This window comes from Saccopteryx leptura, chromosome 11 (genome assembly GCF_036850995.1).
Source record: "Saccopteryx leptura isolate mSacLep1 chromosome 11, mSacLep1_pri_phased_curated, whole genome shotgun sequence".
Taxonomy (NCBI): domain Eukaryota; kingdom Metazoa; phylum Chordata; class Mammalia; order Chiroptera; family Emballonuridae; genus Saccopteryx; species Saccopteryx leptura.
This window is the reverse complement of record NC_089513.1, coordinates 7942418-8086596: the sequence shown is the minus strand read 5'-3', so window position 1 is coordinate 8086596 and position 144179 is coordinate 7942418. Positions and strand designations below refer to the sequence as shown.

At 37.8% G+C, this 144179-nt stretch overlaps 1 protein-coding gene and 1 non-coding gene across 3 annotated transcripts; both read right to left on the bottom strand.

Annotated features, from left to right (window-relative positions):
- Window positions 1-35345: 35345 nt before the first annotated feature.
- CDH19 (cadherin 19) lies at window positions 35346-93723 on the bottom strand. Of its 2 annotated transcripts, XM_066353032.1 has the most exons (12): window positions 93626-93723; window positions 77002-77308; window positions 73572-73866; window positions 63833-63952; window positions 59648-59812; window positions 55735-55916; window positions 54842-55095; window positions 48869-48990; window positions 43376-43497; window positions 41554-41671; window positions 39949-40200; window positions 35346-39215 (listed from the first exon to the last, which is right to left on the bottom strand). In XM_066353032.1, exons 2-12 carry the CDS (start codon window positions 77194-77196, stop codon window positions 38722-38724), a joined length of 2319 nt encoding a protein of 772 aa, XP_066209129.1. In that variant the 5' UTR covers window positions 77197-77308; window positions 93626-93723; the 3' UTR covers window positions 35346-38721. The 2 variants fall into 2 exon arrangements, with proteins under 2 accessions (XP_066209129.1, XP_066209130.1); XM_066353033.1 differs by lacking the exon at window positions 59648-59812.
- Window positions 93724-119839: 26116 nt separating this feature from the next.
- Window positions 119840-119915, bottom strand: TRNAT-CGU (transfer RNA threonine (anticodon CGU)). The gene has a single exon. It is a non-coding gene; the product is annotated as a tRNA-Thr (tRNA).
- Between the last annotated feature and the right edge of the window lie 24264 nt (window positions 119916-144179).

Below are 144179 nucleotides of genomic sequence, written 5' to 3'. Positions count from 1 at the left end.
CAATGGAGAAGTCATACCCTTTTCAAGTGTACCAACTGATCTCCACCTCTAAAGGCAAGCAGCTGTTACCAACATAAAGAAAATGCAAATAAAACCGTGTAATGCATAAGCATATGGAAACTATAAAAAGCATCTCTTTTCATTTTCGATAAATTCTTCACAGCTCAGCAGCAGAGTGTCTACAGGGACTCCTACTGAGAATAAATGTAGTTCATTACATATCTGTAAAATATTTGAAAGTACAGTAAACAAAGATTTATAAAAAATCCCCATCATTATTTTGCGTGGTATAAAATATTTCATTTTCACTAGCGTGTGTGTGCTGATCGGTTGGTTGTTGGGGGAGAAGTCAGTGAGCTGTGTCTGTCTCTATCATCTGTATGCATCTTGAACTGACTTTATAATCCATAAAGCAGTATATCACCACCATCCCATTCTACTATCTCACTGTATTCTGCAGCAACAATAAGCATATTTGATCTCCAAATAACTGAAAAGATAAATTCCTTGCAAAGTGACTTGAAAATTTAAAAATAGCATACTGTATCCTTGTAAAATAAATAGAATACAGTCAGCTTGTTAAGTTTCTGGGCCTCTGCCTCTTCTTTGCGGCTGGAGTGAAGAGGACAATGGTTTGTAATCAAAGCCTTTATCTATCTTCCTAGTCTGATTGCCTGTGTAGCTCAACGTTTTGTAGGATTCTATCTCACAATCACCTCAAACTGAAGTTCATAGAAATTTCCATGAGTGTGATCGATGTTTCTACATTTCATCAATTTCCAGTGTTCATTCTAGAATATAAGACAGTTTTCATGAACATTTACCAGGAAGTCAGGAGAGGTAGCAGAAATGTCTAGAGGATTATACTAACCTTTGTCTTGGTTGATTTCCCCAAGGGAGAAGAACCAAGGACGGTGTGTCCAGGAAGTGCCTTTGTAATGAAGGCCAATGGGGAATTGAATGGAGTAGAAGCTGCAGCAAAATTTCCAATGTCCTCATCTAATCTTCTAGAACTGGGAAAACCCTTCAGAAACTGCCCCACCTAAAGGAAAAGTGGATGAGCCTTTATGTTTCCTACAATGACTAATCATTAGATGTACACAGTTCCAAGAAGGTGACGTGAGCTTGGACAAGGCAGGGAGAAACCCGACAGAGTGATTTGGCTAAGAGCCCGGAGATGCCATGGCTTCTAGCTCCAGAGGAACAAAAATGCCTTAGTCATGCAACAGAAATTTCGACAGTGCCTTTTGACGGTCTCCACAGCTGTAATAACTATGAAATCCTCATCTGCTTGAAATAATCTTGGAGGTTACCTGCTCTACCAAACCACTTATTTTGACTTAGGAGTGTTTGGTCCTAATTCTTGATAAGTTTTGATATATAAAGGTGCAAATCACAGTTCAGCATATATATGTTGAGCTATAAAACACTATACAGCCTCTATGCATTTATATCTAAATAATCAGGTAATTATTATATAGCTAATTAATATCTGAAGTAGCAAAGCTATGCTTAAATATAATTATTTTTTATTTATCCAACATGTATATGGGTATATGTGTTTTATATATATATAAATACATTGGTGTGTATATATACATGCATATGTGTGTATGTATGTATGTGTATATCTGTATATATATGTATATGCTACAAGTGGTATATAGGTTGGGTAACTCACTGTGCGCCTGTCTCTAGTTCATGTGTCAATCTAAAAAAATTATTTTTAATATAATATAGATCTTTAATCTTTAGAATGAGAACCAAATGTAATTGGGTACAATAATAAATCAATTTTTAATTACCATCTTTAAAAATTATGGTAAAATATGCATAGCATAAATATTGTGGTAAAATATGTGTAGCATAAAAATTACCATGGCCCATACTGAGTGCCCAGTTTGGTGGCACGAAGCACATTCACATTCCTGTGCCACCATCACCATCATTTATACACAGAGGTCCCGTCATTTTGCAAAGCTGAAACTCCATATGCATGATAAAATACTCCCAGTTTTCCCATACCTCCATCTCCTGGCAAGCATTATTCAACTTTCTGTCTCTATAAATTTGATTACTCTAGGTACCTCATATAAGTGGAACTAGACAATATTTGTTCTTTCGTGACTGGCATACTTCACTTAGCATAATGTCCTCAGGGTTAAACCGTGCGGTAGCACATGTCAGAATTTGCTCTATTTTTAAAAGTTGAAGGATTGAATCTAGTATACTGAGTACATTTTGTTTATCTACTCATTCATCAATAGATACTATTGATCTATTGGAAGTATATATTGAGTAATAATGTGGATGCAGAAACATTTATTTAAGACATTGTTTTCAATCATGTTGAGTTTATACCGAGAAGTGGAAATGCTAGATCATATGGTGATTCCATACTTAATTTCATGAGGAACTGTCATACTGTTTTCCTCAGCAGCTGTAACATTTATTACATTTTCATTCACATTGCACAGAGGGTTCAATTTTTCCACAGCTTTGCCAACACTTCTCATTTTCAGTTTTATAGTAGCAGACGTATTTAATATGAAGTATTATCTCATGATTTTGATTAGCCTTCCCTTATTAATAATGTTAAGCATCTTTTTATGTGTTTATTGGCCATTTGTATACCTTCATCAGAGAAGTATCTGTTTTAAGTCCTTTTTCATTTTTTACAATTGAGTTGTTTATGTATTTGAGTGTGTATTCTGAAGATGTAGGAGTTCATTATAATGTTTTTGTTATTAATTTTTTTGTTTCATTATTTACAAATATTTTCTTCCAGTTCATGCTTACCTTTTCACTCCATGGCATTCTTTGATGCACAGAAATTTAACTTTGGTGTAGTAAAATTTGTTTTCTCTTGCTGCCTGTATTTTTGGTGTCTTATCCATGAAACCACTGAGCAATATAATGTCATGAAGTTTCCTCACTTAAAAAAGGTCGAGAATATTATGCTAAGAGAAATAAGTCAGATCCAAAAAGTCAAGAATCATATAACTTCACTTGTATGAGGCATATAAAACTGAAAGCAAAAATAAATGAACAAGACAAACAAGTAAAAACTGACAGACACAGACAAAAGGGGTGGGGGTTACCAGAGTAAAGGGGTGGGGGTTATGACAGGGTAAAGAGGGCCAAATATATGATGACGGAAGAAGATATGACTTTGGGTGGGAAACACACAATGCATTAGTATAGGTGATGTATCAAAGAATTGTACACTTGAAACCTATATAATTTTATTAACCCCAATCAATTTAATTAAAAAAATACCAGCACTTAAGTCAAGGCAGTTCCTCATTGGTATATTTCATTCCCTTCCTCTCCTCCATACATTTTTCCTTAACAGTTGAGACTGCACACTCCACATGTATATCACTAAGTTCCTCTGACAATTTTTCACAGCCTGCACTATAACAATCACAGCCTATCTCTGCAAGCCGTGATCTACGCTGCTATAATTACAACGAGCAATTCCATAAAGTGTGTTTATCTTCTCCATCAGATTTGTTCTGTCTTTACTGTAGATTTAATCTTAATATTTGAATGGCAGTAACTCTGTTATATGGCGGTATGCAATCAAAACAGATATGAGCTTTGCAAGCATGTAAAATATTTATGCAGTGGCTCTCAAGAAAAATTGAATAATTCCTTGAAATTTTTTTTTTTTAAATTTATTCTACCCCTCAGAACACCATGGTCAATCTTTAACGAACAGGCCATCCTTACAGTAACGATATCGATCCTGCCTCTAAAGGTTAGGCAGTAGAACTTGACATCTGTTTTATAAATTTTTTTATCCCCACTGAAAACAGGGAGCACAGTTTCACAGCAGTATCCGTACTATCACCTGTGACTTACAGAATGAAGCCAGCAGAATAAAGTCAGCGTGCATTTCTTCAGGGAACAAGGTCATCCTGTATGTTCTCTCACAACAAAGATCCATTCTCTCGTGCCCACAATCTAAGTTATTTGACCATCTTTTCTGTACTCTGCCAAGGCGGTTAAGTTGTCACTTTTTTTTTTTTTTTTTTAGGTGAGACATCACATTTCCAAGCTTCCAATCTGGTGTTAGAGAAAGGAATGTAAATCCTAAACCAAGAAAGAGCCCTCTCTGACCCATATCGACAAATCTTCCTCTACAATCAGAGTCTTATTCCCTATTGCCCTACAACCCTCCTGGTCCACTCACAAGCACGCTCCCCGAGTCCCTAAGGACTAATACCACTGAATCACTACAGTGGCACTGTTGCATGTGCGGGTGTGCACACAGGTACATCGGTCATGCCAGGGGAGGTTTGACCTCATTTCCGGACTTGTGACCAGCAGAGCATGAGTAGGGGTCCTACTGAGGGAGGCAAATACTATCTTGCAAACCATCTCTCAGAGTTCCAGGGCAGATGTGACAAACCCAGAGAGGAGACCTCGGGCTGGAATCAACACTGTTACGTGTAAACCCGCAATTCTTTCTGAGCCCCATCCTTACAACTGGCAGGCATATGACCTTTGATCACGTTACACATCCTCTACACAGGTCTCCATGTTGGGATATGAAATAAAATGTGGCAATATTTTACATAACGTATATGTGGGTATGCATACATATATACATACATATATAATATATACAGACAAAGAGAGAGTTGGAAATTAGTTCAAACCTAGAACTTTAGGTTGCAAATCTGAGTGTGAGACTTGAAAATAAATGAAGAGCTAGCCTAGACTATGCCCCAGAGGGTCAAAACAGGAATGTCAGAAAAATAAAATTGCATCTCTGAAAAGTGAATTTGGCTGCTGAAGAGAAAAATTGAGCAGTGGTGGCATGAGGATTATCTTGAAGGAATCAAAAGGGTACTCTTATAAGAGGAACAGGATGTGTGGAATAAAACTCCAGATGAGAGAATTAAAATTAGTGGATATAAATTATGGTGAGGAAGATTCTGTACCAATATTATGATATTCTGAAAACAAAATATTATCAGGAAAAAAACAAAACAAAATAAAACAAAACAAACAAACCCCAGAACAACATAGACTCAAGTTTCTCGGAAATGGGTTTATTCTCATGCCTGTGGATGCGTTTGAGCAGAAGCAGGGCTGACGCTAGCCAAATGTGTCGCACGAACATGTGCGCCCCCTGGAGGCCTGGAGTATAGACGCAGTATGAACTCTTGATATGAGATCCTAGTATTTTTACCTAGGCGCATTACAAGTTATGATTAATTCATGATTCTATTTAATGATATATTCAGGAACAAGAAATATTCATATACTTACTATGCATCTCTTTATTAAAATGATTTGTACTGTAATATATACATATGGTACTTTCTTTTAGGAAAAAAATAAATAATTACTGACAAAATTCAAAACAGCCTAGAGGCATGGGTTCATTTATAAAGCTAAATGTGAAATGTCACAGTATTTTCTCACATCCAGTCCTGTTAAAAGTCAGGGCTAAGATATATTGATGTTTTTTTCCCCTCATTTTCCCTTTTATTTATTATAGATTTACTTTTCTGCTGCTATTCATCAATGTTAATATAACTTAAATAACAGCATTGTTTTTTATTCTGATTTTATAAAACTCGGCTTTGTCGGGCACAATAGTGATTCTAGTTTTACACAAAGCATCATTTATAAATTGGCACCCCAAAAGGAAGAATTTAAAACAGTCACCCCAAAAGTTTCCATTGACTTTAATTTTGATAGTTTACTGTTATTTGAAACATGCACTAAATTTATGTTGGTGAGTACAAACTTCGTTAATTTCCTCGCACATCTGTCTGCAAGAGGTCTGGGACATGCTGGCTGCTCAATACTATAACCTGAAGCAATTAGCTCTCATTCCAAATACATCTCTGTTTGTTCATTTTTATGAACTTTGCTTTTGGGGGGAAAATGTATTTAACAATTCCCAGAGAAGTGGATGGGATTTACAACACTGAAAATAAAAACGTTACCCTACATGAAAGTTAATGTCATGTCAATTTGTCTAGGCATGGTATCCAGAAAAGTGGTTAAACATTTTCTAAACCTTTGTTCAGGTTTGTTCTTTTTTAATCTACATATGAAATTAACATTGTAATTTAATGAATTAGTAGACAATGAGTAAGGCATATTACCTTCTATAATGTGGGTGGGCCTCATCCAATCAGTTAAGGGCCTGAATAGAATAAACATTGATCTCCCTGAGAAAGAAGAGATTCTACTTACAGAGTGCATTCAGACTCCAACAGCAACATCAACCTTACTTAGCCTGGGTCCCAAGCCTGCTGCAGAATTTGGACTCACCAGTCTCCACAAATCATGTGAACGAATTCCTTCAAATAAATTAATCTCTCAATCTCTCTGTCTCTCTGTCTCTCTCTCTCTCTCCCTGCCATTAGGACATACCAAGAAGGTGGCCACAATTTGGAAGCCAGAAAGAGAGACTTCATTGGGAATCAAAATTGGCTGCCACATTGATTTTGGACTTCCCAACCTCTAAACTGGTGAGAAAAAATCCTATTGTTTAAGTTACCCAGTCTATGGAGATATGTTATGGTCATAAATACCATAACAATACAACCTCTACACATGACATCATCAACACATGAGCTTAACAGGTAATGGCTAGAGTGTCTTGAGAAAGGAGCAGAATGGCATTTATTTACTAGTCATCTTTCTGCTCAGGCCACATAAGATACAAATATCTACACTTTAGTTGTTCATTCAGAGAGATCTGCTTACATACTTCTTACTCAGACCTCCTTGTCACCACACTCCCACCATGTTCTGACCATGCAGCTAAGCCTTGGGCCATGGCCCGTGCATGGGCATAGACTTGTTCTGGCTATGCCTCTTCCAGGCGGAATGAAAAACCAGGTGAACCACTAGAAGTCTCACCAATGTGAAGATTCTCCTTCACTACCCTCCTTCCTGGATGTCTAAAACAAAGAGCCATAGTCCCTGAACAGTTCACATGTGAGTGGTGCCTGCATATTGGACAGGGTTGTCTGTAAACCTGACCAGAGTTTCTTTCCTCTTCCTTGGTTAACAGGTGTTCAGAAACTTGCCGGGAGGCCTGGGCATAGGCTAAGCAAGAAAAGGTAGCAGGAGGAGCCATAGACATTCAGGACACTTTCTTGAATGCATTTGTGCCTTCAGGGCATGAGCCCAACTTCTAATATGACACTTTCATTAGATGACAGAGCGCCATGCACACCCAAGGGGACAGCTTTATGGCTCAATCAACAGGTCATGATGGGCAGATCAGGTCTCATGGCAACTTGGTGGCATATGGTTAAGCATTCAATTTGTACTAAGGTTCAGCAGGAAGCAAGAAGCTGTTTTCCACTGAGGATGGTAAAGCTATTTTTCCCCCATACCCTAAGGTTCTGTGCTGTGATTCACCCATAGGGCCCTACTCCCATACGTTTCCAGTAGCATCTCGCTTTGCCACCAACATTTCAAGCATCATCGATCTGCTGGATTTTATTGGGCTGACAATGACAGGAGAGTGTGCGTGGCAGCCTGAGCCTGCCGCAGAGTCTTCCCAGGACTGGCGCTCACTCAAGGCCTGTAGCTTTTTGGGTCACTTATAAATGGACCAGAATAGTTGCGATGGACTGAATTCAACAACTCGACATTTACCACAATACAACTATTAACAGTTTGAGCTCCTAATTCCCAATATGACTGTAATTGTAGATCACGCTTCTAGGAGGTAATTAAGGTTAAATGGAGTCATAGGGGTGGCTGAACCCAATAGGGTGGGGGGGGGGGTCCCATAGGTGGAGGGAGATGGAGAGCTCTCTCCTTCTCTGTTTCTGTGCTGAGGAAAGACCAACAGGTGAGAACATTGCGGAAGGGGCTGGCTGCGACCAAGCAGGGCGTGCCTACCCTCACGACCCTGCTGCCACCACGACCTTGGACTGTCTTCGTCTTCAGAACCGTGACTTTGAAACCTTTGATCTTGCTGTGACCTTCCCTTCCCTTTCTCCTTCTCCAGCAAGGTAGGAACACACACTCACTCCCACTCACTTCATCATTGTACTAAAATGTTGTAAGACAGGAAATGTGTGGACACCCAGAAACGCTCGATCAGTAGGCATTTGGTGAGGGCTAGCTGTTGACAATATTTTGCTTGTTTTCAGTACCAGTTCACGCCTTAGACAACGTTCCCACTTCGCCCACTGGGAGTACAGGCGCGCGTGTCTTTACCTATAATCAGAGTGGAGAGCCTCCAGAAACCCCGAGGTGTCTCTCCCTGGGCGCTGCTGCCGCAGGGGCACCGCTTCCCCTGCAGGGTTCTCAAGTCCCGGCTTCTCTCCTTCCCCTGTCCACATCCTTTCATCCTCTTTTTTTTCCATAAGCCTCCAGCCTTTATACCCTGGGTCTTGACCCTGCAGCACCGACTACCAGGCATCTGCCTGAGCGCTTCTACACTATTCTCTCTGCCTGCAATGCTGCCCTGCCGACCCCTCCCTCCCTGTCTCAGTGGCAGTGACTGCCAGGTCTGTGCCCTGGGGCCGCCTTGCCCAGGAATCCTGCCCAGTTTCCCCTTCCGGAAAGTGCAACAACCTTCCTCCCCCAGCATGGGTACCTTCTCATCCCTTTTCCTGGACTTTGTTACTTTCTAGCCTTCATGCAGACAGCACTTGGATGAGTTATTGTGTTTTTTTTTCCTACTAAATCAATTCTGTTAATATCTGACTTTTGGTCTAATACACAAAAATTACTTTACACTTACATGTAAAGTAATTATTGATGTGTGAGAGAGATTAAGCACCATTTTATTACTTGTTTCTATTTCATGGAGGGAAATAATGTGAAAAAAAAGGGAGAGAAAATAATTCATTTCCAAGAAAATAATTGGCTTCTGTGAAAATATATTGAGATAGTTTCAAAGAAAATCTCTCTGAGAAGTCAGACAGCGTTCTCACAACACAATACTCGGAATAAAGGAACATGAGAGGCTCAGGGAATGCATCGTTTTTTCAGTGCATTTGGAAGTCATTTTTTTGTGCTTAGTAAAATTTGCTTCAAAAGTACAAATCTCAGATGATGGAAAAAAAATTTAACCCCAAATCAACTTCTGGGTAGAACTAATTGCATAGGAGAGGTGAGTTTGCATACCGAGGGATGTCGCAGAAAACACTGTAAAGCTGTTCCATTTGCTGATGAAATTTTTGGCATAGTACCAGGTTTTAATATTATGTAAACAATATAAAATTATAATGAAAACTCAGACATGGTAAATCCTTAGTAAACAGTTTGAATACCTGACTATATGAAGGAATATTAAACAAATAGAGAAAGATCATAAATTTTATAATAAAATTACATATACTTTTATGATATGCTTATTGACAAAAGTACTTATTTTCTATCGCACTCTTTTAAATAGATCCCTAATAATTGCATGGAATTATGTTGGACTATCTCATAAAGTCAATTTTTATAATTTCTGAAATTTTAGAATTGGAGAAGTTGGCAAATATTAAGAATAAATATTTAGAAATTTTAAAATATGAAATATTTACGTCATTAGTTCACAAAACTATAAAGTACCATTAAAGTAAATAAAATTGTGAAAAAGTGAATTAAACAAGCTTTACAATATTTACATATTTGCATTTATGCTAAAAAATAATTATTTTAAAATTAAAATGAAGATGAGCAAACTGAACAAAAGCCTGCTTAACCTAATATTCAATAAGGGGGTTAAAAGTACAAACTTCAAATTAAGATAGGGCAAGGGAAGCTCACAGAACAGAGAAATATTTTTTTTAAAAGAAACAAGTAAAAAGCACAAGGTTCATGTGTTTTTTTTTCTAATGGGAATTTGAGCAATTCTTTAATGATCACAAAGTAAAATAAAACCTAAACTGTTTCAGAAAATAGAAAAAGACCGAAAATTTCCACTTTTATGTGAATACTCTGAAGTGTGATGAACGTAATAATAAATACTATAGGTTAATATCACTTACAAATATCAATGAAAATTATCAAACACTTCCACAGCATTTAAAGATTATACATTATGACTAATTGCTGCTTATTTTTGAAATTCCATTAATGGATAAAGATATCCTTTACTATAATACATTATCTTTATAGAGCTAGGAAGTAATATTATCATCATTTCCAAAAATAAAAAGCATAATTTTAAAAGCTGAACTTCTACAACAAATGCCTGAGGTAGGTACAATGATCCCCACTTTACATATGAATAAAATCAAGGCCCATGGTTAAGGCTTTTGCCCAAGGTCACACAGCTACCAAGTGGAATTGAAGTGCAGCCCTCACCTTCCTGATTCTAAATGGCACTATAACAGCTCAGAACAATGGGCAAGGTTTTGGTGACATCCTGAGCACCTGCGCTTTTCCCACACTGTGCCGAATGCTCTACCTGTACCTTCACTTTTCATACACAACAGTCTCAGCGGAGGGGTAGCCCCGTCCTCCCTGGTTAACAAAACGGGGACAAGCCCCCAAAGCTTCAGCAGCTGAAGGATGGAGCTGGAATCCAATCCAGGTAGTTACAATAAATCACATGTCTATTTGCAGAAAGAAGCAATCAAACAATATAATGGAACATATAGTTATTGTTTCTTTTTATCATTTTTTTATAGAGAAAAAAGATTCCTATAGGAGTAAGCTCTGGGGATCTAATAAACATCATTGTGAATATTGGTAACAGTACTGTATTAGACACTTGAGAGCTGCTGAGAGTAGATCTGAAAGGTCCTCACCACGAAAAGGCAGTAGAGGTCCTAGCTAAGATGCTGATGATAGTCACACTGTAGTCCCTAAGGGCATCAAATCATCACCTTGTGTACTTTAAGCTTATACAATGTTATACAATATGTCAACTGTAAATAAATTAAAAAAATAAAGCTGGAAAAAGCCCATATATCGATAGAATCAAAATCATTAATAACAAGAGAAAAAATGAGAGTGAGATCCCACAGGGCTCCACGGCCCCTTGCACCATGTGAGGGTACGGTGGGACTTCTGCCACCTGGAAGAGGGCCCTCGCCGGTCACGCGGGCACCCTGGTCTCAGACTTCCAGTCTACAAAGCTGTGAGAAATAGATGTCTGTTGTTTATAACAGAAACAACAGTCTGCCCAGTCTGTGGTACTTCGTTAATGCAGTGCGAACAGGCTGAGAGAGTGATGTAATAAGAACAATGATATCTGTGCCTTCCATCAGACTTTCTTGTTAGATGCTGGGCTACCATGCATGAATAACTGTTGTCAGAGAGGAAAATTCTACAGCATCCATGGATTGAATCTGAACAGCTAATAAACCAAAAGCTGCCACTGACTGCTATCTGAGGTCTGTCTAGATTTCACCCTCGTGACCTAAACACCTGCCCAAAGCCCCGCCTCTATGCACCATCACTTTGGGGGTTCAAATTTCAACATAAGAATTTTGGTCGGACACAAATGTTCGGACTCTAGTGAATCCTCTGACCTCAGCTCTCTCGTCTCCTCTACACGGTAGGTTTTGCAGCACAGAATGAACACGCGTAGGCAGTGCCCCAAGAAATTCCACACACCGCCCTTGCACAATAGTATGGTGACTCTGCTCTCATCCATGCCTGGCAGCCTTCAATCCAGACTACTCAAGAAAACCCTGCTAGTCCTCAGACAGGGGGCAGAGAAGAGGCATCAGGGAGCAGAATGGGGCAGGGGTCTGAGGCTCAGAACTCGATCCTACCTCTTCACTGTCTCTTTCTGATTTCTGTCACACGTGGAGCTCTCTGGTAGGGAAACCTGAAGCCACTGTTTCCTAAGACTTTTGTCACTTTTCTTGCACACATCAGGCACCACCTTGACTTTCTTCACCATCCGTGTAGGGTTCTGCTTTCTCGAATCTGTTATTTTAGTTATCACTTTTCCACGTGTTTTCTAGTTTTTGATAGTATATTCTTGCTTTCCTAATTTATATTTTGTTTATCTGGAGTCATCTCTTTAAAATTCCTACAATCTCATTTTAGGGGTGTTTTCTGAGGTAAAGGATGTAAATCTGCCTGACCAGGTGGTGGTGCAGTGGACAGAGCATCTGCCAGGGATGCTGAGGACACAGGTTTGAAACCAGGGGGTTGCCAGCTTGAGCACAGGCTCACCAGCTTGAACATAGGATCACTGGCTTGAACATGGGATCACAGACATGATCCTATGGTCGTTATCTTGAGCACAAAGGTTGTTGACTTGAAGCCCAAGGTCACTTGCTTGAAGTCCAAGGTTGCTGGCTTTTCCAAGGGGTCACTTAGTCTGCTGTAGCCCCCTGGTCAGGGCATGTATGAGAAAGCAATCAATGGACAACTAAGGTGCTGCAATGAAGAATTGATGCTTTTCATCTGTCTCCCTTTCTGTCTCTCTCACTTAAAAAAAAAAAGGATATCCATATATTTAGCCTAGTGGTTCTCTATGAAATAGTCATAGGATTTTGAAGTTAACATTTTTATAGTATTGTCAGTTTGTCATTTGTCTATGTCCTTGAGGTTTTCAATATTAAAAGGGAAAATATGAACCTGCATCTATAAATGTGGATAGAAAAGAAGAATACTGCTAGAAAAGATATGGCGACATTTTAAATACAACTGAGGTAATATTACGGTGTGTGAAGAAGAGGCTTCTTTCAACACTGTTTGCACCACCAGACATATTCTATTAATTACACATGGGAAGATGATAATATAAATTTCAGCTCCATCCAAACATACTTTCAAAGCAAGAGAAACATGGCATTATAAAAAATCCTAAAATCTTTATGCCTCACTAATTACCTGGAACTCCAAATATTGTCAACTTCCTTCACTGTATATGAGCTCTTCAATGAAGCATTGGTACAGGTATGCTGGACACACACACACTAAACATATTTAATTACAACTGCTGAACAGGTCTCAATGTTGTTAATGTCAGGGGGGTTTCAGGAAGAGGAGCTGCAAAGGAATGAGGCAGCAACAATACCGCAGGTGGAAGATCCCAATCTCTCCAGGATTGAGGTGCCTTGGAGAGATTAGCTGTCCAATTTTTTAAGCAGAAATGTCATCTTGCATAAGAAATTAACAAGCAGAATACAGTGTACAAGTTTATTATTCAGTTTTGCATAACTGATTAGATTGCTATTGTCCTTTCTGAGACATAACACCACGCCATCTACTGTCTGATTCCTGACCTGCAGAAAGCTCCAGTTGGGCCAAGCACCCACATGCTTCGGCCTTCCTTGGACATGACTGCTTTCAGTCACGTATGCTTGGTCTCGATTCACTTCCTCAGATGGGAACAGAAAGTCACTCGGTGTTTTGGCTTTCCTCCAACATCAAATACATTGAAATTGACTTGCCTTGCTTTAAGATACTATTTCTTTTCTTCTTTTCCAAGTGAGAAGAGAGGAGATAGAGAGACAGACTCCTGCATGTGCCCAGACCAGGATCTACTCAGCAACCTTTGTCTGGGGCTGATGCTCTGCCCATCTGGGACCATGCTCTCAACTGAGATATTTTCAACATATAAGGTGAAGGCTCCACAGAGCCATCCTCAGAGCCTGGGGCTGATGCACTCAAACCATTTGAGCCATAGCTGTGGGAGGCAGAGAGAGAGAGAGAAGAGGAAAGGGGACAGGTGGAGAAGCAAATGGTCGCTTCTTCTGTGGATCTGACTGGGAATGCAACCCAGGACTTCCACATGTTGGGCTGACACTCTACTGAGCCAGTGGGGCAGGGCCTAAGATACCATTTTAAAGTTATTGGTTTTTACTCAATCTTTATATAAGAGGAGATGTAAAAGTTGAATCTTCAAGTGGCTAAATATGCCCTTTCAGTAAATAATGCTGCAATTTGAAGAAACGTAAGAATGTGTAGGTCCATGTATCTTGTATCAATTGGAAGCACTTATCTTACAGAATAACATTAAACTTTGCTTACAGATAATAAACATCATGAATAAAAGTTATACAATTTTTTACTAATGTACAAACATCTCTTCAGCTTTTCATTTGTTTACTGTGTAGGATGCAATCAAATAGTTGTATTGAGAAACTAATGTTAGCAATTGCCTGTTAATTTTCTTGCAATTAGTAAAACATTTTTGTTACTCTGGAGAAGGGAAGATAATATGGGACAAAAGGGAAGGATATAAATACTAATCTAAGAATTGGGGAAATGAACATTAGGATTCTGGGTAAAAGAAATTAACTAAGCACACATGAAAGGAGTATGTCACCTTCTTACATCATGTGAGCGTGACTTGAAATATCTGTTTCAACCTAAAGACACTGGAAAGTCTTTCTGTTTCGATTTAAGGCCTTTTGCTCCATTTCCACCCTACTTCTGCAAAATTCTAAATATAAATTTCACATGGTGGTCCTTGTGACAATATTGTGGCTCTATTCTTTATGGTTAGAATAGAGATAAACATTAACATGGTTGTTTCTTAAATTCATATTTGGCACAGATAGAACTTTACAAACTTTTCAACATCTTGGCAGATCAATTTGAGATAAAGAACAATTATTCCAAGTTGGCAGTGTGCATACCATGCATTATTAACCAAATGTTATTAGAAATACTTGAATTACACAACCAAAATTTATCACTTTCAGAGAAAGAGTGTCTGTGCTTATTTAGACATTATTTTCCGAGTACAACTTAATTACATTTTTATATGAACTAGATAGTAAATATAATTTGTCAAAAAGTCATTCTTTGTAGTTTTTATTTTGTGAATTTTCTAAAATCCTAAGTTCTTAAGAAAGTTTTATATTAAATATGTTCTGTAACAGAATAAAATAGCTTCAGTATTTCCTCTCCGTGTCTTTCTAGTTTCTCCTTCCTTTATTTATTTGCACACCCTTTAGTCTTGTTTTTCTTTGTTTTTATTAAATTTCTTGGGATGATACTGGTTAATAAGATTATATAGGTTTCAAGTATACATTTTAATGATACAGGAACTTCACATTGCATCTTTACTCAATGTTATTTTCACTAGAATAGTGATTCTTACTAGTTTTATTGTAGGCTTATATATTTTTGGTAAAAATTACAGATGATTAAAACTGAATGTTCTTCCAGGTTCTTAATCTCCATTAAAATTTTCTTTAAATCAACTTACTTGGATGTTTATAATAGAAACCGCATTATTGAATAAATTTGGTATGGATTTTGCCTTATGAACAAAACAAATAATGTATGTAAATAAACTAATATAGGTCAACTTAAACATAACTCATTTTCAAGACCATATCAAATAATTAATACTCGTAAGACACTATTCCTCACAGGAACTGTTTGAATTGCTTTACATACATAAGTCATTAAATGTTTGTAGGTTTATTATTATTGCTATGCCAACTTTGATAAAACACAGACTCAGGGAAGCTCAGATATGCTCAAGTTCAAACATTAGTTGAGTGAGTTTCACATTCAGGGCATGAGTTCTCTTAATTTTCATCATGCATTGAAATTGAGAAATATGATTGTTGACTCTCTATTCTATGGAACACATTTTATATAATTAAGATTGTAATTCTCATGCATAAAGGATTCAAATGTTAGAGATTTATAAAGACCAACTATATGTTTGAAGTGAGGCATTTTGCATTTTACTGCAAATATAAAAAAACATTCACTAATGTAAATCATTTTAATACCCATACTATATCAAGATAAGAGAAATTTTTCCTAACCCTGCTAAATAATTCAGGAAAGTTTTATTAATATTCATATCATGCCTGTGATAAACTTCAAACTTTCAATTTGAAATCCCCATTCAAATATGCACAGCTAATATAGCTACTATACAAACAGGTACCACTTCTAGAGTGTTTCCAAAGTCAGGCCACATTCAAGTACTTTCAGTTATGTCTACACTACTAATACTTAATAAAATATAACTTTTCAAATATCAGCATAATAACTTTATCAAGTTTTTACATTAAAAGGAATAAATCTATATTATCACATTAAAAAGTATAAACTTATCATAGAATAAGTTCATTGATTTATTACATGAACTCAGTACCTACATTGAAGCTCACATTCATGTTATCCATGGTGATGACTAATGATGTCAATACTAAATCATCCTCAAAGAGTCCACAGTCTCCTTTCAACCTCTATTTCATAGAGAAGTCAACTCTATTTTCAAATCTCTCAGAAATGCTTCCCTCTCCCTTTGTGAATATCATTGCACCTGACTTCTGCCTCAGGGTGACACTTCCTACACTGACTGATGCTTCCTGTCTCTCACACCTTCCTTATTCCAGGCTCATTTGTAGAGGGAGTATTTTCCTATCTATCTCTCATTCTTCCTGTCACTGTTGTCTATTTTCTGGTCATCATTCCCATTTTTCTTTACACTGTTCTACCCAAATCTTACCTTCATTATGGATATCTGAAATCATTATAAAATCAAAACAAAGATGACACCATCTCCAGTTTACCCACCAACTCTCATGATCCTACCTTGAAACCTGTCACCATAAATAATTCCCATGCTTCAAATGGATTTTAGATAAACCATTTTTCTGAACATCACTCAATAGCCTTCCTGTGAGGAACACCACTGACTCTTTACGAAGAGACTGTAAAACTGATTCATTTCCAGATATAGTCCCATAAAAACACAGCACAGTTTCTGTTACAGTAGAAATAATAGCTCTAAAAGTTCAATGTGATCATGAAAATCATCATATTTTATTGCAATTCTAAGTAAATTTTCTAAGATGACTCAATATAACACATAAACACTTCATGAGCCAGTGTTGCTTTTTGATCACCAATTTTTTGTTATGTTCCCCCCTTTAAGAAACTAAGAAATACATATGAAAATAACAAATAACTATTTGCTAGTCAAAGTTCTCCAGAGAAACAATCAATAGGACCCCCTCTCTATCTCTCCTCAAAGTCTGCTGACATTAATGTCAATCACAACTAAAAAAATATCTTGACAGTGACCTCTGGACAACATAGCCTAGCCAAGTTGACATGAAAATTAACCATCACAAACAGCAAGGAAAAAAGAAGACATAAGAAAAGTTGTGGGGTTGAATATACAATTTCATGTCCAAACTATGCAACTATGCAGATTTTAGTGCACAAGGTAAAGCAAAAGCAGATGTACAGTTGTGAGCATGTGAGAGTATATTGTATATATTATTTTCCATATGAACAACCACAAGCCTATTTTTTATAAGCCTATTTTTGCCCTACCCTGTATTGACAGTGATGAGTATGTGAAGTGGGAAAAATAGCAACTTACTTAGCAGAATAGCATCATCCCCTTTAGATAGAATTGAAAACATAGCAATGCATAAAATTTTCAGATAATCTCAACATACATCCTTTATATACATTCATAGCTTTTAATACTAGTACATTTACTTTTTACATATAAAAACTTCAGAAATGTTTTTCTAGGGACAAAGACCAACTATAGTTATTTTCTTTTTAAAAATTAAAACAATTGTTTTCCTAATTTTTACCAAGAAGTAGAAGGGTAATAGTCATAATATCTAGTTTAAAAGAAAAAAATGTATTTTGAGTGGAGAACTGACTAAAGAGACATTGCTAGTTATTTCTATATTTTGATGCAGAAATGAAGCATCAGCAAGATGGAATAAATCAGTCAAGATACTCTGTTATGTAGCAGAACTTATTTTTATATCCTTCATTGATACCTAATAGATATGATACACCTTGACATCCAGCTATATCTGACCATGATATTTTTTTAATTAGAGGCAAAGAATTAACTCTTCATGTGACAAATCATAAAGACAACACTCTCAGAAATAAATAAATTTAAAAAGAAAACGATTAAACTGGACCTGACTGTGACAATGCCTTTGGAAGTTCTTGAAGCCATGTACAAGGATCGTTCAGTCACAGATCAGACTGGCTGGTGGCCCATGAGGGGTAACATGCCTGTGGTAACTGACTCCAGCAAGTGTCTGGATTAAGGAGGAGTAAATGCAGAGAAAGAACCTAACTAATGCGACATCCTTTGGGACAGGTTGGTCCAGCCTTGACCAATAGAATTATACTATAATACAAGTTGAAAGTGACAGACATACATGCAAACTTTCATTATTTAGCAGTTCTATTTTAGAAAGTAAAGATAAACAGGTGAAATCAATTTTAGTACCATATTTCACTTAACCGAATACATCCACTGTATTATCACTTCAACATGCAATTAATGGAGTATTATTAATGTGATATGATAGACTCTTTGTTTTCACATTAAGTCTTTGAAACCCTATGTGTATTTTGCTTCTATATAGCATCTCAATCCAAAGTAGCTTCATTTCACATGGTCAATAGTCACCCACTTCTTTAGCTGTCAAAAGTAAATATTGTGCATAGTAAATATGTGGTAAATGCTAGTTATTATTACTGTTTTAAGAAGCTGGGTTTTGTTTGAACTGTGAAGGGAGAAGTGAAAGAGTGATAAACGTCAAGAGAAGTGAAAACACCTGAGATCTGTTTACGAAGCAGATTCAGCAGAGCGCGATGAAGGGCTGTGATGTAGGTGAAAAAGAAATGGGGAAAATGATAAATTACAGCCAACAGTCCCCTTCATCACCTTCTGCCTGCCACTCCCTGAGTTAGGGACAGAAAGCCCTCGTTGAGATGTTGCCTCTGAAACATCTGAAAGGCAGGAAAGCAAAGCCAAACAGAAGGCGGACGGGCAGTAGAAACTGTTATTTTCCCTCCAAGGGTCCCAGGAATGAGCATCAGTTTTGGCAGATAGGAAGTTGGGTGGTGCTTCCGGTATTCCCCTGAAAATGTCCCTGTCCATTGTCATAGGCAGTGCTATTGCTGTTGAAATTTCCCTCTATTTTGACAAATCACCGATTTTTCTAATATATAATAACATTGAGTTAGTAATGATTTCTTCAGTATTCTCAGGGAATTTTAAGGGGATCATCCCCTGTATTAAATACCTATCTGCAGGAAAGAGTGGCTGTCTGACTCGGGTTAGATTGTGCTCTGTGTTGAAGTGGGTTGAACACACCCTCGATCTGCATTATTTCAGTTTTCACTCTACTAATAAGAAGTAGTTGTGTAAGATGGGGAAAATAGAAAAGGCAATTACTCCAGTGGAGTCAGCAGACCCATGGGCTTCCAAGGATGTAATCTATTGCTGCTCCCCCAAGCGTTATTTTTTTCCCTGCAAACTTTTCTGTCGTGTGCTATTGACATCTGTGATTATTGGCATTTTCCTGCTAATTAGATAAATTTCTGATTTGAAGAAAACTAAGAGAAAAATCTCTAGGAAAAGTTTCTCTTAGACTTTTGTAAATCCAGCCTTTCAATAATTTTCATGCATTTAATTCCTTCAATTATATTTTTTCCCTTGGACTCACCTAGAATGATAAAAGTCAAACTCCGATTGGCACACTCCTCGGTCCCGTAAATTATGATCAGCAATAACAACATCAGGACAGAGAGACAGCAAATGATGCTTCCAGACTTTGACAACAAACCTGACAGTGTTTCTTATATTCTCATGGATACTCGTGAGTACTATGGTTTCTGGGACAGTGTTTTTAAAAGAAGATGTACATGTTAATGCGACTAACTGGAGGCCACCGGTAGACATCTTAAGATGCAACACTAAAGATCTTTCATAGAAAGGTACTGTTGAACCTTCAGCATTCTAAATGTTTGTCCATGGCTTTAATTAAAAATATGAAACCTGCTACCTATTACCAGATGCAATACAGCTGAAAGACTGAAAAAAAAAACAAGCATAAATTGTGCACAATGAAAATTTCTTTGTCTTGTGATTTTAGCCAGTTTGCTACTCAAGTTTATTTTGACATGTGTCAAGTCCAAATCTGTAATTTGTAGGAAGTCATCAGATATGGGATCTCTTTCACCTGCTTGGCACCTTCCCCATGTGTGACACACGGCGATATAAAATTAATGTTGGTGGAAATTCTTGCGATAGAACGCGTGACAGCATTCCGTCTGCAGCTGTTCACTGAATTCTTATCAACTTGAAATAGAAGGCACTTATGATCCAAAAAGAGCAGCCATGTCTCTCAGCCTAGCTGTAACCATTCCTCTTTTTGGCTAAATGAATTCTGTATGGGTAATTCAGACCTGTCTGAAGAGCTTAATTTATTATTTCACTGATGACCTATTAAGCACTAGGCTCCGGACGATGGCCTGTGATTGTTAAAGAGAGAAAATTTTGGCATGATAAATTAGGATCAATTCAAAAAGGAGTAACAGATATGAATTAAAAAAAAATTAAGCTAACTAGAAATAAAAAGATCAGGAACCACTATATCTCTTCCTATGACCTGTCATGTATCACTACTGGACTTTGAAAATTAAGTGACTTGCATTTAACCCCTTTTCTAAGTGAACTTCTCTGGACATTTGTAAGTTACTCGAAATGTGACTGGGGATAGATACAGTGGTTTAAAACGATGTCAGAATATGCTCTGCTGATGATAATTTTGAAAACTAGAAGGCTGGTCCACATTGGACTATGTTTCAATATAAAATTGCCCATAAAGATCCTGGAGTTCCAGCCTGACAAATTCAAGTTTTAGAAAAAGTTTCCATAATTCTTTAGTAAAAAATTAAACCCACTTGACTGTTAAATTATATAAGGGAAAAAATTTTGACCTACTGGCTTTTGTTTTAAAGAAATGACAGGGACTTCACTACTGTATCTTATGAGAAGTCTTGCATAATGGTAATCACTCTACCAAATGTGTCCATTCAGAAGGATGGCTGCTTTGGGAGAAATTATGGATGAAATGTAAAGCTAGTGCTGAAAATCTAGGTTATTTCAAAGTCATACAATCTTCTGTGAACCAAGCCAAGTTAAAGCAGAACCAACGGACAAAACCATCTGTTCCTTTAAGGGGTAAAAAATGTCAGAGGACTAGGGATGAAAAGTATTGCTGATCAGTTATTGGATTGAACACTGCTTCAATTCATTAGGATATGTCCAATTAACCTCAATAATACTTACCTGAATATAAAGGACAGAATGTGTTTACTAGTCGTAATGATAACAAATCTTACGTATCCAGGATCTTCTCATTTACAACTTACTTTCACTTGATATTTCAAAACAGGCCAAATACATACAGTAGGTATATATTTCTACACAGAACTGTGACAGGCACAGGGAAGTCATAATGATCTGATTTGTTTTCCTCAATCCCCTCTCTGTCAGATCATTGTTACTATGTTTCATTTTGCACCCTAATAGACTGAAGTGGAGAGTTTGAATCACCAGTCCATCTCTGATAGAAACCATACTGGGACCTTTTCTCCAAGGTTAATCCAGGCAAATTCCTCCTCACACTGTTTAACTGTTTAGGACACTGGAAACAAATCATCATTCAAAGCGGGAGAGTACTGAAATATACCAGTAAAGTGTGTTGGATTTCCAAAGAAATAGCCTAAAGGATTGGAGAACAGGACCTGTGGACAAGCTGCCGGTTTTACAATGTTTCAGCCTACCCACTAATTTAGGTATCTCCTGCCGCTGTTTTACATAATAAAACCACAGTTGCAAAGTTGCAATAGAAACCTATACATTACTCCCCTAAATATGTCCCAGCAGATTCTTCAAGGTAAGATTGGTTGACCACAGCCTGGAATTCACCACAAGGGCCACCAGCAATTTCCAATTTCAACAAAAACCAGTGAGAAGCACAATCCCCAATCAGAGGACACTCAAAACCAGAGCTTCTTCCCAGAAGAGGAAGGTCAAACCCCATGTAGGGCACCCAACCTCTACGATCTGCACCTGGCAGACGGACCCCAAAACATAGAGCTTTGAAAACCCATGGAGCTCTTGACCGGGAAACCCTTGTCAAAGGCTCCAGCAGACTCAGGCACCCCAGGCCCCAGCAAAGAAGCAGACATTTTAAAGGTACCTGGAGTTTATATGAAGGCAGCACATTTGCTGACCGGAAAGCTTCTGCCGGGGGTCAGGGCCCTGCGGGGTCGGCTCCAGGGATGCTGACTGATGGAGGGTGCCTCATTCATCTGTCTTCTTCCCAGAAGGATGGAAGGAGCCCACTCCAGTGGCCTGGGTACCATCTCTGCGCTCTCCTCCTTTGCTCAAAGTTGTGGGAGAGACTTCTCTTCCCAGCAACCAAGGGTGAAGGGTTTGGGGGTGTACCCACTTTCCTACAATATTCACAAGAAACCCTGAGCAAACGGAACACCAGTGACTCTCCTTAAGCCATCCAAACACAGACAAAGCAGCTCCTGGCTCGGGCTGAACCGCTGCTCTGGGACCTAGGAAGACAAATACAGCTGTCTGGGCTGACAGGCAAACCCAGAGGGTCGGCCCAAGCCTTTCATCGGTACTCAGTGGGAATGACTGTGGCCTGTGTGCAGCTGATGTCTCTCATAAACTCCCCTCTGGGATTCCAGCGGGTTCTCCTGGGAAAGAGCCCATTGCAAAAGTAGGCCCAGAATGTTCTCCGTGACCTGCTCTCCAGTGGAAAAGACCACACACGGCCAATAGCATTTATGTATGTGTGTATAAAGTATACACACACACACACACACACACACACACATAACCATTGTATGTATATGTATATATGACACTGTTTTCCATTACACATCTCTGAGGTGCTGAGTGTGTGTGTGTTCATGTATATCACTTGATAGATTAGCACTAAATCACCCTAAAGAATGAAATGTTATAGTGATTGCATAGCTATCTCATTTTAGTGATATTTAATAGTATTACTCAAATATATATATTTTGAAGAAAGTAACTGCTTACGTGACAAAAATAACCTAAAATTCGCATTTTAGCTCTTGCTTCTTCTATTAGTTGAAAGATATGTTGGCGACCTACTATACTGTGTCTTTACAAGTAGTTTAACTGGTTTAACTGTATGAGATCCAATCCTCTGTTGACTGCACACTATACTTCCTAAAAAATATCTACTGATATGTGAGTGTTCTAAACCAATAACCCTGAATTTTTATTTTTAATGCAAAGTGGTACAGGTAGGCTGTTTAAAAGTTCATGATTATTCTGATTTTTTCTCATCCAAGGCAACATCTTAATTGTCAAAGCCGTGTATCAGATCATGTCTGCTTGAGTTAAGGAGCCTCCAGAAAAAAATGCCGCCTCTTGAGTGGCTTTTTTAAAGGTGATGATGCCACTGAGATCTCTGTCTCTCAGCGGGACTGTTGCCATGGTTAACATATTTCATACAGTTCAGCATCCTACCTTTCAGAAAAGCAATCGGAGGTCCTTGTGAAAGAGTCTAATTTAGTTAATGCTCTAAACAGTATGAAAATAAATAGAAGTGATTAGGGAAGGGGAATTTGGGGCTGAAATCTGCCTCAGGGAGTAATGCACAGGCTATCGAAAGTAGCACTCGGCTTTCAGAATTGTAAGGCATGCAGCAAAACAAGTCTCAGCTTGGAGATGAATAGCCCTGCACCAATAACATTCTTGGAGTTCAAATCCCGAGGTTCCCCAAGGTTTGTGCAAGCAATTTAACCCATTCTAAACTAACAGATGATTTGCAAGGGCAGAAAGCCTTCTGCAATCTGGAATGTTACATATGCTAAGAGGATTCACTCATGGAAACCTCAGCTATATCTTTCAGTTCGAGCTATCTCTGCATTTTAGTAAATCTATTCATGTTTACTGATGTTGCAAACCAATCGTTGGAAAAAGAGAACAACATAAGAAATTTAGGATTTTAATGCAACACACATGTGTGGGTCCGTTTTACTTCTTCCTTACACATAGTCAACTATATTCTCTTCCTTTGAGCTGATAATGGTTGACATTTGCCTTGGCACAAAATGCAAAGAGACCCATATTCCTCCATCCAAGTGAAAGTGAGTAGAATGCATACCTATTGGGGCCAATCTTCAAGTTGATGACTTGTCTCCCTGGTTTTTGTCAGACCTGAGTCAGGCTTCATTTCAGAAAGAGTAACAGTCATTTTAATGACCTGCTTAGGAATACAGTAAGGGGTCAATGCTAATCTGTCCCCACCATATTTGAATATTTTCTTTAAAAGTATTACTCGTGAATATTTTTGATTACCTGTACTTGCTTTTTACCATGTAGAATAGAAAAGGAATGTGGTCACTTACACCCACTTGCCTTTTGAGAATGTGCTTAGATATGTAGTTCCTAATGTATTCTCATTCTTACTTGCTTTTTCTGTTTCCAAGTTTATTACTATAAAGAGTTGCATGCATTTTTGTCCTAAATTTTCTCAGAAGATATTTTTAAATAAGGAATTTTAAATGAAAACCTCCAATATAATTGGCTGTATCTTTCTGTATTGAACAGTTCAAAATCGATACCTCATTTGATATATCTGTTGGGGAGGTAAAAAAAATCAATCACAATTAAGATATGCAAAAAAATTGATCTTCTCAGCATGTCAATTTTGTACCATGACCACGAGTTGATCAAAATGGAACCTTCTCCACTGTTTGCATTCTGAGTGAAGTGGACATGTGCTAGAGAAATCAATAGCCTAGAACTGGTGCTCAGTAGCAATGGTGCCTATTTTCTAGGTATGGGGGTCCTCTATTGGTCCGTTGTCTCTCCTTTGACAGGAGTGTGATACTCTTTGATATGATAGAGTCTGATGTCAGAAGGGGGAAGTTAAAGGAACATGCCCAGCTTATTACTTTGGTCTTGTTCCCAGGGAATTGATCAATACTGGGAAATAAGTCAGCAAATCAGGTCTGTGTGTGTGCACGCTTACTGTGTTTTATGCAAGCACAGGAGAATCACCTGCCAGTCCTATGTGTCTCGGTTCTCAGTCTCTGTGACTCCCAGAGGTCATAGTTTAAAAGCAAGCTAATCCCTGTCTCTAGTTAGTAATTAAGTTATAGAAAAAAATTAAAAGGATATTCTAGTATAAGTGATACATATCACTGAAAATGCCCAAATAGAAGCAATAGCAAAGGAAGCATGAGGGGGTGGTACCCAAAGCAAGGCCAACAAATGGTCGTTGCTCTGAACGCTCCTATGTGAACTGAGTGTTCTCTCCAGACTCTTGCCTTCATCTTCCTTCTTTCTTTAGCTCATCGTTTATTTGCTCTTCACAGCAACATTAAAAAGTCACAGAAAAGTATTTTTCCTATGCTCTTTGTGGGTGATTGTTACTATGGAGAAGAAAGCATGCCATTGTAAGTGAGTGAATATGCTGGGGGTGTATGCCATTGCCTGATATAAGAATAATTTAAGAAGAAATGTGCTTGAATAATCAATGTTTCTTCTGCACCCACATGTTTTGAGTGTGTCATTTCTAGGCACTATATTAGGATATCTAATCATAAGGAAAGAAAAATGTTTGGCATTTCATTCTCATAGGAACTCTTAAGTAATAATAATATGAAAAAAGAAAGGGGAAATATGTTTTGAAACAGAAATGCTAACCAACTCTTATCTGGTACGTAAGTACATATAATTTATATACAACCAGAAGAACACTGACAGTAACAAAAAAGTATTAGCAACCAAATATAACTAAAGCCCCTTCATTAATAAACTAAAGCAGCAATGTAACTGAGGCAGCAGCCTGCTATACCAAGTAGAAGCCAAGAAGCCAGAACTAGCTTGCCTGGCTTTGTATGATCGCCACTCATCAGGTGTGTGACTTCCGGCAAATTGCTGAGTCTGCTTTTGTCTGTTTCCTTGTTGATATCCTGGGAATAACATTAGTACTTTCTCATATAATAGAGGATCTAACGAGAAAACACTTAAAGCCAGCCAGCCAGCAAACAACAAAAACACCTAGCCAGTCAGAGGTAGAGACTCCTTTGGAAGGAAGCTGAGCCCTACTTACCTCAGCACTAACCGGTCACCATGGCCAGTGTCTCCCACTTCACCTCTTAGAGTTCCTCACCGTTATATTTTCAGGCTGGGGCTCTGATATTTCCATTGCTATGGTCCTGTGCAAGGTTTATGATAGAACACACAACTCGGAGGTTCTCTCAGAAGATGCTACTGGCCAATCAAAGCTTTGATCTGTGTTTCCTTACTTATTGAGGACCAGTGCACATAAATGGAAGAAAGGGAATTTTCAAAGTCTTATAATTTTCCTAGCATGTTCTTTGGCACAGATTTCCTTTTCAGGTATTTATGTAAAAAAATAAAGTAAAATAACTACAGATACTATTTTATAAAGAGTAAGAAATTTCTGCACTTAAAAACCATGTTTTGGGACAAAATTGTTTAACAATGTGTGATAATAGTAAGTAGTTACTATGAATAAATGTGTAAACTCGGTGGGGCTAAAGCAGGTTTACAGTTATGAGTATGCAAAACAGAGATTATTCTTATATTATTTATTATTTGTTGCATTGTTTTCCATAAAAAACAACTGTAAACCTGTTTTTCCCACCCCCTGTGTGATTTATCAACTTCTAATTTCATTTATACAATTAGTAAAACTAAAAACACTTCCAGTAAGTGGGTGAAATCCCCTTTATAAACTGATTATGTCAAGTGTGGGTATGTGCTAAGCTTTAAAGAGAGTTAAGATTAGATAATTAGCTCTGCAGAGAAAGCTTCCAGGATGATGTAGCGGTTGTCTGGATAAGCCCGAAGTTTCTGAAAACTGAAGTGTCACTGTGAGCTGGACAGTTGCCTAGAACCTGCCTGAGCTCTAAGATTGAATAAAAGGAGAGACGATAAAATCTTACTCATCAGAGGACATATGGCGACGTGTCCTTACTTTTTGTTTTTCAAAACAGAGAGGATGGAGAATGGACCTAAAAGCCAAGGGTGCAGCTTTGTACTCTGTGTTGTCAGAGGTGATGAGAACAATCTGCTCTGTAATTTAATTTTAAGTTCTTCATTTGAAATTAGAAGTATGAGTATCAGATGTGAGGTATTAACAATAAGATTGAAAGCTTTCTCTTGGAGCCATTAACTTGTTTCTTTAATTTCTTCCATGCGGTTCTAGTGGGACTTAGAAATAATTTTATTTCTTTTTTTGTTATAAAGTGAGCAAAACCAAACCTTTCCTTTTTGATAATTTTTTTGTAAAATATATCTAGAAAAAGTTGCCAAAAAATTTAGTTACTACTTAATAGGTTGTTTTGTTTTTTGCTTAAATATTTAAGTATTATAGAGATATGACTTTCACTCAGAACATCTCATACCCAATGTATAATGTGAGCAATTAATATTTTCCTTTGGCAATAATACAACATTAAACTGGAAGGGTCAAGGTGGGGAGGCAGTAAGTAATACAGGGTAATTATTGTCCTGGGCTAATTTATTTACTTTCTGTCAGAATTATAATAATTTTAGAGTAAGTAGATCAGTCTATGAGCATTCCTAAATATGAACTTAACAATAATGATTATGCTAACAATAATAGACAAAATTATCGCTTGCCATGTATTAGGCAAAGTTCATTCTTTATATAGATTATTACAATGAATTCCTACAATACTGCAATGAATTATATATTCTTGATATCCTCATTGTACAGACAAAGCCATCAAAAAATGTTTCAAATAGTGTGACAAAGTTGACATAACAAAGAATGGTTAACAGCTGAGAATAATTAAAAATATACTTCATAGAGCACTTGCTCTCACTACCATGCAAATGAGGTAATTTATGGAAACGTGAATATTGTACATCATCTCCCTTTCCTTTTCTAAACAAAATATTCAATAGATTTTTACCTCTATGTTGTTGTAAATATATTTTAGTTTCCTTGTCCAGCCTTATTTGTAGCTGAGATAAATCACTTTGCACAGCAGAATTCAATAGAAGATATCCCATTTTAAATATAAAAAGGAATAGGCACAAAGAATGGCATGAAATAAAGTTGTGTAAACAATTGTAATATATTCTGAAATGGTTTTAAAACCACTATAACTTAAATGTCCTTCTTTTGTATTTTGCTTATGGTTTATATTAAAAATTAGAATTTTAAATTATTGGAACTATGTGAAATGCCAAATTAATTTGATATGTTAATATATTCAGTTTATTGATTAGTTTCTACCTTTTGAAGGGAACATCATAAAAATGTTTTATTTTATTCAGTTTTTCGTCCCATCTGCATGAACCTTTCTGATGCCCACCTCAGTCAAATCTCAGACAGTTGGCACAGTTTCTGGTCACTGTCAAATATTTTTTTGAAAACCCCTTTTCCAGGAAGCAGAAGCCCTTCGACTCACATGCTGTGTAAGTTCTATCAGCCTCTCCCAGTGTCATTGCTGCCGCCGGCCCTCTGGTGTCTCGGGAGAGATAGGAAGAGGAGTGACACCAGGCCTGATACACCTGGCTGGTGATCTCTTCTCCTGGGCAGAGTCCACTGTCACAACAAGCACCCTACTGTCCAACTTGTGGCCCTTCATCAGGGGCCACTTGCCTGGGGTCCTGGGAGACAGGTTAAGCCCTTGAGGTCCCCATTGGTCCCTAGCTTGTGTGACATCTTCTTTAGACAATTAAGTTCAGCTCGCTCTCAGCTCCTACCTCCTGTGCAACATTTCTACAGCTGCAAACACTTCACCAACAGAAAACTCCTGCAGCTTTGCTTGTCAGAGGCTAAGTACCTGCATCCTGTCTACCTGCGGCCCTCTCTCTTTCCAGACATTTCAGACCAGTCAATCAACCCGCCATCTTCAGAGAGCTAAGAGCAAAAGGCAGCAATAAATTCCAACAAGTCCCCCAAATCTGCTTTGTGGTTCAGATGCTAGTCTCCTCATCTCCAGAAAAATCAGTTTTTCACAATAGATAAATAATAGATGATACATAGATGGATAGATGGATAGATAGGTGGTAGATTGATAGATGATAGATAGATAAATAGATAGATAGATAGATAGATAGATAGATAGATAGATAGATAGATGACAGATAAATAGACATAATTGGAAATGTAAAATGCCACGTTTCTTTCCTCCATTTATCTCTCAAATCAGTCTCCCACCCGTTAGTGCATCTGGCATTTAGTAGCCTATCTACATCACATAGAAGGACATGCAGCTTACCTGGGAGGTTTTGAGTGACCCTGTAAGCATAACAACGTACTGTGCTCTGAAATGAGGAAGAAAATGAGAAGTAGGATTCTCGTCTTTGCACATTTCCACGCTCACCACACTTCACGGGAACTGATTCATACACAGCCTTGTCCCTCACTTATCAAAGGACCTGTTCTGAGTGGAAAGAATACCATGATTACCTTTTTTTTTTAATTCCAGGTATAATATCAATAAGTCCATTCAAGTTAAAATGGGAAACTCATATTGTTAGATTCAGGGAGTACTGGAGCTGCCAAAGAGTGTAACTATTGCAGGAACAGTAAGTGCTGATATGGCTCCTGTGAGGCTGGGAACAAAGAAGGTCAGAGACCCTTATCAGAAGTTTAGGTTTGAAATTCGCCACTAAGCTAAAACCGGCCCCTGTTGCTATGCCGGCCCCTGTTGCTATGCTGCGTGTGACCTCCCTAGCCAATAGCTAAACTGCCACATCTGCTTCTGTCTATGCTTGCTCACTTAGGATATATAAGGGCCTGGCTGTAAGCTCCAGGCGCTGCTCCCATTTGCAGCTCCTTGTGGGCAAGGTGTCTCCGGACATCTCGGGAGTTCGCCCCTGCGCAGGTTAAACTGGCCAATAAAGTAACATCTTAACTCCTGAAAGTCTCCAACATTTGTTCTCGTACCCGGTGGATGCTACATTTTGGGGGCTCGTCCGGGATTCTCCCTTGGCGGAGTTTTGGGTTGGAGACCGGAAGGACAGCTCGAGCTGAGTAAGTATTCACGGAGGATCCTCATTTGGTTTGGTTTTGGGCTCCGGAGCATATAAACCTGAGGTAGTAGGTGGGACGCCGCTGGTAACCTACCCAGGGCTTTCAGAAGCGGGACGCCGCTCTCTGAAATTTGGATATTTGGATTTGTTAACTTTAGGAGTGACCGGTCACATTAGAATCTGTTTTGCGCTGCGCTGCGCTGCGTTTTGTCTGAGCTCAAATGACTGAGTTGAGTGTGAGAGAGACAAGTGTGTTCCTTGTGTTAATAGTGTGTGTTGCCTGTATCCTACCCTTTCTCATTATTCCTGATTCATCTAGGATGGGACAACAGGAGTCTGTGCCAGGATCCCTGCTCGAGTGCCTGTTGAAGAATTTTTCTGACTTCCAGAAGAGGGCTCAGGGGTACGGAGGTCCGCAGCCAAGTCCAGGTTTCCTCCCGACCTTGAGCCAGCTGGAATAGCCTGCATTTAATGTAGGACGGCCCACAGAGGGCACTTTTGACCTTCCAATTTTGTTTGCTGTCAGAGCCACGGTCTATAGGGCTCCCCACCCAGACCAATACCTGTATATGGATGTGTGGGTAGATACAGCCATTTTGTCTCCTCCTCCGGGAGGGCAGCCATTTTGCCTGCTCCTCCAGGAGGCGCAGCTATTTTGCCTCTCTGGGAGGCACCGCTGGCACCAGATGCTGGCCCACGGGCACCTCCTTGCCTCATCTATGGGCCTTTTTCCACTAGTGATTTATACAATTAGAAACATCAGAATCCCCCATTTTCCGAGAAACCTCAGGGACTAATATTTCTCCTTGAGACCATTTTTTTGGACCCATCAGCCCACATGGGACGATTGTCAGCAGATTTTACAAACCCTCTTCACTTCTGAAGAAAGGGACAGAATAATAAGAGAAGCTGCTAAGGCGGTATTAGGAGAAGAAAGGGAAACTTAGGAGGGATGAAGGGAAATAGAAGACGTTCTCCCGTCTCAACCTCCTACCTGGGACCCTAATACCACTGGGGGAAGGGACGTGCTCCTCCAGTATCGCTGGGCTCTGTTGGGGGGCTCAAGGCAGCAGCTAGAAAGTCAATCAACTTTAGCAAGGTAAGTGAAGTCATCCAGGGAAGAGAGGAATCCCCAGCAGCCTTTCTAGAGAGACTCATAGGGGCTTATAGAGTATATACCCTTCTAGATCCTGAGGCAGAGGTCAGCATAGAAGTAATTGTCCTACTGTCTGAAGAACACTTACTTGCCACCGTCCTAGAAGGTAAGGAGGCTGAGGAAAGGGTTCCAGACGCCCTGCGTGCCCGGGTACCTGAGGTTTGGGCGGAAACCAACCCCCCAGGTTTGGCTGCTCACCTATCGCCTGTCCTGGTGCAACTGCTTAGCACTGCTAGACCGGTTAAGATCAGGCAGTACCCGGTCCCAGCCCGAGCTAAACAGGGAATCACCCGGCACTTGCAACGCCTGCTGGAGGCAGGCATCCTTCGAAGGTGCCAATCAGCCTGGAACACCCCACTGCTTCATGTCCAGAAATCGGGGAGCCAAGACTATCGTCCGGTCCAGGACTTGCGGGAGGTGAATGCACAGGTAGAGACTATTCATCCCACGGTGCCCAACCCGTATACCTTACTGAGCTCATTGCCTCCAACTCATACCTATTATTCTGCCCTGGATTTAAAGGATGCCTTCTTTTGTATTCCCCTGGCACCTCAGAGCCAAGAGATCTTTGCCTTTGAATAGAATGACCCAGATAATAGACTGGTAGGGCAGTTCACTTGGACCAGACTACCACAAGGGTTTAAGAATTCCCCCACCATTTTTAATGAAGCCCTCAGCAAAGATCTGCAGGCTTTCTGCTTCTCCCATCCGTCAATCGTACTGCTCCAGTATGTGGATGACATCCTCATAGCTGCCAAGGATAAAGGAAAGTGTAAGGAAGCTACCTTGGACCTGCTACAAGATCTCGGGCGAATGGAGTATCGAGGCTCCACCAAGAAGGCCGAGATTGTGACGCAACCTGTAAGTTATTTGGGTTATAACTTACAGGGAGGGCAAAGGACGTTATCCAGCCAGCGAATTCAGATGGTCTTGCAGATCCCCGAGCCTACTAACAAGAGACAGGTATGAGAATTCCTGGGTGCAGTAGGATACTGTTGATTGTGGATATTAGGCTTTGCAGAACTAGCTGAACCCCTGCACGAACTGACCAAGGGTAAGGAAGAGCAGTTCACATGGACAGATAAGAAGAAGCAAGCGTTCCAAGCGCTGAAAGAGGCCCTGGCGGCTGCCCCGGCTTTGGCCCTGCCAGATCTGGCCAAACCCTTTCAGCTATTTATAGCAGAAAAAGGAGGGGTAGCCTTAGGAGTACTGAGCCAGGAACTTGGGCTGTAGAAGAGGCCTGTTGCCTATATGTCCAAGAGACTTGATCCTGTAGCCTCGGGATGGCCAACATGTCTGAGGGCACTTGCTGCCACCTCCATACTAGTCAAGGAGGCTGGTAAATTAACTTTAGGGCAGGACATCAAAGTCATTGAGGAGCACTACGTAGAGCAAGTGCTGCGAGCACCTCCTGACTGGTGGCTATCTAATGTGCGGCTAATGCAGTATCAGGCTCAGCTGCTGAACCCTCTATCTGTTCAGTTCCTCAAAACTGCTGCCCTGAACCCAGCGACTCCACTTTGGTCCACAGTTGCAAACAAATCCTTGACACAGTGACTGGCTCCCGCCTGGAATTAGGGATCAAGTATATGGGAAGGCAGACCTGACCCTCTTTACTGACAGGAGCAGTTTTATTAAGGATGGACAGCGACATGCAGGGCAGCAGTGGCCATGGAAAATAAGGTCCTGTGGCAGAAAGCACTGCCCGCAGGAACATCTGCACAAAGGGCAGAGCTAATAGGACTAACCTGAGCCTTACAGACAGCAGGGGGAAAGACATTAAAAATCGCAATGAAATTCTTGCCCTCCTAAACGCCATTTGGCTACCTACCAAAGTTGCAATCGTCCACTGCAAAGGACACCAGAGAGGGGCAGCCACTAGGCCACAAGAAAGCCTTCTGCCATTGCTGCCTAAGCCAACGCTACCTCCGGATCCTAGATATTCCCCAGAAGAAGAGCAGGAAGGGATGCAGTTGAAAGGGAAGAAAAATCAACAGGGAGAGATAGAGCTTCCAGACTCCCGGCTCTATTTACCCCAGGAAATAGTAAAAGAAATAGTAGGAAGTATTCATACTAGTACCCATCTAGGACAAAACAAGCTAGAACAACTTATCAGGAAGTATTATGTAGGGCCCAACATCAGAGATATTGTCCACTCCATTGTCTCGAGGTGCAGCATCTGTGCCAGAGTAAATGCACAGAATAAGAAGCTACCCCCCTTTATGAGGTATCGGGGGAAAGCTCCGGGAGAACTGTAGGAAATAGATTTCACAGATATAACCCTTAGGAAGTCAGGTTATAAGTATCTACTAATATTATTAGACACCTCAGGATAGGTGGAAGCATTCCCCACGTGAGGAGAGGCTGCTTCCACAGTCTGCAAAGTCTTATTAAGGGAAATCATACCTAGACATGGCATTCCCCTAGCCCTAGGATCAGACAATGGACCTGCATTCATATCCAGGATATCTCAAGAATTAGCCACGAAGTTAGGTATTAATTAGAAATTGCATTGCATTTATAGGCCCCAAAGTTCAGCACAGGTAGAAAGAATGAACAGGATTCTGAAGGAAACTATAATTAAGCTGAGAGGGGAGACCAGCGAAAACTAGGTTGAGCTCCTCCCTTTCGCCCTTTTTAGAACCAGATGTACCCCCTATCTCAATAAATAGACCCCTTATGAAATCTTACTTGGGCAACCTATGCCCCTTGTACCTCGATTGACCAGAGGGGAACTAGAAATTTCTAATCATAATTTCCTCAAGTCCTTGCAGGCCCTGCTTCAGAGTAGAAAGAAAGGTCATTGAACTGAAAGCCTGCCAGGCTTCCCGGCCCCATCAAGAGATACGTCTGTGCTGTAAAAAGTAGGACATAAGAAGGTTTTACAGGTTACTCAGCAAACTGTTCAAAGACTGTCCAAGAGGAACTTCTAGAAATACACCACCCAAGGACTGACTCCCACGTAGACGGGTCCACACACCATGATCCTGAGCACCCCCACTATTGCCAAGGTAGAAGGCATACCTGCCTGGGTCCACCGCAGCCAGCTGAAGCTTGCAGTCCCAGCAGAGACACCTTTGTGGACAGTGAAGACTGACTCCGCCAACCCTTGTAAGCTGACCCTGAGAAGGACAGCATGCCCTGCTTCAGCCACAAACCAGAAGTTAACTGGTCCACGCATGGCTAATGCCTAGAGGAACTAACTAAGGACTCTTTTAATCAGGCTTTAGGAAAAGAGAAACTAGAATAAAAAGAAAGTCAACTTAATTGTTACTAAAGGTTAAAAATTTTTAAATCAAGAGTTTTGACTAGAAAGAAATTGTATAATTTTAATAATAAAAAGTATAAAATATAAAGGTACTTTTGAAAAGAAAAGGGAAAAGCAAGTTGTTATGAAGGCCAGTTATTTCTAGATAAGAAAGTGCATAAAAGTTAAAAGTTTATATAAGTTGCAAAAGGTTTATGTAAGTTATAAAAAGTTAGTACAAAGAAGAAAAATACAAGGCAGGACACGTTCCTTGTGTATCAGCCCTGCAGATATTGCAGGAAAGCAGTTTATTATCTTAAAACAGTGTGTGCTTGTGTACTTTTGCAAAAATATTGTACAAATGTGCTAAAAACATTGTAACCTTGTAGGTTTCGCCTATAAATACCCCTCTCCCCCTGAGCTCATCGCTGACCATTGTGAGAGGCGTAGTAGGCTAATCACTAGCCAGTGTATAAGACCCAATTAGCTTATAGCTACAGCTAAAGTAGAAAATTCTCATAAGCCCCAGCCTTATACCATTCTCCCCAATGATGAAGAATCAAGGGTTTGATTTATGCCCAAAAGAGATGGGGGAATGTTAGATTCAGGGAGTACTGGAGCTGCCAAAGAGTGTAACTATTGCAGGAACAGTAAGTGCTGATATGGCTCCTGTGAGGCTGGGAACAAAGAAGGTCAGAGACCCTTATCAGAAGTTTAGGTTTGAAATTCGCCACTAAGCTAAAACCGGCCCCTGTTGCTATGCCGGCCCCTGTTGCTATGCTGCGTGTGACCTCCCTAGCCAATAGCTAAACTGCCACATCTGCTTCTGTCTATGCTTGCTCACTTAGGATATATAAGGGCCTGGCTGTAAGCTCCAGGCGCGGCTCCCATTTGCAGCTCCTTGTGGGCAAGGTGTCTCCGGACATCTCGGGAGTTCGCCCCTGCGCAGGTTAAACTGGCCAATAAAGTAACATCTTAACTCCTGAAAGTCTCCAACATTTGTTCTCGTACCCGGTGGATGCTACAATATAAGTTCTAGAAAGATTTTAAAAATTCTTTACTCAAGAACTACCCAATACTAATCTATTTTTAAAAATTTATTAATTCCATATCAATATTCAACAAAAGTCAATACAGCTTCTATACAAAACCAAGAATTGATTGGGATTCATTCATGTAGTCATTTAAAAAATATATTTATTGGTCATTTACTGTGTGCTAGTAGCAATTTTAGACAAGAGAAAGTGAACAAGTCAGACAGTTCCCTGCCCACTTAGGGTTTACATCCTAATGGGTAAGACAATAAAAAGTAAAATCTAGATAACGTAATAATAGCAGGTAGCTAAGTGATTTGATGAAAAGGGAGGCCAAGCAAGAGCCACCGTGGGGGGCCGGGGTCACCCGGGCCATCCGAGGGAACCTCAGAGGACCACACAGATGAATGAAGGGAGGGGCTGACATGGAAACGTTTGAAGGACGATTGTTTCAGGTCTCGAGGCTGAGATTGCCAGCGTAGAGACAGTGCGGACGAAAGTGAGGACAGGATAAGCCATGTGCCCACATGTCAGGTCGGGACACTAGTCTGTATTTCTGATGTGCTGTGAAGCCATTGGGATCAGTCCGCCCCGCGTGTTCCGGCAGAATCGCACCTGCCTCGCGAGGATGCTGTTCACGGAGCCCATGCCTTGATCAGGCACCCATCATGCTGCTGTTTGACAGACTCTTCCCAACCATGATGGGGAAGCGGGAGACTGGATCTCTTGTCGCAGATCCCAGACTCTGACCCAGAAAGATGAGGCAGTTTTCAGTGGAAAGGGAATGAACTCAAACTCAGCTCTGCAAGGCTCCAGCTCCCGCACTGAGTAGCATCCATGACCCCTGAATTTCTCTGATTCTTAAAAAGGGCTACACACGCTCCTGTTTCATCTGGCAGTAATTTAGGGTTCATGTCTCACCCTGTGAGTTCACTCAGAGAGGAATGGAAGCACTTTGGGTACAAATGTGAAGCTGTGCTGTTTTTATAAACATCTGCACTGATGGAGCCACAATTGAAATTGAAAAGGATGAGATCTCAAGGTCAATATCTTTAGCTTAGAGTACAGCTGTTGTTTCTGCAACACTCATGTGACCAGGAAAGGGTTAACATAGCTATAGAAATACTGCTGAGTACAATTTCTAGCATATCACAACTTCTCTAATAGAATCAGATAGCATTTTTTGGATGCAGTTCGAAAGGACTCCGTTTAGACAAGAAAATAGCTATGCAACCAGGTGTGCTCTTCTATGCATCCTGTGATTGACAATCCTATCAGTACTAAAACATAATTTATTTTAACACATCGGCTTAATGCCATTGGCACAAACATGAAACCCGGTTGATGGGTTTCATACATGGGATTGCTGTGTGGTTTTATAAGGTGTTCATCCTAAAGGAAAAGATGTTTATAAGGCATTCATCTACGACAGAGCCTTCTGCTTCCTCAGCACCCTATTTCTTCTTCCTCATCTACTTTCCATAAATTGCTTCATCTGTTATCATTCTTTCCAGTTCTTCAACTATAATCACATGAATGGCATTATTCTTTAAATACAGGGAAAAATTCTTCACGATAAAAATTTCCCTAACTTTACTCCAATTTGGATGATGATGTGATAGAAATATAAATGTCTGAACTCATAATTTCTATTTTATTTGCAAGTTTTCACTCTTACAATTTTGTTTGCTCTAATATTCTTACTCTTCCCTAAGTAAATGCATAAGGATTTACTACAACTTGTCTACTTACTGTCGTCTGCTTTTTATGTCTTCCTAAATTATTGTTTTGAGTCTGATATTCGTGGGCTTTGTAAAGTGCTGCTATCTCTGTTGCCAAGATAACGGTTGTTGATTGATATGGGTGAGGAAACTCTTCTATTACACAATGTGGATGTTTACATTTCAAAGTGCAGAGAAACTTGGTTCAGCTCAGTTTCATGTGATATAAATAAAAAATGTAAACATAAAAACCAACTTTAGGACATTGTATTCACCACTTTCTTTCTGTTTAAACTATGAATTTTGAATCCCACCTTGATTTGAGTTGAATAAAAAGGATTATTCTTAAAGAGTTGATTAAAATGAACGTGTTTTATCATCAAATATTATTATAAAGCTTTACATCCTGCAGCTTAGCGTTCATCTATCATAATGTGACAATCAAAGTATCGACTGCACCTAATTCTACATTCTGTAATAAAAAAAGACACCGAGTAATAAGTTATAGTCTCAGCTCTCAATAAAAAAGGAAATGCTGAGAATTTTATCATGTTTCTTCATGTGAGTGATAGGATTCAGGGCAGTTGATCATAATACTTAGAATGAATATTAATTTCAGTCTGAATCCAGTTCACCTCTCATTTACCTCTATCACTTTAGTAGCAATAAACGTGACTCAAATTTTTTCACACTTTGCACCATTTCATAACATTTAAATTTAATGAGTAAATGTTGAATTGATATAAATTTTGTCATTGTTTGTGACATGATAAAGACACATTTTTGTTAAACATAAAAACAATTTATGAAAAACTTCTAAATGTATTTTATCCCCCTTTTATATACAAAGCTGTACTATCAAAAATAATCCAAATTTATACTATAGCTTTGATTAATTGACATGTAGCAATTAGCTGTCTAAATCTGAATTCAGTTTTAAAGTGTGGTCTTGACGAAGATTTAAAAATATCAAACTAGGATGAATCATAGAATCCTAGTAAGAAACTGGCTTATTTATGTAAATAAAATATTTATGTAAATAAAACGAATTTTTCAGGTTTTATATAATTACTTAGATTCTCCTATGAATTTAAGTTGATCTCTGTATAGTATCAAGCACTTAACACACATACACACTTTACTCTTACTCGGTAAGATGTAATAAATGCATACATGAAATAGTATTAAGAGACTCTATGTTCAGTGCTTTTCCCACATTAAACATTCAAATATGCAGAGAACTGGTATTGGATGGTGTTGGAAGTGATGCTGGGAGCATGTCAGTGCAGCTGGAGGCGCCTTGCACCTGAGAGCTGGCTGGCAGCATCTCTGTCCACATTAGCACTCAGTGACAAGGGGCTGGCTGGAAATATCCGTGGGCATCAGCTCCGAGGAAATCTGAAAACATTCTAACTCAGGTCTTATCCTCTCCACCCCCCACCCCCCCTCTCGAGAACTGGCAAGTACAACTTTTTACCAGGAGACTACCTGTTTGCCTCAAAACACATTAGCATTAAAAGAAATCAATTGGATTTATTGAGGTGACATGGATTGATTAAAGCACACAGGCTTACCCTGTGCGCTCTTGTAACACATCCTCTGCGTACCGGGGGTGGGGGGAGGGGTGTTGAGCTCACCACCCCAGATCCGCTCGCTTTCCGCTCTTGACCCCTCTCATCGCCCCATGGCAATCTCTATACTGTTGGTTTTGGGTTATTTTGTCTTTTTTTGTTTTGTTTTGTTTGCTTATTCCCTTCACCGTCTTCCACCCCAACACCCCTGCCCCTCCCCAAGCCCTAGTTATTCGCCTGCACAGCAGAACCAAACATGCACGCCAATCTCTTAAAGCGAGGTCCCAGTGCGTGCAGGTCATCAAAGTCCTCGTCCCGGTCGGAGGCTGCGGACCCCAGCGAGCTCAGGGACGCGGCCGGGGACCCCGCGCCCTCGAAGGCGTAGGTCCGGAACGAGTCGAAGGGCGGGGCGCCGGGGTCCGAGTCGGCCTCGCGGAGCTTCTGCAGGATGAACTCCCTGAAGACGGCGCTCTCCGGGCCGACCTGCAGGGACTGGCGGTACAGGCTGCGGATCTGGGCCGCGCCGGCCGGCCGGGCCCGGCGCCCCCGGAGGACGCTGCTGCCGCCGCCCAGCTCCGCGACGTCGTAGGCCTGCGTGTCGTCCTCCCCGCCGCCCTCGTCGTCGTAGCGGACGATGTTCTCTCGGAAGTCCTCCCCCTTCCCGGGAAACAGCGTCCGTGTTCGTCGTCGTTTCAGCCCCAGGATCAGAAAAAGAAACCCTGACAAAGAGAGCAGACCGAAATATGAACACGGTGTGAGCGAATGAAACAGTAACAACAACACCACACACAAAAATAATGGAGTTATTTTCAGATTGTGTCTCTTATGTTTAGCACTTGAAGGAAACTCTTGGGACATTCCTCCATATGAAACTCTCTTCTTAATGCTTCAAAGGGGCTAGTGAATACGTAGCGTAGGGCTGAATAATGGGGCAGATGGTTCTGGAATCTCAAAGCATCATTTAGGTGCTGGGAACTCTTTGTAAAGCACAGAATTCTTTGAGTTTCACTCTCAGCTGTTCAGCACAGGTGATAATGGTGACTACTTCCTAAGGGTTATTGTGAGGGTCAAATTGCTATATTTATAAAAAGCACTTAAGACACTCTCCTGGCATGTAATAAGCACTCAACAGAAGCTCACCTTTATTACTGCTAGTTTTTATATAACTATATATGTTACATGCGTAATGGGTCATAACCATTCTTAAACAGATGTGCACACCCATATTCATGCACCCATAGAACTCAAGGATCGTTGATTTTCACTCAGAAGTGTATATTCACTATTTTTTAAGAATTATTCCACTTGATTTAAGATTTATAATACATTCACAAGAGGAATTAAAAACATGCACAAAGCCACACTATATCACTGATAAAAGTTTTTATTCTCCCTATTTACCATGTTATTATTTTCAAGAAATGAAGGTACGTTCAGTTCAGCACTACTTACCAAATATTATCACAACACATATCAGAATAGCAATAACGATCTCATTCCTGAGTCCCAAGGGGAGCATAAAATCCTTGTTACTGCAGGTCTCCATACTGCCCTTGTCACCACAGTCACAGACGCGAATGGTAAGGGTGTTGGTACTTGTCAGTGATGGGATTCCACTGTCGGCAATTAAGATGGATATGTAGAAGACAGGCTCTTCTTGAAGGCTAAAACCAGTTCTGTTAGTCAAAATTACAGCTGTGTTATCTAAAAGAAAAACACATGTGCATAAGTTTTTCAAAAGTACGTTAGAAATTCATACCTGGTATATGTATTGCAGGCATTAGTATAGAGATAATCTAAATAACTTTTTACAGTTCAATTTCTTATGCTTCAGTACTGTTTTCCTCTTTTGTTGTTTTGGGATTTCCGCCCACCAAAATATTTTCTGTAGCAATCAGACAAACTTTAGAAGACAAATTATAAAACACAAACAAATGAAATTCTATTGAAATGCATGCCTACATATGATTTTTCTCAAATCATCTTTTCAAAACAAATTCTCCATCTTGCTTTTGAAGACTATGAAACCCTTTTGATTCTAGTTACTAGACTGATATAAGAGGTGAGAGAATTTACATTTTTCCAATATACAGTTTAATTGTAAGCACAAACATTAAACTGAATCAATTATTTTCTTTGTTTCAGTATCTTTATTTTGCCTCAGTACTTTGTTTTGTATGAATATAAACAAATCTAAGTTACAACTCATTTCTTATATTGATATTTAAGTTTTTATTCTAAATCTATTTGAGTTCCCTTCACTGGGGAATTTGACAAGGGAAGAACATGTCTGCATTTATTATTTCAGCAAAAGGTCTCCCCTACATTAACTATTAAATGCTTTTGTGTCAACCCAAATGACAGCTGCAGGTATTTGGTTACAGATGCTGAGTAATAAATCCAATGGTGATACATATCTTTGGGATATAAAGTAGAATTAAAACAGACGTCCATACAATGTACTTGTTAGTGATGGGATTCCATTTCCAACTTTACTGATGTGGAAGAGAAAAAAAAAAGAGTGGGTTTCTATAAAGTTAATTGTTTCTAAATGGAAGAAAAAGAAATTCTGTCTATCTGAAGTCCTTTAGACCATGAAGAAAAAAGAATTTTAAACCAATTTCATATAGTGATAGTTATAATTATTGACACCAAATAGCTTTGAATTAATTGAGATAACATGACTATAAGTTAAGAATGTATCACTTTCTTCCCCGCACATAGACTGAAGTTTGAGTGACATGAGAAAAGAAAGGGACCATTATGTCAGAACCACCATTATGTCTGTAGAGTCATTCAGACTTTACAAGGACTTACAGCCACTGATGACTTGAAAAAGTGCTTCTAATTTCAAGAAATCCAGTAGAACATGGGGTTTATATTTTCAGAACTTGACTCTGGGTTTTGCTTCCCATTTTCATTTCTCCTTTTTTTGCTCTCTAATGCAACATTATCATGTTACAGTAACAGAGCTAAAAGCAATGCTATAAGTTTGCTTAAAATCAACCATGCTGCTAGAAGAATGGATCAAAAGCCATCAAGAGTGAGTGGAATTACCTTGATTATCTATGATTGTAAAACTCGAGTTCTCTGTGTCTTCCACAGATAAGTTAAAATAAAAATAGTGACCGTCTATGGATTCATCTCTGTCCACTGCACTGATGGTCTGAATGATCTAGAAAAAATAGAAAAAGAAAAAAGGTCACTGTTGGTGGTGTTGTTCTTTGCTTTTTAATTAAAATTCCTTGACCAAAATCTTTATGGACATTGCAGAGGATAACTATCTAATTGATGAAAATATTAATGTATTTTCTCAGGTTAAAAACATATTACTCCCTAGTTCAAAAGAGTGTTTTGATATTACATAATAAATTCATTTTTGTTGATGGGGCAGATGGTTTCCTGAAGCTGAGTTTGTTAGAAGCTCTCAAAACACTGCAGCTATCTGTCAAAACTCCCTCCCATCCTTCCTCCCAGATTTCTCCTTTCCCTCTCCCGCTCTCCCTTCCCCACCTGCATGCCAGCCAGTACAATTTGCTGCAATTATATATTCCCTATTTATATTGAGATCATAACTGCAGTGAAATTGTCTTACTAAAGTATTTGCTAAGGTCATGTTTTTTAAAATTGACTTAAGGAAATAATGCATGTAAAGCTTAGGAGCAATGTACATGATTTTCTTTGACCCAAGGAAATGACAGAAAATGTGTTCCACATCAGATATATCCCTCCAGCTTAGATCACAAAAAGTGAAGCAATGCAGCTATGAACAAATCGGTCCTCACTTAATTATCTTCTTTCAATTCTGGAAAATACATAAATTGATTATTTGAGTTAATAGTGTGTTTATACTGCTAAACACACTAATCTTGAGTTATTACATTTTAGTACTTTCAGAAATCATGTTTAATTATAATTTGCCTATGATCTTTACAGTCATATGCTTGATAACTTTCTTGTGTTTGAGTTTACGTGTGTACGTAGGTGTTTAATTTTGTCTTTTGTTTTGCTATGAGTCATTTAAAAAAGATACATCTTTTGGGAATATACCCTAAGAACACCATAGAAATGTTCCAAAAGGAGAAATGCACCCCCATGTTTATAGCAGCATTGTTCACAATAGCGAAGATCTGGAAACAGCCCAAGTGTCCGTCAGAGGACGAGTGGATTAAAAAGCTTTGGTACATATATACTATGGAATACTACTCAGCCATAAGAAATGATGACATCGGATCATTTACAATAACATGGATGGACCTTGATAACATTATACTGAGTGAAATAAGTAAATCAGAAAAAACTAAGAACTATATGATTCCAGACATAGATGGGACATAAAAATGAGACTCAGAGACATGGACAAGAATGTGATGGTAATGGGGGGGAGGGAAGAAAGAGAGAGAGGGGTGGGGGAGGGGAGGGGCACCAAAAAAACTAGATAGAAGGTGACAGAAGACAATTTGAAACCAAATGTCAAAATAATCTGGAGATGTTTTCTCTAAACATATGTACCCTGATTTATCAATGTCACTGCATTAAAATTAATAAATTTAAAAAGATACATCTTTACAGTTTCTGTTTTATAAGGATTTAGTAAATATAAAATAGTATTAAATGAGTAAATGGGAAGAATTGGCCTTTGTTTAACATAATTTTGTTAATATTAATAGTAATAGTTAAGAGTAGTGTCATCCAAGTTCTTAACATGGGGCCAGGTTCCTTCTTAAGAGATTCTAAATGAGCCATAAAATGTCTGTGTACACTTGACATTGCACAGAAACACTGTCAAAGTGTGACATGTTATTAAAGATAAAAAATAGATAGCTTATGCAGAACGCACAACATAAAACATGTAATTAATCTTATTATGAGTTCTTACCTGACCATAGCCTGCATTTTCACAAACGTAAGTCTCATAGTGTTCAGAGAATTCAGGAGCATGATCATTAATATTAAGAACTTGTACAAACACAGGAACTGCAGAAATTTGTTCAACATTCTCTGCAATAAACAGAATAAAAATAATGTTAATGCTGTTTTTAGGAGAAATAATTTCAATTGAATAAAAGCTATCTGAGGACATGCTCTCTATATAAATCATATATTTATCAACAATACAGCTTAGAAAAGAATGTTCTCAACACATTCAACTCAACTGATATTTATCAAATGCCCTGTACCGGCCACAGATGTAGGAGCTAATGGGAAACAGCAGTAAAGAAGATAGTTATACAAACATCATCCTGAAACCCAGAAAATATTTAGCATATTTGCATTAATGCATCTAATCCTGATGAATATGTATATATATATTATTATTATTATTATCCTCCCAGCTTTACTTATACAAACACTGAGAAACCATTTAGTTTCATAAATTAGTGAAATAACTTGCTTAAGGTCCATAGCTGAAGAGGAAAAGGCAGTAAGAAGACAATAACCAGTAATCTTAATGATGGCTTCAGTCAATGGATTTTATTTTTTAACTTTTTGATTAGTTTTAGTGAGAGAAGAAGGGAGAGAGAGAGAGAGAGAGACCAACTTGTCTTTCCATTTACTTATGCATTCACGGGTTGATTCTTATATGTGCCTGAAATGGGGATGGAACTCACAACTTTGGCATATCGAAACGAAGCTCCAATCAACTGAGTTACATGGCCAGGGTCCAGTGTAGTTTTAAAAAACAAACAAACAAACAAAAGGATATAAAATAATGATGTAAATACATGGTAAAATAAGGTAATTAAAATAATATCTAAGAAAATTTTTATATACACACTGAGTCAGGAGGATTTTCTTAAGTGAGGCAAGAAATACAAAAACCATGAAGGACAGAAAGATATGTTTTAATATATTTTTAAATGGCAAAAAAAAAAAATGTAAAAAAACCAAAACAACAACAAAGTAACAGTAATATGGAAAAGTGTCGGAATTACAAGATGAAATATTAATAGCTTTCATGTTTAAATCTTGAAAAATGATATGAAAAAGATAATTCTGGCCCTGGCCGGTTGGCTGAGTGGTAGAGCGTCGGCCTGGCGTGCAGAAGTCCCGGGTTCGATTCCCGGCCAGGGCTCACAGGAGAAGTGCCCATCTGCTTCTCCACCCCTCCCCCTCTCCTTCCTCTCTGTCTCTCTCTTCCCCTCCCGCAGCCAAAGCTCCATTGGAGCAAAGATGGCCCGGGCGCTGGGGATGGCTCCTTGGCCTCTGCCCCAGGCGCTAAAGTGGCTCTGGTCGCAACAGAGCGACATCCCGGAGGGGCAGAGCGTCGCCACCTGGTGGGCGTGCCGGGTGGATCCCGGTCGGGCGCATGCGGGAGTCTGTCTGACTGTCTCTCCCCATTTCTAGCTTCGGAGAAATACCAAAAAAAAAAAAAAAAAAGAAAAAGAAAAAGATAATTCTGTAGAAGTATGAACAAACCACAAATTTATCAATGAAAAAAATTCAAATGATTCATACCAGGGTTTCTTAACCTTGGCACTGTTGATATCTTACACAAAAAAATTATTTGTTTTGAGCCATTAGCTATGCATTGTAGGATGCTTTGCAGCATTTTTTGGTCTCTCTTCACACTAGTTGTGATAATCAGATTTGTCCTGAGATATTGTCAAATGACCTGGGAGGCAAAACAGCCCACAGTGGGGAGATGCTGCAGTATCAGAATATTCCCAAAGGCTCTTTCTCACCAGAAGTGAGGAGAATGATTTACTCAGTCCTCGTAATTGATGTTAAACATGAAAATCAGAGCCAGTAATTGGAGTGCTGAGAAATAATGGAGAATAACAATACCTTTTCTAGAGCCTAACCTGGCACCAGAGAGTGACAGTCAAATTACACCCAGCTTGGCCCTTTGGACCTAGGAGGGTGAGTCGAGGCTAGCGGTGCCTTCCCTAACCCTTCGGGAAGGAAGTCACAGAAGCAGCGTGAACCAGCTCCCATGTGTGGATTCAGGGAACAGGTCAAAGGCAAAAGAAGGGCCCTCGTAGATAGATGGGGGATGGGCCGCGGATGAGCTGCTGCTGTCCTTTGTCCTTTGGTGGCAAGTCTCCTGAGAACCTTCAGAGCATAGAGAAAGAAAGCAAAGATACGCACCTGAAGAAAGGAAGGGGAAAGCACGTTCAAGAGAGAGAGCGTGCACTAGTTCCTCTGTTTTTGTTTGTTCACTGGTTTGTTTTTTAATCTTTCCATTGTTTTGAGGGAGAGAGAAAAAGAGAGAGAGGAAGGGAGGGAGGGAAGGAAGGAGAGAGAAAAACATCAATTCATTTTTCACTTGGTGTTCCATTTAGTTGCGAACTCATTGACTGCTTCCTGTACCTGCTCTGACCTGGATGAAACCCACAACCTCTGGCGTGATGGTCAACACTTTATCCACTGAGCCACCCTGTGTCCTTTGTCTTAAGGGTTTTTACCTGTTTTCTAAAGGTGGGAATTTTAGGCGTGGTCTCAGGAGAGGACTTCAACAGAATATCGTTTGCTTTCCAGTGTGCCTTTAAAAAGCTAGTCCATCAAAACGAGCATATAAAGGGGTCAGGGTCATTCTCTGGTCAGCTTCCCTTTCAAAGAATGTCTCCTAGGAGGGACCAGGACTGAGGCCGGTCCTCCCCAGCATGGTTTGGAGTGTGTAAATCACATGCTCCTAAGTGTACTGGGTTAGGGAAAATAAGACCTGTGTTTTCTTATCTGGCTATAAATGGGTTGGCTGTTTACCTGTCTCAGTGTCCCATTCCCCTTGCAAAAGAATTTCCCTAGCTTCTTACCGTCCTGCCTGAGCACCAGTATATAAGACTTTAAGATTCAATGTATCTATTCCAGAACTGTCTGTATGGCACCCAACTAACCCAAATGTATGTCAAAAGGTAACAGGCCAGATAAAGTACAACCATACTATGAAATTCTATGTCTTTATTAACAATGCATGAGTCAATGTAACAAATATATTAATATCATGAGCTTTAAAAAGGTATTATAAACTTGGTTCTAATCTTGAGAAAAATGCTTAACCATTGTTTGTTTCAGTTGATTCTCTGTAAAATCAAAATGTTATTAGTAACTACTTATAGAACTGTTATAAAGGCCTGTTATTAAATAAATTAATATATATAAAGCATTTAGAAGGTTACTTAGCAAATAAGCAATAAATACCAAATATTCTGTCTGTATCTACTAACCAGAAGTGATATACATGATATTTTGTGAAATGATAAAAAAGCAAGTTGCAATATATTATATTCTACATGTATAAAAACATTATTTTAAATCTTCCTTTTTTAATTTAAAGATGCTGTGAAAATGGTACATAGAATTAAAGAGGGAGGTTCCTTTGTTTCTCTTAATGTTTTTATTTATAACATATGCTTTTTAGTTCATGTAAAGGCATTATAGTTACAACTGTAACTTCTAATGCAAAGGCACTTTTTATTTTTCTAAAAAAGACAATTCTCTTTGTTGAAAGTAAGGGAAAAGACGATTCTTCCTTCCTGTTAGAACATTTACCTGAGAAAACTTGTAATTGTTAGTTATTTCTCTGTTTTTTTGAAATGTACGTAAACATTTTACACGTTAAAGAAACCTCTTTCCAATTTTAAAACCAGGTTCATCTTTCTCAACTATTGGGAGCCAACTCTTTGCAGTGTAATCACCAAGGTGGAATTACCCCCTTTTCCAGTTTCTGTGAGCCTTGTCCTTTGTTGAAAAGCTACCACATGTAATAAAAGAATAAAAACTTTAGTTTTCTTTTCTTTTTCTTTTTTTTAGGTAAGAGGAGGGAGGTAGCAAGTCAGACTCCCACAAACACCTCAACTGAGATCCACTCAGTAAATCCATCTGGGGACGATGCTAGAGTATTGAGCTATTTTTAGTGCCTGAGGCTGATGTGTTCAGACCAGCAAAGCTATACTCAGTACCTGGGGCTACACTCAAACCAATCAAGCTACTGGTTGTGGGAGGGGAAAAGGGAGAGAAAAGGGATAGGAAAGGGGGAAGCAGATTGTTACTTCTCCTGTGTACCCTGACCAGGGATTTAACCCCAGATGTTCATATGCTGGGTCACCGTTCTATCCATTGTGCCACTGGCTGGGGCCAAAAGTTTAGTTTTCATTTGGGTGAAGTCAATTAGCAAATAGAAATGGTCACTTCAACTATTTAGTGTATTTAAAATGAACTATGTGTGACATGTGATGTAAAGTCCTCCTATTTAAAGGCTAGTAATTTTTTCTCTTGAGAACATACTTGCAATGGTCTATATCTGCCTAGAAATTTCAAGATGGAATGATTCAAAATTTAAGACAGACCTTTTAATGGTTTAAGCATAAAATATAGCACCATAGAACAACTTTTTACATAAATATGTACACTGGAAAAAAGTACTCCAGGTACAAATAAATATAAGAAAAAATAGTCAGAAATTCATTTAAAGTTTTTATTTTTCTTCTATAAAATTCTGCATAAAATTAAGTTCAAATAAACCTTTGACATGACTACATAAAACAGATCTATATCTTCACAGATTCATTTTAAAATAGTTGTTTTATTAACTTAGCTGACATACTGATAAATAGCTTGTCGCTTCATTTGGGAAGTTTTCCAGGACAGAGACTAAGCACAGTGAACTTCATTTGCTGATAAAACATGCTACGGGGCAGCATCTCATTCCTGTATCAACAGAACTGTTATGTTGCAACATTCTAGGTAGTTACCACATACAGCAGGTGCTTTTATAGCACTTTGATGGGATGACTTGTTTTCCATTATTTAAGTGTTTCTTTTATATTACTACTGAAATTTAAATAGTGAAACAATTTATAAGTGGTAATAGGAATGATCAGACACTGTTAATTTAAAATAATAAAATAAAATACACATGTATGAATTGACACATAAAATATGAGTTAACTCTAATTCCAATAAGTTTGTTGTGTGTATTTTTCCAAAGTTAGAAGCAAGAGGCAGACAGACTCCCACATGTGCCTGACCGGGATCCACCTGGCATGCTCACTAGGGGGCGATGCTCTGCCCATCTGGGGCCTTTCTCCATTGCAACTGGAGCCATTCTAGTGCCTGAGGCAGAGGCCATGGAGCCGACTTCAGTGCCCCGGCCAACTCTGCTCCAATGGAGCTTTGGCTGCGGGAGGGGAAGAGAGAGACAGAGAGGAAGGAGAGGGTGGAGAAGCAGATGGGCGCTTCTCCTGTGTGCCCTGACCGGGGATCAAATCTGGACTTCCACATGCTGGGCCGACGCTCTACCACTGAGCCAACCTGCCAGGGCCTAATTCCAATAACATTTTAAGGCAGTTTTTTGTCTCTATGTTCAGAGGGAACTGAATGTTTTAAAAAGTATGGTAAACCGATATGTGGCTCCTGAATGAGTACTTACCTTTTTCTCTGGCTATAACGCTTAAGTTGTACCAAGCACTAACCTCTCGATCGAGAGGGTTAGTTGTGACGATAGTGCCATTGTCATTGATATGGAACACTTTGCTTCTGGTAATAGAATACCTGAACCAAAAAAAAGAAAGTGTTCCTTAATTTTATTTTTCTCTGCATAACCATAATCTATAACACCCTTTTAAAAACTTAAGACAAATTTTAAATACATGATCCACATAGCTAATTAAATTCTGAACAATTTTCAAAAAGGTATATTTATATATTTAAGATTCAACTCAGTAGAGACAGGAAAAAAAAAAAACTAAAATGGCTTCAGATTTAAATTTATGTAGGCTCAATCCAAACTCATTCTCTTTCCTGAGAAAGAATTTTAATACGTGAGTGACTAGGTTAAAAAAGAATGACAATATGTCCTGCAGAAAATAAAGAGCAATGCAAATAAATGGTATAATATGTATGTGTATAATATATATTATATATATTGCAGAAGTGACAATAGTAGAACTAATGTGCTATTAGATCATACATGGAAAGAAGCCACATACTGAGATTCCTTCTTGCAAAAATGACCTCCCACTCCACAGTGAAAGAGTCTTTGAAGTACTCAGCATTCTTATCAGCCTGAAAGTTATTAATAATAAAAATTAAAGAAGGTTAATAAGTAGGGTTTGGTGATGGCTCCTCATTGCATGGATATTTTCGAAGAATGAGATATCAATGAGTTTTACCAGGTAATTATGTTGCAAAAGATGAGAATATTTTCATCTTAAATTGTCAGGTCTCTAAAAATATCACTATTTTGTTGCTTGATGTCCAGGGAGAATTAAAATTAAAGTGATAGAAAAGTAAGGTTTGGAGGAATTCAATTCTAACTCTACTAACTTTTAAACCTTTATTTACTTACCTACAGACAAGTGCTCACATTTCCTACCTAAGAAATTCATTAACAAATGAAACAACAGTTTACCAGTTAATATTTTGTATTAAATATCTAGAATATCCTGTCTCAATAATACACCATTAGAAATAAAACCAATAAAAAGAGATTATTTCCAAATAAAATAAAAAAAATATTATGGAGTCAGCAGTAACATTATAAGTCATAGCCAATAAATAGATTTAAGAAAGGAAACATATTTGCAGTACATTTTATAAAGAGCCTGAGCTGGAAAGCTTAAAATGTAAAGTGTTGATGCTTAAAAGATTAGTCTTTGATTCACTTCAATTTTCCTTTGATGGACTCTTCATCCTTTAATACACACACACACACACACACACACACACACACACACACACAATGGAATACTGCTCAGCCATAAGAAAAGACGATACTTATCAAATAAATCAGTCAGCAAAAGTTAAGAACCATGTGATTTCAGTCACATGTGGGATTTAAAAATGAAAGCAACAAATGAACAAACCAGAAAAACAAAGAAGCAAACCCTCCTAGAAACAGACAACAAACAGTGTGGTGGTTAGCAGAGGCAGGGGGGTACACACAGTGTGGTGGTTAGCAGAGGCAGGGTGTACACACAGTGTGGTGGTTAGCAGAGGCAGGGGGGTACACACAGTGTGGTGGTTAGCAGAGGCAGGGTGTACACACAGTGTGGTGGTTAGCAGAGGCAGGGTGTACAGTGTGGTGGTTAGCAGAGGCAGGGTGTACACACAGTGTGGTGGTTAGCAGAGGCAGGGTGTACACACAGTGTGGTGGTTAGCAGAGGCAGGGTGTACAGTGTGGTGGTTAGCAGAGGCAGGGTGTACAAACAGTGTGGTGGTTAGCAGAGGCAGGGTGTATACACAGTGTGGTGGTTAGCAGAGGCAGGGTGTACACACAGTGTGGTGGTTAGCAGAGGCAGGGGGGTACACACAGTGTGGTGGTTAGCAGAGGCAGGGTGTACACACAGTGTGGTGGTTAGCAGAGGCAGGGGGTACACACAGTGTGGTGGTTAGCAGAGGCAGGGTGTATAGTGTGGTGGTTAGCAGAGGCAGGGTGTACAAACAGTGTGGTGGTTAGCAGAGGCAGGGTGTACACACAGTGTGGTGGTTAGCAGAGGCAGGGGGGTACACACAGTGTGGTGGTTAGCAGAGGCAGGGTGTACACACAGTGTGGTGGTTAGCAGAGACAGGGGGTACAAACAGTGTGGTGGTTATCAGAGGTACAAACAGCGTGGTAGTTAGCAGAGGCAGGGGGGTACACACAGTGTGGTGGTTAGCAGAGGCAGGGTGTACACACAGTGTGGTGGTTAGCAGAGGCAGGGTGTACACACAGTGTGGTGGTTAGCAGAGGCAGGGGGTACACACAGTGTGGTGGTTATCAGAGGCAGGGTGTACAAACAGTGTGGTGGTTATCAGAGGCAGGGGGGTACAAACAGTGTGGTGGTTAGCAGAGGCAGGGTGTACACACAGTGTGGTGGTTATCAGAGGCAGGGTGTACACACAGTGTGGTGGTTAGCAGAGGCAGGGTGTACACACAGTGTGGTGGTTAGCAGAGGCAGGGGGTACAAACAGTGTGGTGGTTAGCAGAGGCAGGGTGTACATACAGTGTGGTGGTTAGCAGAGGCAGGGTGTACACACAGTGTGGTGGTTAGCAGAGGCAGGGTGTACACACAGTGTGGTGGTTATCAGAGGCAGGGTGTACAGTGTGGTGGTTATCAGAGGCAGGGGGTACACACAGTGTGGTGGTTAGCAGAGGCAGGGTGTACACACAGTGTGGTGGTTAGCAGAGGCAGGGTGTACAAACAGTGTGGTGGTTAGCAGAGGCAGGGTGTACAGACAGTGTGGTGGCTAGCAGAGGCAGGGGTACAGACAGTGTGGTGGTTATCAGAGGCAGGGGGGTACAAACAGTGTGGTGGTTAGCAGAGGCAGGGGGGTACACACAGTGTGGTGGTTATCAGAGGCAGGGTGTACAGACAGTGTGGTGGCTAGCAGAGGCAGGGTGTACAGTGTGGTGGTTATCAGAGGCAGGGTGTACAGTGTGGTGGTTAGCAGAGGCAGGGGGTACAAACAGTGTGGTGGTTAGCAGAGGCAGGGTGTACACACAGTGTGTTGGTTAGCAGAGGCAGGGTGTACACACAGTGTGGTGGTTAGCAGAGGCAGGGGGTACACACAGTGTGGTGGTTAGCAGAGGCAGGGGGTATAGTGTGGTGGTTATCAGAGTCAGGGGGGTACAAACAGTGTGGTGGTTAGCAGAGGCAGGGTGTACACACAGTGTGGTGGTTAGCAGAGGCAGGGTGTACAAACAGTGTGGTGGTTAGCAGAGGCAGGGGGTACAGTGTGGTGGTTAGCAGAGGCAGGGTGTACACACAGTGTGGTGGTTAGCAGAGGCAGGGTGTACACACAGTGTGGTGGTTATCAGAGGCAGGGTGTACACACAGCGTGGTAGTTAGCAGAGGCAGGGTGTACAGTGTGGTGGTTAGCAGAGGCAGGGTGTATAAACAGTGTGGTGGTTATCAGAGGCAGGGGGGTACAAACAGTGTGGTGGTTAGCAGAGGCAGGGGGGTACACACAGTGTGGTGGTTATCAGAGGCAGGGTGTACAAACAGTGTGGTGGTTAGCAGAGGCAAGGGGTACAAACAGTGTGGTGGTTAGCAGAGGCAGGGTGTACAGTGTGGTGGTTAGCAGAGGCAGGGGCTACAGTGTGGTGGTTAGCAGAGGCAGGGTGTACAAACAGTGTGGTGGTTAGCAGAGGCAGGGTGTACAAACAGTCTGGTGGTTAGCAGAGGCAGGGGGGTGGGCACACAGAGAGTAAAGGGCTCACATATGTGGTCACAGAAGATGTAACTTTGGGTGGTTGGCACAAATGCAGTATACAGATGATGTATCAGACATGTACACTTGACATCTATATAATCTTATTAACCAATGTCACCCAATGAATTGAATTTTTAAAAAAAGCTTAATTAAATGTGACTGTGCAATACTTTCTCATTGCTAACATTTTCTGCCAGAATGATATAAACAAATGATTCTTCCGAGCTGCCTTCTCCAGATGCCTTTACATCCTGTACTACTGCTTGTGTGACTACAAAATTTCTCCCCTTCGTGGGAGAAATTGAGACACACATACATTTAATTTTGTTTTCACGACACATTTTGAACATTTACTATACCACAGGGAAGAAAACACAACTTGTGATCCTAATATATGTAACACAATCTTATTTAAAAGACACTTCCAAATGGAAGACTGTCCAGAAAAGACATTGAGAGTTTTTGTAGTGTTTTTTTTTTTGATAGATGCTCACAAACTATTTTTAAAAATAATGAACTTCAGTATTAGAATGAAAACTGTTTAGAAAAAATATTTTTGGTAGAATATAAGGTAAGTAACACCCAGAAGTGATACTCTAATACACATACTTCTGTTCATATTTGGGTACATCTCACTTATTTGTCTCATATATCCTGACATTTTTATTTGTAGGAAACATACAACTCTAATAATTTGGTATATTATTTCAAAGTCATATCATGTTTTTATCAATTCTCATAGGCATTGTTGTAAATCGATCATCATTCATTGCCATATTTATATCACTAAAATTCAATGTTTAAATTGTTTTCAACACTTTATTTTCATAAATGATAATATAATGAATATCTCAATCATTAAAGCATATTTTTAAAATTATGTATTCTAAGTATTTTAAGAACAAAATAAACAGGTTAATAAATACGCCACTTTAAAATCTAAACAATTGATTTACTGGGTTATATTTATATATATAATTATATATATTATTATATACATATATAACATATATACTTATATTTTTTCTAAAATCACTGTAACTAAATAGAAACTATATCTGTATATTAGGAGAAAATTCATTTTTTGTTTTATTTTGTTTTGAATTTTTTATGCGAGAAGTGGGGAGGCAGAGAGACAGATTCCCATATGTGCCCCAACTGGGATCCACCAGGCAAACCCACTAGGGGGCGATGCTCTGCCCATCTGTGGTTCTATCACTAAGCAACCATGCTATTTTAGCACCAGAGGCAGAGACAATGGGGCCATCCTCAGCACTCAGGGCCAACTTGCTCCAATCAAGCCATGGCTATGGGAGTGGAAGTGAGAGATAGAGAGAAAAAAGGGAGAGGGGAAAGGGTGGAGAAGCAGATGGTTGCTTCTCCTGTGTGCCCTAATCAGGAATAGAACCCAGGACATCCACACACTGGGCCAACACTCTACTGCTGAACAACCAGCCAGGGCCAGGAGGCAGTTTTTATAATTAACAATTACAGTGGAAAAGTGGGATCATCTCTTTCAAAAACTTAAAGAAGTTCCTTCTTTGTATCTGCATCTTTGTATTTGTAGCCCTTCAAACTACACAGCAGAGCCAGCAACATAATAAATACATGGAGATTTATAGAATTCTCTGAGCTGTGAAGTGTAGAAAATGATTAAGGGGACATAAACAGATTTTGTTTTTATGTCTAACCAGAAATTATTTGAAAATAGAAAAAAAGAAAAGAAAAAGAAAATAGAGTATGTGAATATAACAGACTAGTTTAATAATGACAAATACTGTTTAATTGTAACAAAGAAATTCACTTCTAACCAATTAGACTTATTTCATTTTGACTCCTTTAAGTGGTATCTTAAAATAGTGCAATTTTTGAATATTGTTTTAATTAAATAATATTTAAATGAACCACATTTGGATCAGCTTTATTTTTTCTTTGGGCAAAACCCTCACCTCTTTACCTCAATTAATAGAATTGGTTGCATGTAATTTTAGATGGTCATTGACTATTTTTTGCATGTGTGCAGTTGCTAATTCCATTGCTTTTTAACCAATAGTGAGGCTCTGTATTAGAACTTGTCTAAGCTGCTGCAAATTTGATGTGCCATACAGATAAATATAAACATATCCTTGCTACACTCACATGAAATCTCATCTGTGAGCCATTCTGTGTTCATTCATTCGTTACGGCAAAGTTGGCCTTGCAGACTTACCGGACAGGAGATTTCCTCTGATCTGGATCTGTGGCAGACACGGTGCCCACAAACGACCCCTGTGGCCTTCCTTCGGAGATTTCAAATATGTAATATGGGAGGAGGAAGACAGGGGGCTCGTCATCATCTTCCACCTGGACCTTAATGAAAGTGGCAGAAGCTTCAGTGTGATACTCCATGAGCTGCTCATCAACATGGTGGTTTTTAACCTTTGCTCTAATTCCATAGTGGCTCTGGTGCTCAAAATCCACTTTCTACAAAGAAGACATAGCTTCAGTAACCCAAGGCATCACTTAGAAAAAGAAACTTTTTGCTATTACAATACCTCAGTCTCAGTTAGATTTTACTTTCATTCCTCCTGAGGTTGTTCTGGGTTGTTTTCCCTTTTTTTATTAAACTTATGGGGTTAACATTGGTTCATAAGATTATGTAGGTTTCAAGTGTACATTTCTATGATTCATGATCTGCAAATTGGTGGTACTTTTTATCTACTTGAATCCTTCTGATATGTTCACACAGCCAATACCGATATGTATTTTGCTATTTATGTCTATTAAACATGTTTTCAGATAATAGTTCTGTTTTTACATTTAGGTTAAAAATATACTTTTCATAAATATCGTATGGAGTTAGAAATTAATTTCTTGTCAATTAAGATCTGTTCAAAAATTTTGTTCTGTATTTGACATTAAAAAATGTTCTACGTGTAATTCAAGAAATTCTATAATAATTAAACCTCATCTCTAAACTCCTTGTCTCCTTAAAGCATAAATCACACTTTCTCATTTCAATTACTTACTGAAGCAAAATAAACGGGCCACATGAAATAATTGTATGTATTTCTGATTTGATTTTGTATTATTCTGAAAAGTAAATAATTTTACTAGGTCTACCTTTTTTAATATAACTATTCCTTCTTGAGTCTCATTATTAGTAATGATGTCGAAGGTTTGTGACTCATCTTCAATGCTGTAATCCATTTCTGCATTATCTCCTATGTCATCATCAGATGCCAGAATTTTTCCTATAGAAGTACCAGGGGGCGCCGACTCAGAGACAGTCATGCGGTATAATCCTTCAAAAACAAAATTCAAGTTAGTTAATATAAATAATTAACATAACAGTCAGCCAATTAGAGCTCCTTTTATTTGTGGATTATAGGAAAACCCATACCTACCCTTTCCACCAGTTATTTGCTCTACGATAGATGATAGATAGATAGATAGATAGAGATAGAGATATAGAGATAGAGATATTCTTCCATTATTTTTACAATCTGAACATTTTCTAATAAGCTATTTGAGCATCTATCATTATGTCTTAACTATATCTTGGAAAGTCCTATTAACAGTCTGTATCATTTCTAAATTTCTATTCCTATAAATATCTTCTCACTATTCCTGGGTTTTTTTTATTGACTCTCAGCCATCCCAAATTAAATTTGATAAAAACAGATTTTCAATTTTACTCAAGAATTCTGATACCTAAAGACCAATAAATGTAAGCATAAATTAAAGATGGGAGAAACTAAAAGCAGTTGAGTTCCAAGTATAATAGTTTGATTTTAAGGTTTTTGACCCTGGATCCCATTAGTCACAGCAGAAATGGAAATGAAAGTTGGAGCCCTAAAATTTGGTAATGAACACACTTGAAAAATGATGTTTAAATTAAATAGCCCTTTTTTTTAGCCACGGTAAAATAGTGGCAATTATACTCAAAATACACAGATTAACTGAGGTTTTTCTTATTTTTCAGAAGTATCTTACATAAAACTGACAAAGAACTAGCTATTCATATATTATTATTTGTCATTAATGCTAAATATAGGAAATAATCAGATATATTCATATTCTAAAGAATGAAACTTTGTAGAACTAAAAAAAGATCCCAGATAATATAATAATTTTCTTTAAAGAAGTTCTTGATATCCTTGGAATTAAAGAAATGAAGTGAGTCACTTCACTGACTCCTTGTAAGACTGTCGTTTATATTCTAAAGGGAAGAAATGTTACTTAAAAGTTGGTAATAGTTTCCCATTTAAGGAAATAAGAGCTAAATGGTGCTGTAGTGTTTATTTCATTGTGGGAAAATTATAAGAATTGTTTATTTGATTGCACAAATTAAAATTGCCTACAAGTTATTCTGGAGAACTCGGTGACATGGGTCTGACCCAGAACTCAACCTGAAATCAGATGCTCTAAACCCTTCACTAAATCAATACTTAGTTTGTGATAGTTTCCGTACTTCCAAAAATAAATATTTTGGATGCAAATGCTTTACAAGACTCTATCTAGAGGCTGCAGATAAAACAAGAAATGGTATGCAGCTTATGTTCTTGAGGATGAAGCAGACACTTTAAAGATAGGTCGTGAATGTTTAAATTGTGAGGAGGGCAACGGGATGTCAATAAAAGAAAGCAGTTTGAAAAAGAGTCAGAGGCCAGCACAAGTCAATACACACGTTTTCGAATGCTCTGGTGCTGCAAGGAAAGAAGGAAAACGTTTTGAAGAATGAGGTGACCTTATGGCACTAGGATCATGCCTTCCCCTCTCTCGTTTGACTGAAGATATTAACGCTATCATTTTACATCAGGATTCTGGGTAACTAAGAGGAGTTTAAAACAATTATCTCAATTTGCTAAGAACTGATAAATATTGTTTAAATAAAAACTAAAAAAGCAGCAGAAGTTTTGAAAACATCTGTCTCCATGAGTTTCTTTGAGAGTTCTCTGCCTTCTAGTCTTAAACTTGCTATTTCACCTTCGAATAAAATGTAGACTAGTTTTTTTCAGTGAATCCAGCCACTATTTTTCTACATTTATTATATTCTGACTATATTATAAAAAGTGCTGGGCATTTCAGTTCGACACGGTCTTCTTGCTGTTAGGGCACACCAGTGCTGTGGAGAGAGTCACAAACACTACACCACCCTAACATGGAGATGAAACTCACAAACTGCTACCCCGCTGCCTAAATCCCTTCCAAAGACGAATGTTTTGTTGACTTACAAAGAAATGAAGAGATGTAGCTCAAAGGGTACACAGTGTCAATTACATAGGATGCTCAATTACCCTACATATGATGTATGTGGTTCTAGAAAGCTAGAAATGAGTTCTAGAAATGTACAGCATGGTGACTATAGTTAATAGTACTATATTACATAATGGGAATCTGCTAAGAGAGTAGAACTCAGATGCTCTCACCAGACAAGCCACACACACACACGATATGTAGAGATAGCTACATTAATTAGTTTGACTGCAGTAATAATTTCACTATATATGTATCAAGTCATGTTGTGCCCCCCAAATATTTACAATTTCCATTTTAAAAATCATTGCGGTTCATTTTCTTTATTATTAAGTGAGAGGCGGAAAGGCAGACAGACAGGTTCCTGTATGTGCCCCAACCAGGATCCACCTGTCAAGCACCCTATGGGGAGATGCTCTGCTCATATGGGGCTGCTGCTCTGTTGCTTGGCAACCAAGCTATTTTAGCACCTGATGAGAGGCCATGGCACCATCCTTAGTGCCTGGGGCCACCTTGCTCAAAACATTAGAGCTATGGCTACAGGAGTGGAAGAGAGAGAGAGAGAAGGGGGAGAAGTGGAGAAGCAGATGGTCACTTCTCCTGTGTGCCCTAACCGGGAAACAAACTCAGGACTTACACATGCCAGGGTAATGCTCTACCACTGAGCCAACTGACCAGGGCCTTAAACTAACAAAAGTTAAATTGGATGATAGCATAGAAATAAAAATTTAGAATTCTAATATTTCTCAAAAGGTCAGAAAATCTATAACCCTGATCCTGGCACAATTGGCTGCACTGAGTAGCTTCTACATTTTATAGGAGAGAGGGAGAAAGACACAAAGGAAGAGAAAACCTATTCATTGCTCCATACTTATCACATTTTCCTTCTATCATAATTGCTCATGATGTCTGGAAATGCTTGCAAATACATTTCCATAGCTAAGACAGAATCCCTGAAAAAAGAAACTCCTTAGAAAACAAATTCCTCCCAGGAAGGTCATAAGAAATTCTTTCTGAAGCACACCATATGATTTCACTTGCACTTATACATAAATTCTCAGAGCAGGCATGACCTATTCTTGTTACAAAACGGAAAAATGCTGGTTGTAGGTAGAAGAATGACTCCCAAAGGTATTATATCCTAATAACACATGAAACAGGGAATTAAGGTTTAGGATGGAATTAAGGTTGCTAATCAGCTGACCTTGAAATGTGGAGATAGCCTTGGTTTATCCAAGTGAGCCTGATATAAGCACATGTGTCCTTCAAAGTGGAAGAACAGGTCACAATATGTGTCAGAGTGACAGCAGGGAGGGAAGGCTATGGCACCCTTTGCCGCTTCTGAGATGTGTGGCTACAAAGACCAGAAAGCAGCACTGGGGCTAAGCATGAAGTTCACGGCCATCACAGGAAACAGAAACCTTCATCCTACAAATGCAAAGAACCGAATTCTGCCAATACCCGCGTCCCAGGGAATGGTTCTGCCAGGAAAGCAGCCCAGCAGAATGCCTTCCTGGATCTTACTTGGCCTGCTGACACCCGTACCAGATAAGAGATGAATTTTGTGGTGATCGGCTACAGACATGACTGAAAAATAACACATGACACTTTCATTTGTATTTGACTTTTCACATGAATGAACATAATCACTCAATTAAATGTATTGTATAGAATGGGATGGCTGTAGCTGTGCTTTAAGAAGGCAAGCTAATACCTACACATCCTCAACACACTTGTAACGATGTTATAATACAAATTCAAGAGGTTTTCTACTTACCTTCTTGAAATATCGGTTTATTGTCATTGACGTCAGAAAGTTTAACTAACACGCTGGTTGTCCCAGACAGTGCCCCGGGCAGACCGAGCCTGTCTTTGGCTTGAATAATTACCCAATACTCGTCCTGCAGCTCTCTATCCATTTTAGAAGATATTCTTATAACACCTATAAAATGTATTAACTCCAATTATTTTTATATTATTTTTATTATATTTATTATTTTATATTAACTATAGCATTTTTCTAGTTAATTTCTTAAGAATTCAACCATACAATCAATTGTTTGACACATTTTGAAATACTACAATATGCCAGACATGGCCCTAGAGAAAAAATAAATAAATTAAACAGTTGTGCCTAGACTTTAGTGTGTCATTACAATCAATATTAAGGACACTTGTATACACTTAATAAAATCCCATTTTATGAGTTCCCAACAAGTAGAAAAGAATCTATTTTACCTTATCTCAATTTAGTCTCTGCTATCTTTTCCAGCATAATATTAGTGTGCTACCATGAACTTTTCTCCTTTATGTGGATTAAGTTAGGTTATTAGGCATAAATGTGTAAATTACAATACCAAATTTGTCTAAAAAATATTAGCACCGCCCTGGGCGGTTGGCTCAGCAGTAGAGCATCGGCCTAGCGTGCGGAGGACCCGGGTTCGATTCCCGGCCAGGGCACACAGGAGAAGCGCCCATCTGCTTCTCCACCTCTCTGCCGCGCTTTCCTCTCTGTCTCTCTCTTCCCCTCCCGCAGCCAAGGCTCCATTGGAGCAAAGATGGTCCGGGCGCTGGGGATGGCTCTGTGGCCTCTGCCTCAGGCGCTAGAGTGGCTCTGGTCGCAAAATGGCGACGCCCAGGATGGGCAGAGCATCGCCCCCTGGTGGGCAGAGCATCGCCCCTGGTGGGCGTGCCGGGTGGATCCCGGTTGGGCGCATGCGGGAGTCTGTCTGACTGTCTCTCCCTGTTTCCAGCTTCAGAAAAATGAAAAAAAAAAAAATATTAGCACCCGTGATGTCTATTTTGACTCATGGTGTATAAAGAAAGGTTTGTTTATTTATTATTTTATTTATTTATTATTTATTCATTTTAGAAAGGAGAGAGAGAGGGAAAGAGAGAGAGGAGAGAAGACAGAGAGAGAAGGGAGGGAGGAGCAGGAAGCATCAACTCCCATATGTGCCTTGACCAGGCAAGCCCAGGGTTTCGAACTGGCAACCTCAGCATTTCCAGGTCGACGCTTTATCCACTACGCCACCACAGGTCAGGCCGAAAGGTTTATTTTTGACACACAGTTATTCATCTTCTACCGAGAGAGATAAACATATAGACAGATATTCAAATTGAAGATGAACCATGATGGATATGGTAACATACACCCACTTTCTATAAAATCATTTAGTAAAAATTATCACTGGATAAAACTCTAGGAAAAATCTGAGCAGTCCATAGGACAGGTGGACGCCATCCTGAAGATTTTGGAAACATGTAACAAAAACACAGAAAAGATAATGGCCGGTCCTCAAAACCTTCCGAGATCAGACGAGATCGGGAGCGTTCAGGGTGGTATGACTCAGTCCTCAAAAGCGTCTGGAAAAATGTTGCTTATGAGAAAAAAATTTTGTGATACCAGTTATCTTTTTTTAAAATATAAAATAGACCATATTGTGACAGGATTTTAATTGCTGATAGAGTATTTCACAATTATAATCTGTCATGTGAATCAGTATGAAAACCACTGACTATATTAAGCAGAGGGGGCTGCTATCTCCCGACAAGTAACTCAAGAGAGAATTGTTTCATGCTCTCAAGGGGGATGGTAGTGGGGCTTCTGATCCTTGATACGATATTTCCAAACACGCAGTGATCAGTCAGCCAAGCATCGAGAGAGGGGAACATAGAGGCCTTCACTCCCCATGTGCAGAGCTTCCACAAATTCTACCTGCTTTATTTTCAATTTTTCTTCTTACCTTCAGACTAAACAAACGTTATATAGTAGATCCCTTTATCCACCCTGAAATTTACAACTTCATTTTTTTTGGTTCACATTCATCTTACTGTCCACTCTATTAATGCAATTCATAGCTTTGAGTAACTTTTCGACTATCTTTAAAACACAGTGAGGGTTGGGGAAAAAGACTGCTTAAAATAGGAAGCTCGAGTAGGACCCAGCACATGTCTGTCTTCAGACACCTCGCCCTCTCCTCTCCTTCTCTGAGCTTTCCCCACACTAGGCTCCAGTCCATGAGCCTCAACGCTTGCCCCTGTCAGGAATGTCTCCGACATTTTTCCCATGACCCGGAACGCCCTTCCTCTCCTCACTTCGGCCGCAGACTCAGCTCTGCCTTTTAGTTTGACCACACGGTGTAGAGTATGCTCACTTTCCCTCTCTATCAGACCTTGTTTGTTTCACTCAATAACATTCACAAGCTAAGTGTATGTATTCATGAACAGTCACAGGTTTAATATACATTTGTAAGTTCCAGGAGAGGAGTCCATGTGTTTTTGTTTATTTATTTGTTTTTGTTATTTTTTTAAGGTTGTAATGTAGTAAATACAGTGTGTTGTAAATGCCTGTTACACCTTCAACCTTTCTCAATCAAAATTGAGTGAGGGAATTAAAATTTAATGTTTTAAGAAATACACTGCATGTTGTTAAATACAATAGCTTTTGTCCAGTGCATTGAGAACAATGGAAGCTAGGGACCATCTTTGGTTAAAAAATATAGCCACTCAAGTTATATTTTTTCAGAATCTGATCATCTCAAGATACTTTGAGTGAGAAAGGTTGAGATATTTAGTATTTTCTCATTAAATGAACCAATAATAAATGTTTTAAGGTCCAACAAAATGCTCTAATTCTTTTAAGCTTTAAATGTCATCAAGATGGAAGTAATAATTTATCTCTTATTAACAAGTATGGAATTTTCCTTCTTTTGACATTTGCCACATTCTCTGATTCTCTGTAGTTAATAATGTACTTGTGTAAGTTTTCTTTTCCCATTTTTAGAGGCTATAAACTCTTAGAGGCAGGGTATATGGGATTAATCTTGGTCTTGGCCATGGCCAATGATATTTGTAAAATAAATTAGTGTCATATAATTCTTATGTATGTAACTGGAATATTTAAAAGCACAGGAAAAACGGTCTACTTATTTTATAAATTAGTCAATTCATAATAAACATTGGAATAACAGCTTTAGAAATTCAATTTTTAAATCTAAATCAAAAATACATAAAATGCAGACATACATTTTTGAAAGTGAATGCCTCATTTCAGTTCCTACCTAAGTAAATTAATGCTTAATATTAGAAATTCTGGTTGGGTTTGCAAGTATAGCTCACTGTGGTTTCAGTTAGTATTTTCATGATGATTAATGAGGTGAACATTTTTACCATGGTCATAGGCTTTTGTTTATCAACAGTTTTCCAATTGTTTGTAAAGTTATTTTCTCCATATATTTAAAATTGGGATATCTGTCATTTTCTAATTCATTGGCAAGAGTCCTTACATATATTTATTTGTCTTATATCCCATACACAACCATTTGTGGTATAGGTGTGTAAATCTAATCTTTGGCCCTGGTTCATTGACTCAGTGGTAGAGCATTGGCCCGGTATGTGGAAGTTTCATTGGAGTTTCATTTCAAGTCAGGGCACACAGGAGAAGCGCCCATCTGCTTTTCCACCCTTCCCTCTCTCCTTTCTCTCTCTATTTCTCTCTTCCCCTCCCACAGCCAAGGCTCTATTGGAGCAAAGTTGGCCCGGGCACTGATGATGGCTCCATGGCCTCTGCCTCAGGTGATAGAATGGCTCTGGTTGCAATGGGGCAATGCACCAGATGGGCATAGCATTGCCCCCTAGTGGGCATGCCTGGTGGATCCTGGTTGGGTGCATGCAGGAGTGTGTCTCTCTGCCTCCCTGCTTCTCCCTTCAGAAACACACACACACACACACACACAATAAATAAATAAATAAATAAATAAATAAATAAATAAATAATCTTTTAACCGTAGAAAAATCAGCTAAAAAACTAGAAATGATTAAATGTTTAAAATACAATCCATTTATTTATTTGTATAACAATAGGTCTGCTATCCAATATGTTTGTAAGCTGATAATTTTTGCTGTTATATTTGGCTACTTAGAAGCATGCTGAATTGCACATTGTTTGATGCAGAAATACCTGTTGTTGGTTCAATGGAGAAGTATGGTGGGCCTTGCAGCAAGCTGTACAGGAGACGAGCATTATTGCCATAGGAAGGATCATCAGCATCACTGGCTGTCACTTGGATGACGAATGTTCCTGAAGAGGAAGTACAGTGTGTCCATAAAGTCATGGTACACATTTGACCGGTCACAGGAAAGCAACAAAAGACGATAGAAATGTGAAATCTGCACCAAATAAAATGAAAACTCTCCCAGTTTCATACCTATTCAGTGCAGTTAGATGTGGGCTCATGCACAGATTTTTTAGGGCTCCTTAGGTAGCTATCCCGTATAGCCTCTACAGATTCGTCACTGACTGATGGCCTACCGTAATGGGGTTTCTCCACCAAACTGCTGGTTTCCTTTAACTGCTTATCCCACCAGGTAATGTCATTCCTATGTGGTGGCACTTTGCCAATATTCACGTTGCACTTTGGTAATGGATTTAAATTTAGCGAGCCACAGAACACACTGTACTTTTCTAGTTACCGTCCACATCTCGACTGACATGGCTGTGGGCTGCTCCATTGTATACATGGTGTTAGGTCATCATCTGTGCATGCGCACATGCTGCCACAACATTCTACAGAAACTGGGAGGGTTTTCCTTTTATTTGGTGCAGATTTCACATTTCTATCATCTTTTGTTGCTTTCCTGTGACCGGTCAAAAGTGCACCATGACTTTACGGACACACTGTAAATACAAGAAAGTCAGACTGTGGTCTTATTGAACAATCAACTCAATTCTGTAAAGAATTCTTTCTTTAGCAATTATGAGGATGGTATACAATAGAAGACTAGTCTACCTAGTTGTTTTGAATTTCAAAACTATGTAATGGCTTTCTGTACAGACAAGAGAATGCAACCTTATAGAAAATGGCTCTAATTCTTATATACGATGTGGAATTTTAAACATGTAGATCTATGACTTACTTATATGTAATCACTGAACCATCTATTACAATGTGTAATTCAGGAATTTTAAAGGTATGTTATAAGTGACAAAAAAAATTAGGAACACATTCCTTTAAAAATCACATTGTGATCAGTTCCTCAAAAAAATTGAAGACTGTTGATAAAAATATTAATAAGAATTATTTAAATGAGCTTGCAATAGTATCAAGTATCAAGATGGGCATACCTATTTTCCCTGCTTAACTCTCTTCTATAAATTACCTGCTTGTTTAAAGAACTTTTTTAAAGTGCAAAGCAAAATCTACCAGATATTAATAAGATAAACATTGTTATTAAAATCTAGTAGCAATCAATAAAGACTTGAAAAATGAGTATTTGTACATTTAAAATTAATATTAAAATTAAACATTTCAAGTATTAAGCTTTTTTTTCAAGTATTACTTTTAATTATCACTATAGAAACCAGCATTATAGACCTTCTTTAACATATGCATTTATTAAAACATGACATTTGGTGTCAGTAAGAATGATAACCCAAACAGCACAAAATCAAGTGGCCTATGTAATTTTCTATACAAGTAGCACTATGATATTTTTTTCTTTATAATCTATTCTTATGTATTGAGAAACTCTAATAGAAAGCCCTTGCATTCCTCAGTAATAAAATTGTTGAAATTCTGCCATGGCCCTAATCATATGTGATGCTTGCTGTTTTGTTTTAGTATTTATATGTGAGTTATTTCACATTTGTTTTATACTGTACAACCAACTCAAAATGTAGACACATTTGTTTTATGTGTTTTGAATTTTATTTCTTCCATTTGTGATGATATGGATGGCCCTTAAGAGCATTATGATAAGTAGGATTAAGTCAGACAAAAAAAGACAAATACATAATACCATCTTTGGGGGGGAGCCAATCTTATAGAAACAGAGGCTAGATTGTTGGTTACCAAGGGCTGTGGTGGAGTAATTAGAGATACTGATGAAAGGGTACAGACTTGCAGTTAGAAGATGAAAACATTCTGGAGAAATAATGCACAAAATAGGGATTATTGTCAAATACACTCTATTACAAATTTCAAAGATACTGAGAGACTAGACCTTAAAGATTTCACTACAAAAAATATAAAACAGAATTATGAGAGGTGACGATGATGCTAGCTAGCTACTGCTGTGGGGGCAAGCATATTCCAATATATAAATGTATCAAATCAAAACACTGCACACCCTAAACTTACAAAATGTAATATGGAGATTATATCTCAATAAGTAAATAAATAAATTTATACTTCTTGTAGTGATTGTGAAATTATTTTAACAAAAGCCCTCTTAGGAACCATCAAATCAATCAGTTTGTATTGAGCGAGGTGTTCTGTGAATTACTCTTCTTTGGATACCTGCATTTACTTGCCCTATAATTACTCCTTGTTTCCATTTCATTTCTTTCTATAGGATTTCCTGTTCCAAATTTCCAGAACCAGATTACCTCTATGTAGCTTCAGGAGTAATAATCAAAATCATGATATGGTTAGTTGTTGACCAGAAGAAATTTTCAGTATTAAAACTTTAGACTATCTAACACTATTTCTCATACCACAAGAAGCCACAAGTAAAAACTAGATATCTACAAAATTTACTCTAGCATATTGTAATTCACCTACTAATATTATATTTTTAAAAAAATAAAAAAAAATAAGATAGTGTGCCTACCTTGGGTGGTACATACAATGCAATATACAGATCAGGGGTCCCCAAACTTTTTACACAGGGGGCCAGTTCACTGTCCCTCAGACCGTTGGAGGGCCAGACTATAAAAAAAAAACTATGAACAAATCCCTATGCACACTGCACATACCTTATTTTAAAGTAAAAAACAAAACGGGAACAAATACAATATTTAAAATAAAGAACAAGTAAATTTAAATCAACAAACTGACCAGTATTTCAATGGGAACTATGCTCCTCTTACTGACCACCAATGAAAGAGGTGCCCCTTCCAGAAGTGCTGCGAGGGCCAGATAAATGGCCTCAGGGGGCCGCATGTGGCCCGCGGGCCGTAGTTTAGGGACCCCTGATATAGATGATATATCATAAAATTGTGCAATTGAAACCTGTATAATTTTATTAACCAATGTCACTCCAACAAATATAATTTAAAATGGTAAAACACACACACACACACACACACACACACATTTAAAATAAAAAATATAGGCCCTGGCCGGTTGGCTCAGTGGTAGAGCGTCGGCCTGGCATGCAGGAGCCCCGGGTTCGATTCCCAGCCAGGGCACACAAGAGAAGCGCCCATCTGCTTCTCCACCCCTCCCCCTCTCCTTCCTCTCTGTCTCTCTCTTCCCCTCCCACAGCCAAGGCTCCATTGGAGCAAAAAGATGGCCCCAGGGGCTGGGGATAGCCCCATGGTTTCTGCCTCAGGTGCTAGAGTGGCTCTGGTCGCAACAGAGCAATGCCCTGGATGGGCAGAGCATCGTCCCCTGGTGGGCATGCTGGGTGGATCCCAGTCAGGCCTATGCGGGAGTCTGACTGCCTCCCCGTTTCCAGCTTCAGAAAAATACAAAAAATAAAATAAAATAAAATAAAATAAAAATAATCAGGGACAAATGTTTCCAGGCCAAGATGCCAGAAATAAGATAGAGTTAAGAAGAATACTTCTGGGTAAAACTGGACAAAGGATCACCCTCTTTGAGAATGCCTGTGACAATGAAAGTTGACCCCTAGGATTATATGTAAAAGAAAGTGATAATACCCCTGAACTGATGTGTATACTGAATTGCCTCACCCTTAACTTCTGCTATTCCATCTTAAGACACCATTTTGTAATTAGAATTGGGGAGTTGATGGCAACTCTTAAAAGTTTTTATGGGCTAGGTCCTTGAAATTGAGTTAGAAATGAATGCAAACCAGAAAGTGCAAGAACTTTCTCTTGGGGACTGAAGGTGCATAAGTCAGAGTGTGTTTCTGATTAGAGTCACGCTAGCTTGATTAGACATATTGTTCATAAAAGCAAACAACTACATTTGCCATCTAAATATATCCTTAAATAATTTTTTATTCTGTTTAGAGAACAAAAGTTAAACTACAAAGAAACTGACCTTTCAGAATCACACAAATACAATATTCAATAGAATAATTCCAGGTTCTGTTATTACATTGATAGTTGATACTCCCAATATTATCATCGAAAGTGTTTATTTTTTAAATGAAAATTTAGAATCAGTTTTATCTTTCTAGATAGCTTCTAATCTTTAGAGCTATTTTTTTCTTTTTTTGCAAAAGAACTATGAAAATAAATTTAAGATGATACTTGGCTTTACCTATTGTATCAGAAACACTATTGCAAAAATGTATTATTATGGAGTTACACAAGATGTAAATTTTACCAGGTGTTTGAGAGAAAAATCATAGTTTAGTATTCTTGGAATATTCATTTAATGACATACTTTATCATTTGTTATGACACAGAAAGAAAATTATAATGAAGTAATGGTATGTTAATATAAAGCATTTATTATGTTGGAGAAAGTATATATAAATTATGCTTTAATGTTAATAAGTGCTAAAACTTATACAACTACATAAAATTCTTGAAGATTGCAAACATTATGAACAGCATTATCAATTATCTTCCCAACATGTTAGACGTATTTATTCATCAAGAGTAAAATCTGATGTAAGAATAGTGTAACTCTGTCAAAGTTGATTTATATAGATTTTAGTATAAACCAGAATCATTACAGAGGACTAAAAGATTCTCACCCAAATGTTGTTTAATATTAGGAACAAAACAGTATTACATGGGGTTGTTTGATATTTCACATGGAATGCTTCATCTTCTAGCGATTATGGGAAGCATACAAACATAAAAAAGTGACAGAGTGATAAATTTGGATTTGCAGACAAGTTTAGACATTATGTAGGCAATAGATAAGTCAGCAACCTGTGGCAAGAATATTACATATGTAAAGTTTGCATTTATTATGAAATGCTAACTAAATAAACAGCATGTCTTAGTTTACTCGGGTGCTTGAATACCAAAATTTAAACTGTAGATTTCAAAATGACTCATTTATATTTGCATGTAATGTTTTGTTTTACATTCAGTGGTAAAAATATGAACAGAGTTTTCTTGGGAACAAGGATATAAACTGTCTGACAGGAAAGCTATTTTTACTCGCAATGTTAGTACCAGTAAACTTTAATTAATTCGAAACACATTTATGAAGATGTTGACTTGGACAAGGGTCAAATTCAAAGCAGCACAAATTAAACAATTCTTTATTTTACCTATAGTCTTAATCTGTGATTTTGGCAACAACCCAAACAGATATTAGTTGATATAGTAAAAATATAATTTTCAGACATCAAATTCATGATGGAGATAGTGGTTTAATCCATGCATCTGCTCACTTCCTCACACTGAGAACTTATTTTATTAGCTATTCTTAGTTATTTACAAGTGTGGGTTGGCTCATTTTTACTAGGTTTATATTTGAGATGCAATTGCTTTACAACCTAGAACCACCAAATGAAACTCAGGAAACAGATGGCATTTCTCTCTTGGCACTTTCAATGTGCAAAGTATTTTTGAAATATTTTTGTTTCTCTGTCCAGAATCACCTGAAAATTTAGGTCATTCTTCTTAATATTGGGTTGTAGTTTAGATACCTCTACTTTTAATAATATAAAATAATTTAAGTCAAATAAATTGGACTATGTTTAAGAAGCAAATAATATATTCAAAGAGATTACAAAAGCAACCCTCTTTGTCCCCATCACTTACAATTCACATGTTTGAAGATAAGTTTCAGAGAATCTAATTTTCATAGTTGATGTAGTTTAACTCTTTGAGTGGTACGAACGTTCATGTATGTCCTCGTGCTTCCTGATCATCCAGAGTATGATCAAATTATTTTAAAGATGTGTAAAGCAACATTAAAAAAAGGCAAACGTATGTTCTCCTTGTTTCCATAAATTGGTTATCAAACAAACATGATTTTAAGTTAATAAAACTGGAACTGGAACTAATTTCATTTTTTGAAAAAATACTCACTCCTAGGGGTCAGCGAGCATGAAAAAAACTCACTACTCAAAGGGTTAAGAAACAAAGATTTTTGTTTCTGAGAAATCTCTGTTTCATGTTAATGCTTATTACAATTTATGAAAAAAATGAAATTACCTAAATCTGTATGAATTTACATAACTTGAATTTAATCTCTTTTTTGTAATTGTTCTACATTATGACATATTTGTGTCAGATTGATGATAAATACTTTAAAGTGATTTTTTTTAGTTTTATTGAGATGCAATTGGCATCTAATATTATGTAAGTTTAAGATGCAACATGATATATATTGCATCTTATATTTATATATGCATCTTATATATATATGGTAATGATAATCACAATAAGGTTAGTTAACATTTCCAACACCTCACAAAATTATAATGTTGTTTTTTTTGGTCTCTCTTAGCAACTTTCAGGTATATACTACAGTAGTGTTCACAGTACCATGCGGTATATTAGAGCCCTAAGAATACAATCATCTTAAAACTGGAAGGCTGTACAATTTGATCTCTTTCTCCCCCTTCTCATTCCCTCTGGGCCCAGGCTACTGCAGCTCTACTCAAGAGCCTTGGTAAATGGCAATGGATATGGAAAGAAGAGGAAGGATTAACAACATAGTTTGATAAAAAAATCCATGCTATTCATTAATTAAATATTGAAATTGAGAGAAACAAAAACATTACATATAATATTAATTTGTGGTTTCTTCCAAGCAAAGTTAATAACTGTAAGACTGTTTCGAAGAAAAACCATCTTACAAAATGACTGATAGCGATAGGGATACCCACCGTCTGTATCGGGTAACATTTCTGGTTGTAGCAGACCGTCATTCTGCTGACCCCTTCTGTCCATGGGCAGATATAACGTTGCTCTTAGTAGGGTTCCATACAAAGCCAGAGCCCTGACTGCCATGTCTACAGGATGTATTCAATTACACAGATGGACTAGGCTAACATGTGTACTGGATACTCTAATTGTGAAGCACAAGTAGCTAGACATTTTACAGACCAAACCAATGTTTTGTGATCTCTATCACATCAAACACCGTGTGACTTCACTTAGTGCTATGATACAGGTACTGTATCGTACACACTGCAATACCCTTGTGGGCTGACTCTCCAACTCTGCAAGATGGCTGTTTGATACCTTCTTCTCTTTCTCTATAATTTCTCTCTTCTGCTCTCAATTATTGCCTTCGTCTCAAACTTCGGTGATAAAATAGAAACAATCACTTACAACTGGTTTGTTACCAACCAGTATGTTACCCTGCCTGAAGCTGTCCCTGCTCTTATTGCCCTAGATTCTCAAGAATAGTTTCCTAGCAGTCCTATCTTTCTTAAGCTTCAGAAACACTCTTCTTCTCTGTCATTTCCTACAGTATATAACTCTGCTATTAAATGTCCCATCTTAATAAATAATTCAACAATGATTTCGCTAAAATCCCCTATACCTTCAGTTCCCTCTGCCCTTCCCTCACATCTCTATTTTCTCGCAGTCACATAGCACTTTTAACATTTGCTAAATTAACTGTCACCTCCTCTTCTCCTTCCATTCATGCAGTAGAATAATTTTGAAATACTGTAGTTATACAAATTCAACCAAATTTCTCTAAATGAATTCACTGGGTATCTTCCACTGGCTAAATCAAGTCACTGTTGTCTTGATTTTATTTCACCTCATGGCAGCATTCCATGCAGTGTGTGTGTGGGTGCAGGTATTCATTTGCAATACCTCATCTCATGTCTTTCTTTTCTTCCAATGTCACTAGTCAGTCCCATTCATATGAATTTGTCAACCAACTCCCAGTTGCTCAACAATCAAGTTACCATTCATGATATTCTCATCTCTACTTATGTTATCAACTAAGAGCATCTCACCTATGGTCATGCCCTGCATGCTCACTACATGCCAATAACTCTCATATTCACAATTCAGTCCTCATTCCCTGCTCTGGGAACCTTTTCCCAGAACATGGCATGACTGGTCTCTTTGTATCATTCCCTTCAAAGATCACCTCCTAAAATTAAAATGTCCCTACCTCCTCCAGTCAGTTAATTGTTATCATCATACTTTTTCTATACCTAACACTTTTCAACATAGAGTGTCAAATACTATCTTGTTTATTTTAAAAAGTTTTTTATGCCCTGGCTGGTTGGCTCAGTGATAGTGTGTCGGCCCAGCGTGTGGAAGTTCCGGGTTCAATTCCCGGCCAGGGCACACAGGAGAAGCGCCCATCTGCTTCTCCACCCTTCCCCCTCTCCTTTCTCTCTGTCTCTTTTCCCCTCCCACAGCCAAGGCTCCATGGGAGCAAAGTTGGCCCAGGAGCTGAGGATGGCTCTATGGCCTCTGCCTCAGGCTCTAGAATGGTGCTGGTTGCTGTGGAGCAATGCCCCACATGGGCAGAGCATCATCCCCTGATGGGCAGAGCATCATCCCCTGATGGGCGTGTATTAGAAAAATACAAAAAAAAATTATTTATTGCTTGTGTTATAACTAAAACATGTTTCATACTAGTGATTATCTCATAGATATTTTTTGCAACTGAATCCCCAGTTTCAAAGGAAAGTTCTTAGAACAGTTTAAATCAATAATACATGCTTGTTGAAGAAGAAGGATGAGAAGAATGAAGAAGAGGAGGAGGCAGAGGAGGAGGCAGATCAATGGGGAGGAAATGTGTCATTGCCCGCCTATCAAGTAGAACAACATTAATGTGTCATTTAAATCTAATGGTAATTGGTCTTGATACATATTACACAGCTAAATTTGTTTATACTGTAGTTAAAAACTTATGTTCTGAATACATGTAGAAAGAGGTCTTTAAATTGCTACCTGGAATGTGAAAAAACAAAGAAACAGGAAAATATACAATGCGATATACATTTTTAGACTCGCTAATGAATCAAATGTTCAGATAAGACAGGTTTTGAGTGTGGAAGCAAAATTTTAAATGACCATTATTGAATCATATTTAAGTTCATCACATTAGCAAATTGTATAAATAAAATTTCATTCCTTCTTGTGTTATCAAATTTTTCTGACTCAGTGAATAAGTGGACAAATTTAGCTTAGACACACTATAATTTTCCCTCTGTTGGAAAAACATTTTCAATTCCCTGAGTTGTCAATTCTTATATCTAATGAAAAGCACCTTTTTCTACATGTATTATATTTTTAATTTTTATAGAAAGTTTAAGATTGGGTTGAGAAAAGAACTTGGAAATGGACACAGCTTTACAGAAGTATTCAGCCCACTCATTTTGTGTTTACTCTTCCTGCTCCATGATTTGATGCACAGAGAAGTCTGGTCTTGTCAATTGACTTCTCCTATTTTTACAGGCATATCTTTTAAGATGGCTGGTTTTTTTTTCTGGGATACAAAAAGTATATTTTGTCTTGTAGAATAAATTCTTACATAGAAGAAACTAGTAATTAAACAAGCTGAAGAGTCTTATCGATCCCTCAAATAAACAATGTTTAACCTTTTCCCTACTGCTTTGAAGACTGAGTATATATTTTAAGAAGACTAATAATTTATCAATATATAGCACCACAGCTTACAAAATTTCAATAGTTTAATTTTTCAAATATTTTACTTAACATGCTGGTAAAAGGAAGTGCAAATGTAGAATTTTCAAATCCTTCACTTCCAGACGCTCAAAATCTCAAATTTGTTTTCACTGTTAATATATGTTTGATGGAAATCAATAATCAATACCTTCTGGAGACATCTCTGGTACAGTGGCCTCATAAGGTTCATCTGGGAATTTCGGTTCGTTGTCATTGATGTCTGTGACTCTGATGACAAACTCAGACTCGGGCTCCACAGCCCTTCCGGTGGCGACGTTTATCACCTGGGCTCTCAGAGTGTAAGAGGCCTGTTCCTCTCTGTCAAGTTTCTGAACCGCAGTGATGCCACCTGTTCTCTCATCAATGACAAAAAGAGTTCCAGCCCCATCTCCAAAGAGCTTGTACTGGAAAGAGTTGTTTCCATTGTCTAGGTCAGACCTCACCTGCAAGTGCAAAGAGGGATCATTCAGTGTCTAGACACGTCAAAATGGACAAGTCAATTTCAACAATTTTATTTATTTTTTTGTCCATTTTTGCCAAGTAAATAATTCCTAATAACTCCCATATTACATTAAATAAGGTACATTATTGCTTTTAAGATTGAATTCTATCACCAAGGATATTCTACTTGATCTTCAAACATACCCATTCTTCTTTGTGCTCTCATTATTTTTATTTCTTAAAAGCAAATAATTCTGTTTATAATTCATAGTGTTAATGTAATTTTGAATTTTATATATAGAAACAAGGATTATTATGGAATAGATAAAATGGGTTGTATGGTTTCTTTATATTTAAATTATTTTCACATAAAGAGGAAAGCCTAGCATAAACTCCTAATTATTGTGAATCTTGGGTTTTCTTGTTTCATCACTTCTGAATATGCCTTCCTTCAAAGTAAGAACTTCCCTGAAATTTTACAAAATTAGCCAAGAAATGCAATCTTAAATTCAGACCTTTTCTGATAGCTCCAGGTAGAATGTATTATTCTGGACCAATTAATACATTTTTTGTATGTGATTGGGAAGAATATCTGAAGATATCTAAAATGACTCATTTTAATAACATGTTGAATACCGCTGCCATGCAGTAAAAGAAACAAATGGGTACCAGTAACAAAAAGATAATTAAAAAAGTTCTAGCTCTTTTAATTTGATAATCCTTCATTATCATAAAATAAAACAAAGTCGTCATTACCTAATGATAAGAAATTAAGGAGCCTGACCAGGTGGTTGCGCAGTGGATAGAGCATTGGACTGGGATGCAGAAGACCCAGGTTTGAGACCCCGAGGTCACCAGCTTGAGCGCAGGCTCATATGGTTTGAGCAAAGTTCACCAGCTTGGACCCAAGGTCACTGGCTTGAGCAAGGGTTTACTGGGTCTGCTGAAGGCCCACGGTCAAGGCACATATGAGAAAACAATCAATAAACAACTAAGGTGTTGCAATGAAAACCCAATGATTGATGCTTCTCATCTCTCTCTGTTCCTGTCTGTCTGTCCCTATCTATCCCTCTTTCTGACTCTTGCTCTGTCTCTGAAAAAAAAATAATTAAGGGAAACAAATGTCCTGTCAAATAACTATATCTAAATGAAAGCAAAGCACAACCACTGGTTTTCAAATATCATTTTGATGTAGTTTGAAAATTTTATTCAATATTAGAATAAAAACAAGTCAAATTTAGTAAGAAATACATGCATCTCAAGTATATTTATAAGGTAATTTTTATAGATCAGTGCACGTGATCTTTTTAAGGCCCCATATTTAAGTAAAAATAGCAAAAATATTTTTGAACATCTACCTCTTAATGTCACAAGATGTATTAGTTAAACACATTTCAATTAGATGGATGCTAGCATTATAAAATGTGTATATTGCCATTCAAAAAACATTTTCTCAATTAAGCAGTTATTATCAATTTGGAAAATCAAAAATCTTTAAATTTTTACTGAATTGTGTTTCTAAACTTAAAATCACTTTTTTTTTTTTAATTTTATTTATTCATTTTAGAGAGGAGAGAGAAAGGGAGAGACAGAGAGAGAAGGTGGGGAGGAGCTGGAAGCATCAACTCCCATATGTGCCTTGACCAGGCAAGCCCAGGGTTTTGAACCGGCGACCTCAGCATTTCCATGTTGACGCTTTATCCACTGCGCCACCACAGGTCAGGCAACTTAAAATCACTTTTAAAAAATAGTTCAGGAAGAAAATTATGTCGGACACTTCAGCTACGTGTTACTTTTACTAGCTATTTAACAACAGGCACCTAAATGTTCATTATTACTCTCTTTGAATGAGGTATCTGTATGTTCTGCATGTTGTTTAAGCCTAATGAGGTCATTTAAAAAAAATCTGGTTGAATATTTTCATAAATACGCTTACAGAATGACAAAATAGGACAAATGGCAAAACCAACTGTCGTGTGAAAGACAAGCAAAAAGGGGATTTGTGTACGGAGCAGAAAAATAGACACTAGGAAATGGGACCAACTCACTAAAAGCCACCAACCCGTGTTAGTCTGTCCTCTTTCAATGAACCGAGAGACTATGGAGCTCAGCGGAGTCCACTGCACATGTGGCTGGACTGACTCCATTAGGTAGTGGACACTTTAGTATGGACCTCATAGGTGGCATCTTGTCTGTGATCTGCCTGCATCATCTTAGAATATAAAAAGGGATGAGAAATATTACTTGCAGGGCACACACACACTCACACACACGGGCACACACATATTGAAATATATTTGCCTAAGATCTAATCTAAGCCTCTGGTTAAATGTGCTCATGTACACTGGGTGATGGAAGAGATAGATAACTCCTATAGAATCTGGACATCAGGCTAACACGGCAGCTCTCCTAAAAGGACTAGGGGAAAAAAGGTTAATGAATTTTGAGTGCTTTACCCTTTGGGCCCAATTAAATTTTAGTGCTGGTTAATTAGCAGTTAAACTTACTTCAGTTCAGTCATCTCAAGATAGAGCTTTACAGAAAGGGACATGATATTGTAATTACCTCTGTTTAAAGAAAATCAAAGAACAATAAAAACCAAAAGCATAAATAGAACGTGTTCTTTCTCATTAAGAAAATTCTCTTAAAATAAATTCTTATAGGAAAGTGAAAATAATTACTCTTTGTACTTCAACTTCACTAATCAAGTGAAGTATGTAGGCTCTTGAAGCTACTCAACTGTAAAAGGATTTGGTATTAATCTGTTCCATTAAAAATTAACGAGGGTATATCAACACCTACTTAGCATAGTAGAACATCAGGCTAAATACTGCAGTGATGTTATTGTTCTGTTACTATTCTCAGTGTAGTTGCTTTGATCCATTACCAAAAATAACACCATTACATTTCCAGATGTTGACAATGAGGGCTGCATTTTTATATGGGAGACTAAAGCAAAATTTGAAAACCAGGTTTTTCCTTTCTTTCTCAAGCTCTGGTGGATACTTCAGGTATTAACAAATCTGAACAATTAACAATGCTGGTGTTTGAGGTTTTTTTCATGGCTCTACTGAGAAAATTCATTTACTTAGATTCATACAATGTTACTTCCTATCACAGTTTCAGAAAATCAGTACCTGGCCAACAAATTGACTGGTATTATTCATTTCCTCTTGTACAAAAAACCGCTGCCACATCCAGCCACGCTTAGGTCGCCAATGAGACCCCCCTGGGCGCCTTACACCCTCTGTTTCCTGGGTTTCTGTCGCTGTCAGGCAAGGCAGTAGGAGAGGAATCCCCAGCACAAGAGGCAGCAATAAGCAACCATTCATTCTGCCCCTTGGAGGCAAGCTGCTTGATCCTCTTCACAAGAAACAATACGTTGCAAATGAAAATCTTATGCTTCTCTAGAATCTTTTCAGTTCTTAAACATCATTCATATCCCTAAAGAACAAGACACAAAACAGAATTTGCCAATTTTAAAAATAACATTTTCTCACATAATTGCTCAAGTAAAGATTCAACTCATGCATCTGTAAAAAATGGAAAATATACATATAATTTATGTTTCAATTAGACTGGTTAATTATATTTTGTGTCAGCCACAACTTGAACGGGGTAATGAGACGCTTCTGCTCAGACACCTTCCAGGGGAAGCTGTGGTCAAATGTGCCTGGGTTGCAAGATTGCTCTGGTATCTCTTGATTGACAGTGGACATTGAGATAGACTTTTCTTTCTTTCTTTTTTTTATATGCTTATTTCTTCTATTCCATCTCAGTTAAAAAACAGAAACAACACAAAACAAAACAAAACAAAACAAGAAACTTTCCCATTAAAGCAATAAATAGTCAAGCCAACAAGGAAAAACTGATATTTCTCCTCTTTTTCAACAGAAATATATGTTTCCTCATACAATTTTCTGAACTATCGTTTTATGTAGTGTTAAATAAATAAAATGACAATGCACGTGAATTCCCAGATAATTTGATAATTACTTCTGCTGATGTTAAAAAACACTGTGAATAGAGACTCTGTGCAAGATATTTACCATTTTATACTATGAAAGATAAGATATGGAATATTTTTTATCTTGTCAAAGAAATAATATGGTTTAAAGCCATAGAATTCCTATTTCTATTAGGAGTTTTCTTTATGATCTTCTTCTGAGTGTTCCTATATTTATGCACATATATTGAGAGATATTTTAGGTCTTTGGCTCTTGTTAGGAAGAGTGTGAAAAAGCACCTACTTAAGAAAGAATGTGCCTGACCTGTGGCGGCGCAGTGGATAAAGCATCGATCTGTAAATGCTGAGGTTACCGGTTCGACACCCTGGGCTTGCCTGGTCAAGGCACATATGGGAGTTGATGCTTCCTGCTCCTCCCCCTTCTCTCTCTCTCTCTCTCTCTCTCTCTCCCCTCTCTCTAAAAATCAATAAATAAAATATTTTAAAAAAAGAAAGAATGCATTGTCAGAAATGTGGATGGTGTGGTTTGTCTATATTACCTTCAAGCCAATATATCCTTTGTTATAAGTTTACTTAACAAAGGTCATAATGAAATTCAGCTGAGGTGAAAATTAAAGATAAATTTCATCCTTATAGCCTGACCTGTGGTGGCGCAGTGGATAAAGCGTCGACCTGGAAATGCTGAGGTCGCCGGTTCAAAACCCTGGGCTTGCCTGGTCAAGGCACATATGGGAGTTGATGCTTCCAGCTCCTCCCCCCTTCTCTCTGTCTGTCTCTCTGTCTCTCTCTCTCTCTCCCTCTCCTCTCTAAAGTGAATAAATTAAAAAAAAATTCATCCTTATATTGACTATTTGAAATTCAAAGTAATGTCTGTTGTTCAGAAATTAACTATGTATATTTAATAGCTAGTGAAAAATGAAAACATATGAACATGTGGTTTCCTTTATGGGAAGATATTTTGCATAAATTTGGAAAATCACTAACAGTAACATTAAGTACCCTTATAATGTTGAACATGTGAGCCAACATAATGCATTAATAAAAATATAAGTAAATATAAATTTTTATTTTTGTTTTATTAATATTTTTAAAATGGTTCTACTGTTTATACATCAATAACAACGTGTTGCAAGATAAATGATATGAAGAAGTAACATTTATGATGATAATGGCACAAATGATAGATGTAGAAAAAAAATTCTGGTAGTCAACATCTTACAGATAAAGTGATATAACAGCAACTCAAGTAGACTGCTCTGACAAGTGACCAATATGTATCAACATGAACTATTGATGCATATAATAACATCTCTAGCCACTCCATGGGAGACATTTTGAATCGCAAAACATGAAAACAGGACACACAGCTTCCAACAGAAACGGTTGGAACATTTCTATGGGGTGAGCTGAATAAAGGTTAACTGTCATTCTCTGGAAAATAATACACCAATTGATAAATAGAAATAAGACAATTAGCCTGACCAGGCGGTGGCGCAGTGGATAGAGCGTCGGACTGGGATGCGAACGACCCAGGTTCGAGACCCTGGGGTTGCCAGCTTGAGCGCAGGCTCATCTGGCTTGAGCAAAAAAGCTCACTACCATGGACCCAAGGTCACTGGCTCGAGCGGGGGGTTACTCAGTCTGCTGAAGGCCCACGGTCATGGCACATATGAGAAAGCAACCAAGGAACAACTAAGGGGTCGCAACAAAAAACTGATGATTGATGCTTCTCATGTCTCTCTGGTCCTGTCTATTGTCCCTGTCTATCCCTCTCTCTGACTCTCTCTCTGTCCCTGTAAAAAAAAATAATAATAATAAAAAAGAAATAAGACAATTAATTCCTTCTCCTACTCACCATTGGAAAAAAAATAACATCTCAAAATAATTATGCTGAGTAATAAAAGCTTGACAAAAAATTCATATTTTATGTTTCCATTAATATATCTTTCTAGAAATAGAAACCTATCACAACGATAGAAAGCAGATTAGTAGTGAGAGAGAGTGGAGTTGAGAAAGGAAAAGGAAGGATGACCAGGGAACACTGCACGTGGATGGCTCTGTGCTTTATCTTGATTGAGGCCATGGTCTCACATAAGTAAAAATACGTTTAACCTGGAAACTAACAGATATTTTTTTCTCCTTTATGCAGTGAAGAACCTTCAAATTTGTCCACTGGGAGGCAAATATAAATTGAATTAATTAGAAAAAAATTATGAAAAAAGAAAGTTAAAATTAGGGCAATATATAATACAAGTATACAAGTGTTTCAAAATTAGAAGACTGTGTCCTACGAGGTTATGGTCATAAATAGATTGCATAAACTAAGTCAATGGTAAAGAAAAATGACATGCAGAATTTACCATGATGAGCACCATGACAGTAGGGAGAGAAACAATCTAAAACAATCTGAAGATATATATATATATATATATATATATATATATATATATATATATATATATATATTCTGAAGCATATATATATATCAAACAATGACACTCACTAAATCTGGGTGATTTTTCTATTATATGTTATATTTTTCAGGTGATGTGTATGATTGAAGTATTTCACAATTAAATCAAAATTTAAAAGTCAAAATACAATTGTATTATCCTAAATCATAATAGAACAGCTCTGAGTACCCTTTCATTTGAACATTTTTGTATGTAGATACAAGAATGAAATAGTAACAGTAACGATGTCTGAATGATGAAATAATGTGGCTTCGTTTATACTCTTCTACATTCTACATTTTCCATAATGGTCAGAAAATATACTCTTCTATTTCAGGGGAAAAGAAAACATTTCAAATAATGGTCCACTTGTGATTGAAGAGTGTTGGCAGCTGTCAACAGTGCCAGACTGAGAAATACTCAGGCTGAGGCCCGGCTAATAAGGAAAAACGCTCTCAATTAGTATTCTGAGATGATCCCTAGAGAAACAAGCGGGATATTTTTGCCCTACACCTGCAATCTTGGACCTATTTTCCAATCAGGTGGATACCTGGATAAAAACCTACCTATTATTCTAAAATGGAAAAAGAATATCATGCTAATACTGTCTCTTGTTAGTGCATTAGATTTAATCTCATTGCCAGTATCTAAGCGTAATTATTTGAATTTTTCAAATAGAGTATAGAGTACATTATATGTTAAAAAATATAATGTATAACAATAAAATGGCTTTGGTATTAAAATATTATTACATAATAAAACAATTTTGCCTATATTAGAGTAACACTATTTTCATAAGCATCAAATGTTACATCCAAGAAGAATCACATGATTTTAGTATTGAAAATGTATTTCATCTAATGTATGACATACCCATATGAAGAAATTTATATCTAGAAATTTTAAGGAGCCTTTCCAATACCAAATAGTTACCTAACAGTAAAGGTAGGCATGGAAATCTAATCTCAAGAACACAGAACTATGCTTTACTGAACAGAAGAAAGAAAATTCACAGATATCTGATAGCATGCATGACATCTGTCGCTAGTAGTACACCTTTAAAAATTGAATAAAGATATATAAATTGCATTGTAATGTTTTGATAAGTCTTGAAACTAGACATTCAAAATGTTTTCCTTGATCTCCTTTTAGGAGACCTCCACCCCTCTTATTCTAAAGACTCGGGAGATTGTTAAAAAAAAAAAAAAAAAGAAGTCACAATGATGGATTTGGTGGTTGTGAAGGGGAAGATTAAAGTTGAAGCTGGGGAACTGTGGATGGGATAAATAAAGAAGCTTAATCCTATTTCTGATCTTTTAGAAGTCAAAGGAAACTTGGCAGACTCATAGAGTGACAGTCCATAAAGACTTTTAAATGGCTTTCTCAGAACTGCTAATAGGAAATCCGGAAAGAAGAGAGAGTAGATAGAGGCTACATTCCCCAAGTGAGAAGGGAGCAGTATTTCTGGACCCAAAACTGTAACCGTCTATGTACCCACTTTTCCTTCACAGACCTAGAATATAAAAGATCATTTTCTGTTTCATTTACAAATTCTCATTAAACATACTGTGCACATTTACTGTCACGAGTAAAAGCCATGTGCTACAGATAAAGCAACGTAAAGTCAGAATGCCTGTCTTGGAATGTCTCAAACCCTCTCTCACAGTACACCTTCTTCCATTCACTATTTGTGCCGTGTCCTAAGATACGGACCAACCAGTGTCACTCTGTCCCTGGCCGGCCACTGTGAACTCTATTTCTGAACAGTGAGGAGGGCTGTAGTTAAATGAGCTCCACATTCAGTGTGCTAAGCATTGACAAGATTGAGCCTGAGCATGCAAAATATTCTAGAACGAGAAGAGACAGATTCCAGTTGATGAAATACACACTAGCAAAATCACATTTTTTAAAAATCCAGTATCCCAAGTTCCCCCGCCTTCCACAAGCGACCAAAATATGATTTCTCCTAATTATTTTCAGGCTAACTCTTTGTGTGCCTCTACTGAAGGTTTGTCCAATGTTCCTGTTGGACCCTATTCCTAGTTATAGGTTGTCAGTGCAATTAATCTGCATAGAACTTAATTATGTCTTTGCCATTTTGTGATCTGATAATTTAGCCATTACATATCCTTAGGCTACTTCCTACCCTTATCTCCCTGTGGATTGCAGTCAAACCTGGAAAATATTTTCTTTCTTAAATGCCTTTCTCTTACTATCCTTTTAAAAATAAGTAACAAGGACAAACAAAACAATGCTTTATTTCTTGTATCTAAAATATTATTCTAATATGACTTACTTTATTTAAAGAGGTAAATCCATGTATACTTGTCTATATTTTTATTTTCATTGTATAATTTAAAAACACTGGAAATTCCCTGAATACTCTGAATCTATTCATTTGGAGAAGAAACATAAAATTGGCCTCACAGTTGACAAGGAACAAGTGAATAAAAACAAATTTTACAATTCATGTTCACATAATGTTATTCAACCATTGAATATAATGCTGAAAAGTCATTTTATGATATGGAAATACAGTTGTTAGGTGAGGAAAAGAAACTAAATATGCATAAAATGGTTTCATTCATTTAAGGAAAATGTAGACAAATGCAGAGAAGAAGGTGTGGAAGGTTATGCCCTCAGACGCAGACAGAAATCATTTCTGAATTGAAAAATTTTAAATGGATTTAAATTTCACTCATGTGTATTTCTACATTTTAATATTTGTTCAGCTGACACACATATACATATTCTTATGATAAATTATAAGACTTTTTACATAAGTAAAGTTTATTTAGCACCATAGTGATGATCAAGAGATTACTCTTGACTGACGCTGGAGTTATTCTACCAAATAACGTCAAGCTGAAATGTTCTAAAGGCAGATTGGTGAACAGAAGAGTGCAGCAGGGATGACTGAATGGAGAGAACAGTCGGCCACCCACGAGCCATACACCTTTGGACACCTGGGCTCACCTCTAGGTGCCTCAGTCATCTCGTGTGAAAAGTGAAGTTAATAACAGTGCCTATTCCATAGGGTCATTATCTTGACTGAATGAGTTCATGCATACAGGAGACTATTTGATGCATGCTACGTGTCACATGTTTTAACTATAAAAATACCTCCCTATAAATGGAGTGTAAAGATCTGATCATTTCTTTACTTCCAAACTTTGAAATATTGAGCTGCTGTTATTTCTGCAAACACACACACACACACACACACAAACACACACACACACACACATAAAACTTCATAAATAACTATTGCAAAAATAGTATAGGACACATTGCCCCGGATATATGTCTTTTTTTTTTTTTTTTTTTTTTTTTATTATTTTTTTTTATTTTAATTTATTTTTTGTATTTTTTCTGAAGCTGGAAACGGGGAGAGACAGTCAGACAGACTCCCGCATGCGCCCGACCGGGATCCACCCGGCACACCCACCAGGGGCGACGCTCTGCCCCTCTGGGGCGTCGCTGTGTTGCGACCAGAGCCACTCTAGCACCTGGGGCAGAGGCCAAGGAGCCATCCCCAGCGCCCGGGCCATCTTTGCTCCAATGGAGCCTTGGCTGCGGGAGGGGAAGAGAGAGACAGAGAGGAAGGGGGTGGTGGAGAAGCAAATGGGCGCTTCTCCTATGTGCCCTGGCCGGGAATCGAACCCTGGTCCCCCGCACGCCAGGCTGACGCTCTACCGCTGAGCCAACCGGCCAGGGCCAGGATGTATGTCTTCTACATGTGTTTTCAAATGATTTGAATGGTATTATATTTTTTCAAGCACAGCTAAATGATTATGACAAATAAAAAATTGTCATGCTTGAAGCAATATGTGATATTGCATGGGTATATATAGGCTGAAAATGATCCCAGTGTGACTCAGAACAATTATATTTTCAAAGAAGACTAATTATGACTTAATGGATAAAAATATTATAATCTATGCACTTATGCTATTTGTAATGGGATCTAATTAGACATTGTCTTTTCTATGACCTCTTCTTGGTTACATAAAGATAATTATTCCATCTGTGAAAACTTATAAAAATATAATGCATTCTGAAAGGCTTATGGAAAACTGAGTTAAGCTGAGCTAAGCCAGCTTCTCATAAAGAAGAGCAGATGGCAATTAATATAATGTCTCCATCTTTAGAAAACCATAGAGTAGACCTGATCAAAATTGTACTTTAAGAGACTTATGCTTTACAATAGTCAGAAAGTTCCACAGCTGAAAAGAAAAATGAAAGGGAAACTCTTAAAATTACGGTTTCTAAAATAATCCTTAGAAAATAAAAGAACATTTTTATGTTCATCAATTTAAAGAAGCATGTCTAACTATTGATTGGGTTCTGAAGAAATGAAAAGCCTATGGATATTGTTTTTCTGTCTTATTTCTCTCTTCTTTGGTAACCAGGCACTGTAGGGATGAGATGATGGAGACTCGGCCATGCTTGGGTCCCTGAGTGACTGCATGGAGCATGGAGCTGGGCTCCAGGGATTCATTAACTACTTGTGAGTGAGCTTGCTGAGAATTTGATAGTTACTTGGTTACATAGCCCAGCATCCTAATAAAACCCCCAACTCTATTCCCTGCACCTTAATAGATATTTCATGTGCTCTCTTTGTTAACCTTCCTTGTAATTCAATGTGCAAGTCATGGTTAACTTCCTTTTAAAAAGAGAAGGTAGAAGATCAAAGTGAGCTTACATAAACTGACAAGAGAAAGAGAGTCTCAAAGGCCAGCTATAGACAGTAGCTGGAATAAAAGACATTTCGGAGCAGATAAAAAAGCACCTAATCTGAAAGAATGCAAGAAGTTGGATAGGGCCAGAGTTGGGGAGAAATATGATGTGCCCAGGGACAAGTTCATTTGCATATTAATTTTAAACAGCAGATTATTTCAGACAGCCATCCAGGTTAAACTATTTCCAAGTGAAGATATTAAGGCTACAAATCTCCACAGCCTGTAGAATCCAGCTAATTCCTTCTTCTGTTATGTCAAGCCTTGCTTTCTCTAGTCAAACCAGACCAGATTTTTCAAGGCCATTTCCTCCTTAATATTAGGTACTCAATTCTTCTGCCATTTCCTCACAATTTTTACAGCAAATGCTTAAGTCTTTTATTTTGAGTTTTATTTTCCCTTGTGATTTCATGATTTGTCTGGTGCAATTAGAGCCAAAAGCAATCCTTGAAAGTTTAAGATCAGGATATTTTTCATGAATACCCACCATAAGTAAAATATTACAATCAGTTTGGAGCATGGTATTAAAAAAATAAAACTTGAAAAAATTCTTTCTATAGTCAGTGTTATAATGAACAACTTTTGAAGTTAAAACTAGATAGGTATAAAGGCACTGAATTTTGTGAAAAATGAGCAATTTTTTATTTTTTTTCCCTTGAGGTACATAGCACAATTCTTTTATTCCTTAGGTAATTATTTAAAGTAATTTTTTTTTGGAGTTGTAAAGAGAGAGAGAGAAAGAAAGAGAGAGAGAAAAGCATTTGCCTTGGTGGCATCGAGGTAGCAGGCAGAAAATATTTTTTTGTTGGCTGCTTTTCATATGTGATGTTAACACATTAAATAACAGCACTTAATAGTTGAAAATAAAATTAAATGTTAAATTTTATAGTGAATAAAATCTTTTATTTTATGAATAGTTATACAGATGAAAGGTAGTCAAGAGTGGTAAATACAAAAAGAGATAGACAGCTGAAGGTGAGGCTACATTCACACATCCATAAAGTAGTAGTCACAGTTCTAATGGTCTCAAAAAGGGTTTTAAGAAATACAAAATTTAAATTTCATTAACATGAATGGCAAGCTTTCAGTAAATAAATTCCCTCTCTATAATTCTCTCTCTCTTTTAAAGATTTATTTATTGACTCTAGAGAGAGGAGAGAGAGAAAGAGAATGTAGGAGGAGAGAGAGAAAGTTGGGGATGAGTTGAAAGGATCAACTCATAGTTGCTTCTCATATGAGCCGTGACCAGGCAAGCCCACTGTTTCGAACTGGTGACCTCAGTATTCCAGGTTGACAGTTTATCCACTGCACCACTACAGGTCAGGCTATAATTCTCAAAACAAATAAAGTTAGGTATATTACTTAAATTCCAAATATATAATATATCTATATCTACATCTGTCTATATCTATATCTATATAGATACATGTATATAGTTAATCTAGGATAGAAAATGCATTTTAAAAGTAACTTAGGTTATTTTCTTTAAGTTTCTGATTCCTCTGTAATTGATTCCAAAGAGGATAAACATTTTTTAAGTGCTTAAATGTAGACACATTCAGTATAATCTGGATGAATGATGGAGTTATTGAGTAAATAAATGTTTTGTGCACTATGAGCCACTCCAATTAGTCAATAGGTAGGGAGAGTTAATACATTCTGTGGAAAGAAATGATATCTTATATGAAATAATTCCTCAACATTTTTTTTAATCTGGCAACCCTAACATTGTTTTTTATCATTATAAGTAGAATTGAGCCAATTAATATCTTATTAAGATTTCTAGTATTTAACTCACATATATATAGCTTGATTTTAAAATTTTTTTGTTGAATTTATTTGGTGACATTGGCAATAAAATATACAGGCTTCAGGTGTACAATTACACTGGTGAACAAAATTTTTGTCGCATTCACAAAAACACTTGTTCTTATCTAATTTGAGTGTGTTGATCTCAAATCTGACATTAGTTTTTCTCTGTAAGCTACAGGTTTTTTGCAATTCAAGATTTCAGGTTTTCATCTTATAAAATTTTCAACATTTAGTTTAACATAATGAAGTAGAATGTCTTTTTGGGCATCATCTTTGTGGAAATATAATAATTTATATAATGCAGTAAATACACTAAAACACTAAAAGATATGATTGCATCAGAATTTGTCTACAATTTCAAAATAGAACATATTAAAACACTTATTTTAATCATAAAATTTGCACAAAACTATTTACATTCTATTCAGGCAAAAATTTGCGTTTGTAGCTCTTGTGTTTGTGTACTTGTTGAGGGCAATCTTGTTTGATGCTCCAGCAGTAGTCTGCTCATCACTAAGAGCTCCAAGATTTTCAAGAAACTTATCAAAGTGACTGTTCAGGAAGTGAATCTTAATGCTCATGTTACATCCAATGTCATGGAAAGCCAACAGCATCCTTTGAACCAGAAGTTCATAGTTTTTTGCTTTTTTGTTGCCAAGGAAGTTCTTTGTAACTGCCACAAAAGACTGACATGCTCCTTTCTCCTCCTTATTCATCTTCCTGGCAAATTCTTCTCATGTATGAGGGTTCAAATTTGCTGTCCATCAAACACACCTGCTTTTATCTTCTCAAAAGACAAGGCAGGAAAAGCAGAAATAATGTTGAAAAGCAGAAATAAGCTTTCTCTATTCAAAGCCTGAACAAACTGCTTCATTAAGCCAAGTTTGATGTGAAGTGGGGGAAAATGATTCTGTCTCGATTAACTATAGGTTCATTCACAATATTTTATATCCCTACTCCCAGAGCTTCACATTTTGGCCACTCCTTCTGTGTCCAGTGTTTCTCCTGAGCTCGGCTGTCCCACAAACACAAAAAGCAAGGATACTTTGTGAAACCTCTCTGTTGTCCTAGCAAGAAATTTACCATTTTAAGATCCACACAAATGATCCAGTTATGCTCCTCATACTTCAGAAAGTTGAGGACAATTTTTATGTCATTATAATCATCTCACAGATGAGTTGAATAATCAATGGGAACCGTTGCATAAACATTACTGTTGTGTAGGAGAACACATTTCAGACTCCATTTAGAGCTGTCAAGAAATAGCTGCCATTCTGTTGGACTGTAAGTGGTAACACCTAGCTGGCTGAGAATACTACTGATATCATGACAGTAAATAAAATGTTTGTCTTTGGGAAAAAAGTCCACAAAATTTGTTCATGCTTCCTGAAATGGGATACTTTAGCTGACCGGTGAAGTACATTCTTTTCTTGAAGCCTGGAGGCTAATAACTCAGCTGCTTTCTTTGATAGGCCGAAATCTCTTACGAACTCATTCAATTTGGGTTGGCTAAACTGCTGAGGGGCTAATGACAGCTTGGCAACAGAAGACCTTTCAGATTCTACAACCATTTCCTCATGCATCTTATCAAAATACACTTGATCACCATGTTCACCTTCTTCGTCCTTAGAAGAAATAAAACCATTGAAAACTGGAACTGAGAGTGTCTCAGAGTGTGGGATAGGCTGTATTGCTGAAGGAATATTAGGATATACGATCATATGCTGTTTTTTCTTGCTGATGCCCTTTTTATGGATCAGACATAAATAACAGTCACTACTGTGGTCCTTAGATTCACGCCAAACCATGGGAATACCAAAAGGCATTCCTTTGTGTTTTCCTTTTGTCCAGTCACAAAGCATTTCCTCACAATTATGACACACAAGATGAGGAGCACAATTCTTGTCTTGATCACCAAGGCGAACTTGAAAATAGGCAATATATGCATGTGTCACAAATGATGAAATATTGTGCCTTTGACGTTGAAGTGTGTAACAGCTACATATATAACAGAAAGGGTCAGGACTATTCTTACATTTACGCTTACTTGAAGAAGCCATGATTCAATCTTAAAACAACATAAGAGGGTGTTTTTATCAGATAATAATTTTTTACACTTAAAAACAACTACAATTATGTAAAAGTGATGTTTATAAAACATTAATTGCCTTGTGGTTATGTTCAATATAAGAGTCGTTGCCCTTTAACTCCAATTTAAAAACCAATGCATGCCATTAACTGTAACAAAAAGAAATTGAAATTGCATAAAAACTAGAGCATGCACCGAAAAATGGATTTCAGATTTGAAATCAGTGATGCAAAAATATATAGAAAAAGTTTTAAAACCTCAAGCAACAGAAAATAAGAAACAGTTGTTCCTCAGTGTTATATAACACATTGTCTGTACTCTAGTCATGCACTCCCTACCCCAAGTCAAGGCCCCATCTCTCAGCCTGTCCCCGCTCCTCCCTGCTCCCCACTACTCCACCCCACTCCACACCCTCCTCCCTCCTGCAGCTCCCACACTCTTGTCTGTGTCTATAAATTTATTTTCTTTGCTTAATCCCTATTTTCCTTGTTTCTTTAATCCCTACAAAATAAAAGCTCAGAGACATCCTTATAATACGACTTCACATAATCTTATAAAAAATCATTCCTATGAGTTATGAGCTGTGTGTTTGAAATACTAGGTAAAATGTAAATATATAATTAAACTGGTGTATAGGTGAGTTTATTAAATATGCATTTTAAAAGTGACATAGCATTTTAACAAATAATTTGTGCAGTCTTACAATTATCAAATGAATATATATATACATATATATATATGTATAAGTATATATACCTACACATTGTGTAAAGTCATAGTGTACTTTTAACTGGTCACAGGAAAGCAACAAAAGATGATAGAAATGTGAAATCTGCACCAAATAAAAGGAAAACTCTCCCCGTTTCATAACTATTCAGTGCAGTTTGATGTGAGCTCACGCACAGATTTATCAGGGCTCCTTAGGTAGCTATCCCGTATAGCCTCTACAGACTCGTCACTGACTGATGGCCTACCAGAACAGGGTTTCTCCACCAAACTGCCGGTTTCCTTCAACTGCTTATCTTATTGAGTAATGTTATTCCTATGTGGTGGCGCTTCGTTATAAACGTGCCAATATTCACGTTGCACTTTGGTCACGGATTCGAATTTAGCGAGCCACAGAACACACTGAACTTTCCTCTGTACCATCCACATCTCGACTGGCATGGCCGTGGGCTGCTCTGCTGTATACAGGGTGTTGCATCATCATCTGTGCATGCGCACATGCTGCCACATCATCCTACAGAAACTGGGAGGGTTTTCCTTTTATTAGCTGCAGATTTCATTCACATTTCTGTTGTCTTTTGTTGCTTTCCTGTGACTGGTCAAAAGTGCACCATTGACTTTACAGACACACTGTATATATATAAATTTGAAATATGTCCTTAGACAAATATATAGTCACAGATATGCATGTGTGTATATGTAAATGCATATACATACTTATTATTAACCAATAAACTTGGACTCAAATCCTAATGGGCCTATAAAATTGGCATATTCTATAGACATTAGATAAAGAAGGAATATAAATAGGCAAAGAGAAAACAATGCCCTTCAGATGAAAGACTTATTTAAAAGGAGGATTTATATCCAGCTAAAAAATAAGTAATACTACAGACCCTTTATTCTTTATCTAACACTGTGAGAGAAGGGATATATTTTGCTTTACTAGTTCAAGAGCAATTTCAAGCACCATCAAGAAATATTTGGGCCCTGGCCGGTTGGCTCAGTGGTAGAGCATCGGCCTGGCGTGCGGGGGACCCGGGTTCGATTCCCAGCCAGGGCACATAGGAGAAGCGCCCATCTGCTTCTCCACCCCCCCCCCCTTCCTCTCTGTCTCTCTCTTCCCCTCCTGCAGCCAAGGCTCCATTGGAGCAAAGATGGGCCAGGCGCTGGGGATGGCTCCTTGGCCTCTGCCCCAGGCACTAGAGTGGCTCTGGTTGCGGCAGAGCGATGCCCCAGAGGGGCAGAGCATCGCCCCCTGGTGGGCAGAGCGTCGCCCCTGGTGGGCGTGCCGGGTGGATCCCGGTCGGGTGCATGCGGGAGTCTGTCTGACTGTCTCTCCCCGTTTCCAGCTTCAGAAAAATACAAAAAATATATATATATTTGTTTAATAACAACAATACCATTGAAATTCAAACAAAAGATGCATCTATATTCTCTTCTCTGTATTGTTTTTAGTGTTCTGGTTATAGATAATGTTTGTTTCTGAATTTGTTAGTATTATCTTTATATCAAAGGATGTCATAGACTCTCCACTAGATATTTTTAAGAATAAAATAGATGGCAAACTCTTTTAAATTATTTAGCAATAAGTCAACTTTAAACAGAAAAATGGGGCATTTTTCTGTCCTATGATGTATGTATAACCTGCTCATCTTTGTAGGAATGACATTTGTAAATTATGTGCTTAAGGAAAATTACTTAGATTATTTTAAGCCATAACTGGTGTGCCCAAATGATTTCCACTTTAATATATATTCTGTAAATTCACAACAATCTTTTATCATGAAAGTTCTCAGAATGAAGGAACAAAAATTGTTGGTGTAGTAATACTGTATGTTGATAAGTCATTGTCCTACAATAACATTTCCAATTTTTATTTCATTAAGGGAACAATGGCTTTATAACATATGAGTGCCAGGTGTGCAACATTAAAATTCACTATCTGTACACAGTACAGTGTGCTCGCCTCCCCCCCACATCTAGTTTCCATTAGTCACCATACAATTGACCCCCTTCGCCCATATTGTCCTTCCTCCACCTACCTTCCCCTCTCGTAACCACTAGTCTGTTGCTTGCCTCTCTGGGCTTGTTTCTGTTTGACTTGTTATGCTGAAGCAGGGTCTCCAAAAATTACATTTTATTTTGTAACATTAAGGTATTATTGGATGATTGTGTGTGTCTTTTATTGAGTAATTAATGCAATGCATTTCTGCAAAGACTGTTTCTGCTTTCCTAAAGCTAGAACTGTTTTTAAAGTCAGGTAAGAATTCTCTTCCTGAATCATGTAAGAATCTTCAAGAGGGCATGCATCATTTCAAAAAGAAATTGATTTGTTGTAGGTTGTAAAAAGGCAAGTGTTAAAACATTTTGCTGGATTCTCTCAAATAAGTGGTAACGTGAGTTGGTAGCAAACTCTTTAAAACTATGGGTTTTGTTTTGTTTTGTTTTTTTTACAGTGTCAAACATCTTTCTGTTCACTTTGGTAAAACTAACTTATTTCTCAAATCTGTGATCTGTCAGCAGCATTGCCAGGAAGAAGAATTCATGTGGGGCTACTGAATTCTGAATTTGTTTACATTTCATCTGCAATCGGACATGCCAAAGCAAAGATACACATTGCATTAAAATTTTAATATTTTAAAAATATCTTTTACAATTCACTTTTAAATTATAGTTGACATACAATATTACATTCGTAAGTTACTATGAGTTTGATCATATCCCCTACTTTCCAATACTTCCTGGTGACTTATTTTATAACCAAAAGCTTGTAATTCTTAATACCCTTCAACTTTTACAAATAAAAAAGTTATAAGCATGTATATTTGCATACACATTCTTAAACATCAACAGTACTTAGAATTTTTATTAAGAATATTATATATTATTTTATTGTTATTTGTTATTGCAAATACAATCAAAATGTATAATTACTAATTTTTCAAATATTTTATATAAATAATGACTTCTATATAGACACAATATTTTAAAAAATAATTTATAGAAGTATAAATTTATATAATCTAAATAAAAATTTACCATTCTATTCAGATATTTCCATTGTTTACCTCTTCATATGTTTTTTTTTAACATATGGTAGTTACAGATTTACTAGATCCCTTCAGAAAATTTCATTGAAATTGTTTATTAAAATTAGTAACCCAATTAAAATTATTTGTAACACATTAAAATTGAAGGACTATTAGTGTCTTTCATGTTTTTCATTGTCTTAGTCTATACTTTTATGTCTTTTATATTTGATAAATTAGCTTTTTTGTTATAAATAATATATTGCAAATAATATGCATACATGTATAAATATGTATGTATTCATAATAGACTCAATAGTTTACTTTTATTAGTACTATTATAACATTCTTAATTATGCTTTTTGTTTTAAGAATGTTTGAAAGCCAATAGAAAGTTTGATAGCAAAAAAGAAAGAAAATTAAGTAATTTTATGTCAGATTTGATAATACATTGTCTTTCAAAGAAACATTTAATTTTATTCAGATGTTCAGAAAACTCCATACTGAATATAATTTACTTAAAATAAATTAGTTATTATATTAAAATATTAACTTTATAAATAAACAGTTTTTCTCATATCTTTAAGATTGATAACTTTAGTGTGTATGACATATAATAGTACAGAGGTAATACATGATGGACTAAACACCAAAATCTAGGGAAAGAAAAAGATGCAATAATGATACATACCACCCCAAGAAACAATGTTTTAAATGTTCTAGATATGAGCAACTTTTATTTTCTTCCATCTAAATCATAGAGATGGTGAATTGTTCTCACACATATTTGATTTAGAGAAAGTTCAATATGCACGCCATAGTTTTTAAAATTTAGATTTTTTCTTTATGAAGTACAAAAGAGCTTTGCAAAGTCCTGTTTGCTCCATAGCCATTGAAAAATAATTTATATAGTTCAATATATGCCTGACCATCACATTCTTACCTGTGTCTCCTCAAGTTCTAGGATTTCAGGGGAAACTGAAATTCAAGATTCGCGTTTACACATAAGGAATAGTAGAAGAGATGGTTCCCTTTTGCTTCTCTGGCTTCTCATCAAACCTGAATGTGCCACAGTGCTCTGAGCCTGTGCCTTTTGTACCACGACCCTCAGTGTGTCACTGCTGACAGAATGCTATTTTGGGTTTTCTGAGTAAAGCCATGAACACTGTGCCCTTTGTGTCAAATGTTTTCAGGTCACTCTGGTGTCCGCTCACAGTCTGGGATTAAAATGCAGAGAGCTCCAGCAAGTAGTATGAGCTGATTATATGTTTTTTTCCTTTTCCTAACAACAAGACAAAAGAAAATAAAAATAAAGTACTTATTGGCTTGAGGTGATAAGGAAAGAGTTTAACTTATGTAAGAGAATTCTGCAAGTGGAGAGGACATGCCCTCTGCTTGGAGATTAGCTGATGAAACAAACGATCAATTTAAAGCACAGAAATTACTAAACAGAGAAGAGATTTTCCACTGTGTCTGTGCCTTCTGGCTGCTTCTTAAATCAGTCTTTTCTGCTCGGGGGACAAGTAAAATACAGAAGGAGATAGCAGTGTCTAAATTGTGATCCTCTTCGTGTCCTGGGTTCATTTACTCCCTAAGAACACTGATTATATGGAATTTATAATTAGATTTTGTTATAAATATTATTTACTCTAAAATATATAATATTAACTGTCATAATGTTTTTCTCAAGATGTTTCTTAAAAATAATTTTCAAACCAAATCAGAAAGAGGTTAAAAATATAAAGTGTCTAAAACTATGAATGTATATATAATTTAATATTTTTAAAGTTTATATGTGCAATTATTATAAGGATGCAGCTTCAGATTTCAAAAATATACTTGAGTCCTGCAATGTTGGTACTATAGTCATGCTTATTGCTCTTTAAATGTAACAAGGGAAAGGATTTCAACTAACACTGTGAGAACCAAATAGATTGTGGTCTGATTTAAGTTTACTTAATTTTTGCATTCATAAAAACCAAATTTTATTAGTTACCATTTGTTAAATAAATGCTGCATACCTCTGTAACATGTAGCAAACCAAACAAGAAATAAGCTTTGTCTTGTCAGTTTCTTTTCTTTTTTTTTTTAAACCATGGTAAGAATTCAAAAAAAGATCTATCCTCTTAACAAATTGTAAAGTGGATAATACAGTATTGTAAACTATATTATAGACACAATGTTGCACAACTCATCTCTGTGCCTTCCTCATCTGCAGAACTTTAGACCTATTGAACAACCTCCGGTTCCTCCTGCCCCGGGCCCTATCAACCAGCATTCTACTTTCTGCTTCCCTGAATTTGACTAAATTAGATTCCTCACATAAGTGGAATCATTCAGTATTTTTTCTCCTGACTGGCTTATTTCACTTAGCAGAATGTCCTCAGGATACAGCCATGTTTTACTGTTTATGTAAGAATATAACATTGTATGGACTGTTGCTTCTTTCTTTGATACAATTTCTACTTTGAAAAATATACTTTTCCAAACAGAGAGTGCATGTTCAACGTGATGTCCTGAGGCTTATCTTACAGCATGAGCAAGTGTGAGTCAGCATTTGCTACACTGATTGTTGCAACACCACTGAAAGGACAATCAGAACTGTAGAAACTACAAGGACAGCCTTATATTTTCCAAAGAATGTGCAGAATTAAACATAAAGGAACCTTATGTTTAATATAGAATACCATGAACAGCAATGTGTGATTTCATTAAATGAAAAATGCATTATAGTCAATAAAATACCTGGGTAAAGAAACCAAGGATGTTTGATTTTAAGATAGGCGTAAAGTCCTTTAAATTACTTAACAAAAGTATTGGTCTTCCCTGGAGGCCAAAAGGTGATTAACAGCAGATGGGCTGCAATCCAGTAAGTCTCTACAGCTGTGTCACAAGGAAGATTGTACTCTTGACTGGATGGATGAGAATAGGCATCTGATAGCTTGGAGATGAATTCTACTGCATTGGCCTCATAGAAGAAGAAAAGTCCATAAATGAAAAACCCATAAACCCTTTCCCAGCTATGGGAGGAGAAAGAAATTTGGATAGTGAATGGAACGTGACTCTGTTTGAATGAAGAGTTTCAGAATCAAGTACCCCACTACACTCATGAAAGTCAGAGCCATGAGTCTAAGGGGTTTGGGAGGTCTCCACACCATAGAATGGATGCATGAGAGGATGGATGTGTCCTGAGACACAGCTGCTGTGTCATAACCACACAGAAACCTCCCAGTGAACCATAGGCAGCTCTCAAATGTAATCTGGAGGATTTCTGCAAATGTCATCTGCCGGCAGTCTGAGGAAGAGAGATTTGAGTCTCATAAGCATGCAAGCCAGAATTATAATGAGTAAATCTAAAGGTTTGAATTAAAATATTATAATTCCTCAAAGCTCTGAAGAGCCAACAATGTTTTCTGAAACCATGTATTGGAAAAATGTAAGTCTATTGATTAACTGTAGACTGGACCAGCCAATAAAGCTCAGATCTAACATAGGCTGAAGATGAAAGCCAAACATCACTCAGATTCTGCTTTATTCCTTGAAGATAAACCTTTCATCAGAAAGCTCAGGTCTACTACTTCACAGCATTGACTATGCTGGTGCCTTGAATCAAATATTTAGGCTTTATTCACTCAGCTGTTTTCAGGATAATAGAATCTAAGGTCTATATCCTCATCACCACAGTCTTGGAGCACAGTATTTCTCAAATTCAAATTATATTCATGAAGGTTTCTTTGAAAAAAATCATGATATCTTAGGATAGAATAATTTGGAAATGTATTAGCTATATGATATCATTGTATCCACTAGGACTCTTAAAGCTGCCATATAGAATTCAATAGAAAACAAAATAAAGTCAAAACCTGGCTTAAACAATGAAGAAACTTGACACCTGCATAAAAAGACAGATTGAGGATTGGTTGATCCAGTGGCTTCCCAATGGAATTACTTACCCATGTCCATTTGGTCTTTGCTTGTACTTAAGCATAGTCATTTTTCCCCCAAAGAGCACCAAAAACACTCCACTTTTGTCTTATTGGCTAAAATAATCATTTGTCCATATGGGAACAAATTATACCAAAGAGAACAGCTTAGAACCACTCAGCCATTTCTGCACCTGAGAGTAGAAACCACTTGGAGAAACAGACAGATTTCACAAAGTCAGCATGGAGTAGTTGACTCTAATTGTCAACCTACAGTATTCACAATAGACGTGTAAGTTGCTTGTTTAAAAGCTGAAAATAAAACTTAATTTTCTTTATGAATAATTGTTCGATGTCATTTTTTTATTTTAGTCCAATTTGTTGTATTTTATTTTATTTTTTAAAGAATGAGCATAAACCACAATGATAAATAGTAAATAAAGTGTATACTGAGAATAGTAACAATATGCAGAACACTAGCTAATCCACATACTTCAAGCAATGGCAAGTCCTTTTTATTTTTTGTCAGAGACTCAGTAAAACTTGGCTCCTAGTAAAAAATGCCTTCTATTGAATATGGCAACGTTTTGTATGGCCTTAGAAGATTTATCTTTTAAATTCTAGTTGCAGCAGCATTGGTTGAATATAATTAGAATATATCTGTTTATAAAAGTTCACATTTCCTTTTTTTACTTTGGTTTTGTTACTGTGAGATCTTCTCTGGAGTTCTGCATCCCTGGAGGACTTCTGTTTGATTAAACTGTAACATAACCCCCCATGATAGACGAAATTGACAATAAATAAGTACATAGATAACAAAAACATTTATTCTATAAAAGACATACTTCCGCAAGTGGCCATACAGAAAACAAACAACCTAAAATACTGGAATTCAGAAGCAAAACTCCAGAAATGCAGAATTATCTTCCTTGACCCCTGGCTCCTGATCTATCATCTTTACTTTTGCAAGACATTGTGTCAGAGGTTAGAGTTATACAAAGACACATAAAATTCAGACCAACCATTTCTGGAAAATGAAAAGCACAAATAATTTTTAAGCATCATACAGACGTAAACACAAAAATGAAAATCCAATAGAATCATTTGGGAAAAGAGAAATGTTAACCTTCACTGAACTTTGATGAAATGTGAAATGTGTGTTACTGACTCGAGAGCAGACCATGGGAGAAGTGCAGAACATACCAGTTTGTTGGCAAACTGAGCTGCACTTACTGTGGAACTGGTCATCCTGAGTATTGCTTATGTTTTCTGAAATATAATAACATCTCTAAAACATTTCTGCATTTTACAACATTTTCCATATACCTCTAAAAAGAAAAATCATGCTTACATGGTATACATCTAAATTAATGAAATGTAACCATTGAAAATTGATGATTTAATATTAATTAAATGGCCATCTTTCTTCCTATTACGACCTGCAAACTAAGAAGCCCGTGCGCCATTTGCACCAGGCCTTGCAGTTATAGAAACAAGGTTTTATGGGAACTGAGCCATTCTCATTGGTTTATGCATTGTCCAATCTGTCTCTGTCTACTTTTGTTCTAGAATAGCCACATTGAATCATTGCAACAGAGACTCTTGATCTAAAATAAACTAAAATATTTATTATCTAGTCATTTACAGGAAAAGTTTATCGATTCCTGATTTGTATTTATGTGATAGAGTTACTTTTAGTTAAGATTTTTAGTAAGTTTATTTGAAAATTATACATATATAATTGATAGATAAATCCATATATAGCACACACAAATATAGAAAAATAAAACAGCAGAAATAGTCTTAATCTACATTATATTCTCTAAGAGTGGGTCAATGAAGTAATATGGATAAATAAACCTTAGTATTTTTTAAAGATTGCTTAAATATACTTTTCACAAAAATTAGAGGACATTTTATAGCTTCATATTCATTTTGAAATGTTCTCTAACTTTTGTGAGCAGTACATTTTATTTTCACTTAAAATATATACATGGAAGTCTAATTTAATATATAGGCAACAGATATATATATATACATATATTTATATATATACATATATTTATATATATATTTGGTGAAGATGTCAAGACATTTTCTTTGAGAGATCATCTTCATGTGTCTAGATTTTCCAATCTGTATATTAAGAATAAAGAAAAATTGAAAGAAACATGAAGGCTTACAGGTGCCAAAAAAATTCAACACACTTTTTCAGAGCTGTTTTTAGGTCACAGCAAAATTAGGCATAAAGTACTGTTAGTTCCCATAATCCCCTTGCTATAAATCCCCCTCCAGAAAGGTGTATGAACCTACCTGACCTACAATCATTGTCACCCATGCTACATAGATTACATTAGGCTTCACTCTATGGGTTTAAACCAGTGGTTCTCAAAGTGTGTGCCAGAGCGCACTGGTACACCCTAGAAGATTTCCAGGTGCGCTCCATGGTATTCCAGAGAAATATGTGCCTTTTGGGGACCAAAAAAACAACAGGTTTTTGGAGTTTAGATTTTTGGGGGACAGAGGTGTGGGGAATTGGCTGTAAACTGACAGTCTGCCCAACCCCCTACCTCACTTGTCTGATTAGGTTGGGAAAGGCTGTTAAGCTGTGGTGCTGGATTGTTTACACTACCCTCCATGTTCCCCAGAAAGACTGGAGGCAAGTTTCTTCTATCCTTTGTTTGGTGTAAAGTTAAGATGATATGTATGGTGGGATGCCGGGGTCCAGCCCCGGGGGGAATCCAGGGGTCCCACAGGAAGAGACGATGTTGGCGCAAATCGAGTGAGAGAGCTGAATTCTTTTTTCTTTAGCATTTACTGCCAGGCATCTCTGCCAATGGCTAGTCTAGCTTTATTTTTATACACACACACTAAGTTACAATCACATGGTATTCAGAATACATTGATTAATAATTGTTTTTGTTTCACTATGGTTACATATTTCTAGGTAACAGTTAATTCATTTCTATATGCTATAAATCAGGTGGTAAGTCATTCCGAGTATAATTATACAATAACTTGAACAGCAATAACAATATTGGTACAAACTTCTAAAAGGTCAGTACTGATTAATAACTCTATCTTACCTAATGTCCTACTGTCTAGTCAAATTTTATTTATTTACTATATTCATACACTAGTTAAGTTCTAACTTTATTTTTCTCAGAGTGTTCCACCACCTGCTGGTCAAGTATGCAAGAAGAAAGGAAAGCTTCTCTACTCTACCACATGAAAAGGCTAGGGAGGTAAAGTGATGCATTAAGTGAAGGCTGAAAGGTGCTTCTGTGTATAGTTACTGTTTCCTACCTATTCATAAGTCACAATCTATTTTTTTTAACATGATTAATAAGAAGGAATTCTCCTACAAAATTAACCCTTTTCAAGGGATATCATAGCCAGCCTCTTATGTCTATGAGCCCAGGGAAAGGGCTTACAGGCTTTTCTGTGGAACTCACATTCTCTGTCTCATTTCCAAAGAAATTACTACAAATCTTCAGGGAAAGCACGGTGCTATTATCCCTGTGCCATCAATGATAGCACACACACCCAGAAAAGGGGGGATAAAAGGCCAAATTAATTCAAAAAGTTAAAGGGGGAAGTATCATTGCGCCTTTTCTCTGCTGTGACTTTGTCAACCAGCAGCTGTTGATTGGCTTCTGACAGTGGGGATTTTGGATTGATGATTAAACATAAGGAATTGTCTCTTGAAGTCTTTTGGATTTCTATAAAAGAAGAATATGTGGCAATATCTAAAAAAGCTTTGAACATTTTACTATTATTTTCAATATCCTATTTATGTGAATTAGGATTTTCTACCCTCAATATAATTAAGAGTAAAAAGAGAGGAATTCTTCAATGCATTGATGAGGAAATGAGAGTTTGTCTTTCAAATATATGCCCAAACATTGAAGAAATCACTAGGACACATCATGCTCATGTTTCTCATGAACACAAGAATAAAAAAACTTAACACATTCGTGCTGGGACCTGCTGAATTGACTAAATCTTACTAAGAATGTATCTATATATAAAGAAAGATAACTTTTTTGTTGTTTTTTAATTTTTTAACCCCTTTTTTTTACAAATTCTAAAAAGTATAACTCCAAAAATGTAACATGAAAATGTTTTTTAATGTCAGAATAAATTTAATTTTGTTTAATTACCATAAAAGCACGCTTGGACTTTATATTTTTTCTTTAATATTTGACTTAATTATTATAACATTTCTCAGAAACTTGTACATAGTGTGCCTACAATGACTGTAGAATTTTAAATGCGTCCTGACTTCAAAAAGTTTGAGAACCACTGGTTTAGACAAATGTAGAATGACCTATGTGCCAATGTAGTACCACACAGAGTCTGTTCAATGAGCCCAAACGCTCTGTGTTCCACCTATTCATCCCTCCCTCCATCTTAACCCCTGGCAACCAATGACCTTTTGACTCTCTTCATGGTTTTACTTTTTCCAGAATGCTGTAAGGTGGGAACCATAAGTGTACAATCTTCTCCTAATGGCTTCTTTGACTTGACAATGTGGATTTAATATTCCTCCTGTCTTTTCATAGCTCAATAGAGCATTTATTTTTTATTCCTGAATAATAGTTCATTGTCTGGAGACACCACAGTTTATCTGTACACCTGTTGGGGGACATCCTGGTTGCTTCCAAGTTTTAGCAACTATGAATAAAGCTGTACAGGTTACTGAGTGGACATAATCTTTTACTATTTAATTTTAATGATTTTGTAATATCTGTTTTTTAAAGCGTTTTCATTCATACCCTTCAATAGCATTTTAACATCTTAATTTAAGAAGCATTTTTTTTTAAATTCATCTTAACTTTGCCTGACCTGTGGTTACATGGTGGATGAGGTATCGGCCTGGAATGCTGAAGTCACAGGTTTGAAGCCCCGGGCTTACCCGACAACGCACATACAAGAAGCAATGAGTTGATGCTTCCCCCCTCTCCCTCTGCACCTTTCTCTCCTCTGTTTAAAATCTATAAATAACATCTTTTATAAAATGAAACTGGTTTAAAAAAAAATTGTAATGGCTTGTGATTTTCAGACACAGATCCATTAGTTATATTTCGTAAATCCTTGTTTTCAAGAATAAGAAAGCCTGGCAACAGTAATTGCGTAAGCAAACGTAACTGGCCCGTTGGAGGCGTGTAATTGCATGGCTGAGGCCAAAGGACGCTCAGGGACTGGGGTGGGCGGTGTCAGGTCCAGACTGTCTATTGTGCAGAAATGGAGAGCTTAAATGTTTCCATCTTGCCTGACCACATGGTGGCGCAGTGCATAGAGCATCAGACTGGGATGCGGAAGGACCCAGGTTCAAGACCCCGAGGTCACCAGCTTAAGTGCAGGTTCATCTGGTTTGAGCAAAGTTCACCAGCTTGGACCCAAGATCGCTGGCTCAAGCAAGGGGTTACTCAGTCTGCTGAAGGCCCGCAATCAAGGCACATATAAGAAGGCAATCAATGAACAACTAAGGTGTCGCAACAAAAAACTGATGATTGATGCTTCTCATCTCTCCGTTCCTGTCTGTCTATCCCTCTCTCTGACTCTTTGTCCCTTTAAAAAAAAAAAAAAAAAAAAAAGTTTTCATCTCACAGTGCTTGTGGTGGAATGGCTGTGCTATAATATAAATTATACATTCATAATCTTATTTCATCCTTACAACAGTTCTTCCAGGTAGTTGCTGGCCCCCTTTACATTTGTGTAAACATAAGACAAATACCAAAGCAGTTTCCGAATGGTTAGAGAGATTTTTTAATGTCAAAACCCATGTTGTACTCACTGTGACACACTCCCTCTGTACTGAAGAAAACTTAACAATTATTAAAAGAAATAGTTCTTTAAAATATATGGCCATCAATTTAGTTTAGTAATGCTATGGTAGCTACCACATGCAGAGCAACGAAACCAGGGGTGTACGCAGTCAGACCAACTGTCTTCCTTCCTTCACTGACCCCCCTCTTACTGGCCTTCCCAAAGAAATTTCTGAACATCCGCTACCTTCCAGGCAACTGTCTTAGTACTGGATGCACATTCATGAATACCATTCAAAGGGAACTCATGTTCTAGTAAAGGGATACGGCAAGTAGACAAGATAAATGTGTATGCAAAAGTGCTGAGCAGAAAGCAAAGCAGATGAGAGGCCTAGTGAGTACTGTGATGGAGTAGGAAGCAGAGGATTTTACACAGATGTGTCAGGAGAGGTCCAGTGGACAAGGAGACAGTGGGTGAGAACATCAGTGAGATGAGGGAGTGCACTCTGAAGTTTCTACCAAAGAACAGCTCAGATCGCAGGAAACTCTTACCCTGAAACGATTAAGAAGCATCAAGGAATCCATCTTGACTGATTGTAGAGAGGAGAAGGGAGAAGATGAGGGTGTGGTGTGTGTGTGTGTGTGTGTGTGTTCACTGTGCACACTGCAGAAGAGTTTATAAGCCCTTGCCGGCAATTTTAGGTTAGCTGGCTTTTAAATGGAGCAAGATGGAAAGGCATTGGAAAGTTTTAAACAAAGATGTGATCTAACTTACAATTTAAAGGACCAATGTAGTTTGTGTCTTGAGATAAAAATGTCACGGGCTACGTTGGAAAAAGGTGTAAAGCATGTTAAGAGCTACTGTATATTCAGCATCAAGCTTCTTGATTTTGGCAACCTTATGCAGCAGGTATTGGTCAGGCAACTTGGGCTGCAAGGAGACCCGGACTGTAATCATGCTCAAGCGGAGTGTCGTGGATGTAAAGGAAGAGTGAGGAAGGGCTGTACCAGTCTGGGGATGTTCGTGGTGGAAGTTCACGGTTGTCTCCTTAGGTCTCTAGAAGTGATGTGGCTACTCTCTGTCTGTTTCTGCTCCTCTCAGCACCAAATCATGTCATTGTCCTCTTCTTTCTGACTTTGGCTTTTCTCTCCCTCAGATATATTGCTTGCTTATTTATGACTAAATAAGAGCCAACAAGTCCTTACTCACAGATTTGAATCTTCTACTAGTAAATGCTTAATCTCTTCATATTATAATCCTATATAAATGAAAAACAACAAACCCAAGTAAAGAACCTAACATTGTATCTTACAGAACTAGAAAAAGAACAAAAGCAGCCAGAAGTCAGCAGAAGAAAAGAAATAATAATTAGAGCAGAAGTAAGTAAACTATAAAACTAAAAGAATATACAAAAACAAACAAACAAAAAACCTCATGCAACAAAGAGCTGGTTCTTTAAACAGATTAATAAAATTAACAGAACTATGGCAAGACTTCCTAATAAAAAAATGACAAAAGACTCAAATAAACCAAATCAGAAATGAAAGAGAAGAAGTTACCGTAGACAACAAAGGAATACAAGGATCATATAGGAACACTATGAAAGACTATATGTCACCATATTCAATAACCTAGAAGAAATGGATAAGTTTCTAGAAATAGATAACCTTCCTAGACTGAATCACAAAGAACTGGAAAATGTGAGTAGACCAATCAATGATGAAGAAATTGAAACCACCATCAAAAATCTCCCAAAAAAGTAAAAAGCCTAGGACCAGATTGATTCACTAGTGAATTCAACCAAACATTCAAAAATATTTAATACCTATCCTTCTTACACTATTTTTTTAAAAATTGAAGAAGCAGCAATATGTTTCTTTTATAACTTCTAAGGGGTAAGAGTATGCCGTGTACTTCTTATACTTCTTATCTTTGGATTTGCCCCTCTAGTCTAGTTTTTGAAGGCAAAGGCAATCAATGCAAACAGTGGCACTTCTCCAGGGCATCCCTGCCAGCCCACAGGAAGGGTGCTGTGGCCGTACTAAGCGATACAGAGTTTTCAGGCATCATGATGTGTGTTGGCTACTATTATTTCCATCCTCATCCCAGGCACAAGGAAACTAAAACTCAGAGAATGTCAAGCCATCAAATTTCTGTCAATCTGATGCCAAAAATGATAAAGTTTCCAGTCTATCGTGCTGTCTGATGTTGAGGAGTACCAGCACAGCCTTGACTTATTCAAAGAATGTTGACTATTGAGTGTGACTCTGTGTGATGCCCTGTGCTACAAGTAGAGAAAAACAAGTCAAAGAATCCCACTGTCACGGTCTTTCTCTACAAGAATCAAGGCATCTATTAGTACAAGGGCCCTGCATTTTTAGACTCTGATCAGGGCTGTGCTCTGTTTTTCACAGGGTACCACAGGAGCACCGGAGGATGTGGTTTCATCTACCAACGTTCTGCAGATGGAAGTATGGAGGCAGCCAGATAATTAGCAAAAGAGACGGTGCTCATGTTAAGCTCCATCACCAAGCAGGTGTACCTACATCAAGAAAGATAAGCCTAGCCTAACCAGGAGGTGGGACAGTGGATAGAGTGTCGGACTGGGATGCGGAAGGACCCAGGTTCGAGACCCCGAGGTCACCAGCTTGAGTGCGGGTTCATCTGGTTTGAGAAAAAGCTCAGCAGCTTGGACCCAAGGTCGCTGGCTTGACCAAGGGGTTACTCAGTGTGCTGAAGGCCCGCGGTCAAGGCACATATGAGAAAGTAATCAATGAACAACTAAGGTGTCGCAATGTGCAACAGAAAACTAATGATTGATGCTTCTCATCTCTCTGTTCCTGTCTGTCTGTCCCTGACTATCCCTTTCTTTGTCTCTGTTAAAGAAAAAGAAAGATAAGCCTATGTGCAATACCATTAAGAATGCCATCGTAACAGAATGTCGAAGAAAACTGGTATTCTTGGACTTTAAGGTGGCTGTTGAGAAATGTCAGGAGTTAAGCATGAAAATATAAGCAGAACAAACACACACAGGTGTTCGATTTAGTTCTGAATATATTAACGTCTTTTGAACAAGGAGATGTGGTTTAAATCTGAATTGTAGAAAAGTGATTTTGGCAATGGTAAGAGGGAAGGATATTTAACAGTGAAGGTAGGATATCCGATTGTAAATCTGTTTTGGTAATTCCCATGCAAATGGGTAAAACATAAAGGCATAGACTAAGAGGTGAAAATAATTTTGTCAAGATATTTATTATTTAGACCCTTTAAGTAGGGGCAGGGGGTGGCTAAGTGAGAGGGTGGAGGGATTGAGAAAAAATGTACACACATTGACAAGAGTATAGGGATTGCTGGTGGGGGTGGGGGGAGGTGGAGGAGAGTGTCACAGGATAAATGGTGACAGACTGAGACTTGACTTGAGGACACACAGTACAGCGTTCAGAGACACAGTGTAGAAACGGGCACTGAAACCTGCATATAATTTATTAACCAGTGCTACCACCAAGAATTTGATTTAAAAGAAAAAGATTTGCTAATTGTAGATAAATATTTTGGGGAAGTAGAATGTGTTTTTTACAGGTTTCTAGGTTGGTCACTTGTGAGAAGAGTGACCAAAGGAGAAGGAATGAAGTAGGACAGTTTGGGATAGTATGTTTTGGGAATGAAGAGAGAAGAACATAAAACTAAAAAGACAGGGAAAAAAAGGAAAGGTGTTTTAGGAAAGTGGTGTCATTGAGTTTATCATCATTATGGGACTGATTGAAAATAGAACACCATTGAATTTTCCAATCTTGGAACACGATACAGTCTCCATTTATAGTTCTTTATAATGTATAACAGCAATGTTGTTTTTTTTAAAAAAATTTTTTTTATTTATTCATTTTAGAGAGGAGAGGGAGAGACAGAGAGAGAGAAGGGGGGAGGAGCTGGAAGCATCAACTCCCATATGTACCTTGATCAGGCAAGCCCAGGGTTTTGAACCGGCGACCTCAGCATTTCCAGATCAACGCTTTATCCACAACGCCACCACAGGTCAGGCCAACAGCAATGTTTTTTAATTTGGTCTTGACTACACTTTGACTAAATAGTTCTTAAATAACATCTTGGACTCTTGCTAAATTCACTTATTAAGCGTAGTAGCCTTTTTGGTAGATTTCTTAAAATTTCCGATGTAAATGAGCATGGCCCATGGTGGCACAGTGCATAAAGCATCGCCCTGAAATGCTGAGGTCGCTGTTTCAATCCCCGTACTTGCCTGGTCAAGAACACACAAGAAGCAATGACTACTTCTACTATGAATTAATGCTTCCTTCTCCTCCCTCTTCTTTTTCTCTTCTTTCTTTAAAAAAATCAATAAATAAAATAATTTTTTTAAAAATTCTATGTAAATGGTTAACTTTTAAGTAAGAGTCTTTCTTTTTCTTTTTAATCTTTGAATACTTCCTTTTCATACCTTATTGCTCTGGATCAAACATTCAGTACAGTGCGGAAAATACATTTTGAGAGTAGACATGCTTGTCATGTTACTGTTTAAGGGGAAAACATTTCACTTTTTATGATCAAGTTGAAAAGGTTCCTTTCAGTTTCTAGTGTGCTTATAGATTTTACCATGAATGGATCCTGTAATATTTCTGTTGCTTTTCTACTACCAACTGAAATGACAGACTCCTAAAGCATGTAAGAGAAACCTATGAAAAATTGCATTTCTTAATTTTTTTCAAATGAACCCCTATTCTATTAAGTATTCAAAACTTTAACCTTATCAATGTCAGTGGCTCTATATATTATTTTTATTTTAAATACTTACTGAGAGTACATTTTTAATGTAAATTATTTCCCTTCTAGAGGTACTCTGTCGTTTGGGTTCTTGCCACGTGATCCAGTTATACTGTGGTGGCGCGCAGGAGACAGTGAGGTCGGAAGACACCCACGTGAAAGGCCAGCCACTAAAAGCAGCCAAGAGTGGTTTTCAGGAGTGACTGTGCTTTAGAAGTAGTTCACAATGTCAGATTGCTATAGTTCTTCCTGAAGTAATGTTAAGGGGAAAAAAATACATAGAGTGGGATCAGGGTTTAGGTTCTAAAGGAAAATGTTGCAAAGTGCAACAAAGGTTATTTTCATTTAAAATTGAAGTTGAGTTCTAAAAGTTAAAATTCAGAACTTTCGCGTGATCATGGGTGATATAAACTTTGAAGGACCACTATCCAAGGTAACTTACCAAAGGACCTTTCGGTTCTCAGGGCCCTAATAGTTAATAATAGATTTTGCCTCCTGTGACATACACCTTGTGGAAATTATTTTTGGTAAGTCTGTGAAAGCTGGTAAATATTAAAGTGTTTTAAGAAACATCTCTAAGACCTCCTATCATTTTCTCCTTTTAATGGTTTTATTTAGGATGTTTTCATCTTTTACAAAGATGCAAGCCATTTATCACTGCCATGTTTGACAAACAAGATGGTCAGTAATAGTTTTCACACAGAGCCCATTCCCCATCAAGTAGCTAAAATAGTTAAAGAACCTTCCAGAATGTTTTCATGCCATTTTTGACAATGGAGCTCATGAAACCTGCTTTTTGTCTATTTAAAGATTCAATCGGTATGGGGACCTAGAGCTGAAGATTTGACTTATTATGGGTTAACCAATCTCTGAAACGCAGGCTTGGAAAGCACGAAAATAAATTTCCACTGTGGCTCCTCCACATTTAAGATATGTAACCAAGGGCAACTCATTGTTTCCATTATATGTAAAATGGATAGGATTGTCATAAATATTCAAATACACAATACAAATAAAGTCATTATATGCACCCTGCTCATGCTTATAAATTATCCTTTTTCCTTCTGCTAAAAGCAAATATTTTGCTTGCTAATATGATGAAAGATTAGATGATGCTGCAAATTGATTCAAATCAACCAGCTTGAAAACTTTGTGAGGGTGTTTTTTCCACAAATGCCTTTCATGGAGAGGAGGAAGATGAGGTATGAGAATGAGACCCATCTTACCTGAGACTCCATGCTGCCTATCAGAGCACAGGGGAGAAAGCCTGGATCCCCTCGTGTCCTGGGGAAACGTCCCTCCACAACAACCCTGGCCGGCGGGAAAATGGTTTTGGATACCTGCACGGCCTGAAAACACCTCAACCCCTCTTCCTTCCTTCCCCCGTACTGACAGGCTCAGCACCGCATCTGCCTGGAGGTCACTGGGTCTAATCCTGATTGCTATCTAACCCTATTTATTCCAGAAGGACTCTGAGACTCCCAGATCATGCTACCACTATCGATGGACTTCCATCACTGTAGAGCAGTGCCTGTCCACTGTCCTTCCTGGAAGAGCCAATCATCAGCGAAGATCCTCCAAACATTATTTATAAGTATTTTATTCCCTTTCTTGCTTTAATGAAACTTAGCTCTCCCTGAACATGCTGCCTCCCAAGAAGCCTTTCAAATTCCCTTTTGCTTCTCAGACTTCTAGAAGTGACAGCCTCATGTAGCTGTGCCATGCACAAGTCTTCTTGATACAGTCATCTGCAGAAACTAGATCACTTTTTCTTGTATTTTGAAGATTATAGCTTATGATATTGCTACTCGCTTTAACAAGATTTGCCAGTTCTCTCCAAGAAGACATCATAATTCTAGAATAATTTCTATGTAGATGATCTTAGTAGAAATCCTCTCCTTAATTTAATACTTTAAAATCCTCTCCTCCAGTAGTTTTCTCCCCTCGTGTCAACTTTTACCATACCCTACACTTTGTTATTACCAATAACTGTTATCTGTTTAGGATCTTATTTTCAGATGTCCCATTTTATCTTTCCATCTCACAATGCTGCATTGCCTAATTCCAACAATCTCTGACCACAGAGGGATTAATTTAGAAACACAATTTTCCTTCCTCTCCTACACTCTTGTTTGCTCACTCTACTCCAACTCCACCACCCTCTTGCTATGCAGCCCAAAGGCTAGCACTCTACTGCCTCCAGGCATTTGCATTTACTATTTCATCTGCATAGAGTGTTTTTCTTTTTCCCTTCAAAAGCCACACGGTAACTTGAGAGAAAGTTTCATATCCAAGCAAACTCAATTATACTGTAATAAAGAAATGGGAAATAGTCCATTAAAATATGGAATGAGCCTGAATGGGTGGTAGCGCAGTGGATAGAGCGTCGAACTGAGATGCGGAGGATCCAGGTTCGAGACCCCGAGGTCGCCAGCTTGAGCGCGGGCTCATCTGGTTTGGGCAAAGCTCACCAGCTTGGACCCAAGGTTGCTGGCTCGAGCAAGGGGTTACTTGGTCTGCTGCAGCCCCATGGTCAAGGCACATATGAGAAAGCAATCAATGAACAACTAAGGTGTCACAACGAAAAACTGATAATTGATGCTTCTCATCTTTCTCCATTCCTATCTGTCCCTATCTATCCCTCTCGCTGACTCTCTGTCACTGTAAATATATATATGGAATGAGTCCTCCATTAAGCTTTGGGGCAGTGGTAGGTGAGACTGAACAGTCTTATAAGCAGATGGTAGTTCTCAGAAGGCCTTGAATTTCTGGGCTGTCAACAATCATACTACGATCAATGTGTATCTGTCTTCCTAGCAAAACAAATTTCTTAACTCCCATTCATTAACTTTGCCACACTAATGAACAAATCATCTCCTGCAGGTTCTGATTGATAGCTGTATTTAGAGCACTGCTTGTGGTCACCTGTGAGTGAGGTTCCTTTTTAGAATGTGTTAGAGACTCACAAAGCATGTCTGAAGCTTTAGTTTCTAAGTGGTATTTCAAATTTTAACTAAGACACATTGGAGTATTGATTAAATAGACTAACATACACTAAGTCACAGCATGTATACTGAAGTGTTTTATAGTGAATTACCCAGTCATTTGGATCTCTGCTAGCATTATTTGGAATAAGCAATAGCCAACAGAAAGTCCAGGAAAGTGTCACCTATCAGACGTTTTCTGAAGACGAACATCACGTGTTGGATTGCACCCTCCAAGAAGCCGATGAAAAGGTGGAATTTGATGTGCAATAGTTCATTGGGCGAAGTTCCTGGGGTTGGTGACTGAGAAATCAGAAGTCGCCAGGGCTAAATTGTCAGACCACAAATACAAACCTGATGCCTAGGGAGGGAAGTGGGAACAAAGGAGGACTGGCAAGGAGAGATTTAAGGCTGCAGCATCATTCTGGTCAAATTCTGGTTTCTCACATGGTGGGTCATTGACTCAAAACAGCCTGGAAGGGGATTCTCATAGAAATGGACTTGAAATGGGAACAATAAAGAAATTAAAAAACTTGGAATTGTCCTTGAACCTTGGAAGGCAAGCACTTAGATTTCCCTAAATTATCCATCCTAAGCTTTTTCTACCTCTGATCCAACTCTTCCAAGTTTTGCCTCTGCTACAATCATCCCTTTATCATAATTTTGTTTGATAGCAAGAATCGTCCAAGCACTCTCTCTCTCTCTCTCTAGTCAATGGTACTTTTATCAACTTAACTTGGACTTCATACTGAAACGATTACAGTGCACTTCACGAAGGTATACAAACCCAAGTTTCTGTATCTGAGAATAAATGTCTTCTTCCATTAGGTTGAATGTTTGTACTTGAACTATACAACTAAATAAGAAGCACTTGACTTAGTTGCAAGGCACACAGAATTAAATTGCTCTAATGGCACCCAGAATATTCAATAAAGTATCAGAAACCTGAAAGCTTATAAGACTGCTGACAGCAGTTCCATGTAACAAGCTATGACATCACTCTTTATAAGGTTTGCAGGGAGCCATGGGAGACAGTGCAGGATAATACAACGTAAAACACTGTGAGGTGTTCTAACCATCTGGGTTTGTTTGCAGGTATTTTCATATAAAAATGACAGCTAATGTAAAGAGTCAAGATAAAAAGTAAAACTATTCTTCAGAAAATGATTTCGGTGGTGTGGAGAAAGAAACTACTGAAGCACACTTCCTCATTTATGTCCAAACAAAATTGATGGTTACGCAAAAACTGAGATTTCATATATAATTCTATTCATGAGTTAATTTATGTAATACCCCTGAATCTCAACCTTATTCACATGTAACCAGCCACTATAAATACATAGTAAACTAAAGGGCATTTGAAGAGTTTTTAATGCTAAGTATCTGGTCAATTCAAATATTTCTTGACATATGAGTTTATTGCAAAAACATACAACACCATTTTAATTAAAAAGCTGGTAGTCTCTGCCTGAAAAGGCAGTAGCACAGTAGATAGAGCATCAGACTGGGATGTGGAGGACCCAGGTTTGAGACCTCGAGGTTGCCAGCTTGAGCGCGGGCTCATCTGCTTTGAGCAAGGCTCACCAGCTTGAGCTCCAGGTCGCTGGCTTGAGCAAGGGGTCACTTGGTCTGCGGTAGCCCCTTCTCCCCCCCCTGTCAAGGCACGTATATGAAATCAATCAATGAACAACTAAGGAGCTGCAATGAAGAATTGATGTTTCTCATCTCTCTCCCTTTCTGTCTGTCTGTCCCTATCTGTCCCTCTCTCTGACACACACACACACACACACACACACACACACATACACACACACAAATAAAGCTGGTAGTCTCTTGATATCCTAAATTTAACTTCACTGATCAAAACTGTCTTAGTAAATTTTTGCTTTCATTAAATATTACAAATAATAAATTAAGTTCCTAGGAAGGAAGTTACTTATGGAGACTGAGTTATATCTAAGAACTTGCATTTTTCCATTTCACTACATCTTCTAAATAATCCCAGGAACATTCTCATGCTCAGGAAATCTGTAGCAAATAGAATTCTAACCCAAACCAATGAACAGTAGTTGTTTTCCTCACCGATAAAATTGACAGCTACCATGAAGCTGTATTTTCTGCTCCTTGCTCCCTAGGTGGGTATTTTTGCAACAAGATACCAATTGCTCCCTGAGTGCATCTCGCTGAGAAGCACACTTAAATGGGAAACACACTAGGTTTCTGTGTTAAAAGAGGAAAAGTATGTACAATGCATTGCTTCTACATTTTTGCACAGGTGTACTGGCACACAGGGTGTGGTGGTTGCATGTTTACACTCAAGTCCACAGTGCATTCTGCTTTGTCTTCTTTTGTAACAAATTTTTACTTTCCCTGGTGACTGTGTTTTCCCTTACTGTGGACTACAAAAAAACAAACAAACAAACAAATAAAAAAGCAGGTCCTAGGGTAACAGTTTCTTCTCCATGTAATAGTAATTAAAGAGATATAGCTAGATAAATAGCTATTACTAGATTATGACTAATGCTTTAATAATTAACATGAAAAATAGTGCTGGATGAAAGTATGCACTGTCCTCCCCTGTCTTGAGTAATTTTGAATAAATGATTGTATCTATCATGATAGAGTAAGTCAGATTCTAGTTTTAAAAAAAAAGTAAAACTTTACTGGCTTAAAAACAAATGATTCTTTCTCCTAAAACTACATTTTCTAAAGGTTAGCTGGGATTCTGCTCTGTGTACTTCCTCAAGAATGTCAGTCACCGGAGCAGACACTGCATGGGATTGGTCCCCGTTGTCAGGGCGGCTTAGAGAAAGACTGACGGACTGCAGACTGGGTCTTTAATTCTACAACCAGACCTGACAAATGCCACTTCTGCTCACGTTGTATGGGTCTTCAATGGAGCAGGCAGTGAGATCCTGGTAGTTTCTGAGAAGGAAAGGTGGCAGTATTAGAGGGGCAGCCCTCACGGTGCCACAGGCTGTCTACCCGTGCTCCTGATGCTAGGTTCCTGTCCTGGCTAGATGCAGACATGCTCCCTCCTTCCCCCAGGGAACAATGCAAAATGCTCCTTCAGTCACTGCATTCCAGCTCAAATTCCAGGAACCCTGAGACATATCCAGTTGTTTTGTTTTGTTTTTTAATCATTATTATCAAGTCCAAATATAAGTCCTCTCGGTCTGGAGACCTACACATTAAAAGAAGTTTTTTTCAAAACTCAAACATGCTATAATAGCATAGGTACGGAACCCACAATAAACTCTAGCATTTGCAAAGAATGCTACGTGCACAGGGCAGACACCACTGTGCGGCCATCCTGATCTCTGCCTTGCAAACATGGCCAGGGCCCAGTCCCTCGAGGTAGAAAGTGCCCCCGGGACCGCCCTTCACTCTGCCCCTAGGAGGGGTTGTCCAATCAGTTTTCTCTGAAGACGCTGATGTCCTATTCTGACAATTGCTTTTTATCAACTAAGTCTCCTGATCATGTCAAATGGGATTGGAAACTTTCCTATCTCTGGTCGCCTGGATCAAAGGAGTATTTTAAGTCTAAGCAGTCGCTGTTTGCGTTGGTCTGAGAGTAGTGGTATTCTGGCATAATAACTCTCTCAGAAACCAAGCCAGCCCTGCTCCGTTTGGTTCTTGTCAAACCAACAGGCCAAGAGGGACACTCACATTCTTTCCAAAGTGTACTTCCCTGGGTTTGCTATTTTATTTTCTCTTCCCCACCTCAACCATGACGAGGTATGTGGTAGGCAGAATTCTGAATTAAAAAAAAAAAAAAAAGGAGTCCAGCAAATGATTAAAATTGAATACATATAAAAAGCAGCTGCATGAGGTGGCAGCAAATCATTTTATATAATGAGAAGTTAAGAGTTGACTTTGACTATTGCCAGAAACCAATACCATGGTCTGAATATTAGATTTTTTTCCCAATGTAACCAAGAAGGTATAAATTCTCACTAACTCTAGCATGGCTCAATTTTTCTCTTGTTTTTGTTTTTATTAATATCATTATAATTATAATTTCAGGCTGTATAAGGAAATAAGTTTCTAGTATGGAATTTGATCTTAAATCAGTGATTTACAATTGTGGATGTTAGTATTTTATCTTTAACATTATTGATCCCAATTTTAATAAAAATTGGGAAGGTAAGAAATTTTTACCATGTTTTTTACACAAGCACAATAATACAACTGTAAATTAGGCCAGATGCTGAAGGAATATAATTTCACATACATAAATACATGAGAATAGACATGGTGAAGACATTGATTATACTAAACATGTGTTTAAATATGTTTTTATCTCTTGTTTAATTTTACTATATTATTTTAAGTTTGACTAAATTGTGAGTTTAAGTCTGCCAGTTAATTTGTTTGACTCATTAGAAACCTTGAATCAAGATGCTTTCCAATGATTAAATAGGAGTCACAAATTTAATTAAAAGATTAAGAATTCTCACTATTTAAAAAATAAATTCAAAGGTAATTTTTTAAATGTAAAGAAATGTTCAAAAAACGAAGCTAAATTTAGTAATGATATAATATCAGATAAAATGAGTAGAGAGGTATTCTCTATCTCTTCAACATTTGGCAAAAAGTTGTAGAATATTATCTTCCATATTAATGGATTTTTAGAATTTGCCTGTGAAATTTGATGATACTAGAATTTTCATCCTTAGAAATCATTATACCAAAAATTAAATTTCTCAAATAGATCTAGAGCTCCTGCAATTACTTTATTTTTCTTTTGTTGACTTTTGTTTGTTTGTACTATCCAAGGATTTGTTTCTTTTCCACTGAGTTTTAATTAATTATTATTTTATTTGAATTAAATGTTTAATTTATTGACATAATTTCCTTATCTCTTTACTGTAAAAGACTAAGATAATATTTACTTCAGAAGTACAAGATAAATTTTTAAATATATAGATATCAAATGCATTTATTAAATTGTAAATATATGGTATCATATATCTAACTGATGGGAAACTAAGAATTATTCTTTCTAAGCCAGGGTTCTCAACCTTGGCACTACTGATATTTGAGCTAGATAATTCTGTTATGGGGCTTGTCCTGGGCATGGACAAAGGCTTAACAACATCTCTGGCTGCTGCCCCAGATGCCAGTAGCAACCTCTCTCCCCCAGTTACGAAAACCAAAGGTGTCTCCAAACATGGCAAAGGTCCTGTGCAGAGAGAGCAGAATCACTCCTGGTTCAGAGCCCCTGCTCCAGGCTGAAGGATGAGAGACAACACTGCCTCACAATGTCATGTATATATATACATTATTTCTTACATAGATGAGACATATATTATTATTCCCTGTATTCCAGCTTCTTAAGTAAATAAAAACAGGTCACTACAAAGGTAAATTGATCTTTCAAATCCTCTTTTTACAAAGAGATCTACAAATATCTTACCAGTCCTTTGGAAATAGCAGGAAATGTGTGACTGTAGAGATTGAAAACCCAAGTGACAAGGGTTATGTTCTTTTCCTTACCAAAGGAAAGATAGAGATACTCTACTCCACTGAGAAAACTTGATCAGCCAGTGTTCTCTCTGTGTTTTGTCTTACTTTTTAAAAATTACCAAACTTTAATACAGCCATAGTTTACAAAGTTATTATCTAAGTGCAAACTTATTGAGATAAGCTATAGAAGACGATGATAAATACATTCATCATGAAAAGAAACTCACAATTCTGCTCAGTATCCTTCCCCTGTTACAGCAGCTTTGCGGTGGTGGCTTAAGTTTTAGATGTGTAAAAGGGATGAATTCAATGTGACCTTCCCTACACCATGTGTTCAGGAAATATGATACGCTCTGGGGAATTAATGACACATCATCACCATTACCCTAGCAAACACATCAATGCTGTAATTTGTACTAACCATAAACTGGGTGTGCGAAGGATACCAAAATTAGATTGACATTGAGTGAAAGTTAATATTACAACCCCCCTTACGTACGCCCATGTGGCTTCCTTCATTTTAATAAGGCATTACAAAGGAGCAATCTCACTGATAGGTGTTGGGTATTTATGGACCATCTAAAAAAGACAAAAGTTTCAGATAACCTTGTTAAAAGTGGTCTTACTAACTTTTCATAACATATTCACATGCAGAAATTTTTATCCGGTGGAAACCACACAGACAGAATGTCAACCGCATGTCCTTAGCTGGTCAACTTGTTTGGGAGGATAGAAACAGGCTGTGTGAGTTATTTTATTCTATCAATGCTAGAAGTTGGGAGGATCAGATATTGATCATGTGTTTGCCTCTGGATATTAGTTATGTTTAAAGAGTCTATTCAATTATAAGCATTTGATTTTGGATGTTTACTTAATTTTGCTTCAAAATGCTATTAAAAGATAGGAATGTTGTTAATACCTCTCAGTAAAAATACAGGCAATGATAACTCTAGCCTAAATGCAGCCAATAAAAATAAACATGATGGAAGGCGTCTAGGATTTAAAGGGTCAAAATTCTGGGGAGAAGGTAAATGCACTGAGGTGAGCCCCGCCTTCTGCCCACCCCTTGCTCCTCAGGGTATTTTTCAACACCTGGTATAGGGACAGAGTTTGAAAAGCTAGACAAATGGTGATTTCCAAGGGAACGCGAAAGCAGCCAAGTGGTCAGCAGTTGTACAAACTGCAGTGAATCCACGACAAGCAGGGCTTGAAAGAGTAAGAACATGGAGAGGAGAGAGGTTCAGGAAATAGACCTGGACATCTGACATTCCTGAAGCATTTGAGATTAAATTGTATAGACAGGGGGCCAAGAAGCCAAGCAGAAGAGGAACTGGGAGTCAATGGGAAATCGTGGTTTATGTCATAATGCTGGAAAAGAGAACATTTGAATCCAGAATCTTCAAGGAAAGAGGGATGCTAATGATGATTCTAGATTATCAGTTGATACTCAGAAGGGGCCTTTTGCAGAGAAAGTGAATCAGAAATATAATCAGATATACAAATATACATACTCTGCTGTATAGATACATATATTAGCCTGGAACAAATTTAAACCCCAAGTGGATTGAGAAAAATTGTCCTTATTTGGATTCTGGACCCAATTGCAATGTTGTAAGTTGAGAGTTGTCCAAACACCACCATCAAGCAATTCTTGGGAGACTAGCTGGGTGTCTTACAATTTAACTCAATTCTGACACTATATATGAAATTGCAACAGATCCGACGTGCTGAGGGATCAGTCCCATAAGGCTACTTCCACATCAGCCGACAGTCACAAGTCAATGTCATCACCTGAGCTTCTGACATACCAGTTACAAATTGAAGGATCCCATGACCTCCTTCCTGGATGTTGGGGCCAGTTGCAAGCTCAGGTTCTCACCTGTACTTCTAGCTGACTGGTTATGAGTCAGAGGTTCCCAAGACCCTTGAGGTTTGATTAATTTTGTGATAGTGGCTCACAGAAGTTAATGAAACAGTTTACCACAGGGGTCCCCAAACTATGGCCCGCGGGCCGCATGCGGCCCCCTGAGGCCATTTATCTGGCCCCCGCCGCACTTCTGGAAGGGGCACCTCTTTCATTGGTGGTCAGTGAGAGGAGCATAGTTCCCATTGAAATACTGGTCAGTTTGTTGATTTAAATTTACTTGTTCTTTATTTTAAATATTGTATTTGTTCCTGTTTTTTTTTTTTTACTTTAAAATAAAGTATGTGCAGTGTTCATAGGGATTTGGTCATAGTTTGTCTTTTTTTATAGTCCGGCCCTTCAACGGTCTGAGGGACAGTGAACTGGCCCCCTGTGTAAAAAGTTTGGGGACCCCTGGTTTACCACTTGGTTATGAAAGCATATAACTCAGGAACAATCAGAGGGCAGAGAGGCATAGGGCAAGGTGTCAGGAAGGGGCACAAAGCTTTCATGTCCTCTCCACACACATCACTCTGAGATCTCCACATAATCATCAACTGAGAAGCTTTTCAAACCCTGTCCTTATGGGGTTTTATGAATGTTTTATTATATAGTCATGATTGATTAAATCATTGGCCAGTGGTGATTGGACTCAATTTCAAACTCCTTTCCCCTCCCTGGAAACCAGGAGTGAAGAAGAGATGTGACTAAAATTTCTAACCCTCTGTAATTACACTGTTGGCTTTACTGGCAAACAGCTCCATTCTTAGGTGTTATATAAAAGTCACCTTATTAACATAACAAAGAACAATTTATAGCTCTCTTTACTTGGGAAATTCCAAGGGATTTAGGTCTGCCTGAAAGGGGATAAAGACCAAACATATATTTTTTATTATAAATCACAATATCACATCCTCACTCCAGCTCCCTTTCAATTAAATCTACAGAAGAAAGATAACTACATCCAGAATCTTCACTAATTTTTCATACAAGAGATTTAATAAAATATTGCATAAAAACATAATCAAGCCTGACCAGGCGGTGACGCAGTGGATAGAGAGTGAGGCTGGGATGCAGAGGACCCAGGTTCGAGACTCTGAGGTCGCCAGCTTGAGTGCAGGCTCATCTGGTTTGAGCAAAGCTCGCCAGCTTGGACACAGGGTGGTTGGCTTGAGCAAGGGGTTACTCTGTCTGCTGTAGCCTCACAGTCAAGGCACATATGAGAGAGCAGTCAGTGAACAACTAAAGTGCCACAATGAAAAACTGAAGATTGATGCTTCTCATCTCTTTCCATTCCTGTCTGTCTGTCCCTATCTGTCCCTCTCTCTGACTCTCTCTGTCTCTGTAAAAAAAAAACAACACAAAAAATAAAAAACAAAACATAATCAAGATTTTTTTAAAAAAATAAAAATCAACTGAGAACTAACCTATGCATTTATTAGATATAGATGTTTTAAAAATTTGTATTAATAAATGGAATAAAATAATGCCAAGATGGAGAATTTCACTAAGAACTAGAATATACACATTAAGAAAGGAATCAATTAGACATTCTATAACGGAAAGAATACAATAACTAAAATTGAGAACTTGGATGGACAATAAGGGATTTGCCAGAGTTGAATAAAATAATCAGTGAGGAAAATAAACCAGAAGAAAATACAGATATTCAAACATGGACAGCACACAGGGTAAAAAATACAAAGAAATACAAAAAAAAAAAAAAAAGCAAAGAAAAAAGGCCAGGATGAAAAAGTTTGTAATGAATTCAAATGGCCTCTGAGCAGAGAAAAGAGAAAGAAGAGGTCATCTGTCAATGCCCTTGGGCAGAAATGCCTGTGAGTCACAGTGAATGCTCACTGCTCCTCCAGCTCCTGCTCACACTGATGCTTTGTTTGTTCTTCTTCTCCTTGATTGGTTTCAAGTAGTCGGCTATGCAGTTGCATTTGGTTTACACCCTCCCCATTCTGTAGGATCCTTCTTTTCTGAGTTTTCCTTTGAATTAAATAACTGTTTGCTCCATCTGTGTTTTTTGTTTGTTTGTTTGTATTTTTCTTAAGTGAGAAGCAGGGAGGCAGAGAGACATACTCCCGCATACACCCAACTGGGATCCAACCAGCATGTCCACTGGGGGGCAATGCTTGGCCTCTCTGGGGTGTTGCTCCATTGTTGCCAGAGCCACTCTAGCCCCTGAGGTGTAGGCCATGGAGCCATCCTCAGTGTCCGGGCCAACTTTATTCCAATGGAGCCGTGGCTGCGGGAGGGGAAGAGAGATATAGGGAGAAAGGAGAGAGGGAAGGGTGGAGAAGTAGATGGGTGCTTCTCCCATGTGCCCTGGCTGGGAATTGAACCCAGGACTTCCTCACACGGGGCCGATGCTCTACCACTGAGCCAACCAGCCAGGGCCGCTCCATCTGTGTTATTGTTTGTTTGTTTGTTACTAAAGAGAAGCTGTACTATTCTTGATGTTCCTGAGAAATAGAACTTGAACTTTATCTATGCCCGTAGCTATACTCATATCTATCTAAATAAAGAGATGTCAATGCATCATATGTACCTACCTACCTATTTATCGATCTATTGGTATTTTTTATGATAAACCGGCTTATGTGGTTACAGAGGCTGGGAAGTCCCTAGACCTGCCATCTGCAAACTAGAGACCCAAGAAAGCAGTTGCTGCAATGTTTACCTGAGTCCAAAGGCCTGGGAGTCAAGACAACCAATGGTATATATACCAGTGCACGGGCAGGAGAAGACCAAAGTCCTAGTTCAATAGGCAGATAGGAACAGAAAGGGGTGAATTTCTACTTCCTCTGTGTGAAGCCAGTAGCCAGGGCTACCATCAAAGCAGCCAGGCCCAAGCAGGTTCGCATTGGATTCGGGCAGTCGGTAAAGAAACAACGGAGCCAAAAACTGATGGGCGGCCCTGGCCGGTTGGCTCAGTGGTAGAGCGTCGGCCTGGCATGCGGAAGTCCCGGGTTTGATTCCGGGCCAGGGCACACAGGAGAGGCACCCATCTGCCTCTCCACTCCTCCTCCTCTCCTTCCTCTCTGTCTCTCTCTTCCCCTCCCGCAGCCAAGGCTCCACTGGAGCAAAAGATGGCCCGGGCACTGGAGATGGCTCCTTGGCCTCTGCCCCAGGCGCTAGAGTGGCTCTGGTCGCGACAGAACAACGCCTCAGATGGGCAGAGCATCGCCCCCTGGTGGGCGTGCCGGGTGGATCCCGGTCAGTCAGGCGCATGCAGGAGTCTGTCTGACTGCCTCCCCGTTTCCAGCTTCAGAAAAATACAAAAAAACAAAAAACAAAACAAAAAAAAAAACTGATGGGCCATTACCTTTAATCCTAGTTTGCACCTGGCAGGCAAATAAAAACACACACTGGGCTCCAAAATCCACTCATTCAGTGTTCACAAAGCTACTGACTTAGCTGAGTTTCCTAGAATCAAAGGTTTCTAGCTCACCAGATTTATTCTCCTCTGTTCCCCATTTCCTTCCTTCTCCCTGCACAAACTGGCTTCTCACTCAACACTCCGCCATCTTGGCTGCTTCTCCTGGCCTCCTCCACGTGGCCTTTTTCTGCTCTGCTCTCTAATGCTAATTTCAGGAACCGAGAGAGCAAGCTTCCATTCTGCCCCCATTTTATAGTGTAGAAATCAAAACCTTTAATCCAATATACAAAATAGGGAAGTCTCTAATACAAAATCACTTATCTGAGGCATAATGGGATTGTACCACCCCACATCAAAAAGGGTGGGAAAGGCTTAATCCTAAAACCAAGCCCCAGGCTACAAGGATCCTGCCCGCCCCCAACACACATTAATATCACCTGGGCGACAGGCTTCCATGTGGGCAGCGCCATCTTCAATAAAGTGAGCATAATATATTTTATCTGCCCAACACTCTGCTTTCTGTTCTAGTCAGCCTCTCAGTGAACTGGGTGATGCCCACTGCCACATTGAAGAGGGAGGTCTATTTTACTAAATCTACAGATTCATATGCCAACCTTATCCTGAAACACCCCCATTGACACACCTACAATAATATTTAATCAGGGCACCCCATGGCCCAGACAAATTAACAGACAGAATTAACCCTCACACAAGTTTTTACTCTTCTGCTTGAATTTTAAGACTTCTCAATTTTTTTTAACTCTCTTGATTTCTTCATTGTGGGCTCGCTTAACTTCCTAGATTCAACTCAAGATTTTTGACCTATTATTTATTTTTTGGTATGTTTTCTAATGATAGTCTGTTGGGCAGATAAAATATATTATGCTCACTTTGTTGAAGATGGTGCTTCCCACATGGAAACCGTTGCCCAGGTGATATTAATGTGTGTTGGGGGTGGGCTGTGGGCAGGATCCTTGTATCCTGGGGCTTGGTTTTAGGACTAAGCCTTTTCCACCCTTTTTGATGTGGGGTGATGCAAGCCCATCATGCCTCAGATATTAGAGACTTCCCTATTTTGTATATTGGATTAAAGGTTTGGATTTCTACACTATAAAGTGGGGACAGAACGGGAGCTTGCCCTCTTGGTTCCTGAGATTAATATTAAAGGAGAGAGCAGAAAGGATAGCAGACAAAGGCCACGTGGAGGAGGCCAGGAGAAGCATCCAAGATGGCGGCGTGCTGAGTGAGAAGCCACTTTGTGCAGGGAGAAGGAAGGAGATGGGGAACAGAGGAGAATAAATCTGGTGAGCTAGAAACCTTTGATTCTAGGAAACTCGGATAAGTCAGTAGCTTTGTGAGCACTGAATGTGAGTGGGTTTTGGAGCCCAGTGTGTGTTTTTACTTGCCCGCCGGGTGCAAGCTAGGATTAAAGATGATGGCCCATCAGTTTTTGGCTCCATTGTTTCTTTGCTGACTGTCCGAATCCAGTGCGAACCTGCATGGGCTGGGCTGCTGTGATGTTAGCCACGGCCACTGGCTTTACATACTCTCTGACTTAAAAATAACCTGTGTGGCATTAAATGATACACGTATGAATTCAGTGTGAGATACAGTGAAATTTGGTTTGTACCAAACATTCATTACAGGGTAATATGTACAAAAACAATTATCACACATATCCAAGAAATATATTTGTTAGATTCTAGTACCTGTGATAACATGGTGCCTGTTTTGTCAGATTCATGAAAAAGCTGCTCTCTGTGTCAAATATCCTCTTTTTTATATTTTTTAAATAACACTTACTTGCTACCTACTTAGCAGGAAACATTTATCTTGAGATAATTATATTTCCAGTATCTCATCAATTAAAAATATTAAAAGTTCCCAACACCTAAGCCTCTTTAATTAAAAGAAATTAAAAATCCTATGTAAGAGATTTATATTCTTACTAATTTATTTTAAAAATTGCATAATAAAAATTTTAGTAAAATGATATTTTACTAATAAAACTAGGCGAGTTATTGGGGCATTTAAAACTTTTGACATAACTGGATGATTTACCGACTATTTTTTATAAAGCTAAATTGTTTTGGTTTTGTTTGTAATATATCCATCTGTAGGGGTTCAGAACAGGGCTCCCTAAAATACATCACTTTAACATGTGAATTATTTTGAGCCAAAGGCAATGGAGACCCAGAAGAAACTTTTCTGTCTCCTTTAAACTATTTAAATTAGAGCCTCACCCATAATAAGAGTTATCACTAGAAATAAGATTTTATGACTTATCTACAGGGCAGGGAAAATTTCTAATTACTAAACATCTGCTCTTCTTATCATCCTGCAATGACCGTCTTCCTCCTTGAAGCCACAAGGTGATCCTCAGCTCAGATGTCCAATTCCCTTTCTGTTTTTGAACCAGTCATAGGTAGGATTCCGTATGTACGTATGTATTACATTTTGTTATTTTTTCTTATTAATTTGTTTCCTGCAGATTAATTTTTAGACTAGTTAAGAGAAATTTGAGGTTTCTTTCTCTACAACACATTTAGTGGAATGTTCTCACTGTCATTTAAGTAAAATTATTGCTGTTGGTTGCTTAAAAATATGAATTGGTTGATCTTAGAGCAGCTGCGTAAACAGTATATTTAAAATTTAAACTTGTATATAGTTTTTCAAAATATTAGTTTTTAAAAAATCTAAATCATCAGGTTCATATGTAAATTTAAAATATGCTAGTTATTTGAAAGTTTAAGTCTTGGCCCAATTAATAATTTTATGTTGCACATATTGGTGATTCTGAATAGTTTCACAGAAAGCCAACTAGAAGATATAGTTTTACTTGATAGTAACAATTGTTTGACAACCATTTTATATACGTGAATTCTCCCTATAATGTTGAGCATGAAAAATGTCAATTAAATAAAAACATGCCTACAGGGAAAAAAGAAAAGAATCCGTAAACATATAACTTTAAATTATTGAGTCTTTACGTTTTCTGGGTGAATTGTAGGTTAACCAGTATAAACAAAAATTTTTGTCAAGATTTATTTGTTTTCAATAAATCAATTAAGAGAATTTCTAAGTATAAAGAAATAGTATTAATTTGAAAAGATATATGATTAATAATTGGAAGAAAAATTATGAAGACTCTTGCTGACTTCAGAAAAAAACTAAGAGGGAACTACATTCCTTGGTCAATGACGACAATTTGAAACTGTGGGTCATGATGTTGATTTGATTTGTCACTGTAGCTCTAGAAATCATTTCCCCTCCTTCTCTAGAACTATACACCTCACAGACCTAGCTTTTTACCTTGATAAGTGCTAACCCCTGAGTCAGCGGAAGACAAGCCCAGACCTGACTAATGGTCACAAGGTCCTGACCCATGGCAGGCTAACAATAGCATCTTGACCTAAGTTATGTCTCAGTTCCAGAGCCCTAAGGTGAAGGACCCTTTGACTGCTTAGTCATAAAAACAGACAGGACACTAGAAAGAATGTCAGAGTTGTCTTCAAGATCTGAAGGAATGATTTATTCTCCTTACCTTATCTTGGATCAATCAACTCCTGACATGACCCCGAAGCCCTAACCCATAGTGTCTTCTGATTTTGCCCTATATAAATCTATACCATACATGTCATCAGGGGGTTTGGTCTTTTAGATCATGAGCAAACCTATACTCCAGATTAGCCAATTCTGTAATAAACTATTTCCTTTCTTCATTGTAAATTCCTGCTGATGCATTTTTTTCAGGCCAGTGAGTTTGGGTGGAAAGACTCAAATACTGGGATTAAATAAGAAATTTAAAGTGAAACCTTAAGCCTCCACTGAGTTCCTATTACAGGCAGATTACACTCCAAAGTAAGTCCTTTTTCAAACCCCACCAAGACCTTAGCGTTCTGGCCCCTGCCTAACTCACAACCTACACCCTCCCAAGACCCCTCCTACTTAACTCATCACCTCCTTGCTGCTCTTCAAAGGGGCCAGGCATGTTTCCTCCTCAGACTCTTTGCATTGATTGTTTTAAACTGTTTGAGTATTCCTTCTCTAGATGTCCACATTCTTCAGTCTCTCAGCTGTCCTAGTCTTTCCTCAGGATGACTTGCCTAACAGTCAGGGATGCTACAGGAGCAGGAAACTAAAGAAAACACTCTAAAAACTGTCCCCTAAACCTGGGAACCAGCTGAGTAACCACAAATTACCATAAAATATGGATGGAAGGCAAAATAATGGAATATTTTGCTAGGACCATGGATATGCTATTTTTGCAATGCACAGAATGAAGAATTTTCTGCTGCCCTGCACAGTATGTAGGATGCCCCACAGGGCATATATGTTTATATTTTTTGAACCTTGGATCGTTTTTTAAATTTTTTTAAATTTTTATTTTTTTTTATTTATTCATTTTAGAGAAGAGAGGGAGAGAGAGAGAGAGAGAGGAGAGAGAGAGAGAGAGAAGGGGGGAGGAGCTGGAAGCATCAACTCTCATACGTGCCTTGACCAGGCAAGCCCAGGGTTTCGAACCTGTGACCTCAGCATTTCCAGATCGACGCTTTATCCACTGCGCCACCACAGGTCAGGCCTGAACCTTGGATCTTATTGCATTTTGCACATAAACACAACTAAATTTTTGCATGATTTCAATACACTGAATATAGATCCTTCAGAAATCCAAATCCTGTGTAAACTGAGGGAAGATGATAATTTATTCTGTTTTCAACATTTTTTAACATGTTGCTGAAATATGTTAACAAACACTGCATGCTTTATTATTGCCAAAAGAGCACCCTTATTTGTCCAAATTTGTAGCTAATAATCACACTGAGTTTGCTGGTACAAAATGATTATATGTCCTCTAGTATGATCGTGTTTGAATACTCTCATACTGAAATGCACATTATTTTATATAACATATAATCTTGTGACAAAAAATAACAATAAACTGATTATAAGGAGATGCTATTATTTTTCTGTGTTTTTCTTTTAAAACTAAGAAATCCCAAGCAGAATATAGATTATCTGTCTTTAAGTACCAAATAAATTTTCAGCATCTCCAACCAAGGCACAGATACATTAACATAAGAATGTGAAGAACATTTAGAAATGGTGGAAAGTATATTTTATGTTCAAACTTTCAGCATTTTCAAAATCTGTCTGTCCTTTCAAGTATATGGCTTTGTTGTATAAAGCTGGTTTGCCGAATACCAGTAAGTACAAGACTATTTCTAACCTGAGGGCAGTCATTTCTAGGAAATTAATTTCAAATAGTATGCCATTGTGCTGTATTTTTGTGCAAGTCATTTTTATAGAAAACTGTATCCTAGTACATTTGACAGAGTTAAATAATAAGATGATGGAATGCAATAATAGAAGTAGAAGGTAACGTATATGGTTTTAGAGGGGATTTGAAATGGCAGCTTCAAAAACGCAACAAGATGAACAAAGCCTGTCCCAGACGTTAGTCCCTGTTGCAGAGAAGACTGGGAGTGATGGTTTTGGGAGAAGTGACATAAAAAGATAAATGAATTGCATGCATTTTAGACATATCAATTCCAATTTTGCAATTTCAAGCTGTGAACCTAAAGTTGGAAGAAAGCAACTTTTTATATCTGAAAATATAGTTTGATTTGGAATTTGATCCAACATTTATTGTAGCCTACTAAGTGCTAAATAACATAGTAGAGACTCAAATTCATTATCATTGTGAGATGCTGGAGAACCCCTTCTTTATTATTATTTTTTTAATTTTGTATATTTTAGTGAGAGAGAGAGAGACAGGCACAACAGACAGGAAGGGGGAAAGAAAAGAAGAATCAATATGCAGTTGCAACACTTGAGTTGTTCACTGATTGCTCTCTCATATGTGCCTTGATGGTAGGGTGGGGGGCTCCAGATGAGCCAGTGACCCTGTCACTCAAGTCAGCAATGTTAGGTTCAAACCAGCCACCTTGGGATTCAAGCCAGTGACCTTTAGGCTCAAGCCAGAGACCATGGGGTCAAGTTTATGATTCCATGCTCAAGCCAACAATCCCATGCTCCAGCTAGTGACCCCACACTCAAGCCAGATGAGAATGCACATAAATCAGGAGATCTCGGGCTTTCAAACCTGAGTTCTCAGAGTCCTAAGTCCACATCTATCTACTGTGCCACCACCTGGTCAGGCTGGAGAATCCCTACTTTAAAATTATGAAAAAAAAATCTATGTATGAAAGCAAACTCAAGATGCCAGAGTACACAGCACCCATTATAGTTATGTTGACCAAAAAGATTAATTTTATTCCCAGATTTGATAAAAGAAGCTATTTTCTAATTGTAAGCATAAAATAGATTGACTGTAAATTTTTACTTTATACAGAAAAATAAGATAAACCCTTTATCTGCAGGGGATACATTCCAAGACCCCCAGAGGATGCCTAAAAACACAAATAATGCCAAACCCTATATAGTCTATGTTTTTTTTCCAGACATACATACCTATGATGTGTAATTTATAAATTAGGTGCAATAAGAGATGAACAACAATAGCTATAATAAAATACAACAACTATAACAATATACTATAATAAAAGTCATGTGAATGTAGTCTCTGTCTCTCTTAAAATATCTTAATATATTGTGCTTAACCCTTCTTCTGTGAGACGATACAGTGCCTGCATGGTGAGATATGGTGAGTAGAATGACTTAGGCCCTGGGACAGAGTGTTAGGCTATGACTGACTTTCTGAGAATATGTCAGAACAAGAATCAGAACCAGCATGAATTTCTATTTCCTTGTTCATAATTTCACAGATAGAAGATTTCTTCTTCCTGTAGATCTTAGCCACCTCAGCATACAATTTTTAATTTCCTTAATAAGTCAAAAACTTTGACCTGTACCCTTAAAGGAAACACATCACAGCTTTCCTTTGGTGTATCCTAACTGCTGCAATCACTATTCTTGCACTGTGGGGTCATTATTCAGTGAAATAAGGGCGACCTGAACACAAGCACTGTGATATCACAGTCAGCCTGATGACAGGATGGCTACTACGTGGCTAATGGGCAAGGACGTCGACAGTGTGGAGATGTTGGACAAATGGAGGAGTCATGGCCAGATGGGACAGCGTGAGATTTCATGGTGCTACTCAGAGCAGCAGAAAATTTAAAACTTATGCACTGTTTATTTCTAGAATTTTCCTTTTAATATTTTCAGACTGCCATTGACTGTGGTGCTGGAAATTACAGAAAGCAAAATCTTAGGAAAAGGGGAACTACTGTATGAAGAATATGGTGCTAATAACACATAATCCCAGCATATACAGAGATAACTACTTTTAATATTTTTATAAAGATTCCCAGATTTTATCTACAGGTTTTTTTGTTGAGTATGCAGGTGTATATCATTTCAATAAGCACATATGAACATATGCACAAATAGAATATAACATGAAAAAGTTCAGCATTTCCAAATATTATCACTATGCCTCTTACAGATAACACAAAGTTTAAAATCTCCTATTTAAAATAAGGATTGTAAATTTATGAATCGTTGGAGACCACTTAAGTCAGTGGAATAACCATGACTAGTACAGTTTGACTAATTGGAAGAGGTAATCCCTTTCCAGAGTCCCAAACCCAAATGCTAGAGTCCAATGTGCCTGGTCCTACCTGGTCCTACCTGGTCCTACCTCCGCTTGATTCCCTCATTCTAAGAACCATGTCTTATCTTCTGCCTGCACTGGCTTTGTGCCGTAGTGTTCCTGAATATCATTCATTAAAGCAAATTTGACCTACATATTCATAGTCAAGGAGAGCCAAGATTGTCCAAGTGCCTTAATAATCAGTACCCTTATAGAATATAGTCCTCTTTGCCTTTCTTTCAGGATTAAATTCATTATCTGCAGCTCCCTGGCTATGCAGAGACTCTCAGGACTCCAGGGAGACCCATCTTTTCAAAGGAGGTGGCCTGTGACCTCAAATTTGTATAGGAATATTTATTTTCTTTCCCTCACGTTTCCCTTACAGCAGTTGTCATTGTAGTCATGGCTTTCTTTGAAGAGTCCCTAATCCTTTAATACTCTTATTAGAATACACTCTTAAGTGTCAGGACTTCCAGAATAAATCTGATCTTTTTATCTAACCTTAGTGTTTTCCCAACATCTCAACATAAATCAAATTCTACATTGGTTCATAGAGGCCCCTGACTGTCCCAACACTTCCTTCAACTCCTCTCAATCACCACAGAAGTTATTCTCTGTATCTCTTACACAAGGACATATATGCTGACAATATATCTCTATAAACAATCTCTCTAATTAGCACATAATACCTCAAAGTTATTATATATATATATACATACATATATATGTGTGTGTGTGTGTGTGTGTGTATATATATATATATATATATATATTCCAAGGATCCAGAAGACTTTCCTGTATACAAATGTACTATTCAAGATTTCCTTTGCTCATGATTGAGAGGCAACAAGACAAGAGTAATCTGTCCACAGAGAAAGGACAGAGGTGACCTCAGCCTTATTTTGAGAATTAAAGTTAGAACTCTATTTTCTCTGTTTCTGTGCACGTGGGCCCCATTTGCATTTGCTGCAGGTAGGCTTATGTTAAATTTTGTATATGTGGGTGTATGAGAGGGTGAGAAAATAGTGTCACACACAACTTTAAGGTGAACCTTAAGTGTCATTTCAAAAATTTAAAAAAAATTTTTTTTTTCTTCAGGGAACTCAAGCCAGAAAAGCCTGGTAAAGGAATGTAACTCATATATTCATTGCTGAACTTACCTTGTGATGTGTGGAAAGAGGTATTATTATTATGAACCTAACCAGTATCTATGTTGTAGTCATAAGAAATAGGGCTATTATTCACACCTGCCAACAAAACAGTGCATTTGTTTTAGAGTTAAAAGCTTGCCAAGACGCAGTACTGGATTATTTCCTGATTGTGCTTGAATGTCTTATCATGTCTACACAATAATTATTAGTAAAACGTTAATAGTTGATGGTGACCTCATATGTTAAAAACACATTATAACTGAACTTTCCTGGGGGGGGGGAATCTCTACGTACTGGTGGTAACTTCATTCGTCATTATGCTGTTGTGGGGAAGATTCCTCAGATGGTAAAAATACTTCTGCCTTCAGAAAAGAAAGACAAAAAGAAAATATCCAAAGGCAATGAGGAACAAAGTTTTTAAAAATAAGTATTATGTAAAAAATGCAATTATCAAGGTAACCTGAGGACAATTCTTCCTACTAAAAACACAGCGATTTCCAGAAAAAAACAGGAACTGCATTATTCCATACGTAGGTGGGACATAAAAGTGAAACTAAGAGACATTGATAAGAGTGTGGTGGTTATGGGGGGGGAGGGGGAATGGGAGAGGGAAAGGGGGAGGGGGAGGGGCACAAAGAAAACAAGATAGAAGGTGACAGAGGACAATCTGACTTTGGGTGATAGGTATGCAACATAATTGAATGACAAGATAACCTGGACTTATTATCCTTGAATATATGTATCCTGATTTATTGATGTCACCCCATTAAAAACACAGCGATTTCAAGTAATGTTTTCTAGAGATTATGATTAGTGGCTTGTATAGTCAAAGCCCTAATTGAGATTATACTTAGTGGCTTTTATAGTCAAACCCCAAATTCAAAGCTCACTGTTCATTCCACTCAATAGGATTTTGTGTACAAGCAGTTAATTTCCATCACATTATTTATCTGTACCAAAGCCTTCTGGTATATACACTATTTTATAAGAGAGAATTCCTGAATCAGACTGTTCTTAGACAAACAATATGATACATTTTTCTTTACATATGACTTTTTCAATTACAGCTGACATTCAATAGTATTTTGTATTCGTTCCAGGTATACCAGGTAGTAGTTAGACAATCACATATTTTACACAGTAATCCCCACCTTGATATTTCCAGTACCCACCTGGCACCGTACATAGTTATTACAATTTTATTGACTATATTCCCTTGGCTGTTCTATTTTGGTGCATTTTCCACTTTATTTTTTTTTTCTTTTCCAAGTGAGAGGAGGGAAGATAGAGAAACAGACTCCTGCATGCACCCTGATTGGGATCCATCTAGCAAACCCTGTCTGAGGCTGAGGTTCTGCCCTTCTGGGGCCATGCTTTTAACTGAGCAAGTTTTAGTGTCTGAAGCAGAGACTCCATGGAGCCATTCTCAGTGCCCAGAGCCAGTGCGCTCGAACCAATCAAGCCATGGCTGTGGGAAGAGAAGAGCCATGGAAAGGAGAGAGTAGTGGGAGGGGGAGGAGTGGAGAAGCAGATGGTCATTTCTCCTGTGTGCCTGATGGGAAATCAAACCTGGGACAAACACACACCTGGCCAATGCTCTCAATGCTCTACCAGCATTTTCTCCTTTTTTTTTTTGTATTTTTCTGAAGTTGGAAACGGGGAGGCAGACAGACTTCTGCATGTACCCGACCGGGATCCACCTGGCATGCCCACCAGGGGGCAATGCTCTGCCCATCTGGGGCGTTGCTCTGTTGCGACCAGGGCCATTCTAGTGCCTGAGGCAGAGGCCACAGAGCCATCCTCAGCGCCTGAGCCAACTTTGCTCCAATGGAGCCTTGGCTGCGGGAGGGGAAGAGAGAGACAGAGAGGAAGGAGAGGGGGAGGGGTGGAGAAGCAGATGGGCGCTTCTCCTGTGTGCCCTGGCCAGGAATTGAACCCGGGACTCCTGCACACCAGGCCAACTCTCTACCACTGAGCCAACTGGCCAGGACCAGCATTTTCTACTTTTAATTAGAATTATTCTCATGTGTGTTTAGAACCCAGGAATCAATGGACACTCTTTCTGTGCTGAACCAGAGGAGATTGAAGCAGAAGAAACTGTTGCATTTTCATCAATGTTGGGCCTAAGTAGGCCACACATCTGCCCTTTTTACTGCTCCTGCTTCATATTTGTCTCCAGTTTTCCATTAACTGAGAAGAAAGGACTCCTAAGGAGACAGGGAAGATAAACAATAATTCATATTTTAAGTCAAAATTTTCATTTCCTGATTTCTATTTGAGCTGAACGGCACCTGGAGAGTCACGCCAGCCATAAATAAACACCCTCTTTTCCTAAATGAAAAACCCGCCCTCCTCCAAATGCTTCCTCGCCATCATGATCTCATGTCACGTTTAAACACACCCATGATAGTTACAAATTCAATTAATATCTTTGGTGTTTGTGCAAATCTATGTACTTCATTACGTTTATATCAACCCTGGAGATCTGTGGCGTCTCTTCAAATCGATTACTTTCTAATAAACATGTTGTATGGAGTCGGTTTTTTTCCTCTGATGCTCCTGTCCCCAACAAAAGTGAATGGTAATGGAAGGGCCCATGAAGAAAATAGTAATGGCCTATCCAATATATGGATATTTCCTTTACAAAAACAAACATTAGGGCCGCTTGAAGTTGGTCCATTTGTTACAGTTAGAGCGCCCTGGAGCAGCAAGGCCCCTGAGTGGGGAGGACCGTTATAGCAATCATCACCGGAGAGGTAAGTAGGACAAGTGAGTCTTAAATGCAGGGCCATGAGACCCCCATGGGACAGTCGATGGCCAGGACACAGGGCAGCACACTGTGGGACCGGGCAGCAGCCAGTCTGTCTGTGGCGCGGTCTTTCAAAGGAACAGAGGTGTGCGGTTGAGGCAGGCGGACAGAGATGGTCCAAATGAGAGCCTGTAAAGATGTGCCACACAGTCATTTACTCCAGCTGGCTTCCCTCATTGCCAGCATGATTAGTAATGTTTGCATCTAGAAAGCTCTGTCTGCTATTACATTAGAAGAAATATCATAGTTGTTCCCCACCCACCCCATAGCATTCCAAAGAGGCAACGTGGGCTCTGTGGTAGACAGTTAAATGTAGTCCAATAAATGTGTTTTAAGAGACATCAGAAATGGTGCAACACTGTGCAACTGTTAGGAAGGAATTGCAGGATTAATAGTATAATTCCAATTAACGGTCTGAGATTGCTAATCTGATGCATTGTGATGCAACAACACCTTTTCCCATAAACTCTATTAGAATGTATCCTCTATTCCAGATAATTTCTTAAATCTGTCATAGTGAGTATTTACAAAGGAGGAAATATCAATCCTCCTTTTAAAGATGAGAAGTTTTAAAGATGAGAAGACTTGAGTGACCAAGAGATCCAGAAGGCTGCAGTGGCACCGAGAGAGCCACCAGCACTGAGACCTGCTTTTGCTTCTATCCCTCTCCTGCCAGGTCCCTGTCACTCCATCATGCTGTTCCATCCATAGGTCAGTGTTTTACAAGAACAGAGCTGAACAAAGCAGAGACTCGGGGAACCCAGGGTAAGTCAGTTACATTTACATATGTGGGTGGAGCGCAGAGCGCATTCCTAGCAGCTGTGGCTGATGCAATGCTGTGAGAATACTCCAGCTCCCAGAAGCCTCCTGGGCACACCCAGGAAGGGAGCTCACCCGCTATAAGGAAGTGACTCAGTGCTAACCAGGCAGCTCTTTGATCTTTTCAGCCATTGGCTATGAAGGACACCCTGTAACATCCTATAGGCTGAACCTGTGTATATAAGCTAACTTACTTCCTAAATAAAGTGGATCTGCGTCACTGAACCCGGTCCCTGGAGTTGGGTCTTTTCGTCTCCATTGTCCTCACCCCCCCCACACACAGGACTTGTCCACATACATACACTTTTTTTTTTTTTTTTTTTTAGCCAGACTGACAGGAAGAGAGAAACATTAGAAGCATTGATTCTTCGTTGCGGTACCTTAGTTGTTTGTTGATTTCTTTCTCATATGTGCCTTGATCAAGGGGCTCCAGCAGAGCCACTAACCCCTTGTTCAAGCCAGCGACCTTGGGCTCAAGCTGGTGAGCCTGCACTCGAGCCAGATGAGCCCACGCTCAAGCCAGCAACCTTGGGGTCTCGAACCTGGGTCCTCTCTGTCCCAGGCCACGCTCTATTCACTGTGCCACTGTCTGGTCAGGCTACATACACATTATTGATGACTAAAAGTAGGGAGGCCAATGAAATGCTTGGGTTTTCCAGAGGCTTTGAATGAACTTAATTAGAGCTTTGTCTTAAAGATTTAATCTCAAAGAAATCTTAAATTGAACAAATAACTATACAATGAAAGTAAAATCTTATTATAAAATTGTTAAAAAGTCTATGGGAAAACTAAGATATACTTGTATTTTCTGACATTTTGCAGAAACGGTGGAGAAAAGCAGAAATTGTGATTACCTTACCTATGAGTCAACGAGTATGCTGTGTTTTACAGGGACGACAGTCCCTAAATAAGCCTCACATTTCCTAGTCCCTCCAATTCATTCATTAACAGCACTGTTGGGCAAACAGTGAATAATTACAATTTAAAATTACTTTGGAGTGAGGTGATATCTCATTGTGCTTTTAATTTGCATTTCTCTAATGATTAGTGATGTTGAGCATTTTTTCATATGCCTATTGGCCATCTGTATGTCCTCTTTGGAGAAGTGTCTATTCATTTCTTTTTCCCATTTTTTGATTGAATTGTTTGTCTTCCTGGTGTTGAGATTTACAAGTTCTTTATATATTTTGATTATTAACCCCTTATCAGATGTATTGTCAAATATGTTCTCCCATTGTGTAGTTTGTCTTTTTATTCTGTTCTTATTGTCTTTAGCTGTGCAGGTGCTTTTTAGTTTGATATAGTCCCATTTGTTTATCCTGTCTTATATTTCACTTCCCCGTGGAGATAAATCAGCAAATATATTGCTCCAAGAGATGTCTGATAGCTTACTGCCTATGTTTTCTTCTAAGATGCTTATGATTTCACGGCTTACATTTAAGTCTTTTATCCATTTTGAGTTTATTTTTGTGAGTGGTGTAAGCTGGTGATCTAGTTTCATTTTTTTGCAGGTAGCTGTCCAATTTTCCCAACACCATTTGTTAAAGAGGCTATCTTTACTCCATTGTATTTCCTTACCTCCTTTGTCAAATATCAGTTGTCCATAGAGCTGTGGGTTTATTTCTGGGTTCTCTGTTCTGTTCCATTGATCTATATGCCTGTTCTTATGCCAGTACCAGGCTGTTTTGAGTACAATGGCCTTGTAGTATAATTGATATCAGGAAGTGTGATACCTCCCACTTTATTCTTCTTTTTTAAGATTCCTGAGGCTATTGGTGTTTCTTTTTGGTTCCATATAAATTTTTGGAATATGTGATCTATATCTTTGAAGTATGTCATTGGTATTTTAATTGGTATTGCATTGAATTTATAGATTGCTTTGGGTAATATAGACATTTGGCACTCATCAACAAAACAACACAGAATAAATGCTGGCGAGGATGTGAAGAAAAGGGAACTCTCCTGCACTGCTGGTAGGAATGCAGACTGGTGCAGCCACTGTGGAAAACAGTATGAAGATTCCTCAAAAAATTGAAAATCGAACTGCCTTTTGACCTAGCTATCCAACTTTTAGGAATATACCCCAAGAACACCATAAAATGGCTCCAAAAGGAGAAATGCACCCCCATGTTTGTGGCAGCATTGTTCACAATAGCGAAAATCTGGAAAGAGCCCAAGTGTCCGTCAGAGGACGAGTGAATTAAAAAGCTTTGGAACATATATACTATGGAATACTACTCAGCCATAAGAAACGATGACATCGGATCATTTACAATAACATGGATGGACCTTGAAAACATTATATGGAGTGAAATACATAAATCAGAAAAAACTAAGAACTATATGAATCCATACATAGATGGGACATAAAAATGAAACTCAGAGACATGAACAAGAATGTGATGGTAACGGGGTGGAGGGGTGGGGGGGGCGATTGGGTGAGGAAGGAGAGAGGGGGTGGGGAAGGGGAGGGGCACAAAGAAAACCAGATAGAAGGTGACAGAAGATAATTTGACTTTGGGTGAGGGGTATACAGCCTAATCAAATGTCAAAATAATCTGGAGATATTTTCTCTCAACGTATGTACCCTGATTTATAAATGTCACTGCATTAAATTTAATAAAAAATAATAATAACTTTGGAGTTTTATCTGAATTTTCATATTTTACTAAATGCTTCCTGAATGACAAAAAGTTGGAGAACAGAATAAGTGAATTGCGTTTTTCCCTATTATTCTCTACTTTTTCTTAGGAGAACAAAATGCATTTCTTCCCCTCAGTAAAAGATGGTATTTTTCATGTCCACAAGAAAACAAAGACATTTGCTGTAGAGACAGTACTTGGAAACAGAACTCTCCCTTTTACACCAAGAAAACAAGCATTTGAAAATGTTTGGCACAGAAATGTCATTACAAATAGAAAACGAGTTGCCCAGAACCCTGTGAGCCGGGAGAAAGTCAGCGAACAAAGGTGAGATTTAAAAGCTCAGACATGGAAGTCCTGTCGTAGAGGACCGACCTTATCACCAGGCTGTTCCCTTATCAGGGGCAGCAGGCATCTGACTGCATTCACTTTGACTCTGGGGAGACTTTCTCAGATTTAAACCTATTTTTGCAAAGACAAATGGAGTGAGGAATGCAATAAATTAGGAATGCCTTATACAAGCAAAGACATGGTAGCCTTGTAGTTACCAACATATCGGAGGCAAAGGACAAGGAAATCTCAGACCCATTCTTCATGCTGCTAAGAAGAGATGCAAAGACCCAGGGGGGAGAATGTAGTTTTGAAGAAGTAGCAGTCACTCTACTTAGGTGGACGTTACAGGTACTTTTCTTGCCTCCTTTCACTTTCGGCACCCCCCACACCCACTAAAGAGACAGCTCAGAGAACAGTGACAAATGTCACCCTTCCCGGGTAGGGCCAAGAGGCATCTCTCTTTTGCTGTGATGGCTTCCACAGGAGGGAAACTGCTTGTCCCACTTTGCTGAGTAGGTTTCTGAATATTTGATTTCCACAGAAGACAAAAAGGGCAAGAGCTCTGGAATTCAATGGAAGGTCAGAATGGGAGTCTTTTTGCCTGGTCCGGCTTCTTTTAATACTCTGACATCTGGCACCCATTACAAGGACAGATGAGAGCCACCGCAGAGGAGGAGGACTTCCTGTTCAGTGCAGTCCTCTCTGTGTTCACAGGATCCCCGGCTCCAAAGGAGGCTGCCAGAGAAATAGATTTGTGACACTTGCTTTGCAGATGGTGGTAAGTGTAATTAAGGAGAAGCTGTATTCTACCACAGAGTTGCAATTACATTGATGAGTTTCTGCTAAAGTTTCAGCCTAGGTAATATGAAACATAATTACAACATCAAGTTTTTGTATGTTTTGTTTTGTTTATCAAGAGAGAAGACAGTTAGTCATCAGAAATGTATTAAACCCAACACAATTTAACTTCTGCTCCTAGAATGCTGTGGTTTGTTTCTGCGGGTCAGTCATTAAATTGGTCATTCAATAGGCCTTTCTCTCATATAATTATTCCCTATTTTAAAAAAATACTCATATTGGCTGTCTTTTCCATGTAACCCCTTGGATTTTTAATGCCTAAAAAGCACACTGGAAGTAGTCTAATTCTTTTAATACTTGTTTTTTCCCTTTAATAGTAATATTTGACATCCATACATTGGTGGGACATAAAAGTGAGACTAAGAGGCATGGACAGGAGTGTGGTGGTTATGGGGGATGGGGGGAGGGAAGGAGGGAGAGGGGGAGGGGGAGGGGTACAGAGAGAACTGGATGGAGGGTGGCAGAGGACGATCTCTCTTTGGGTGATGGGTATGCAACAGAACTAAATGACAAGATAACCTGGAAATGTTTTCTTTGAATGTATGTACCCTGATTTATTGATGCCACCCCATTAAAATACAAATTTATTTATAAAAAAAAAACAATTCTTATTTATTTAAAAAAAATACTTAACTTTTCTAGAGTGTTGGCCACGAGAAAGAGGCAAACTATTCCAACCAGAACATAAAGGTTAAACTTCTGGGTAACTCACTCAGTGACCATGCAAGGTTTTCATCTGAAATTTTGGGATACTTGAACATGCAAATCACAGGACTGAGATTCTAAATCAGGGGTCCCCAAACTTTTTACACAGGGGGCCAGTTCACTGTCCCTCAGACCGTTGGAGGGCTGGACTATAAAAAAAACTATGCACAAATCCCTGTGCACACTGCGCATATCTTATTTTAAAGTAAAAAAACAAAATGGGAACAAATACAATATTTACAATAAAGAACAAGTAAATTTAAATCAACAAACTGACCAGTATTTCAATGGGAACTATGCTCCTCTCACTGACCACCAGTGAAAGAGGTGCCCCTTCCAGAAGTGCAGCGGGGCCTGATAAATGGCCTCAGGGGGCCGCATGCAGCCCGCGGGCCATAGTTTGGGGACCCCTGCTCTAAATGGTCGCTTAAAACAGACTTCTGTCTCATAAATTATTTTATTATTATTTTTTAAATTTAAAGTAAAATATATTTATGCTCATTAGTGTATATTTTAATTATATTTTCAAACATAAAAAAAGGTTTTGCTTTATGAGTGGACAAAATGAAATGTGTTCTCAGAACTTTATGTTTTTCTTTATTGGTTTTATATATGCAAAATACATTTGCACATATTCATATATGTATACATGCACACATAAGCACATATATATGCATACATAAGCACATATATATGCATACATAAGCACATAATGCACATATAAGTATTCCTCACTTATCACAATTTTTAATTCCTTTTTATACAGTTTTCTTTTTCTTCCCTTCTGCATTACATATTGATTTATTTTATTAGTTGCATAAACTTTTGACATCAGAGTTTTTTATATTTGTAGTTTATATACAATAGAAATTCATTAACTATTAAATGACAAATTTTCTGCCTTCTCTATTCAAATACTATAATCAGCTATGCTTAGTTGGTACAAACTACATGATCCACTCAGGGGCCATCTACACACTGTTTTGAAGTTTGCCAGTAAAAATTTAAATACCGACTTGCTAGCTAAACTTAACTGAAAGCCTCACTACACAAGACACAGACACACTTGGCGAGGGTGAAAGGCATTACCAATTTTTATTTATTAATCTTTAAAATTTTGCTTTATTAGAGGTACACTTTTCATGTAGCATGCTTGGCTTGTTAGCTTCATGGAGAGCATCTCCCCAGTGTGGAAGAGTGGTAAGTGGTCTGGTGACTGCATTTCTGCTGAATGTCATGGGCGATCGTATTGGAGAATGCTGGGAGATTTGCATGATGATGAGCAGTTGAGGTTCTCACGGCTCTGCCTGGTCTTCAGAGTCTTGTTCTTGTTGCTTTAAAGGGTAGTTCTGTCTCTCTGTTGTTTGTCTCTGTCTACAAAATGCTTGGTAATTTGGGTCTAAGATAGCAGGAAGATGGAAAGTTCCTCATCTCTCTGTTGTTTGTCTCTGTCTACAAAATGCTTGGTAATTTGGGTCTAAGATAGCAGGAAGATGGAAAGTTCCTCATGTATCCTGTTATAATTTCTCTAAATAATCCACAAATACAATGAAAAATCACTCTCCCAGAATAAGAAATATATTCAGTTAGAGGAAAAAATCATATTTTAAATAAAAAATTATTATATATTTCTAGTTTTAAAAATATTTTATATAATAATGTTTTCTCATCATGTGAACTTTAGATTATTTTATCTACTTAATATAATTTATCAAAATATACTGTAGAATTTATTAATTTGTAGTAAATGAATGTTTAAATTCATATATTGAGACCTATATTTGAGAAAGGTCTTATTTTTCTACCTAACTGTATACCACATTTGATTGTTATGGATTATACTTTGATATATTGTTGAACTTGATTTACTAAAATGTATTAAGAATATCAAGACCACTATATATAATAAGGATTTTTAAAAATATTTTCAAGACTCAAACTTTTATTTATTTTTTAGGATTTTATATTTTTAATCCCAGTATATCTAGATATTTTATTATTTCCATTGTCATTATATAATTGATAGTTATTCATAATTTTCATTTGAATGACTGCACGTCTACTTTACGATTGCACTATTAAAGTTTAGACTGCAATATTAACATTCAGAACAATTTTATTCTTTTGAGAAACTTTCATGCTATCGATAACTCTGTAAGTCTAAAGCCTAATTTGTATAACTCTTAATGCATACTCCTATGTTTATGCTCTAAAATATTTTATAATTTTATAACAATGTAAAAGACACTGCCCTATTAGTACGGGTTATAATATAAAAATATATATTTTTACTATACGGTATATACTTGAACAAATGTATAGGACTTCATTATAATTATATATCCATTTTTTGAAATATTTTTAATCAAAATATTTTAAATACTTATTATTTCCAAATTTTCTTATGTATATAGAATAATTTTGTTTTTTCATATCTATTTACTAGTTTTACTTTTTTTAGATGTTAGCTATTTGAAAAATGAATACATTTGTGATAAATATTTCCTCTGTTTTGTCATTGCTATTTTGATGGAATATTTAGAAAAAAAATACAAGAATTATTTTAATGAACACAGGCAATCTTTGATCTACTGTTTTTTAATATCTTGTAATTATCTTAATTTTTTCTAATGGTGTCTTTATGTATACTTATATTCACCTTTATGTTTGGCCATTTTATCATTTTATTGTATTAAATGTCTTTGTTTTAGTTTTAATTAATTCATCTGCTTGTTTATTTCATAATATACTTAATTGTATGTACTAAATTATAATTTTCCTAATTTCAACCAAACATCATGATCTAGTGTATTGAATAACCCCTCTTTATCTTAATAATTTTATTTTACTCCTTCTTGTCAAAATAAATTTTTTATATAAGAGTGTTTCTCAGGTCTACTATGTCTCAACCTTCCATCTGTCTTTTTCTTGCTAGTAGCAGATGGTTTTAATTAAAGTTTCATTACAATTTTCACTTTGCTGATAAATCTTTACTGGTCTGGATATAATAATAATAATAATAATAACGACGACTAGATAATCAAAAGAATGTTAGTCATGAAAACTAAAAATATAGAGTCCATTTTGGGGTAGCCAACCATACAACTTGAGAATTGGTATAATTTAATTTATTATAATCTACTTTTCAACTATGCTTAAATCATATGTAGAATGAAATGTGAACGAACACAGTATGACAACATCCAGGATGGAAGCATAGGTTTTTCTTTTCTAAGGGGAAACCCATTAGGCTCTTTTACATATTTAATCTCTTACATTTCCTCTGTAGCATGCATGAGACAGTTCTGTCACCCTCAGGTGACTGGTAGTGGTTAAGAAGTGATACAGTTTAGTACTCACATAGATTTAGGCTAAAATAATTTAATAAATAAAATTTGGATATAGGATTAAACTGACATCATTCTTTTCCATAGTTGATGTTTCTTATTAAGACAAAGAATAAAAATAACTATAAATATTTTCTGTTTGCTAACATATAAATGATAATATTTTTATCTCTATTTAAATATGTATTTATGCTAACATCTATAATCTACATAACTAATACAAACATAAGCATATGACTTGTTATAATAATTGTATCTATTCTCCAAATTAATGTGTCAATACACCTAATATAAACACACATGGAAACAATTTAAGACTTTACTGAGTGAAATAACAATAGTGTTTCTTTTCATAAAGAAAATGTCAGATTTCAGTCTCGCTAACCTCTCAACAAATCTTTTAACTTTGCTTTTTATTCCTATTTTATGAAAGACACTGATCACAAAATGCTAAAGTCTAGCTTTCAAACATCTTACAGTTAATTAAGAGTGAGTAAATCATTTGTTTTCCTTCTTAATAAGGAAGAGAGACCTAAAGAAGTGTTAGCAAAACAGTAAAATCTATTATATGTGTGTTTCATTCAGTGCATATATAACATTATTTTCTATTTTTTTATATTAGCTAAATTGCTTTCAAACACTAACTAAATGTTTTAACTATCTTCTAGAAATTCTGTGTAATAGGAGCATAATATTTCGGACAATTCATTAAAATGCTCTTTTCCATTTTATTGATTATATACCCTAAAATATATTAGGCACACTCCAATAAAAGACCAGTGAATGAATAGAGAAATTGTGACTGATTTAAAGATGTACTTTTTGATGCAAAAGTTTTATATTACATGAAAATGAACTAGATTTATAGAATTCTATCCTAGGTGCCAGGAACAGTATTCATATGAGTGAATAGGCTATTGTCCTGAAATCTACGTCTTAGCATGAAATGACTTTGGAATTATATAATATTTGAAGGTTTACTATGCCAAATGAATTTTAATAAAGGACATGTTTCTTTTGCAGGTAAAACAATCAGTTTTTAAAATTTTATGTCAAATGCTAAATATATTGGCCTTATTAACTTTAATGGAAAAGTTCATAAATATTATGTACAAAAATGAGTTTATTCTTTGCTCAACTACAAGAGTTTATCTAATAGCCTCTCTTCAGTTGGGCAGGGTGTATTGGATATCACTGGTAATCAAAATTGTTTTTAACATTTTTACTATTTTGGCAGCATTACTGCTGCTCTGCTCAACTATATCAAAACAATTAGATTTGTAATTATATTAATTATAAGAAAAACTCTATTTACTTTGTTTTATACCTTTGAAAGAAAAAATTAAATCTTGGTCAAGCTCGGTTTTCTCTTTCAATACCTTGTGTGCAAAGAATTTTTTAAAAAGTAAAAGAAGGAATAATAGAAAATATTAATAGTGTCTTCAACAAACAGTAAATCATGCACCTGTGGAAACTTGAGAAAAATAAATGTCTCCTCTGTTAGCTTTTGCCTGTCAGAGAAATCTAGATGACTTACACAGCTTATATTATAAAATCCATTATAAATGGATTTTAATACCTAAAATTCACATAATGCTTGACACATAATGTATGACAATATTTCTAGTCAATAATATGTGGGGTTTTGTTTTTTGTTAAATACTTCTTAGTATTTTCAATACCTAACAAAGGAAATGTTTAATAAATAAATAAGTTAATAAATGGCTGGATTTCTCAAGTGTCTGAGGCCCCTAAATACCTACTGAACAATATAGAGACAGGCGAGTGTGGGGGGTGGACCAGTGTGACACAATGGGACAGGGTGTGGGTTCATTGGGCACACTGGATATCAGAGCTGGAACAAAAGATTTTTTCCAGTGGATAACAACTGCTGTAAGTAGTATTATAAGCTCCACTGGGAGATATTCAATTTGATGTCATTTTTCCTCCTGGCATCTCATTATTGTTAATAAGCTAAAGAAAAAGATATCTAGAAGCCCTAATGAAGGACAGGATCGAGGAGTAAGATGGAGATGATCAAAAATAACAGGAGATGTTTTGTGAGACAGCATATTTCTGACTATAGTAAGTCACGCTATATGATAATGTTCAGTCAGTGGGATTTTTTTTTAAAAGATTTTTTATGTACTTTAAAAAAATATTCCACATTAAGGATATTGGCATTTCTGCTGTTAAATAAATTCCTCAAAGAAAAACCCTCTTAGCATGACCAGGCAGTGATGCAGTGGATAGAACATTGGACTGGGACACAGAGGCCTCAGGTTCAAAACCCTGAGGTCACTGGCTTGAGTGCGGGCTCATCCTGCTTAAATGCAGGGTTGCTGACTTGAGTGTGGGATCACAGACATGACCCCAGGGTCGCTGGCTTGAGCCCAAGGTCGCTGGCTTGAGCAAGGGGTCACTCACTCTGCAATAGCCCTCTGCTCAAGGCACATGTGAGAGACCAGTCAATGAACAACTAAGGTGCCACAGTGAAGACTTGATGCTTCTCATCGCTCTTCTTCCTGTCTGTCTGTCCCTATCTGTCTCCATTGCAAAGAAGAAGAAGAAGAAGAAGAAGAAGAAGAAGAAGAAGAAGAAGAAGAAGAAGAAGAAGAAGAAGAAGAAGAAGAAGGAGGAGGAGGAGGAGGAGGAGGAGGAGGAGGAGGAGGAGGAGGAGGAGGAGGAGGAGGAGGAGGAGGAGAAGAAACCCACTTAGAATGAAAAACTGAGAACTAAAATCCAACCGACAGTAGGGTCATGGAGCTTCTCAGGTGCAGAGAGTGAGCCCCTGCAACCTCCCTCCTCCCGTGTGTTCCTGTGTAAACATTTCCATCTCCTGTGGGGCTCTTCGGATACCACCCCTCCTTGTTAGATGTTTTCTCTAACATGATCTAAGACTCTATGTGTGCTTCAGACTTCAAGATAATTTTATGTCTTTCATTCATGGGAGCAGTTTCAAGTATTGATCAATAGCGGCTCACTAATTGCCTTTCAAAT

What these genes read in the sequence shown, in the direction of transcription:
- CDH19 (XM_066353032.1), bottom strand. Translation starts at nt 77,196, where the DNA reads ATGAATGGTTGCTTATTGCTGCCTCTTGTGCTGGGGATTCCTCTCCTA. An exon ending in CCAGTCAATTTGTTGGCCAG is followed by an intron (nt 73,867 to 77,001) that starts GTACTGATTTTC and finishes TTGCACTTGCAG; the next exon opens with GTGAGGTCTGACCTAGACAA. An exon ending in CTCCATTGAACCAACAACAG is followed by an intron (nt 59,813 to 63,832) that starts GTATTTCTGCAT and finishes TACATTTTATAG; the next exon opens with GTGTTATAAGAATATCTTCT.